This window comes from Pezoporus wallicus, unplaced genomic scaffold, assembly GCF_028554395.1.
Source record: "Pezoporus wallicus isolate ANWC-B61680 ecotype Strahan unplaced genomic scaffold, APGP_CSIRO_Pwel_v1 contig_8591, whole genome shotgun sequence".
NCBI classification, from domain to species: Eukaryota; Metazoa; Chordata; class Aves; order Psittaciformes; family Psittacidae; genus Pezoporus; species Pezoporus wallicus.
Window position 1 is genome coordinate 106,587 of NW_026636146.1, and position 109,057 is coordinate 215,643.

The 109,057-nt window shown below is 56.1% G+C and overlaps 4 protein-coding genes across 9 annotated transcripts; 1 reads left to right on the top strand and 3 right to left on the bottom strand.

Annotated features, from left to right (window-relative positions):
• Positions 1-441: 441 nt before the first annotated feature.
• GCK (glucokinase) lies at positions 442-6,021 on the bottom strand. 3 transcript variants are annotated; one of them, XM_057399118.1, is made up of 10 exons: positions 5,331-6,021; positions 3,127-3,289; positions 2,852-3,006; positions 2,554-2,673; positions 2,374-2,469; positions 2,153-2,252; positions 1,416-1,589; positions 1,041-1,215; positions 718-951; positions 442-633 (listed from the first exon to the last, which is right to left on the bottom strand). In XM_057399118.1, exons 1-10 carry the CDS (start codon positions 5,373-5,375, stop codon positions 489-491), a joined length of 1,407 nt encoding a protein of 468 aa, XP_057255101.1. In that variant the 5' UTR covers positions 5,376-6,021; the 3' UTR covers positions 442-488. The 3 variants fall into 3 exon arrangements, with proteins under 3 accessions (XP_057255101.1, XP_057255102.1, XP_057255104.1); XM_057399119.1 differs by having other exon boundaries at positions 1,041-1,196; positions 1,406-1,589; positions 5,331-6,017; XM_057399121.1 differs by lacking the exons at positions 2,153-2,252; positions 2,374-2,469; positions 2,554-2,673; ... (1 more) ...; positions 3,127-3,289; positions 5,331-6,021 and having other exon boundaries at positions 1,041-1,196; positions 1,416-1,549.
• A 279-nt stretch (positions 6,022-6,300) lies between these two features.
• On the top strand, positions 6,301-12,110 carry YKT6 (YKT6 v-SNARE homolog). Its single transcript, XM_057399128.1, has 8 exons — positions 6,301-6,364; positions 6,489-6,603; positions 8,612-8,694; positions 9,317-9,417; positions 10,024-10,128; positions 10,206-10,271; positions 10,565-10,666; positions 11,929-12,110. The coding sequence occupies exons 2-8, from the start codon at positions 6,500-6,502 to the stop codon at positions 11,962-11,964; spliced, it is 597 nt and encodes a 198-aa protein (XP_057255111.1). The 5' UTR covers positions 6,301-6,364; positions 6,489-6,499; the 3' UTR covers positions 11,965-12,110.
• Positions 12,111-13,474: 1,364 nt separating this feature from the next.
• CAMK2B (calcium/calmodulin dependent protein kinase II beta) lies at positions 13,475-28,307 on the bottom strand. 3 transcript variants are annotated; one of them, XM_057399122.1, is made up of 18 exons: positions 28,259-28,307; positions 28,105-28,170; positions 26,545-26,617; positions 25,699-25,801; positions 25,268-25,351; positions 24,833-24,927; positions 24,536-24,658; positions 24,353-24,436; positions 23,533-23,575; positions 22,982-23,056; positions 21,463-21,503; positions 21,302-21,373; positions 19,453-19,497; positions 19,145-19,193; positions 16,527-16,602; positions 16,348-16,442; positions 14,988-15,226; positions 14,760-14,893 (listed from the first exon to the last, which is right to left on the bottom strand). In XM_057399122.1, the coding sequence occupies exons 3-17, from the start codon at positions 26,569-26,571 to the stop codon at positions 14,994-14,996; spliced, it is 1,245 nt and encodes a 414-aa protein (XP_057255105.1). In that variant the 5' UTR covers positions 26,572-26,617; positions 28,105-28,170; positions 28,259-28,307; the 3' UTR covers positions 14,760-14,893; positions 14,988-14,993. The 3 variants fall into 3 exon arrangements, with proteins under 3 accessions (XP_057255107.1, XP_057255106.1, XP_057255105.1); XM_057399124.1 differs by lacking the exons at positions 14,760-14,893; positions 19,453-19,497 and adding an exon at positions 13,475-13,761; XM_057399123.1 differs by lacking the exons at positions 14,760-14,893; positions 28,105-28,170; positions 28,259-28,307 and adding exons at positions 13,475-13,761; positions 27,266-27,336.
• NUDCD3 (NudC domain containing 3) lies at positions 19,571-62,612 on the bottom strand. Of its 2 annotated transcripts, XM_057399127.1 has the most exons (7): positions 62,351-62,612; positions 60,683-60,960; positions 46,516-46,648; positions 42,559-42,702; positions 36,986-37,174; positions 36,659-36,801; positions 19,571-19,580 (listed from the first exon to the last, which is right to left on the bottom strand). In XM_057399127.1, exons 1-6 carry the CDS (start codon positions 62,546-62,548, stop codon positions 36,691-36,693), a joined length of 1,053 nt encoding a protein of 350 aa, XP_057255110.1. In that variant the 5' UTR covers positions 62,549-62,612; the 3' UTR covers positions 19,571-19,580; positions 36,659-36,690. The 2 variants fall into 2 exon arrangements, with proteins under 2 accessions (XP_057255110.1, XP_057255109.1); XM_057399126.1 differs by lacking the exon at positions 19,571-19,580 and having other exon boundaries at positions 36,644-36,801.
• Positions 62,613-109,057: the final 46,445 nt, after the last annotated feature.

The following is a 109,057-nucleotide window of genomic DNA, read 5'->3' on the forward strand; positions in this document are numbered from 1 at the left end:
GTGTTCGGGTGCCCCCCCCCCCGTCTTCAATGTGGGGGGAATCCCCAAAACTCAGTGCCTCTCGCACAGCTCTGGTGCACCCCAGTTGGTCTCTGCACCTTGGGGGCCCCTGTTCTCCATCCCAAATGCCCCCCAGTGCCCTCAACCAGCTCCTTGTCTCCCAGCCAAGCCACCTGGGGGGGTCTCCCCAGAGCTGGGGGAGGACGCAGGGGGCTGGGAAGGCACAGGAGGACCTTCAGCATCCCCACACGTGTGGGGCAGCCCCATGGCAGGGGAGACGAGGAGCTGAAGCAGCCCCGGAGGAGAAGTCCATGCAAACCCCGTTTATTGGGGAGCTGCCTCCACCAGTGGCAAATCCCGCGTCCGTGTGTGCTCCACGCAGAGCTGTGAGCGGGACCAGCGGCCTCCCACCCCCGCCATCATCATCATCATCATCATCCTCCTCATCCTCATCCTCATCCTCATCCTGCTGCTGCCCGAGTCCTCTCTCACTGCCCCATCATGCAGGCCATCTTGCAGGCGACGGCGGAGATGAGCGCGGCCCCGCGCCCGCTGCCCTCCTCCGACTGGATGAAGGTGATGTCGCAGCCGGGCGTCAGCTGTCGCACCGTGGCGTGGAACCGGTCCTTGAAGCTGCCGGAGCAGGGAAAACCGCGGGATCAAAGGCAGGACAAGGAAGGGGACGGCGGCGGGAGGGAGGCTCCCTGGAATCCTCACCTGGGATGGAGCTTGTAGACGGAGCCGTCGACACCGACGGTGATCTTGAGGGTGTCCTGGCTGCGGCTCTCCCGCATGCGGTTGATGACCCCGGCCAGCCCGGCCGAGCACATCTGTGCCGCGCGCGTGGACACGCTCTCGCACACCATGCGCACGATGTCGCAGTCCGTCCTCGAGGGCAGCAGCTCGAAGGAGGTCAGGATGTTGTAGATCTGCTTGCGGTCATCCGAGTCGCTGCGGCGGGGACGGAGGGGTCACCCAAGGGAGGGGGAGCTGCTGGGACCCCGTGTGGGGCTGGTTTGGGGGGCTGCCCCTTGCCATACCTCTCGATCTGGGACATGAAGCGGGTCTCGAAGGTCCCGTGGGTCTTGAGCTTCTCAGAGGCTTCCCCGTTGAAGAGCAGGTTCTCATCCACCAGCTTCAGCAGCACCAACCGCACGATCTCCCCCATGTACTTCCCCCCGATGATCTTCTCATAGCTGGGAAGGGGGTCACAGGCTGTCAGGGTGGGATGTGGGGGACAATGTCCCTTGGCGCATCCCCCCTTTGCCAGCATGAAGGACCCCGCTTCAGGAGTGCCTGTGATGAGTTGCTCCGGCATCAGCTGAGCCCAGGGCCTGGGGAAGGAGCAGGGCGGGCGCCGGGGATGGGGGACACCCAGAGGAATGGGATCTGTCCTATTCCTTACAGTTGCTGACCGGGGTTAAGTGAGGTCTCATCCACCACGCGGTCGTACTCCAGCAGGAACTCGTCCAGCTCCCCCGAGGCGCCGAAGGCTCCCCACTCCGTGTTGACACACATCCGGCCCTCGTCGCCCTCCACCAGCTCCACGTTCTGCATCTCCTCCATGTAACAGGCGTTACAGCCCGTTCCTGCCAGCGGGAATCAGGGATGGTGGGGACACCAGCACCCACCAGCACCCTCCAACACCCACATTCCTCCCATATAAGCAGCTCCATGGGGCAGCTGGCGCCGTCCCCATCCCCCTGTGCTCGGGGAAGCTCAACCCTCCCACTCCTCTCTGGGCCTTGTCCCCAGTGGGTGCCGGTGCCGCGGTGCAGTGAGGGCAGCCATGCCTCCGAGGAGCTGATAAACAGCCCAGCGCTGCAGCGCTGTGTTTACCCAGGCCGAGGGGAAGGTGCCAGATCCCAGATGGCCGCGTGCTTGCTGTGGAGCTGGGAGGTGCTGAGGGCTCAGACCATCCCCCTTCACTGGGTCCCTACCCATGGGGTGAGACCTTGGGGATGGACCCATTGAGGTGACCATCCCCTTTGTACCCCATCACTGGGGCCAGGCGATGCCATGCAGTGTCCCCTGCTGCCACCCCCCCCGTCCTCACTGTGTCCTTCCAAAGGACAAGCTCCTGCCCACAGCAGGGGCCATGGGAACGGTCGCCCCCTCCCTGCCGCGGTCCCTGTGGGAAGGGGCATCTTACCCACAATCATCCCAACCTCGCACCGGTGATCTTCGTAGTAGCAGGAGATCATTGTGGCCACCGTGTCATTCACCATCGCCACCACGTCCATCTCGAAGTCCTGCAGAGGGGAGAAGCACCCTCAGGGGCTGTCCCACAACAGGGTCTGGGGTGAAACACACCGGGCTCCAGCTGGGAATGCTGGGGTCTCCCTGCTGGCACAAACCCTGTGATCATCTCACCCCGCGGCGTTTGATGGCATCTCTCAGGAGCCCGACCACGTTGTTCCCTTCTGCGCCGGAGGCTTTGAAGCCCTTGGTCCAGTTCAGGAGGATGCCCTGGAGCAAGGGTAAGACTGAAATGGAGCTGTGGGTGCAGCTTGGCGACCCCCAAACCCTCGTCCTGCTCAGCCACCCCCTCACCTTGTCGATGTCCTCGTGCCGCACAGGGAAGGAGAAGGTGAAGCCCAGCGGCAGCTTTTTGTGCTTCATCTGGTGCTTGTCCAGGAAGTCGGAGATGCACTCGGAGATGTAGTCGAAGAGCTGGAAGAGAAGAGGTGCTCACTGCCACCATCCCCACCACAGCTCCCCCGAGTGTGGCCACCTCCTGTTGGGGAGGGATGAGGGACGTACCAGTGGCACAGCGAGCCTGGCACAGCGAGCCCATCACAGTGACAGGGACAGCGTGGAGGGGATGGGGTGCCCTGTGTAACCTGCTCACCATCTCGGCCGTTCCCGTCATGGCATCCTCTGGGATGGAATACATCTGGTGCTTTGTCTTCACCTTCCACTGCCCTTCCTCCCCCTCGCCCACCTTCACCAGCATCACACGGAAATTGGTGCCTCCAAGGTCTAGTGACAGGAAATCTCCAACCTCTGCAGAGCCGGGGGGGGACAAGGGGTGACCGGCTCAGGGGGGATTCACACTGAGCCTGGTGAGCTCTGGGAGGATGGGACACAGCAAAGGACCAACCAGGAGCACCTGCAGCACCATACCTGAGCCCTCGGGTGTGGAGCGGACGTAGGTGGGCAGCATTTTGACAGAGGCTTCCTCGTGCGTCTCCAGCTTCAGCCCTCGGTCCATCTCCTTCTGCATCCGGTACATCACCTTCTTCAGGTCCTCCTCCTTCAGCCGGAACTCTGACAGGATCTGCTCCACCTGCGTGGAATGGGCGGCATCAGCTGGGGCCAGGGGGTATGGGACACTGGTGGCCTGAAGTGAAATAACTAACCCACATTTCCTCCCCCTGGCCCTGGTTTTCCCCATCAGACACCCTGAAACACCTCATCCCACCCCTGCTACCCTGATGGACGTGCTGGAGAACCCGCAGGACTGGCACAAACCACCACTGGCTCTGGATCCTTTGGCTGAAGGATGGTTGCATTGAAGACAACATCAGAACAAGTGACCTTGGACATCCCATCCCACCAAATCCCAGGGTCTTTCCCAGCAAGGAGCGCTTCCAGAGATGCCATTTAGGAGCTCAGCAGCTTGCACTGAGGACGTGGGACTCCTCTGTGCCATGATGGGGATGCCAGTGGGATGCTCGGTCTGCCGGGAGCCGGGAGCATCCCTTCCCCTGTATTCCCGGGGAGCTGCAGGTATCTTTTCCAGCCTATCAAACCTGCTGTGAACAGGGAGCAGGACCACAGGCAGGATACTGGGAATGTTCTCAGGGCCCTCTCAAGGGGAGTGCACGGCAGGACCCGTATTTACCCTTCCTGCAGCAGCAGCCTCCATTAGGCACAGCCCATGCTTGGGGCAGCAGCCCGGGGCTGTCAGATGGAGCCGTGGGGAGCAGCGCTCGCTGCTCGGCGGCATTAGAGGGCTCATTAGTCACCGTGTTCCGGGCAAGCTCAGAGCACTCCCGCTTGCATTGTCACCAGCAGACGGATGTTTTCCTGGAGCCTGTGGCCGTTTCCCACTGTGTTTCAGGTTGGGAGGCTCTGTACAAGCCTTTGGGATGTGGTTCGGAGCATCCCGGTGTTGGCACAGCATCCACGGCCTGACCCCCACTAAGTGAACCTGCCTCATGGCCTGGCCCCAAATGCCATCCCTCGGCCTCCAGCACCCCCAGACTGTGGCTTGTCCCAAGTATCTCCTCACCCTGAAAGCTCCCAGTCTATCCTGGTGGGATTCCAGCACATAAGCACCTCTCCAGCCATCCTGCCTCGTCCAGGCCAGTGGAGGGGCTCCAATAACACTGAACCCCGAAATAAGAAGCCAGAAGATGCAGCTGCACCATGGAGGATGCCACCGGCCCCCCTCAGAAGGGGCAGCTCTGTGGTGAGGTTCACTGTGACTCGGAGCGTGTTCAGCCCAGGATGGTTGGAAAAATCCTGCCAGGAAAAGCATGGAGCTGGTTTTGACCACCTCCCCTGAAGGTGTCCACTGTGAAGCTCTCCTGTGGCATCGAACACCAGGTTTGCTCCCGAGGCTCCGAGTTTTATTCCTGCCGGCTCATCCCTTCTCATGCCTCCAACACAATGGGTTTGGCTCTTCCTTGGTGGCATTTGGCTCTTCCCGTGCAACCAAAATGAGCTCTCAGCTTCTCAAGGGAACTGTTTGCTATGGCACATCCCGCAAAGGGGATAAAGCTGAAATCCACGTGGCCAAAGGCTGCGATACCTGGCGATGTCCAACGCTGCCAGCCCTCAGTACATGCCAGGTCCCCTTTGTGTCCCCTTGGATGTCCCTGTCCAGAGCAGGGAAGCATCTCGGTCCTTACCCACAGCCCCATGAGCTCAATCCATCCAGGAAAAGAGATAGGAGCAGCTTCTCCCAGCTGGTGTTTAGCTGGGGAAGAGCTGGGTGCCATCTGCCTGGGTGACAACAGTGATGGGCCCCATCTCATCCGGTGGCTGCTTGACTGGCAGCAACGTGTGAATCCCAGCCAGTGGTGGGGTACCAGGGACGCTCCAGGCTCCATCCCGAGTTCTCGGTGCCATGGGGACTGGGCATGACCTGTGCCATGCCAAGATCCAGCGTTCCAAAAGGCAGAGCCCCAGCTTACAGCACACTGGGGCTGATTCCAGGCTGCCTGCGGCTGGTGTCTTCCCCTCCCTCTGCTTCCATCCCCAATGCAAGTGGGAGATGTCCATGGGGGTGGCTGGAAGTGCAGGGAAAATCCGCTTCCACCTTGTGCTCCCACCCCATTTCCCCATCATTCCCCCCAGCACTACCCTGGCAGCGGCCTCACCTTCTCCCTCCTGCCGCTCTCCATCCTGGCTCTGTGATCCAGCATGGGGGCAGCCGTGGGGGCCGAGCAGCAGCGCCTGGCCCGGGAAGCAAGCCCCGTTCCCCGTCCCGCCGGGCGTGCTGCCGGCGCTGCGCTGCTCCGTGCCTCGCACCGCCGGAGGATGCTCCACTTTCGCCGCTTTATCTCATCCGAAGCCTCTGCAGCACCCACGGAGGGGGGTCCCGCTCCCCCCCGACCTCCGGCCCCTCAAGCGCAGGGGCAGGGAGAGGGGCCCGGCGCCCCGGCGGGCTCAGCGCTCTCGCCCCGCATCCTCCACACCGCTCACGCTCTCCGCACTCGCTTCCTTCCACCGGGGAGGTCGTTCGGGTGGGTTTGGGTCAGGAGCGCACCCCGGTGGGGTTGTCCGACCGGCGGGAAAGTCCCGGTGCGGCGGCGAGGCTCGGCCCCGTCATGCGGAGCACCACGCCCCGGGCCACCCGTGTCCCCGCTCCAGTTGTCATATCAACGGCTCGATGCGCTGCCCGCGGTGGCAAGCACTCCACCGGACGGCTTAGCAACCCAGCGCGCTCCCATGGAGACCGCGCCGGGCAGGAGGAGCCGGCGGCTGCATGGCAAAGGTTACGGCCGCCCGGCGAGGGGCGAGGGGAGTGCTCTGCGCCTCCGGGATGGGAAAGCGCCGGTGGTGCCGGGATTCAGAGCGGGTGCCACGGCGGAATGCGGGCAGCCACTGGTTTTCGGGGAAGGGGACACGGTGACCCCCCCCCGTTGTCCCTGGATCGGTGCCGTCGGACAAGTGCAGGGGGGGCCCAAGGGGGGCAGTGAGGCTCGTGGGGGTCCCGATGAGCAATAGGATGCTCCTGGCCACGGGTGAACCCCAAATCATCCCAGTGCTGACCCGTGGCAGAGTCTCCCGTCCCATGGAGCTGGGAAGGACCAAGCGGGGTCCTCCGGGGAGGGGAGGATGGGGGGAGCCGCCGCGGTTCCACGTCCGGGTTGAGCTCGGTCCGCTCCCGGCCACCGCCTCAGAGCCGCCGGTACCGGATGAGGGGGAGCTGGGGGGACCGGGACCGGATGGGTTGGGTTGGATCGGACCGGGGGGGGGGAGGGGGGTTCTGATCGGGGGGTCTCACCGCTGGTCTCGTCCCTCCCTTCGCGCAGGAGCCGCCGCTATGAGGCTCTACAGCCTCAGTGTCCTGTACCGGGGCGAGCCCAAGGTGCGGTTGCTGAAGGCCGCCTACGACGTGTCCACGTTCAGCTTCTTCCAGCGGTCCAGGTGGGTGCGGGAGCGCCGGGGGACATCGGGAGAAGGGAGAGGGTTCCCCGGTGCGCTGCGGGAGGGGAGCTGTGGCCCCGCGTACGCGGTCTGAGGGTGCTGGAGCCCCCCCCGAGCCCTCCTCCAGCTCCGTTTGCCGCAGGAGCAGCCCGTGGCCGGCAGCAGGAGGCCGGGTTTGAGCCGCAGAGCCTCTGTCCAGCGGTGGGAACCCCCTGGTGCTGGGAGGAGGCTGCTCTGTGTCAGGCAGTCGGGGCGCGCCCCACGCCTCCGCTGCCCTTTCATTTACCTGCTTGGGCTCAGCCGAAGCATTCCCCAGCCCTCAAACCCCGCTGGGGTCATTGCGGCAGCACCAGGTTCCGGCTCTCCTGCTCCAGGTTGCTCATGGAGCTCTCCCAGCAGCTTCTAAAAGCCTCTAAATGTGTAAAATGAAGCAGGTTTCTGCTGTGGAGCAGGTGGGTTCTAAGCACCCTGCTCCAGACGCTAAAGGCTTTAGGAAATGGCCACAGGACTCACATTTTCCATGCCATGTTCCTGCCAAGTCCTCATGGAGCCTCCAGCGCGATTGGTTCTGCAATTGCAGGGATAAAGGGAAAATACCAAACTAAGAGCAGCTGAAAGCCATGCTTGGCTTAGCCAAATGTGTGAGAGGGATAAAGGGGCTGTGCAGGCGCTTGAGGCTGGAGTGCAGCGGGTGAAATAATCACTGAACAATCCTCACTACTCACTGCTTGTGGCTCCCAGTGTTACAGATGCTGAGAAGATTCCTTTTGGGATTTTGCTTCTGGCCACGGGCAGGGACCCCTTCCACTGGAGCAGCTTGCTCCAAGCCCCTGTGTCCAACCTGGCCTTGAGCACTGCCAGGGATGGGGAAGCCACAGCTTCTCTGGGCACCCTGTGCCAGCGCCTCAGCACCCTCACAGGGAAGAGCTTGTGCCTAAGAGCTCAGCTCAGTCTCCCCTGTGGCAGGTCAAAGCCATTCCCCTGTCCCTACAGGCCCTTGTCCCAAGCCCCTCTCCAGCTTTCCTGCAGCCCCTTTAGGCACTGGAGCTGCTCTCAGGTCTCCCTTTCATGCATCAGAGGGGCAGGATCCCCTCCCTGAGCTGCTGCTCACACTCTGGGGGTGCAGCCCAGCTCACGGGGGGGTTCTGGGCTCAAGCGCTCACTGAAGCCGGGTCATGGGGAGCTTCTTGTTACCCAGCACTCCCAAGGCCTTCTCCTCAGGCTGCTCCATCCAGTCTCCCCAAGGCTGTGTTTGGGGCAATCCTTCTGAATGATCTGCAAGGGAATGAAGTTTCCAGTGGCTGATTCCTCCAGGAATACTGTGAAATGCTGGAGCTGTGGCAGCAGGGGCTGTGGCTGCAGCAGCTCTCCCAGGCCAGGGGACTGTGTTGCTCCTCCAACTTTGGCAGAAACAGATTTAAGCAATCTTTGGGCTGGTTTTCTCTCTGCAGCACCGGAAACGTGGTGGTTCAGGGTCCCAGTGCAGCCAGTGTCTCATTCCATAGCATCCTGCCTGGGATTGATGCATTCCCCCCCAAGGAGGATGTAACCTGGGAGAGGCAGACCCCTGTGTGGGGCTGACAGTGCGGGAGCCATTGGGCTCTCTGGCTGTTGATGTTTCCTTGGCATCACTTGAAGCTCCAGAGCCGGGGGTGTGGGAGCAAACCCGACTTTGGCTCCAAGTGTGTGGTGTGTTTGTGGCTCAGATGCGAGTATGGACTCGTGCAGGAGAAGGGACTGGAGTGCTCCTCACCGGGAGCAGGGCACAGCCTCTCTGCTGTCTTTGGGCACGTCTGTGGCTCCGTGGTGGTTTAGTTCCTGCTAAATCACCAAAACCCAGGTTTAGCCCCAGCACCGGGGCCTCAGGCTGCAGCTGAGGTCTTTGCTGGTGGCTGCAGCTCTGTATGGACACAGGGTCTGCCCTCTTCGCCCCGGAGGTTGCATTACCAGATGTTGTGGTGGGGATATGGCCGTGTGGGACAGCACTTGTCCCGCTTTGTGCTTCCAGTGTGCAGGAATTCATGACCTTCACGAGCCAGCTGATCGTGGAGCGCTCGGAGCTGGGCAGCAGAGCCTCTGTCAAGGAGCAAGGTGAGGGGAACGTGGGGCCCCGCGGCCACAAGTGCTGCTTCCTCCTCTGCTTATGATGGGAGATGAGACCTCAGAGGGCACCCGGGTGAGTGGCACCGAAGGGGTGAGGTTGTTGAGCTCAGCCCTCCCTTGAGAGAGCAGCAGGGACCTGCCCCACAGCCAGCAGCCCCCTTGGAGCCACCCTTCAGCCTGTCCCCTGGCCCCACACAGCCTCCTCCTGCCCCTCACCCTTGGGCTCTGCCCCACAAGTCCTGGCTCCATCCCCTGACCTCTGGCCTCTGGGACATGCAGGGTGCGGCCTGGAATCAGCTTAATGACACTGCAGGCTGGTGACACGTCGGTGTTGTTAAAACCAGGCCAAGTGCTTCTCCTCCGCTGTTTGTTCAGCCCTGGCAGGACCTGCTCCCCTGGGCAGGCAGTGCCATGTCCTGCCCTGTGCAGCCAGGCTGCCCTGACCTCCCCGAGCACCACTGGGGACTGATCTGGAGCCTCCTTTGAGCCCTTTCTGCTCTTCTTGTGAGCTGTAGTCACTGGTGGAACCTCTCAGAGCAGTTTGGGGGTGGATGAGCTGCCGGGGCCAGGTGGGTGCTGGGGTTGCCTCTGACGCGAGTTCTGTGCCCAGAGTACCTCTGCCACGTGTACGTCCGGAATGATGGCCTGGCCGGGGTGGTGATTGCAGACAACGAGTACCCCCCGCGGGTTTGCTTCACCTTGCTGGACAAGGTGAGTGTGGGGCTGATGGGGCTGTGCTGGGGACCTCCCTCCTCAAGCAACCAACTCATCAGTGGGGGGCTGTCAGAGCCGAGTTGAGCCCAAAGCCTCTTGAGCTGTAGCACAACGTGGCTTTGCCTACCAGGACTCAGCTCTTCATGAGCACCCTGTCCTCCCTGTCTGCTGTGGGGTTTATGTGGGGCCAAAGCCCAGTGATTAATGTGTGACAGGGTGCAGTGGGGACAGCCACCCCTCCCTGGTGTGGGCACTGCTCTGTTTGCTGAGGAACTTGGGTTCTGTCTCCTTCAAAGAGGAACAAGGAGGAGAAAAATCATAGGATCATAGAGCAGTTTGGGTTGGAAGGGACCTTAAGGTCATCCAGTCCCAACCCTCTGCCATGGGCAAGGATGCCTCGCACTAGACCATGTCACCCAAGGCTTTGTCCAACCTGGCCCTGAACACTGCCAGGGATGGGGCATTCACCACATCTCTGGGCACCTGTGCCAGTGCCTCAGCACCCTCACAGGGAAGAGCTTCTGCCATCTGGGATCTCCTGGGTTTGAGGAGAAAACCCCTCCTGGTGGCCATGGCAGTGACCCCCGTGTCCGTGTGCCGCAGGTGCTGGATGAGTTCTCCAGGCAGGTCAGCAGAGCAGACTGGCCCTCAGGATCCCCAGCGACCATCAGCTACGCGGCCCTGGATGGGCACCTCAGCAAGTACCAGGTACAGCCCACGTGGCACAGGGAGGGGGGAGCCATGGGGTGCCGGGGGTGCTGATGTCCCTGTTGTTTCTCTCCCAGAACCCCCGTGATGCTGACCCTATGACCAAAGTGCAGGCAGAGCTGGATGAGACCAAGATCATCCTGGTGAGGAGAACCCCCATCCTGCCTTCTCGCTTCTCCAGAGAGATTCCTGTGGGTGCTTCCTGTCCCCTTCTCTCCTTCCCCTTTGTTTTCTGCTGTCCCAGTGTCCCAGTGCAAGCACCAGGGCACTCACCCTCCTCCCTTCCCATTGTTATTGGGGCTGGGGTTGCTCCCTCCCTCGCCGGGGCTGTGGGAAGAGGGAGGCTCATCCCGGGATGCAGCAGTACCTGAGTCTGCTCAGTGCGGGTCAGGCCCTGGGGGCCGGTGCCGTGGATTAGCACCAGTTTCCTTGGCAGCACAACACCATGGAGTCACTACTGGAGCGAGGGGAGAAGCTGGATGACTTGGTCTCCAAATCAGAGGTGTTGGGGGCACAGTCCAAAGCCTTCTACAAAACTGTGAGTGCAGGTGGTGGCCCAGGCGAGGGTCGCCCTGTCCCTGAGGCACCAGCGATGGGCTGGGGAGGGGTGGGATAAATCCCTGCGGAAGAGGATGTGTAAAAGAACTGTCCGGGTGGCCGCACACAGAGAGTTGTGGTCAATGGCTCAGTGTCCAGCTGGAGACTGGTGATGAGTGGGGTCCCTCAGGGGTTGGTGTTGGGACCAATCCTGTTCAACGTCTTTGTCAGTGACATGGACACTGGGATCGAGTACCCTCAGTGAGTTTGTGCTGACACCGAGCTGTGTGGTGCGGGGGACACACTGGAGGGAACGGATGGGATCCAGAGGGATCTGGACGTGCTGAGAGGTGCCCAGTGCCAACCTCATGGAGCTCAACAAGGCCAAGGCAAGGTGCTGCCCCTGGGTAGGGGCAGTCCCAGGCACAGACACAGATTGGGTGGAGAAGTGATTTGAGAGCAGCCTGAGGGGAAGGACTTGGGGGCGTTGGGTGAGAAGCTCCCCATGACCCGGCTTTGGTGTGCGCTTGAGCCCAGAACCCCCCTGTGTGCTGGGCTGCACCCCCAGAGCGTGAGCAGCAGCTCAAGGAGGGGATCCTGCCCCTCTACTCTTGTGAGCCCCCCCTGCAGCCCTGTGTGCAGTGCTGGGGTCCCCAACATGAGGACATGGAGCTGGTGGAGCAAGTCTAGAGGAGGCCATGAGGATGCTCAGGGGCTGGAGCAGCTCCTGTATGGAGCCAGGCTGAGGATGCTGAAGGGAGGGGCTCTTCATCAGGGACTGTAGCAATAGGACAAGGGGTGATGGGTTCAGACTGAAACAGGAGGAGTTCAGGTTGGAGATAAGGAAGAAGTGATTTATGTGAGGGTGCTGAGGCGCTGGCACAGGGTGCCCAGAGAAGCTGTGGCTGCCCCATCCCTGTCAGTGCTCAAGGCCAGGTTGGACACAGGGGCTTGGAGCAAGCTGCTCCAGTGGAAGGGGTCCCTGCCTGTGGCAGGGGTTGGAGCTGGATGAACTTTAAGGTCCCGTGAGCCCAAACCCTTCTGTGCTTCCATGGTTCTGAGTATATGCTGGGCAGGGATCACATCCCCTGTGGGTGTGGGACTCCTTGAGACATCCCTTGCCCTGTGGCTGGTGCTGGTCCCAGCTCCGGCGGTTCCCGGTGCTGATCCTGGCTCTGGTGATGCAGTGCTCCTTGCCTGGGGGGCCGGTGCGGGCGGGACGGGGCTCTGCAGCCTCACTGCCGCTTTTCCTTCTCTTCCCAGGCCCGGAAGCAGAATTCCTGCTGTGCCATCATGTGACACAGACCCCACATCTCCTGCTCCGGACCTCCAGCCCTGCGCTGCCCTTCGGCAGGAGCCGCAGCGCGTGCCCAGGCCGGGGCTGGCGGCACCCTCGGCACTGAAGTGACTTTATGGCCCCATGTCCAGGGGCTGGTATGGGGCCGGTGCCCATGGGGCAAAGGGGGAGCATGGGAGCCCCCCCGGCCCTCACGTATCCCGAGGGCAGCCGGGACCATGGGGCACCGGCTGAGGGCCCCTTCGCATTGCCCCATGGCCTTTCCCAGCACCTCGGGGGGGGGGGGGTTGTGTCTCTGTGTCCCAAGGGTGAGCCGGGGGGTGGGGAGGGGGGGAAAGCAGAAGCGCTTTCCCATGGTGGGGGGGTGCTTGCTGCTGGGATATTATTGCCTGTGCCCAGGGAGGGGGTCGCCTCTGGGTGCCTTTGGTGGTGGTGTGGGATGGGACAGCTGCCCCGGGGGGGCTCAGGATGGAGGGGGGGCTGTCCCCTGTTGTGCTGGCTGGGGGCCTGTGTCCCCCCCTTTGACCCAGTGAAACCAGCCCCAGGGCTGCGGTGCCTGCACCAGTGGGAGGGAAGCAGGGCCGGGGTGGGGGGGAGTCTCCTGCTTCCCGCCCCTACTCCCATCACCTCGGGGGGCTCCAGCAGCCCCCGCTGCCTCCTCTTCCTCCTGTGGAAGGGGGAAGAAAAGCTTTTGCTTGAGGTTGTCTCGTGGTCAGTGTTGCTGTCGTTCCCGGGCTGTTGCCCGCAGCGCCCAGACAGGATAAAATTGTCTTTGGCACTTGTTGCCCCGCTCTGGCTCTCTCTGGGTGGGAATCATGGCATTAACCTTGGAAAAGCCCTTTAAGCTCATCCAGTCCAACCCTTACCCCAGCACGGCTGAGGCCACCACCAACCTATGGCACTGAGGCCTCGTCTCCATGGTGTGTGAACACCTAGAATGATAGAATAGTTAGGGTTGGAAAGGACCCCAAGATCATCCAGTTCCACCCCACCCTGCCCTGGGCAGGGACACCTCACACTAAACCATGGCACCCAAGGCTCTGTCCAGCCTGGCCTTGAACACCGCCAGGGATGGAGCATTCACAACCTCCCTGGGCAACCCATTCCAGTGCCTCACCACCCTCACAGTAAAGAACTTCTTCCTTAGATCCAATCTAAACTCCCCCTGTTTAAGTTTGAACCCATTACCCCTTGTCCTGTCACTACAGTCCCTAGTGAAGAGTCCCTTCCCAGCATCCCTATAGGCTCACTTTAGACACTGGAAGCTGCTTTGAGGTCTCCATGCACCTTCTCTTCTTGCAGGGACAGTGACTGCAGCCCTGCCCTGGGCAGCCTGTTCAATGCCTGAGCACCCTTTGGGGGAAAGAATTGTTCCTCAGCTCCATCTAAACCTGCCCTGGTGCAGCTTGAGGCTGTTTCCTCTTGTCCCATCCCTTGTTCCTTGGGAGCAGAACAAGGGCTCCATCCTGCTGCCTGGCAGTTGTAGGGAGCAGTAAGATCCCCCCTTATCCATTGTTTTTTCTCATAATTTATTTGCAGTTTTCCCGAGACAAAAACGAAATCCGAGGAATCTTTTACACTTACAAGGCTCAGAAAGAAAAGACGAAGGGTTTTGTTTGGTTGTTTTTTGGAGGGGGGCAGGAAATGGGTGGAAAAAGAATGAGAGAAAAAGGGGGAGAAGAGTCAAATTTGGCAACGATCCACCAGCATTCATGGGACAGAAACAGCTCAGCTCAGCTCCTCAACATACAGCGTTAGCGCCCGAGGGTTGCTCCCGCGCAAAGGGCATGCAGAAACGACTGATCAGGATTAAAAAAGAATCATCATCATCATCATTATCATAATAAATACCCCCCCCCCCCAAGCCCAAACCAGCCCCCAGCAACACGGTGCCTCTGGATGTGGAGATGGGCCAACGGGAAGCGCATGGCCGAGCTGGGGAGTGCCCAGAGCCCCTCCCTGGGCAAGGGGAGGTCGGGGGTGCCGGGGTGTGTGTGTGTGTGTCCCCCTGAGAGGGGAAGGGGTGCGGGAGGGGAGCGCTGCCCGGTGCCATGGGGGGACCCCCGGCGGAGCAGCCTGTGCCCCCTAAGAGACCCGTTCTCTTAGTCTAAAGTGCTTTCGATGCTGCGTCAGTGCTGGCTGGATCGCCCCGAGCCCCTGTCCCAGCCCTGGTACGTGGAACTCGCGCTCCCCCCACCACCCGCCCCCCCGAGCCCCGTCACCCCCACAAAACCCACCAGCACCCAGAGGTGCCTCTGTCACCGGGCAGGGGACACAGAGGTGGCTGCCAGAGGATCCCCCCCCAAAGGCACCCACCATATCCCCAGCGCCGGGACTTTGCTGGGGGAGTCCCTTGTGTGTGTGCCCCCCCCCCCCCCCCCCCCCCCCCCCCCCCCCCCCCCCCCCCCCCCAGCAGCCGGGGCCCCCCCATGGGAATTCAAAAATAAAGAGCTCTCTCTATGTACAGGGACGGGGAGAGCGAAAGCGGAGCCCAAAGAACAACATCCACCACCAGCAACAGCGACACGCCACAAGCACAGCCGGGGCCGGGGGGGCCGGGCAGGGACCCCCCTCCCCGCCACAGCCGGGAGACACCCCCAGGCGGAGACGGGCAGAGAGGGGGGTCTGGCCATGGGAGCGCCCCCCCCCCCCCCCCCAAGTCCCCGCCTGGGCTGGATCTGGGGTGGGGGTTGGGGTTTCCCCCCCCCACCTCTTTTTTTTTTTTTTTCTCTTTTTGGGTTTTTTTGTGTGGTTTTTTTTTTTTGTCTTTTTGTTTTCTGCAAACACAGGCACTGGAGGGGAGGAGCGGGGCGGGGGGGGGGGGACGGGGACAGGCATGCGGACGCGTGCTTCGGGGCCGCAGCTCCGGCTGCCGGCTCGGCTCCCATCGCCGGCTCCGTCAGGCTGGAACCAGGACAGCCACCGCCAGCTCTGCGGGGATGGGGGGGTGAGGCCGAGCCGGGGCACCCCCGGTACCCTCCCGATGCCCCCCCCCCCCCCCCCATCGCCCCGGCCCTGCTTTCACCTTCATTCACTGCAGCGGGGCGACCGGGGCCCCCGAGCCGTGGAAGTGGACGTTCTGCCACTTGCCGTCGCGGCGGTGCCACACGCGGGTCTCCTCGGACTGGCTGGTGCGGGGCCGGCCCTGGCCGTCGATGTACTGCGTGAGGCGGATGTAGGCGATGCAGGCGGCGTCCTCGCCGATGACGTGCACGTGCGGGTTCAGGATCGTCGTGTGGATGGGTTTGTTGTTCTTGGAGAGCACTGCGGGGCGGCCGCAGGGTCAGGGGTGGGCAGGGGAGGGAGCGGGGCAAGGGGGCAGCAGGATGGACGGGGCGGCCGTGCGGGCAGAGAGGGGTGGATGGGTGGACAGGCGGCCAACGCACAGGCAGGATGCTGCTGGCAGAGCTGGGTGATGGACACAGGCTGGAGCAGGCAGGGGCCAGGGAGAGGATGGGCAGAGGGACCAAGCAAGGGACTGGTGAGACACAGGCAGGGGCAGACAGGGCAGGGGATGGACAAGTCTGGTGGGCAGGGGGAGGGCTGGGGACAGGCGAGACAGGTGACAAGACAGGATGGACAGAGGGACAGGCAGGACAGGAGGATGGATGGGCAGGCATGCAGACAGGAGACAGGCAGGGAGATGGGGGGGATGGAAGGGGATGGGCTGGGCAAGGACAGGCAGGACATGGGCAGGGTAGGCAGGGCACAGGTAGGGGGCAGGCAGGGTGCAGGCACAGGCAGAGGGTAGGGTGCAAGGCAGAGGCAGGGAGCACACCAGGTGCAGGGCACAGGCAGGGTGCAAGCATGGTGCAAGCAGAGGGCAGGCAGGGAGAAGGCAGGAAGAAGGCAGGGTGCAGGGCACAGGCAGGGTGCAGGCAGTGAGAAGGCAGGGTGCAGGCAGGGTGCAGGGTGCAGGCAGGGGGCAGGGCACAGGCAGGGTGCAGGCAGAGGGCAGACAGGGTACAGGCAGGGAGAAGGCAGGGTGCAGGGCACACGGAGGGTGCAGGCAGAGTGCAGGGCACAGGCAGGGTGCAAGCTGGGTGCAGGCAGAGTGCAGGGTGCAGGCAGAGCGCAGGCAGGGTGCAGAGCACAGGCAGCATGCAAGCTGGGTGCAGAGCACAGGCAGGGTGCAGGCAAGGTGCAGGGCACAGACAGGGTGCAGGCAGAGCACAGGCAGGGTGCAGGGCGCAGGCAGGTGCAGGCAGAGCACAGGCAGGGTGCAGGCAGGGTGCAGGGTGCAGGGCACAGGCAGGGTGCAGGGCACAGGCAGGGTGCAGGGCGCAGGCAGGGTGCAAGCTGGGTGCAGAGCACAGGCAGGGTGCAAGCTGGGTGCAGAGCACAGGCAGAGTGCAGGCAGGGTGCAGGCAGCGCCAGGCACTCACAGTTCTCAAAGTAGAAGCGGTGAAAGTCCATCCCCTCCACCAGGTTGCCCAGAGCCTCGGGCTCGAAGGAGGTGAGCCCCGGGTCGCAGATCTTCCTGTGGAGCAGCCGTGGGGCAGCCGTGGGGCAGCAGCGGCCATGGCCCCCCCCCCCCCCCAACCCCCCCTGTGACCCCACTCACGCGTAGGCTTCGAAGTCTCCGTTGTTGACGGCCTCAATGAGCTGCTCTGTGATCTTGATGATCTCCTGCTTACGGGCTGGAGGGCCACCGGCACCATCACCACCCTGACCCCATGCCCTTCCCATCCCCCTCCCATCTTCAACCCTATTCCACCCTATCTCGTTCCCCTCCCCATCCCATCCCTATCTTTAACTCCATCCTTGTTCCCATCCCATCTCCATCCCATCATCCCTATCCCCATCCCATTCTGTCCCTTCCACAGGTGCCCTGTGCTGGAGGACTGGGGACAGACACAGACACTATGGGGGTGGTGACAGGGCCGGTGGGACAGAGACATATCCATGTCCTGGGAGATACTGGAATGGACACAGGGACATGGGACATGGTGAAGGGATACATGGGGAGAAGGGATGGGGAGACAGATGGTGGGGACAGATGGACCATGGGAACACACACAGGGACCTCCATGCACCCAGGGCCCTGCAGCTCTGCCCTGCCACACCAGAATCGGCCTCCCCATGGTCCTGTGCCCTTCCAGCACATCCCAGCACTGCCCAGTGCCATCCCAGTGCCCTTCCAGCACATCCCAGCACTGCCCAGTGCCATCCAGTGCCCTTCCAGCACATCCCAGCACCATCCCAGTGCCCTCACAGAACACTGAGGCGTCCCAGTATCCTCTGAGTGCCACCTCACCATGTACTCCCTGTACTTCTCAATGTCAACCCTGCATGTCCCACTATATCCCAGGGCCATTCCAGTGCATCCAGTTTCATACAAGTGTTTCCCAGTGATATCCCACTCTGTCTCAGTGTGATTCCAGTGCATCCCAGTGCATTACAATAAATCCCAGTTCCATGCAAGTGCATCACAACACATCCCAGTGCCATCCTATTGCATCCCAATGCATGCCAGGGCATCCAAAATGTCCCAGTTCCATCCTAGTGCAATCCCACTGCATTTCAGTGACACCCCAGTACATTCCAGTGCATTCCACTACATCTCACTCAGTTACACCCTGGAGTGTTCCGGTACCACTCCTGGGCATCTCGATACACCCCAGTTTCCAACAGCACATCTCAAGGCCATCCCAGTGCATTTCAATGCAATCCAGTGCCAGCCTACTGTGTCCCAGTGCCCTTCAAGCATTCCAGTTCATCCCATTTCCATTCCAGTGTCACACTGTTGAATCCCATCATCCTCCTATTGCATCCCAGTGCCAATCGACTGAGTCCCAGCATTATTCCAGTGGATCCCACTACATCCCAGTTCCATTCCAGTGCATTGCAGTACCATTCTACTGCATCCCAGTACACCCCAGTTCCAACAAGTGCATTCCACTGCTATACCAGTGCATTTCAATTCACCTCGGTACCATATCACTGTATCCCAGAGCCACCCCGGTCCATTTCTGGGTCACCCTCATGTGTTCCAGTGCCATTCCAATGCATCTCAGTGTGACTCCACTATATCCCAGTGTGTCCCAGCGCATCTTAATGCCACTCCTGGGCCACCCCAGTGTTTCCCAGTGCACCCCATGTCATTCCAGCACATTCCTACACAGCCTAGTTCCACCTCAGTTTGTTCCAGTGTCATCTTAGTGCATCCCAGTGTCATTCCAGCACAATTCCAACACAGCCCAATTCCATCCCAGTGTGTCCCACTACTACTGCAGAGCATATCTTTACACTCCACTCTGCCCCATGAATCTCAGTGATGTCCCACTGCATCTCAGTGCCAATCTGCTGAGTCCTAGTGCCATTCCAGTGCATCCCAATACGTCCCAGTACAGCCCAGTTCTAAAAAGTGCATCTCAATTAACCTTGGTACCATGCCACTGTAGGCCAGCATCGTCCCAGTGCATCCTGGTGCATGTCAGGCCATCCCAGTGACATTCCAGTACATCCCAGTGCACCCTCATGCACCTTGGTGCCATCCCAGTCTGTCCCCATGCCATTCCAGTGCATCCCAATCCACCCCAGTGCCATCTTACTGCATCCCAATGCATCCTAGTGCCATCCCAGTGCACCCAGTGCTATCCCAGAACATTCCAGTGCTGTCCTAGTACATTCCAGTGCTGTCCTAGCGCATCCCAGCGTCATCTCAGTGCATCCCAGTGCCATCTCAGTACACCTCAATGCATCCTAGTGCCAGCATCAGTACATCCCAGTACATCAGTGCATCTCAGTACATCCCAGGACATCCCAGAGTCAGTGCATCCCAGTGCCATCTCAGTGCATCCCAATGCATCCCAGCATCATCTCAGCGCATCCCAATTTATCCCAGTGTCATCCCAGTGCATTCCACCCCCCTCCCAGTGCCATCTCAGTGCATCCCAATGCATCCCAGTGCCATCTCAGCACATCCCAGCATCATCTCAGTGCATCCTAACGTATCCTAGTGCCACCCCAGTGCATTCCACCCGCCTCCCAGTGCATCCCAGTGCCATTCCAGGCATCCCAACGCATCCCGGTGCATCCCAGTGCAGACCAGCGCCACCTCGGTACATCCTAATGCATCTCAGTGCCATCTCAGTGCATCCCAATGTATCCTAGTGCCACTCCAGAGCACTCCAACCCCAGTGCATCTCAGTGCCAGCCCCCCAGCGCAGCCCCCATCACCTTTGGTGTCCTCATCCTCGATGGTGGTGTTGGTGCTATCGGACGACTCCTGCCAGCGGTGCCGGGGGAGAGACACAGACAGAGAGCAGGGTGAGGCCAGGCCCCACCGGGGATGGGGGGGAAGAGCCTGGCTGGGGCCCGGCCGGAGCCCGGTGACACCGGTTGTGCTGGGGACGAGCCGCCGCCGCCGTCACCCCCTCCCGCCCCGCGCCATGGCTGATGCTGGGGAGATGGAGGCGGAAAGCGGGGCCCAGACGGCCCCGGCGCTACCGGCTGTGGCGGGGCGAGGGGAGGAGAGGCAGCAATACCTTAACGCCGTCCGCGGGGTTATGGATTACCGTAGTTTGAGGCTCCTATGGGAGAAGGGAGAGAGACAGAGGCGGGGGGGGGGGGGGGGGGGGGGGTAGGAAAGGAAGGAAGCAAGAGCCCGGAGGGGGGACAACGGAATTGGGGGACGACGGAGCGAGCGGCACGCGGACAGGGGCGAAGAGAGACCCAGACCGGATTTGGGGAGGGCAGAGGGGGGAGAGAAGCAGAGAGTCATTAGTCCAGCGAAAGCCAAATGGTTTAATTCACAGAAAGACAGAGGCTGGGGGGAAAGAGCTGGGGCAGGGGGGAAGGACACAGCAAGAGGAGAAGCTGCAGGGTGGTGGTGGAGGGCAGCCCCGTGCCCATGTGCACTGCACTCCCTGTGCCGGCCGAGCAGCCTTCCGCCTGCTTCCCGCACTCACTGCCTGAGCTGGACATCCCCTTACCTGCAGCCTGCATCCCCCACAACAGCTCGGTGTCCCCATGCCCGTCTCCTGGAATCACGGCACCAGCTGGGCGTCCCCATGCCCATATTCCACATTCATGGTACCAACTGGGCATCCCTGTGCCTGCATCCTGCATCCATGTGCCCATATCCTGGACTCAAGGTACCAATGGGCATCCCTGTGCCTGCATCCTGCATCCATGCGCCTGCATCCTGCATCCATGTGCCTGCATCCTGGACTCCCTGTGCCTGCATCCTGCATCCACGTGCCCATATCCTGGACTCAAGGTACCAATAGGCATCCTTGTGCCTGTAATCCTGCATCCCTGTGCCTGTATCCCATACCCACCTTGCTGTCCACGTGCTGGATCATCCCTGCACCCTGCTCCCGCTGTGACAGCCCCATCCCGTATTCCACACACACTTCACCATGCTCTGGTCCTCTGTGTCCTGCACCCACCTCGTGCCCAGTGGTGGGGTCCCCCCATGTCCATACCCTCTGTGACAGGTACCCCAGGGTGACATCCTGCCACCACTCCAGTGCCGCGGCAGGAGCACTCTGTGCTGTGTTCTGCACCCACCTCACTGTCTCCATTGTGGGGACACCCTTGTGCCCAGGTCAGGAACCCACCTTGTCCCATGGCAGGGCCATCAGGTGCCCATATCCTGCACCCATCTCACTGCACCCCCAGCAGGGGCACCCCCACGCCCATATCCTGCACCCACCTTATCTGTATGGCGAGGGCACCCCTGTGTCCGTATCCTGAACCCACGTTGTCCATGGCAGGGCTGGCTTGTGCCCGTATCCTGCACCCGTGTCACAGGACACTCCTGGGTGCATCCTGCACCCACCTTGTCCACATGGCAGGGCTGTCCCTTGCCCGTATCCTGCACCCATGGTGGTGACACCCCCGTGCCTGTATCCTGCACCCGTGTCACAGGACACTCCTGTACCAACATCCTCGCACCCACCTTGTCCATGGCTGGGCTATCCCTTGGCCGTATCTTGCACCCATCTCGCTGCACCCATAGCAGGGGCACCCCTGTGCCCACATCCTGCACCCACCTTGTCCCATGTCAGGGCATCCCCGTGCCTGTATCCTGCACCCATCCCACTGCACCCGTGGCGGGGGCACCCCTGTGCCTGTATCCTGCACCTACCTTGTCCCATGGCGGGGGCACCCTGTGCCTGTATCCTGCACCCACCTTATCCATGCTGCATGGGTGCCCCCATGTCCGTATCCTGCCACCCCCTCTCCATCCTCATGCCCCCCCCCTTCATCCCCAGCAACACCAGGGCCAGCCGGACAGACAGACGGACAGGGTGGGGGTGCCATGGCGATGGATGGGATGGGGTGGGATGATGGGATGGATCCAGGGTGGGGGGTCAGGGAAGCACCTACCAGTGCAGCGGGCGGGAGGGTCCCCTTGGGGCTAGTGACACCGGCGCTGCCTTTGGTGCTGTTGGTCTGAGGCTGAGGGAGGGGAGAGAGAGTTGGGGGGCTCAGTGGCATTGGGGGGGTGACCCCCCCCCCCCCCCCCCCCCCCCCCCCCAGCTGCTCACCTTCACACCATCCGCCTTCTTGTTCAGTAAGCTCTTAGCTGCTGCGGGGGGGGGGAAGAGCGTCAGAGGCCATCCCCCCCCTCGGGGACAGGGGACACTGCATGTGTGTCCCCCCACCCTGAACCCCCACCCCTGGCCCCCCACCCTGATGCCCCCCCAATGTGCCAGCAGCAACCATCAACCCCGGTGTCGGGGAGGGGGAACATGCTGATGGGGGGGTGGCCCCATCCTGGGGTGTCCCCACATGAGCTGGGGGGGGGGGTCCCCACCCTGGAGGCCCCCGCGGGGGCTGGCTTACCTTGGAGGAATGCAGAAAGGAAAGCGAGAGAGAGAGGAGGGGGGGAGCGAGAGAGAAACGGGGGAAAAAGGGGGGAAAAAGGGAAAAACATAAAAAAAATCATAAAAAAGACGAGTTGAGTGCAGGGGGGGCAGGGGTGGCCCCTGTGCCCCCCCCCCGTGCTACCCTGGAGGGAGACGAGGACGGACGAGGAGCATCTCTCACTGCTGTCACTGCTGTCACTGCTATCGCGAGCTCTGCCAGTGGGTATGGGGGGGACAGGAGGGGGTCACAAGTGGCCTCGGGGGGGGCTGGTGTCACCTTGAGCATCCTCATTGCTCCGCCAAGCTTGGGGACCCCCCCGCTGGTGTCACAGCGCTGGGGGGTGCTGGGGGGTGACACGTCCGGTGACAGCAGGGTGACAGGCATCAGCCCCCAATATGGGGCAGACTAATGGGGGGGGGGGGGGGGCCCGACACCCCTGCCCCCCCCTTTGGTGGAGCCGTGTCCCCATGGGGGTCCCTGTCGGGGTGTCCCCAAGGGTCCTGGTCCCTCCTCAGGAAGCAGGCGGGCGCTGAGAGGTGGGGGTTTAAACCAGAGCCGAACTGGGGGGGCCGGGGGGGGGTACCCCGGGGGTGGGAGGGGGTGGGGGGGGCAGATGGAGCCCTTTGGAGGAAAGGGGGGCCCGGTTTAACACCCGCCGAGTGTTTCGCGGCGCCACGAACACCGGCTGCAGCTCTCAGGAAGCCATGCGGGGGGGGCACGTGCTGGGGGGGGCCATGGGGCATGCAGCTGGTTTCTTCCCTCCATGCAGCACCGTGTCTCCCCATGCAGCATCTCCCCATGCATCTGGGGGGGGGGGGTACCCTAAATTATCTCCACCCCCCCCCCCCCCCCCCCCCCGCAATGTCCCCATTGCTGACCCTAACCCCGTGCATGTCCCGTCCTCCCCCCGGGGGGAACCACAGAGCAGGGCACAGGCACCCAAGCAGCGATGGGGGAGCACAGGGTGTGACAAGGGGGGGGCACAGTGGAATCTCTGTCCCCATAGGGGTGATGCGGGGTGGGGGGGGGGGGGCGATGCAGTGCGGGGGGGGGCCATGCATGCGCTCCGATTTCCGAGGAGGGCACCCGAAACCCGTTGGGGGGGGTGAGGAAGAGGATGGGGGGGGGTGAAGGACACAGAGACCAAGCGGGGCCGGGTTTGGGGGGGCCGGGCGGGCCCTTTGCGGACGCGTCTACCTTGTTCCACCAGCCCCAGGGGGGCCCCGGCGGCGGCCGCCGACATGGTCGGAGGAGCGGTGGTCTGTCTGCCCACTGCCGGCAGCGGCACGGAGAGGAGAGAACGGAGCGGAGCTCCCGTTAGGAACGGGCCGGGGGGGGGCGCTGAGGGGGGGGGCGCAGCCGGGACCCCCGCTTCCCACCCCAGCAACGGCACCAACGGGGCCGGGCCCTGCTGCTGCTCCCCTCACGCACCCTGTGCCCCCCCCCCCGGCCTCTACCGGTCACGGGGGGGGGGGGGGGGGACACACACGGGAGCGGGCACTACCTGCTGCTGTGTGCGGGGGGGGGGGGGGCCGCGTCCTGCCCCCCCCTTGGCTACCGCACGCCCCGTCCTCGGCGACAGGGGAAAAAACGGGGGGGGGGAGGGGGTGTCAAAGGGGGGGGTTGGGGGGGGGTAAAGAGAGAAAGACAGCGACAGAGAGAGGGGGCGGGGGCACCAGCCTCGGCGGGGGCTGCGGGCGGGGGGGCTGCGGCCCCGGCTCACCCCGGCAGCGGGAGCCCCCCCTTACCTGAGAAGTTCCTCGTGGCCAACATGGTGGTGAGGATGGCGCCCTGCGGGGGGGGGCACAGAGAGAGAGCTGCGTGGGGCCGTGGGAGGGGACCGTGGGGTCTGGGAAGGGGCCATGGGGTAGGGGTGCAGGAGGGTGCAGGATAGGGCCATGGGGTGCAGGATGGGGCTGTGAGTTGTGGGGTGCAGGAGGGGGCTGTGGGGTCCGGGAAGGGGCCATGGGGTAGGGGTGCAGGAGGGTGCAGGATAGGGGATAGGGCCATGGGGTGCAGGATGGGGCTGTGGGTTGTAGGAGGGGGCTGTGGGGTCTGGGAAGGGGCCATGGGGTAGGGGTGCAGGAGGGTGCAGGATAGGGCCATGGGGTGCAGGATGGGGCTGTGGGTTGTAGGAGGGGGCTGTGGGGTCTGGGAAGGGGCCATGGGGTAGGGGTGCAGGAGGGTGCAGGATAGGGCCATGGGGTGCAGGATGGGGCTGTGGTGTCCGGGAAGGGGCCATGGGGTAGGGGTGCAGGAGGGTGCAGGATGGGGCCATGGGGTGCAGGATGGGGCTGTGAGTTGTGGGGTGCAGGAGGGGGCTGTGGGGTCCGGGAAGGGGCCATGGGGTAGGGGTGCAGGAGGGTGCAGGATAGGGCCATGGGGTGCAGGATGGGGCCTTGGACTGGGGATGCAGGATGGGGCTGTGGGGTCCGGGAGGGGGCCATGGGGTGGGGGTGCAGGAGGGTGCAGGATGGGGCCATGGCACTGTCAGAATGGGGCTGTGCCGGTGGGAACGTGCTGGGATGGGCCCGTGTCTGGGGGGGGATCACTCTGGGAGGGTCTCACCTTGAGCTTCCTCCGGGCATTGAACTTTTTCAGACACTCGACCGTCTCCTGCCTGTGCATCATGGAGGCCACGGTGGAGCGTTGCTGTGGGGACAGGGGGGTCAGCGCCAGCGCCCCGGCAGTGGGGGGGGACACAGACCCACGCCGGGGTGGGGCACAGCGGGGCAGAGGCTGGACACTTACGCAGACCCACGGGTGCTTGAGGGCCTCGTGCGCTGTGATGCGCTTGGCCGGGTTGATGGTCAGCATCTGGTTGATGAGGTTTTTCGCTTCGGGGGTGACCGTGTCCCACTCGGGTGAAGGGAACTGGGGGGGGACACGACACACAAGGGGACAGCAGGGGGTGAGGCTGGGGAGGGACAGCCCCACGGTGCCTCGCTGCACACCCCCAGCCCACCAGGGGAGAAGTGGCCCAAAGCCTTTCCCCAGGCTCTGTCCCTCAGTAGGTTCCACGGTCAACCCCCGGCACCGGTGACTTACATCGTAGGCACCGGCCTTGATCTGTTGGTAGAGTTTGTGCTGGTCCTCGTCCCAGAAGGGCGGGTACCCCACCAGCAGGATGTAGAGGATGACGCCTGCGCAAGGGACAGAGGCATCAGGGCCAGGGCACGCGGCTGGGGTGGAGGCAGGATAGGTCCAGGGATGGGACCAGGATGAAGGGGACGGGACCAGGATGAAGGGGACGGGACCAGGATGGGGACAGGATGAAGACTGCGATAGGGCTGGGACAGGAACTGGGCTGGGGGGACATAAAATCAGGATAGGGAACAGGGTGAAACTGGGATGGGAATAGGATGGAGCCAGGAAGGTGATAGGATTGGGGCTGGGTGCGGATCAGGATGTGACCAGGAGGGGGATCGGGGAGGCACCAGGCAGGGATCAGGTGGGGATCAGGCAGGGACAGGGATCACCTACCGCATGCCCAGATGTCCACAGGTTTGCCGTAGGCCTCTTTGCGCAGGACTTCAGGGGAGAGGTATCCCGGTGTGCCCGCAAAGCCTGGACGGGATGGGCAGGAGCTGAGCCATGGCAGCATGGATGGGACAGGACAGGACAGGACAGGACAGTGACAGGACACGGGCACAAATGGGGACAGGGACAGGAGCAGGGACACAAACGGGGGGGGACAGGAGCACGGACATGGACAGGGATAGGGACAGGACAGGGACAGGATAGGGACACGGACGCGACTGGAATACGGACACAGGGACAGGATGCAGTGGGCATTGGACTGGTGCACAGGGATGGAGCAGGGATGTGCTGGGCACAGGGTAGAGACAAGGTGGATACTGGGGGATACAGGGGACATGGGGGGACACAGGGGCAGGGGCACTCGTGGCACTCACCGAACCAGGCCTGCTGATCCCCCTGCACCTCGATGGCGAGGCCGAAGTCGGCCAGTTTCACTGCAGCCCCTTTGCACTTGCTGGCCAGGAGCAGGTTCTCCGGCTGCGAAGCCAGCACCAGGTATGGGCAGCACCGGGTGCAGGCAGCACCAGGTATGGGCAGAACCGGGTATGGGCAGCACTGGGTGCAGGCAGCACCAGGTATGGGCAGAACCGGGTATGGGCAGCACTGGGTGCAGGCAGCACCAGGTATGGGCAGAACCGGGTATGGGCAGCACTAGGTGCAGGCAGCACCAGGTATGGGCAGCAGCGGGTATGGGCAGCACTGGGTGCAGGCAGCACCAGGTATGGGCAGCACCGGGTATGGGCAGCACCGGGTACAGGCACCACCAGGTACAGGCACCACCAGGTATGGGCAGCACCAGGTATGGGCAGCCCTGGGTATGGGCAGTGCCAGGTATGGGCAGTGCCAGGTATGGGCAGCACCAAGTACAGGCAGTGCCAGGTATGGGTAGCACTGGGTACGGGCAGTGCTGGGTATGGGCAGAGAGGGAGAAGAGGACATGGGAGGAAGTAGAGGGGCTTTGCAGCCACCATGGAGCGGGTCCTGCCCCGGGGGGGTCTGTCCCCCGTACCCCAACAGGTTGAGCCCCCCTCGTGAGGAGCCATCATGGGGGGGTCACATGCACCCCAGAAAGGGGTCCAGATGAGGGGAGCCTCATCCCCAGGGGCAGCTCAGTGACACCCCCCCCCCCAGACCCAGGGGCTTGGGGACCCACCGAGCCAGGGCCCCCCCACCCAAGGGACCCCTTGCAGAGGGGCAGACAGACGGATGGGGGGGCTCACCTTGAGGTCCCTGTGGACGACCCCCATCTGGTGACAGTGGAGGACGGCCTCCAGGATCTGCTGGATGCAGTGGCTGCGTGCAAATGGGGGGGGGTGGGGGGGGTCAGGGACACGCTGCCCCCCCCACCTCCTGCACCCCTCCTGCCCCCCCAAACCAGCCCCTGGCCCCGCTGCGCCTTGGGGGAAACCCTACAGAAACATCAGTATCTCATATTGGGGGGGTGCTGAGCTTGGCACCCCCCAAACCTCTGCCTGGGGGGGGGTCACTGCCTGGGGGGACACCCCTGGGTGCCCCTCAGGGGGTGCCCCCATCTTAGCATGGAGCTATGGGGGTCACCCTCCTGGTGCTGCTGTGCCGCCCCCCAGCCCTGCTGCCTCTCGGGACCCCCAGACAGGACTCACAGGGGAGGGACGGGGGATGCGGGCAGGGTGGATGGAGACGAGACAAGAAAGAGGGAAGGAGCGGGGGGATGAGAGGCTGGAATGGGGGTGAAGTTGGGGGGGCCCTCGCCCGGCTGTGGGGTGCTGGGGCATGGGGGGGGGGGGGGGGGGCAACCACCCTGCAAGGGGGTGGCAAAAAAAAGTGTGTGGGGGGATGACAGAAAAAGGAGGGAGGAGAGAGCCCCAGAGCGGGGTCCCCGTGAGGGCAGCGGGGCCGGGAAGCACAGATGCTCCGGCAGGCGGGGGGCACGGCCCCCCCGGCCCCCCCCGTTATACTGACCTGCGGCTCCCTCTGCACAGGGGCAAAGTGATGGGTGGGAGAAACGCGCTAATAGCTCATGGACACAGTGACTGCAAAACAAAACGGGGGGCGGGGGGCGGGGGGGCGGGATGGGGGGGGAGGGAGGGATGGGGGTGAAGGGGAGGGATGGGGTAATAGGTGGGAGGGGTTAGGATGGGGATAAAGGGGTGGGATGGGAGAGGAATGGGACAGGAGTGGGGGGCAGGAGGACAGAGGGGCAGGTTGGGGGGCAGCAGGAGGTAAAACAGAGGGAAGGGGGTGCCGGGGGGGGGGGGGCAGCGAGCAGAGGGGCAGCAGTGGGACAGACGGACACATGGACGGACACACGGACACGCACAGAGCCCGAGCGACGCGTGATGGGAGACAGGGAGGGATGGGGGGGACAGGGGAGGACGGATGGAAAGGGGGGGGGTGGGATGGGGACAGGGTGGGGCGGAGATGGGGGAACGAGAGAGGGGGGGAGAAACAATGTTGTGAAAGCCCAGAGACCACGGGGACGGGCACACGGTGGCACACAGGGCACTGGGGGCCTGGCACCGGCATGGGGGGGGCCCTGGGGGCCCCCCACCAGCCACCAGCCACTCCCCACACACGGCGGGGGTGGGACATGGGGGGGGCCCACTGAGCACCCAGCAGCAGGACGGAGCCGGGGGGGGCGCAGGGTAAGAACCACCCCCCCCACACTGGGTGCCCCCCTGCCTGCCTCGCTGGAGCTGCCCCATCCATGCAGCCCTCCCTGGGGGGGGGGGGGGTGTGGGGTGGCACTGGGGGTGTCCAGGGGGGGTTTAGGGGGGTCTGGGTGGGGGCGCGGGGCTCACCTGGCATCGGCTTCACTGTAGTATTCCCTCGCCACGATGTCCTCGAAGAGCTCACCCCCGGTCACCCTGAAACACACGGAGCCAGCGCTGTCACCACCGGGGCATGGCCCCCCCCCCCCCTCAGGACCCCCCCGGTACCCCCGGCCACACTCACAGGTCGAAGACGAGGTAATGGAAACCCTCCTCCGAGATGCTGTCGTGGAGCCGCACTGCAGGGACAGGGATGGGCACAGGGATGGGCACGGGGGCAGGAGCCCACACGCGGGTCTGTGGCGTGCACCTAGAGCCAGCGCGTGCCAGCACCCAACAGGGACCCAAGGCGGGGACCCCCTGTGTCCCAGGGGCACCCAGGGCTGAGACACCCCCCCCCCCCCCATGTCCCCAGGGGCACCCTGCACACCGGGGGGTCCCTGCAGTGCCCGCTCACCGATGTTGGAGTGCTTCAGCAGCCGGCAGATCCGGGCCTCGCGCTCCAGCTTCTGGTGGTCTGAGAGGAGAGGGGTGAGGCAGAGCCCTGGCACCCCAAGAGCACCCAAGCCCCGGACACCCACCACCTGCACCCCCAGGTCCCCATCCGGAGCAGCCACACGTGAACACACGTGGCTCTGTGGGTGCAGGTGGCTGTGGGCGTGCACCATATATAGGTGCACATGTGTGCAGGTGTGCGGTTGTGCGTGCTGATGCAGCTGCGATGTGGTTGCGCATGTATGGATGCGTGTGCACGTGTGTGGCTGGGCATGCGGGCAGTTGTGTGTACATGTGTGCAGTTGCGGGTGTGGATGTACGTGGGGTTGTCAACGCATGTACACGTGTACAGGTGTGCTGTGTGAGGCTGTACTTGGGTGGATGGGTGAACCTGTGTGTGGCTGTACATACACGCACATGTGTACCTATGTGTGGCAGTACATGTGTGAGGCAGTACATCAATGTGGTCACGCTTGTGTGCACACGTGTATCTTTAGGTGTAGCTGTACCTGTGTACAGCTGTACACCCGTGTGGCTGTACCCCTGTGTATGTGTACCCATGTGTGTGTATTCACGTGCATGTACCTGTGTGCCGGGCAGGGCGGTGAGGGTGCACACATGTGCGGGTGTACATACATGTGTGTAACCATGGTCGCACATACAGCTCACACGTGTGCACACACACGGAGCATCACAGACACGACATGCACACGTATGTGCACACGCACACACACAGCAAACACACATCCATGGCCCAGTACACACATGTGTGCACGCATAGAGCACACGTACACAGCCGGCTAACGTGTGCACACACGTCACACACCTGCACACACGCACCCCATGACACACTACAGGCACACATCCTGCTCATGCATGTGCACATACCCCCCATGTACAGTGCACATGCCTGTACACGTTGCACATGTTGCTCGCACATGTGCACACACACACTTGTGCACTCTCCATGTGTGTGCACCCGTGAACAGTCATGTGCACACACACGTGCACACACATGTACACATCGCACATACATGTGCACACACACTGTGCACACGCACACACTGCTCACACCCATGTGCACCCCCCATTCCACTCACTCCTGGGCATGCACACACACCTCTGCACATAGCACACGCATGTACACACACACATGTATGCACATACACATGCATGTACACACACATGTACACACACGTGTATGCACATACACATGCATGTACACACACGTACACACACACGTACACACACGTGTACACACGTAGGCATTCACATGTACACACGTACACACACGCATGTACACACACACATGTACACACACATGGACAACACACACGTACACACACACAAGTACACACTCATACACACACAAGCACACACACATGTATACACACATGTAAACACACACAAGTACACACACATACACACATGTACACACACATGTACACAAAACAAGTACACACACACATGTACACACACATGTACAACACACACAAGCATGTACACACAGACATGTACACACACAAGTACACATACACACATACACACACATACACACACACGTACACACACACACACACACAAGTACACAAACACATGTACACACACATACACACATGTACACACCTACGCACGTACACACACGTACACACACACATACAAGTACACACGCACATGTACACACATACAAACACAAGTACACACAAGTACACACACATGTACACACACAAAGTACACGCACAAGTACATACACACGTACACACACACGTACACACATGTACACACACGTACACACACACGTACACACGTACACACACATGTACACACACATACACACACATGTACACACACACACATACACAAGTACACACATGTACACACACACGTACACACACACGTGTACACACACACAAGTATTAACACACACACAGAGCTCACACGCATGCACAACCCCTGTGGTGGCGTGGGGACCCTGTGGGGCAGCAGGAAGGAACGGGAAGGGCCAGAGCCAGCCCCATGGAGCACCCAGCAACCTCCCAGCACCACGGTACCAGGGGTGTGACGGGTACCAGGGGTGTGATGGGTGCCCCGGGTGTGATGGGTACCAGGGGTGTGACGGGTACCAGGGGTGTGATGGGTGCCCCGGGTGTGACGGGTACCAGGGGTGTGACGGGTGCCCTGGGTGTGATGGGTTCCAGGGGTGTGATGGGTGCCCCGGGTGTGATGGGTACCAGGGGTGTGATGGGTGCCCCGGGTGTGATGGGTACCAGGGGTGTGATGGGTACCACGGGGTGATGGGTGCCCCGGTTGTGACGGGTACCAGGGGTGTGATGGGTACCAGGGGTGTGATGGGTGCCCCAGGTGCGACGGGTACCAGGGGTGTGATGGGTGCCCTGGGTGTGATGGGTTCCAGGGGTGTGATGGGTGCCCCGGGTGTGATGGGTACCAGGGGTGTGATGGGTGCCCCGGGTGTGATGGGTACCACGGGGTGATGGGTGCCCCGGTTGTGACGGGTACCAGGGGTGTGATGGGTACCAGGGGTGTGATGGGTACCAGGGGTGTGATGGGTGCCCCAGGTGCGACGGGTACCAGGGGTGTGATGGGTGCCCTGGGTGTGATGGGTGCCAGGGGTGTGACGGGTACCAGGGGTGTGACGGGTGCCCCGGGTGTGATGGGTACCAGGGGTGTGACGGGTACCAGGGGTGTGATGGGTGCCCCAGGTGTGATGGGTACCAGGGGTGTGATGGGTGCCCCGTGTGTGACGGGTACCACAGGTGTGATGGGTGCCCCGGGTGTGATGGGCACCAGGGGTGTGATGGGTGCCCTGGGTGTGATGGGTACCACGGGTGTGATGGGTACCAGGGGTGTGATGGGTACCACGGGTGTGATGGGTGCCCCGGGTACCAGGGGTGTGATGGGTGCCCCGTGTGTGATGGGTACCAGGGGTGTGACGGGTACCAGGGGTGTGACGGGTGCCCTGGGTGTGACGGGTACCAGGGGTGTGACGGGTACCATGGGTGTGATGGATACCAGGGGTGTGATGGGTGCCCCAGATGTGACGGGTACCAGGGGTGTGATGGGTGCCACGGGTGTGATAGGTACCAGGGGTGTGATGGGTACCACGGGTGTGATGGGTGCCCCGGGTGTTATGGGTACTGGGGTGTGATGGGTGCCACAGGTGTGACGGGTGCCACAGGTGTGATGGGTACCAGGGGTGTGATGGGTGCCATGGATGTGACGGGTAACACAGGTGTGATGGGTACCAGGGGTGTGATGGGTGCCACAGGTGTGATGGGTACCAAGGGTGTGATGGGTGCCATGGATGTGACGGGTAACACAGGTGTGATGGGTACCAGGGGTGTGATGGGTGGATGTGACGGGTAACACAGGTGTGATGGGTACCAGGGGTGTGATGGGTGCCATGGATGTGACGGGTAACACAGGTGTGATGGGTACCAGGGGTGTGATGGGTGCCAGGGGTGTGATGGGTGCCAGGGGTGTGATGGGTTTCCCGGGTGTGATGGGTGCCGCAGGTGTGACGGGTACCAGGGATGTGATGGGTGCCAGGGGTGTGATGGGTGCCCCGGGCATGCCGCACATCCCCATGGGCACTCGGGGGAGTGCCCGGGGGCTCCTACCTCTGGCCGAGAGCTTTTTGGTGTTGATGATCTTGGCGGCGTACTCATGGCCGGTGCAGAGCTTGACACAGCGCCGGACCACCGAGAAGGCGCCCCTGGGGGAGGGGGGCAGGGATGGCCTCAGCCCCCCCCGACCCCCAAACCCGGCTCCCCCCCGTGACTCAGCACCCAGGAACGGGGCTGCACTGCCCGTGACTCAGCAGCAGGGGGTGAACCCGGCACCGGGGGGGGGCGGACGGGACGACCTTGACACCGAGGCCCCGTGGATGGGAGGTGCTGGAGGGGAATGGGGAGGGAGGGAGGGAGGGAGGGAGGGAGAGCGTGGCAGGGGCCGGGGCAGCACCACGGCGGGGAGGGGGCGCGGGAAGGATCCGGCACCGGCAGCCTGTTGCCATGGGGACAGCGGGTGGCCCGGATGGTGGCGATGGCCGTGGTGGGGATGGTGGTGATGATCGTGGTGATGGGGATGATGGGGATGGTGGCAGCAGTGGTGGTGATGGGGGTGATGGGGGTGATGAGGGTGGTGGAGATGCTGATGGGGACAATGGGGACGATGGAGACAATGATGATGAGGATGATGGAGATTATGATGATGAGGATGATGGAGATTATGATGATGAGGATGATGGAGTGATAGAAATTATGATGGGGGTGATGGTGGTGGTGGAGATGGTGATGGCAATGATGGTGATGATGTGGATGGTGATGATGAGGATGATGGGGATGAGAATTGTGGAAATGATGGGGTGATGATGATGGTGATGGTGGGAATGATGGGGATGATAGTGGTGAAGGTGATGATGGGGATGATGGGGACGGTGGGGATGATGGTGATGGTGGGATGATGGGGATGATAGTGGTGAAGGTGATGATGGGGATGATGGGGATGGTGGGGATGATGGTGATGGTTGAGATGATGGAGATGGTTGTGATGATGGAGATGGTTGTGATGATGGAGATGGTTGTGATGATGGAGGGGATGGGGATGACTGAGATGAGGATGGGGATGATGGAGATGATGAGGATGGGGATGATGGAGATGATGAGGATGGGGATGATGGAGATGATGAGGATGGGGATGATGGAGATGATGGGGATGATGGAGAGGATGGGCATGATGTAGATGATAGGGATGGGGATGACTGAGATGATGGGGATGATGGAGATGATGGGGATGATGGAGATGATAGGCATGATGGGGATGATGGGGATGATGGGAATGACAGGGATGATAGGGAAGGGGATGATACAGATGATGGGGAAGGGGATGATGGAGATGATGGGGAAGGGGATGATGGGGATGATGGGAATGACAGGGATGATAGGGAAGGGGATGATACAGATGATGGGGAAGGGGATGATGGAGATGATGGGGAAGGGGATGATGGAGATGATGGGGAAGGGGATGATGGAGATGATGGGAAAGGGGATGATGGAGATGATGGGAAAGGGGATGATGGAGATGTTGGGGATGATAGGGAAGTGGATGATGGAGATGATGCGGATGGGGATGATAGTGGTTATGGTGGTGATGATGGCAGTGAGCACAGGGCCTGGCTGCAGGCACACTGGGGCACAGCGAGGCAGCAGCTACCCCAGGGATGGGGACATTGTGCCTATGCCCAGCAGCAGCACCTGCTCACCCACAGCCATTCCTGGTGCCACCAGTGCCTGTGCTCCCTCAGCACCACTGTACCTGCTGTCCCCTGCCCATCCCCTGCCTGTCCCTAAGGCAGCAGTGCCCCCTCTACGCCTGCACTCCGCAGTCCCATGCCAAGGTCCCATGGGGACACTTGGACCCTGTCCACCCCCTGTGCCCCAGGACTCCCCCCATGGCCATGGGATGAGAGGGACCCGTCACACCACATCCCCTCCCCACAGGGCCCCGGGGGGGGTGTTCCAGCTCCCCCCCCGCCCCCCCCCCCGTGCCTCAGTTTCCCACTGGCCCATGTCCCCCCACAGCCCCGGCTGGGGGGCGATGCACGCAGCAGCTGGTGGGTGACACAGAGGGATGGGGGGATGGGGACCACGTTGCCATGGCAACCAGGACGGGCTGGATTTTGGGGAGAACAAGGGAATGGCCCCCGATGGCACCAACACCCCCGCCTCCAAAGGGACCCCTGGTAACCCCAGCAGAGCATCCCTCTGCCACCCCAATGGAATCTGCTCCCCCCTCCCCGTTTTATGCCCCCCCCGCACACAGGTCGGGGGCTGATCTGCCTCTTCCCCCGCCACCCCCCCCGTGGCCCTGGGGGCAAATGAGTCCCCCGCAAACAAACCAAGCTCCTCCAACACCTGCACCGGGGGGGGGGGGGGGGGGGGGGGGATATGATGATATGGAAAGACCGGGGGTTGCAGAGAGGAACTGGGGGTCCTTAGGTGGGTCCATTGGGGCTGGCATCTCGTGAGGACTGGCGGGGGGGGGGCAGATTTGGGGAGTTATGTAAGGCCCAAAGGGGTCCAAGGGGGGTGGGGAGTCTGCTGTAAGGACCACGGGGAGGGGGGGCTATAGGTGAGGGGATGGGTGGGGAGCTCCGGAGCTCTGTAGGGGTGGGGGGCTCGGGGGGTCTAAAGGGAGCAGTAGCCAAGAGGACTCAAGGACGGTCAGGAGGATGAGGGATGTCTGTAGGGACCGGGAGGGGGGGCATCAGGATTCGGATGGAGGGGTCTCTATCAGGATTAAAGAGGTCTATAGGGTCTGTAAGCGCTGGGGGGCATCGGTGAGGGCTGGGGGGGGTGTCTGCGTGTCCATAAGGACCAGGGGATCCAGAGAGATGGGGGGGCTGCGAGGATGGGGGGATCTATAGGAGCAAGGGGGAGCTGTAATGACTGGAGGGGACTGCAGGAGCCGGGGCGGGTTCAGGTCTGCTGGGGGGGGTGTCTGTGAGAACCGGGGGGGGGGGGGGTGTCAGAAGAAGTGGGGTGGGGGGGATCGGGTCAAGGGCGGCTATAACGACGGGGGGGGGGGGGAAATGTGAGGATGGGAGTCCCCGGGGTGGGGGTCCTGACACTGGCACCCACCCCCTACCCAGACATCCCCCCCCCTCCCCAGGGATCGCAGGGATCGAAGACCCCAAATCCACACTGACACCCCCAAACCCCCAATATCCAGACACCCCCCCCCCCCCGGGGACCCCACCTCCACCATCCTCCCCACAGCCCCCCAATCACCGCACCCTCCCAATGTAACCCCAAACAACCCCTCCGGGCGCCAATCCCCACCCCCCAATTGGGGAAGGGGCTGGGGAGGGGGGTGGGCAAAAATCCCCCCCTCCCCCCCCCAAAGGGCACCCTGAAGCCCCTCAGTGCCAGAGCCCTGCTGCGGGGGGGGACAGCTCTGTTTTGAGGACACACACACACAAGAGGCCACGGCAGCTGCAGGGCCTGGCTGGGGGGAGGCCACACACACACCGCGGTGTCCATTCCCCCCCCCCCGGCCGTAGGCGCCCATCACCGTGGCCGATGCGGGGCGCGGGCAGCGGGAGCCCCCCCCGGGCGCGGGTGGGCGGCTGGCGGCTGGCGCTGCCGTTGCCATGGGGACCGTGGGCGGCCGGGGGGGGCCAGGGGGGCTGCGCCGAGCCTGGTTCTATTTGTGCATTGCCACAGCGCGGGGGAGCCGGGGCGGGGGGGGGCAGGGACAGGGATGGGAGGGGGGGAGCAGAGGGGCGAGACCCCGAGGTTGGCACCCCCAACGTCACCAAGCACCCGGCGCCCACCCCGACAAACCCAACCAACCGCCCCCCCCGTTATCCCAGATCCACCCCCAAGGACCCCAAAATCCAGCCCTGCACTGAGACTCCCACCTGTAGAGCAGGACCCCCCCGGTGTGTCCCTGTGCTGGGGGGAGCCATGTTCCCCCTCGTGTGGTGGCACCGAATCACTTGCAGGCCCCACGCTCAAGAAACGTGTTTATTGCAAACCAAGGGGGGGCCGGGCGGGTGTAAGGGGGGGGCAGGGACCCCCTCGCCACAGGGTGGGGGGCAGTGGGAAGCTGCAAGCACAGGCTGGGGCTGGGCTCCCATCCCAGACCCCACAGCTCTGTTGGTATGGAAGGGCTGGTGGCCACTGGGGCCTAGAAGCCTCCTGCCAGGGATGCCCCCCATGGTGTAGGTGCTCCCCACTGACCTCCAGCCCCATCCCGGCAATGGGGTGAACCCAGGAGAACACACACCCCCCCCCCCCCCGGTGCTGGCTGGGGCAAAGCTGCCCAATGGCAGGGCAGGGAGGGTTCCGCCATCCTGAATCCCCAACAGAAGCATCCTCATCCCTCAGGAATAACGATTGTGTCACCCAATGAGCTCGGTCTATTCCACAACACAGGAGAGCGCGCGGCAGCAGAGGTGAGGGGAGAAGGGTCCCAGTGCCGGTGGCCGCGGTGATGGGACGTGGATTCGGTTCACACTGCGGCGCCGGGGCCGGTACCAGGGTGATGGGGCTCCCCCGGGGGCTCCTCCTCCTCTCCCCGCTTCCTTTGGTGCCGCTGTCAAAACTGCACAGCGCCGGGGGAGATGTTGAACATGGAGGGGTCGAACTTCTGGCCGCGGAAGGGGGAGCCCTCCGTGTCCCAGCCCTTCTTCAGCATCTCATGCACCTTCTGCACATAGAACATAGGCTCCTGTCAGGCCAGGGCTGATGCACCCCACCCAGCCACACTGTGGGGTCAGCAGCAGCACCCCTTGCCCTGGGTGAGGGACGCAGCCACCCCGAGCAGCAAGGTGAGGCTTGGGGGTGTGCCCATCACCAGTGCCCCACGGTGGTGGGGGGCAGGCAGCACCTACCAGCTCATGGCTCTGGGGTTTGCCCTGCAGCTTCTGGTGGTAGTCGAAGGTGAGGCGGTCCAGCACGGCGTGCTCCTCCTCGTCCACTGTGGCCATGGAGCGCTCCTTGTTGATCTTGTCAATGTCGATCTGCTCCTCGCCCTCCAGGATGGCATTCCACCAGTACTCATCCCCCTTGTTCAGGTTGATCTGGGGGTGAAATGTGGGTCAGAGAGCAGGAGAGGAGCCCCTGGGATGTGGTACCCCCACTATGAGCTCAGCTATGCCCAGGCATCACTCCAAGCCAGAACCACCCCCGTGTGCTGGGCTGCACCCCCAGAGCAAGCAGCAGCTCAGGGAGGGGATCCTGCCCCTCTACTGTGCTCTGGAGAGACCCCCCCCACTGCAGCCCTGATCCAGCTCTGGGGCAGCAGCACAAGAGGGACATGGAGCTGTTGGAGGGAGGCCAGAGGAGGCCACAGAGCTGCTGCGAGGGCTGGAGCAGCTCTGCTCTGGAGCCAGGCTGAGAGAGCTGGGCTGGGGCAGCCTGGAGAAGAGAAGGCTCCTGAAGGGGAGACCTGAGAGCAGCTCCAGTGCCTGAAGGGGCTGCAGGAAAGCTGGAGAGGGGCTTTGGACAAGGGCCTGTAGGGACAGGCCAAGGGGAATGGCTTGAACCTGCCCGAGGGGAGACTGAGATGAGCTCTTAGGCAGAAGCTCTTCCCTGTGAGGGTGCTGAGGCGCTGGCACAGGGTGCCCAGAGAAGCTGTGGCTGCCCCATCCCTGGCAGTGCTCAAGGCCAGGTTGGACACAGGGGCTTGGAGCAAGCTGCTCCAGTGGAAGGGGTCCCTGCCCGTGGCAGGGCTTGGAGCTGGAGGAGCTTTAAGGTCCCTTCCAGAGCAAACCAGGCTGGGATATGATGTGATGAAGCGGCCCTGCCCGGCAGAGTGTGCGGCTCCCACCACTGCAGTGCCATCATTCCACATTCCCCTGGCCCAGGAGCCCTCATGTGGGTGACAATGAAGGTGAAGATGCCACCACTGGGGCATTCCAAACCATGACCCCCAAATGCCTTGATCTGATTTTGCCAGGAGAGGTGGGCTCCTTCCTCCCGTGTTATTCCAGCACTAATCCCAGCAGCAAGGAAGGTTTATGGCGTTCGTCAGCCTCTGCAAAGCCATCAATAAAGACGGACAATGCAATCTACCCAAACCTCCCTGGAAGCTCCACAGCTCTGGAGGGGAAACGGGGGCAGCCCTTAAAGGTGCGGAGCTGGTGTCTGCAGCGTGAAGAGAAAAACCAGTTAACACTGGAGGGGGTGGCTGGGCCTTATCTTGGGGGAGCAGATGTAAAACATCCCAGCTCGGGAAGGCATTCACTTTCCCAGTCACACAATGTGTTTGCTCTCCTCTGAACTGCACAGCTCCCCTTCGGAGGGGAGGAAAAGCCACTGCGGGTTTGCCTGGGGGCTTCCCAGACTGGGGCAGGCAGGTGGAGGAACGCCGAATTCCCCATGGAATGCCATCTCCTGGGAAGCAGGACAAGCCATGGGGCAGCAGTAGCCCCACACCAGCGTCAGGAGCACACTCTGCTCCTGCAGAGGAGCACTCCTCTGCCCACTGCTGCTCCTCAGGCTTTCAAGCAAGAGGGATGAGATGAAACCAATAGGATGGGATGTCCCCACAGAGCTGAGCTCTCAAGGCATTGCTGCTGTCCCCACCAGAGCCAACCTGGCAGCAGAGGGATGAACGGATGCCAGAAGACTCCATGGCTTGTCAGCCATCACCCCACCTCCAACCCAGAGCATCAGGGGAAGGAAACCCCATCCCAAATCCTGACCCCACTGAATTCCCTTCCATCCCTGGTGCCCTGCCACTGTCTCCACCACCAGCAGGCCCCAGGGAACCCACGGAAGCATGGACCAGGTAGATCCCCTCATCCACCGTCCCTCAGGGGATCCTTTCCTCCCCCTGTCCCACACGTAGCCCTCACTTTATGGACTACATGCCACTTCCCACCCTGACGGGAAGATGGAACTATTCATTCCCTTAGCAGTACTTCTGTGGTGCTCCTCCTGCATGTGGAGAATTTGCTCATCCCCCTTTATTCCACGTGGAGAGATGGAAAAGTGGGACTTGCTCCCAGGTGGGATCTCCATTTTCTGATGTGAGGCTCTGAAATGCCAGCAGGCCAGGGCAAAGTTCTCCCTCTACCACCCTGAGTTTGGGGCTTTGTGGCTGGAAGCAGTGCTGGAGCACTTGCCATGGACAGATCCAGCCTCCAGCATGGAAGCACAGGCTCAGATTGGTTTCTCCAAGATGTCCCTGCCAACGGCCTCTGTTGATCCAGCCCATTACTTGGTTGGGTGCCTGCAAGAGGTTGTAGTGATGGAGATACAGGCCGGAGCCTCGCCAAGAAGGTTGAGGTAAGGAAAGCCAAGAGCCTATGGCAGAGCCCCGGTCTCAGCCCAGGCAGGGGGATGTCCTGCAAATCCCACCCATGGCGAAAAGCTCTGGCACGCTCCTGACAGGCTCCAGGAGGGAGCAGAGGGGAGGGAACAAGGACAAATCTCAACCTCATTATGTTCCTTACTTTGATTTGCCTATGCTTGAAGCTGAACCTATGAGTTTCCCAGACAGGACCTCTGGGGTCCTAGAAATGCCCATGGCCATGAACCAGAGGAAGGATCAGGTCCCTGCGGCGTGCCCGGGCTCTCGGTCACACTGCAGCTCTGCTTTCCCAGCTGGCAGGTCCCAAAGGGCCTCCTGGGCTGCAGGGAGGCCTTTACCCCATAGCCCAGGGGGCTGCAATGAGTACAGATGAGCTCAAAGCCCACATGAGACTTTAAGGGATCCTCCAGTGGCACAAAGAGGGTGACAGATGTCACCGGTACGCACACAGGGTCATGTCACAGCTCCACACCCTGCCAGGAAGCTCATGGCCCTTTGGTGCCAGTGCTGGCCTTTGTCACAACATGAGGTTTCCTCTTGGATACTAAATACCTTGTCAGAGCTCCAGAGATGCTGTCAAGGGAAATAAGTCTTAGAGAAACAACCTCTCACCACCTGCTTTCCTTTGGGAACAACAGCAAAGTCAGTGGGAGATGTTTGGGGAAGTGACGTTCCCTGCAGGATGCGGAGCGCAGGACAGAGGGAGAACACCACGGGCTGTTATTACCTCGGCTTTGCAGCTCACGAGATGACAAGCCCACGACTGTGATCGCTGTTCAAGGCAGGACTTGGTGACAAAAGTCCAAGTGTGGATAACCAGTGCTGGGGAGGAGGAGCAAGAGAGGGAACAGGGGGAAAGAATCCTCAGCCACAAAAATAATCCCCAAGCAAGCGCGTTGTGCACAACACCCAGCCGGGACTTCTAAAAACAGCTTGTGTGGAGTTATTTTAACCTCACTTTTGACAAGCGAGCGGGTGTGCCACAGAAGGGAGAGCACAGGGACTACACCCGGGACCAGGGCTTTGGCACGGGCCTGGGATGGGATCCTGAGCAGGAGGATGTGTGGACAGAAGAGCCTGGAGCGCACAGGCATCCCGGTGATCACTGACACGCCTGCAAGAGTGCGCAGGACCCAACAGCCACTCTGCACAGAACTGGAACCTTCCCAGATGGACAAGAGCAAGCAGGAGAGATCTCACCTCCTCGGCACATGGATCAAGCTGCGCCCGCAGGGATTGCCTCAACTCGCATCACAGACCACAGGAACATGAGCACATAGGGGCTTTCCTCTGGACACAGCCATTGAGGTGGCCCAAGCAGTGTCCAAGGTGGCCAGGATGTCCTCGGATGACTCCGTGCTGGCACTTGGGGAACTCAGTTTCAGCTGTTAATCCCCCCTGCCCCAGGTCCCCGGGGAGGGAAGCCCGGTACCACCTCAGAGCATCCTGCAGGACCAAGCCACTCCTGACCCCACACACGGAGACACACAATGTATGGACACACAAATTCAGGAACAGGAAGGGCCCGTGAGCCCTGTGAGCCTCCAAGTGACCACACGGGTCCTGTCCAGGCCCACAGGCACTGAACGGAGCAGTTCATTAACACATGGCTGGGTGTCTCCTGATGAATGGATAGGGAGGAATCACAAACCACTTTTGGCTACTCAGCGCATGGGAAAAGGAGATGCTCTTGGACGAGAATTACTCACTCTGCTCCAGTTACCTACAATTCTTCAAGCGAAACTCCATCCCACCATCAATATGTTGGCAGCCAGCTGGAGCCTCACAACCCTGTGCTCGCGCTAACAGGAGGCGGGACCCAGCTCAGGGCTTGGAGGTGATGGGACTGCTCCCCACACTGCCCCAAGTCTCGTTCCATCTGCCTGCCACTTCCATCCTGCTCCCATCCTGCTCCTCTGGCACCGGCTATTCAATAAACATCACGTCCCTTACTGATCCTCAGAACACGCACCAGGGATTCTCAGCAGTCACCTGCTGGGCCACCTTCTCTTGACCAAGTTTACTCCTTCCCAGGATTGTTTCTCTTCCCAGATCAGCTAATTTTCAAGAAGCTTAAGAACACTTTAAGACACAGGTTAATGATGCCACTGCCTCCTTTTTCACATGGCCTAATGGAGCTGGAGAAGCTCCTCTCTCTTGGTAGCAGTCTGTCATCCCCCGCTACATCCACACGGACATGTAACGGCCCCAAAACTCAAACAGGAATTTGGCAACTGTTTGACACTTGAGATCCCAGGCTGACGGGCAGCAACACAACCCCCAGGCCAGCTTCAGCCAGAAACACAACTCACAACCTCAGCCTGTTGAGCACACCAGAAACGAGTGTGTTACCCACCAGTAACACACTACTGGGCAGCCACAGCCCCCAAACCACCTTGAGAGGGAAGATCTGTGGTGCAGGGGCACATGTACACCACAAGCCGTGGTGCTTGCTGAAGGCAGAGAAGGAGCCAGAGCAACTGCTTCAAACAGGGGAAGTTCAGGTTAGATAAGGCAGAAGCTCTCCCCTGTGAGGGTGCTGAGGCGCTGGCACAGGGTGGCCAAAGAAGTGGTAAATGCCCCATCCCTGTCAGTGTTCAAGGCCAGGATGGACAGAGCCTTTGGCAACATGGTCTAGTGTGAGGCATCCCTGCCCTTGGTAGGCGGTTGGAGCTGGATGAGTTTTAAGGTCCCTTCCAACCCAAGCAATTCCGTGATTCTATGAACAGGCATCTGCAGGATACTGGAGCAGGACCAGGGCCAGGAGAACCAGAGGACAAAGCCACTGAGGACAGGCAGGCAGCACCAGTGCCACGGTGCAGTGCCATGGCCTCTCTCTGCCAGCAGACCTCATGTGCTGGGATGAGGGGACAGTGACCACCTCTAGATAACTGATGTGCTCCCACCACTGCAGGCTGCAGCTTGGGAACCCTCCTCACCCAACCCAAAGGCTGTGCTGCTCTGCCAGCTTGCTCAGAGGGGCAGCTCAGGAGCCAGAGACAAGGCACAGCACACAAAGGGCAGAGTGAGCTGGATGTTGGAGAGGGAAAGCCAGACCATGTCCAGACCTGGCTCAAACTTCCGGCTGCTTCAGTTTTCCAGCCAAGCCCAGCAGAGCTGCAGGCCTTACCAAAGAGAGCCCCTTACCAAAACACACTTCCCTGGCTCCAGGCTCCAGAGGGAACTCTCCGTGTTGATCTTGTGGGTGAGTTTCCCTTCCATGAGGACGTGCGGGCTGCTCCCCTCCAGCACTGCCACACGAATTGTGCTGCTGCTAATATCCACAGACACCTGGAGACACAGAGAGAGAGGAAATAAGCAGGGAGGCTCCTGTTTGCCCTCTTGCTGTGCTACGTGGGGTGCAGGGTCAAGTGCACTCGGTGGGGATGAGAGAGAGAGAGAAGAGCTTTCAGCCTCATGTGTAGCAGGAGCCTGGGAATCCTGCTGTCATTTCTCAGCGTGCAGCAAGAGCTCGGAGGAGAAAGGAAACCTCTCTGGGATCAGAGACTGCAGGGCCCAGCGGATGGAGCCCCAGAAGGATACCAGGCAGCTGGTTCTGCCACCATGGCTGCCCCGTGCCTCAGTTTCCCCACAGAGAAACCCAGCAATGGCTACAAGTCTCCTCCACACAGTGCTCACAGGCTGGATGCCCACTTGCTGTGAGCCAGCTCTGCAGGAGCACCGTGGGTGCCCAGCATCACTGTGACAAGCTGGCCACGGCTGGGTGTCTTCCTGGGGGCTGAGCGCTTCCCTGCCCAGCAGGAGCCACCCAGGGATCTCTACATGAGCAAGAGCAGCAGCAGTTTGTCCCTTCTGCTGCACCGCACCACAAGCTGCCGGAGGCAGGGCGGGCTCAGCCCAGGCCTCCCAGCGGGGTGCAAGGAGGGGATGCTGCAGCCCAGCTCCCTTCTCCCTGCTGCGGGGATGAGGGGAAGAGGCAGCTCCGTCCCCAGGAACAGGGCCAGCTCCTGCCCGCAGCAGCCATATGGGGAACCCTGCTCCGACCTGCCGCGGAGGTGACATGCCTCTCCCCTGGGGAGACAGAGGCAGGCTGCAGCTTTGCTGCGCCGCACGCAGAACCTCCCTCTCCAGAGAGACCATCTGCTCCCTGCTTTCCCTTTTGGTCCTGAGCTGCTGCCAGCAGAGCCCGAGCCAGGCCTGGGGACTGAGGGAGGACCTGGCCGGGAAGGGGCAGGTTGGTGGCCCCCAGCGCTGCCCCGTCTCTGGCCCAAAAGGAGGAGACTGCGGTGAGATTTGCCTGCATTCTCTCCCAGAGTTCCCCCAGATCTTCCTCCTGCTCTGCAGATCTCATTTGAAATGTTATTACATTATCCATTACCTAGGAGATTTCCAGCAGCTCACTAGCTCCACGCAGGCAAGAGACAGGCAAAGCCGCTCCAGCCGGGTCGGGCACCATGGCTGCATCTGATTGATGCCCCCTAGATAAAGCCCCCAGACCCACTCCGTGTGACAGGGACTTGCCAGAGCTGCAGCACAGGCCTGGATACGCAGCCCAGTGTGACACCGAGCTCCCTGCAGCCAGCTGGGAGCAGGACTACGGTGCCACAAGATCAGGGAAGGGACATGAGCTCCCTTGGGATCTCCCTGGCACATGGCTGCAGACAGCATCTGGATGGGAACCATCTCCAGAGAGGCTGCAGCACAGAGCAGCTTTCTCCAGCCCAGAAGCAAGGTGTGGGGATGGGGCTCTGCTCCCTGCCACCACTGACTGCCCTGGACCCCGGTCCCTGGTCAGGGATGCTGACCCCAGGCTCTCAGCACAGCCTTAACTGAGGGCAGGAGGCAAGGGTAACACTGGCTTCTACCTGCAGGCAGCACAAAGCCCCCCTTGGCACCCCAGGCCTCCAGGAGCAGTGATGGGAGCACAACGTGCATCACCAGAGAGCCGTGACCCACCTTGGGTGGAGAGACGTGTCCAAGAGGACTTGTGCACACACAGTGGTGCCCACTGAGTGCAGGCTTTGGTGCACGTGGCAGCTTCTCAGATACCTTGGTGGGGTTTCACCCCACCTCTGCCCAGCATCCCCACTCCATGGAAGGATGGCTGGGCTCTTTGAGGGGCTGCCCTTCCTCCCCAACTCCCCTCACCTGACCTGCCCCATCCTGCCCTGTACAGCCCCAAAACCGGGGTTTGCCAGGCACAAACAAGCAGCACCAGACCCTGGGCAGTCGCTGCAGGGAAGCCAAGGGCAATCCCACTGGGAACATGCTGTGCTGGCAGTGCAGCCACAAGCAGTGGCACCCCGTGAGCTCCCCATAAGCACTTCTGCCCCACAAAATGCCACTCATGAGGGGACCCGGGTCTTGGCTCTGCCCTGGTTTTGCACCACGGCGGTTTCTGCGCACGCTAAAACACCCACATCACCCGGGAATCCAAAGGAGCAAAGCCCGAGCTCTGAAGGTGTCCAGCCGGGCTCCTGCGGCCAGGCACACACAGTGCTCACTGACATCATCTTGGCTTAAGTGCTCAGGGAGTGCTCAGCCCCGCGGGCCCCTGTTGTTCCTGTAAGTAGATCAGCGAGGTGGGGAGCACAGGGGAAGATGCTCCCACCCACCCCATCACCCGTTCCTGCTCCACGGGCACTTTTTTGGAGCTCCATACAAGGAAACCTTAAGCTCTCCCGAGTGTAAATGTGCCATAGCAACAGCCTGAATCCAAAAAAGTGTCAGAGGGAAGATTCTGAGCAGCGTTAGAGCCGGGCGCGCTCTGAGCCCGCGACCAAACCGGGGAGAGTTTTAATCTCGCCTTGGCAGGCAGAAGCCAAAAACCTGATCATCTTTACAGAAGATGAAGGTGTGCTGCTGAATGCAGGCGAATGATTCCTTCCTGCAGGAACCCACGTCCATTCAGCTTCGAAATGGCTCTGACCCACCTGCTCTGGCCCATGACCCATCTGCTTCCAGCCCCCTGCGACTGGGGGAGACTTCAGAGAATCAAGTCTCGAGTCAAGGGAAGGTCAGCAAAACACATCCTGGCCCTGCTCCTCCTGCTCCGGCGAGGCCCCTATGCCTCTGAGTGGCAAAGGACAGGGCAGGCAAAGCCTCATGGGCTTCTGTTTTGGCAAGGACACAACTTCCCCAGTACAAAGAGCACGTCCCTGGGCAGTGAGAAGCATCATGGTGGCAATAGGATGCAGAGGGATGGAACATCCGCCTGGATACCCCTGAATCCTTCCAAGAAACAGTCTGGGTTTGTTTTGGAGACCCACTGGGAGCAATGCACCTCCCAGTCCCCTGCTGTCCCCATGGCAGCCGTTTGCTCCCTCACCCCTCCGGTCCGGGTTGCTGCTGCCAATTACACTCTTTTGGCATGATCCGGAGCTGTGTAGGTTGGAGCTGGTGAACAAACCCAAGCGTACTCATTTCAGCTGCCCTGGAAGCTGAACAGGACAGGAGGTGGGGAAGCAAGGACTTCCCAAATGGAAAAATACAGAATCAGCCATGGGGAGGGCAGCACTTGGGAAAGACAGGATAGTTCAAACATCTGAGTCCAACTAAAGCCAGACACGGGCACCATGGGCACCATGAGTCCCTCGCCGGGAGGGGACAGAAGCGGGGAAGAAAAGCTGATGTGACAGAGAAGGAAAGTCCCTGTCTGAGCCAAGGAGGAGGGTGAGAACCCCCTGGCCATACAGGCTGCCAGGGAGAGGGGCCCCAGCTCCTTCCACCCGGAGCAGTTCAAGTCTCCCACAGGCTGAGCCCGAGTACCAGAGGAGCTCTTCCAGCAGCTCCCACTTGCAAACAAGAGGCAGGAGACACGCCAGGCCAGAGGGAGCACTGGGGAAGGAGCATCCATCCCCAGCCAGGCTCAGAAACCCGCGTGCACCTTTGCAGTCAGTGGAAGCAGAGAAAGAAAGTGCCACGTGGTGCCAGGGAACCCGCCAGGGCTGGGGCAATGGGACGCTGCAGTCCCAACAGCAACACAGGCAGGCTGGGTCCATACACATAGCACCACAGAAAAAGGCACAGCCACATCGTCCTCCTTGCGTATGAAGGAGCCTCCTGCTCCAAGCGCAGCTTGCTGGGCAAGCTGGGCACCTGAGGGAAAGGGAAATGCTGGAAGACACACCATTAACACTTTACCTGTCTGCCTTTCACAATGTGCTTGGGCACAGGCACTTTAATCTCCAGGTCACTGTAGTCTTGGGACCAGGAGTAGTTCTCTCGCACAGCTCCGTTGTAGCTGTCGGGGTTTGTCTGGAACTGTTCCTGTTTCCTGGAGGGGGAGAAACGGGTGACATGGTAAGTGTCGGAGGGAGCAGAGCCTGGGAAGAGCAGCAAACCGGAAAGTAGGATACATGAAGCAGAAAGGGAGGACCCTGTGAGCTCCCTGCGAGCTGGGTTTACCATAAGAAACCAGAGCCGGTTGTCCTCCTCCTGATCTTAGTGTGTTTGGGAAAATCCCAGCTGGAGGGAGACGGGCACAGAGGTAATGGAGCTGAGCTCCACGAACCCTGGGATGTGACAACCCATCTTGAGCAACACTTGGTGCAAACTGCCACATCTAGCTGAGGAAACCTGAGGAGGATGAGGAGGTGGTTGTGGGGATAGGATGGGGCTTATCAGATCAATAAGCGATAATCAATACAGTGTTTGCAGACAAGACGTGAGATCTCCATCACCCCACGTCCCTTCGAAAAGGCAGGCTGAGGATCTATTCCACCGAAATCTCCCGGAGAAGGCTTTCAAATCAAACCAAACCCTTCCTAAAGATAGCTGCGGTGCTCACAAAAGGCAGAGTTATTTTAAAGTGTTTTGCTATGTACCTAAGCCTCCAATCTGGAGCTCTACAAACACGGGGCTGCAGAGCGTTACATAAAGGGGAGACGGGGACGGGTGGCCCCGGGGACCGCATCGCCCCACTGGCACCCCCCGCTGAGGGGCCCTCGCCGCACGGGCGGGGGTGGCCGCGCTGCAGCACCCTCTGCATTACGCACGATCCATGGATTTTAATTAAATGAGAGCCAAGGCGGTCGAGGGGGCTGCGGAGGGGCTGCGGAAACAGCCCTCCCCTTTCCTGTTGTTCTGATGTATTCGCAGCGGGCACCGAGGGTTTTACCGGCTCCGTTACAACCCCCCGTGCCCCGCAGCGGGCGTTGAGCCAGTTCCCATCACAGGCAACGCTGGGGTCTGGAAGCACCCGCGGGCTCCCGGCCTCCAGGGGGGGATTTGGGAGCAGGGGAAGAGCATCTTTTTTTCAGGCATCTTGGCCTTGCCTGGCGGTCGCCCATTGGGTGCCCATCGCCATGGAAACGGGGTTGGCATGGCAGCGCCGAACCGGTGCTGGCGTGCGGTGGCTCCAGCTGCCGGCTTCCAACCGCCCCCGGATGGTGGGAGTCGAACCGGCTGGAGGGCGAGAGCGGGAATGGTGCTGGAGAGCGGGAACGGCACCGGAGAGCAGGAACGGCACCGGAGAGTGGGAACGGCGCCAGGGATGGGGAACGGCGCCGGAGAGCGGGAACAGCACCAGAGAGCGGGATCTGCAGGGTTCTGAAAGGGGAAAATGAGCTGCAGCCCAGACTCAAAGAGTGGTTTGGGCCAGAAGGGACCTTAAAACTCACCCAGCTCCAACCCCTGCCACGGGCAGGGACCCCTTCCACTAGAGCAGCTTGCTCCAAGCCCCTGTGTCCAACCTGGCCTTGAGCACTGCCAGGGATGGGGCAGCCACAGCTTCTCTGGGCACCCTGTGCCAGCGCCTCAGCACTCTCCCAGGGAAGAGCTTCTGCCTAAGAGCTCATCTCAGTCTCCCCTCGGGCAGGTTAAAGCCATTCCCCTTGGCCTGTCCCTACAGGCCCTTGTCCCAAGCCCCTCTCCAGCTTTCCTGCAGCCCCTTTAGGCACTGGAGCTGCTCTCAGGTCTCCCCTTCAGGAGCCTTCTCTTCTCCAGGCTGCCCCAGCTCAGCTCTCTCAGCCTGGCTCCAGAGCAGAGCTGCTCCAGCCCTTGCAGCAGCTCCGTGGCCTCCTCTGGCCTCACTCCAACAGCTACAGGTCCCTCTGGTGTTTTGGGCCCAGTGCTGGATGCATTCCACAGTCCTGCCTGCAGCATCTTTCAGTTTGACTGCACCCTCCTTACACAAGAAGCTCCACCTCCAGGCTCAGTGGCTGCACGGGCCGAGGCAGAGCTCACCATGCTCCTCCCAAACCTGCCAGCAAGACACTTCAGGGAAATGATGCCGGCATCCCAAGCGCCAGTGTCTCCCTGAGCTCAAGCAAAGAACCAGACAAGAACCAGCAAATGGCTGTTTCATTCCAGGCTGTTCCCCTCCTGCCTTTCTCAGGACAATCTCAAACGCCAAAGGATGAGACAGTGAGCCTGTGCCCGGCCAAGGCATTAGAGCAGATGCAGAGGATCAAAGATGGGCCAAAACCCATCAGCACTTCATAGCACCCCTGTGGAGGTCAGTGTCAATTGTGTTCCTTCCACATGGAAACCCAGGCAAGACTTGCTCTGCGACAACTCTGCTGGACTTCTCTTTGCACAGCATCGCTCCTGAACAAGCATAAGCCTTCCTTCTGGCCCCACCTAATGGGGTGACCTCGTGCGCCAGAACAGGAGCACAGGGGCAATTCGTGAAGGCCTCCATGAATTCCCTGGCCAGAAAACTGCCTGCTCCTGAGCAGACGAGGGTTTGAAATGGTGAACACGGGTCTCAGCCTTGTTAGGCGCCTCTGACAAACAGCTGACAGCTCTACCATCCATCTCCTGGAGGAATTCTTCCTTTCCTGGAGGTTTTCCAGCCAGATCCTTGCCTGGTCCAACTGTGCTTAGCACATGCTGGCGGCAGTCAAGAAATTGGACCCAGCTCCTTGGTTGGGAGGCAGCTCCTGCTTGCACCAAGCTGGGCCACCATGCCGGAGGTGCCTCTCCTGGCCAAAGCCATCCTTTGCGTTGCTTCAACAGCACCACCGTGCAGCAGGCGAGAGAACTTCCTGCACCAACCCCACCGCCAGGACAAAGCCCCGTGCCCAGACCCACCAGGCAAAGACCAAGGCCAAATCCAGAGCACGGTGCGGGTTGGCTGGCGGGAGCACGCCTGCTCCCAGTGCGATGGTCACTGCCACTGGGCCAAGTGATGGCTGAGGACAGGGAGGGTGAAAAAGCATCAGGGTTTGGCACCGTGTGCACTTGGCTGTCGGGTGGTGGGGATGCTGTGGGTGGGTCTGTGTGTTCTGTCTTGTTCTATTTTCGCTCATGATGTGTCATTTTGGGGGAGGTGAAACCTTTAACAATGCTCTGGCGAGAAGCAGCCGATCTGTTTGCCACTCCTCGGAGCCACACGGCTGCGCTGGCACCAGCAGCAGAGCTGCTCCCCTTGCGCAGGGTCGGACCCCAGACGCAGCAAGAGGGGACCAGGACCTGCTGGCAGCATCACCAGGACGTGCCATGGCTGAGGCAGAGCTGGACACAGGTTGAGCCACACACCAGGCCTCAACTACACGTTTCTGGGCATTTCTTATCCCAGGATTTCCAGCTCCGTGGGCTGGTGACGCACGATGAGCTGAGTGATGTGGAAACGGTGATAGAGCGATCCTCTCGCTGCGGACACGGCTGAGCGCAGCTCCGTCCTCAGAATGCACCAGCTCCAGCTCCAGCTCTGCAAAAGCAGCACCGGACACAACCCAAGAGCAGGAACCACATGCCGAAGGATTTGATTGAATGTTCTGTGTAAGGAGAAGTAGGGCAGCTCCCTGAGTTCCTCTTTACTGAGGGCTTTTGGGGCAAGAATGCAGAGGTCGAGGAATGGATACAGCAGCACAGGAACAGCCGTCCTTCAGCCCGACGCTGCAGGCTGAGGGTGGGCAAGCCTCATGGGAAAGAGCTAATATGGGCCTAATCCCAAAGGACTTGTTTTTCTCCGTAAAAAGAAGAAAAGATATCCCAAGGATTTTCAGACCTACTTAAGGAATCCAATCCCCTTAGCCTGGAGCATCTCAGCTTTCTGATGCAGGACCCCTGCCCTCTTGGGAAAAGAGCTGATGGAAGTCTGGGACACCAACCTGCCACTCAGGGTCCACCAGGACTCAGGCTGGGGCAGGCACCGAGCTCAGGAGCCTGCGTGCTGCTGGCTCCATGGATGCCCTCCCGCCACTTGGCATTCACGGAAAGCTTCCTGCGGGAAGCAGCTCCGCTGCTGTTTGCTCTTAGTCAAGGTGAATTATTTAGGCAGCTTTAAGGAAAACGTGTCACACCAGTGAAGTGATGCAGATGTGGAGGTGGGTGGAGAAGAGGAACAGCCACGACAGCTAAAGCCGGGCAAGCAGGACTGGCTGAGGCAGAAGAGGATGATATGGGGAGAAAGCCAGGTCAGTGCTGTGAGGCAACCAACCCAGCATATGCTGTAAGGGGGATCCAGGCCTGCTTCCCTTTGCAAAGCTGCTCCTGAAGGAGGGATTTATAACAGTCCTACCCCACCTGTGCTCTGCCAACACATCCCAGCAGGTCCCACAAGCACATCCCAACACAAAACATCCCAATGCCTCTCCCCTCCACAAGATCTTCCTCTGTTCCGAGTGGGAAAAAGAGGGGAACGGTGTCTTACAGTCCCTCTGCCAGCAAACAGGAGAGAAACCCCACCCCAGCTCTGTCTTTTAACCACTGTCAGAGGCCCCGCGCAATGCATGAAACCTTCAAGCTCAAGAGGTTGCCAAGAATGGAAAGATCTCATTAAGTAATAATGAAGTTCTGAGCAAGTAGGAAAAGAGAGAATCGGGCACAAGACGTCCGCGTGCCTAACCCAGATCGGCAGCAGCCTGCCAGGGAGATGCACCGCGCCGTCAGCCCAGCCAGCGCTCAGTGCTAGGAGCAGGCATTCGGATCAATGCTGTTGCTCCATGACAGCAGCCTGGAGCACGTGGCACCCATCAACGTAACTAATCCCACATCCCAGCGCTGCGATGACTCAAGGAGGCACCAGGAACTGCAGGAAGAGAAGCTGCTGCTGACACGCAAGCACCTGGGCAGGCTGCAGCACTGCAGGACACCCGGCAGCACAGCTGGGCTGTAGCGGAGGGCTTCTTCCCCTTGACGCCTGCCCTGGGTGGGTTTCTCCAAGCCAGAAGCCTCAACGGCAGCTCTGAGTGCCAGTGCTGGCAGCTGTGGTGGGAGAAGGATCCTACCTCCTGCTCGCTGTGGCCTCAATGCCTCTGCCTTGACCAAGGCAGCAGCACTCAGATCTTCCTGTAGCTCACAGCCAGCACTGCTTGGCTCAAAGCATCTTGCTGGACTTCCCAGCACACAGGGAGGATGATGCAGAGGATGGTGAGAGGAGCCATTTGCAGCCTGTCCCCCCCAGAACCTCTGCAGTAAGCTCAGCTCTGCTGCTGCGGGTAGCACAGGGCGGCCACTGTCCTCCTGCCCTGGTGAGAGTCATCACCCAGGCTCCTGCTCCTATCAGACCCCCCTCTCCCCGCTGGGGAAGCAGCCTGAACTACACCTGCACCCAGGCTTCCCAGCACTAACAGAACTGGAAAACACTGCGTGAAGAGCAGGGCAAGGGCCAGCGATGGCAGAGCCCTCCCCGTGTCGCTGTGGAAAGGCCAGGCTCACCCCACAGCACCCACACAATGCTGGAATGCAGCTTTCCAGAGCTCTGGCTCCCAGCCCCTGCTTGCCACCTTGACCAGATGGAAGCTCAAAGCCACCTCAAGCCATGGGAAGGGCCGTGCACCCTCAACAGTTCCTGTCAAGCCCCAGCATGAGCCAGACTACAGGCAAACACCAGCTTTCAAGAAGAAACTGAAGAGGGTCAGACATGGCCTCTGTTCCTCGGGGTACCAAGGCAGGTGCTGGTGCAGCTGAGTAACAGGTAGAGAAGCCGAAAGTTCCACCTCTTCGGAAAGCTGCATTTCCAAAGCTTCAGGGATTGTGTGTGTGGAAAATACCAGGGTTGTGCTCCTCCTGCCAGCGTGCTGCAAAGGAACCTCCCCCCACCTCCACAGTGGCATCAAAACAGCAGCACTGGGGCACTTTGTCTCTCCTGCTTTCGCCCCAGAAGTGCCAAGGCAGGAGGAGCACCACTACGGGCTCTGCGGCCCTCCATCAGGTCCTGCAGGCACTCAGCACTACCCAACAGCTCCCTTTGCATGCAGCACTCCGGTTTAGTAGGTCTTGGGCTCAGCAGTGAGCAGCTGAATACCAAACCCTTCCCTCTTAGAGCTCAATTCATAGCCACAGTCAACAAGCCTCAGGATCCACTTGGATCCACACGGCAGCTCTATGGCTGTCAGTGAGTTCAGCAGTGGCGCAAGGGGAGTCCCGGAGCCCTCCTGACCCTCAGGGCTTCTTCCAGCTCAGGTGTGTATGGGTTGCTGGGGGAGAAGGCCCCAAATCCAGCTGTGGGAGGTCTCCTTCACCCCCAAACCAGACAGAAGCTCAGCAGCAGTCCCCCAAGGATCTACACCCCCACGCACATACTTCCAGGGCTGCAATGCGCAGCATTGGCGGTCCTGCTCTCAAAACCAGACTGACAAATGGAAGCCAACACCTCCTTCTGACCCCCAAACCTCAGGCAGCCCCTGGCCAGGCTCCAGCCTGCAGTGACCACCCTCAGCTCTACAGGAAGTTCTTTTCACCTTCAGGAAGCCTCAGAGCTTCGACTCATCCCCAGGATGGGACCAACAACCAAAACCAGGGCGCATGGAGACACTTTTCCCCTGTATCCCATTGCACTTCTGAGCCCGGCTGACCCTGGGGGCTGCCCTGTATGAGGTGCCCCACAAGACAATGCCTTTATTACTGAACCCAGCAGCCCAAGAGTGAATCCACCCAAGGTGCAGCAGCCGGAATCCCATCAGTCCCAGTGTATGGACTGAGGCTCTGCCCCTCTCCCGGACAGGTAAGAGCCTTCCTCTTTCCCAAGCTCACACACTTCAGGCAAGCTTTTAGCCTTCCCTTTTGGTTTCTGAGTTATTTATGGAGCCCTTCGACAGAGCCAACTTACTGACATTAGGCAAGTTTAAATGCCACTGCCAGCTCTAGGAGCTCCGAAGCGTCATCACCGGAGGGCTGGATTTCACTGGTGCTGGGATATGTAGGTCAAGGACGGAGGACACACCGCTGCTCAGAGGAGCCCCCTGGGACCCTTGGTGTTTGTACAGAGCTGATACAACCATGGGTTTCAGAGGTGTCCTCCGAGACACCTACAGGCAGCCAAACCGGCTCTAATAACACACCACATACAACATAACGAAGTTCAGTTATAGCTCCCCTGGAAAAAAAGGGGGTAAGGCCAAAGAAATCCAATGGGATTGAGTTGTGGAAGCACAGGGCAAAGTGGCCTCTCAGACCCCCACACCACAGACACCAAGCGGCCAACGGGGCCGTGCCAAACTGGTAGCTTTCCACATTAGGCCACTTCTTTTGGTGGACAATGCAGTGTTAAAAGAAGCAAACAGAAAACGCCACTTTAAATCAGAATCAGGCACATGCTGTCCCAAGCCTCCAGCCCTGGGATTTTCTTCTTGTTAAAAGAAAAATTTATAGGTTTTAATTTAGTTATTTTTGGTCCCAGGACCTAATTTGGGAGCTCAGTACCTTGGTAGGGCAACCAAAGCCCTGAGCAACACAGTGTGCGATGGGAACCAGCGCTCCACTGCTGAGCTCAGCAACCCCGCCACAGGAGCCCCACTCCCCATGAAAGCACTGGGAAAATGGGACCCCAACTCATCCTCATCGGCTGCAAAAGGCTTGTTACAGTCAAGGGCTGCACCAGACACAGGGCCTGGTGGGTCCCACCCTCAGCTCAAGCATTTCAGCCCTTTGAAAAGATGCTTCTGAGCAGCCGAGTTTCCACTGCTGTGGGAGAAGGTCTGTGTGTTAAAGCAGTTCTCCGAGCGGGAAGTCACGGCCTCTCTCTTTGCAACAACCACAGAATCAACTCAGGTGGAAAAGAGCCTTAAAATCATCCAGTCCAACCGTTCCCAGCACTGCCAAGGCCACCGCTAACCCACGGCACTGAAGGCCCTGTCTCCACGATCTGTGCACACCTGCAGGGACAGCGACTGCAGCCCTGCCCTGGGCACCCTGCTCCAATGCCTGAGCACCCTCTGGGGAAGGAATTCTCCTCAGCTCCATCTAAACCTGCCCTGGTGCAGCTTGAGGCCGTTTCCTCTTGTCCCATCCCCTGTTCCTTGGGAGCAGAGCCCAGCCCCTCCTGGCTCCATCCTCCTCTCAGGCAGTTGTAGGGAGCAATCAGGTCCCCCCTGAGCCTTCTCTTCTCCAGACTGACCCCCCAGGCCCCTCAGCCCTTCCCCATCACACTTGTGCTCCAGGCCCTGCACCAGCTCCGGTGCCCTTCTCTGGCCTCACTCCAGCCCCTCAAGTCTCTCCTGTAGTGAGGGGCCCAGAGCTGAACACAGGATTCGAGGTGCAGCCTCATCAGTGCCCAGTGCAGGGGCACAATCACTGCCCTGGCCCTGCTGCCATGCTAGATGAAAGACTCTGCTTGGCACAGAGGACTTACTTTAAAGTTTCCCCCTTCCTCCAGTACAATCGGGAGACATCCCTCCTAGAAATCAAACAGCCCCACAAGTCCAGCTGCAGCTCCAGGGAAACAGCTTTGGTGTCACCAGGCGAGCTGAGGATTCGCTGCCTTTCTTCCCCGGGCATGCAGTGGAGGGAGATCTGGCCAACATGGGGCTTCCGTGAAAGCTCCCGTTCCCAGCAGCTCCCACCTGAAGAGGTGGTGCTCAGCATTAGGGAGCGCTGGGATGGGAGGAAAAGTGTTTGAGTGATGCCAGTTGACTGGGGGAGGCCCACCCTTCTGGAAGAGGGTTTTATGGCCCCATGAGGACAGCTCATGAGCAAAGAAGTAAGGTAGGAAGTGGGGAACACACAGGCTCTTGCCACCCGAGCATCAGCAAGGAACACCAGAGGATCATGCATTACAAGGAGGAGCATGAAGAAGTGTAAGTGAGAAGCATCCTCGTGCTTCTCACCCATCAGCCTAAAAACAGGCTGAAAGGGAGAAACGGACACAGTAGGAAAACCCCACATGGGTGGAGAAGGAAAAGGGAACCGCTTCCTGCCCCTCCGCCTGCACGGAGACAGAAGCTGCTGCTCAGCTCTTTGCTGGCGGCAGGGGGAAAACAGGGAGGAAACATCACTGCATGCTCGGTCTGTTCTCCTCTTCCCTAAACATCTGCTGCTGCTGCAGACAGGACACAGGGCCAGATGGAGCCCGGCGGTACCGGGTCAGGCCGTTCTCCCGAGGTCTGTCTGGCTCCTGCTTGTGATGGGGGAATTCCCTGCGGCACCTCTGCGCAGCTCCTGAACGCAAGAGGAACGAGAACCAGGACAGACACCGCCTTAAATAAGGATCGGCATCAGCTCCATCTTTCTGGGTCAGGCTGGAAAAACAGCGTGGACTCAGGTGAGCTCCCACCGAAACCCACAGGGATGCTAGGGAAGGAAACCAGTTTAACTGGCTCCTGATCTGGATGGGCCCAGGTAGAGCCAAGTGAACAGGAGCATCCGCACATTCCCTGCCTGTTCGCCTGGAAAATGCTTGAGAGGAGAAAGCCTGGGACAATGCTGCCTCTGAGTCAAACCAAACTAGCCTCAGAGCCAGCAGTGTGCAGTGGTCCCTTGTCTCCACAGCCCTGTTCCTTGCTGAGGCTGATCAGCAGTGAAACTCCCCTGTCCAGCACCCCAAGGCACGTCAGAAAACCCGTCCTTCAAGCACCTCACACGACAAACATCCATCTGGACTTCCAGCAAAGCCAAGCCGGTGCCAAGTCGAATTAGATTCAAACAGGAGCTTCGTGGAAATTTCCCAGGGTGCTGCTGTGTCATCTTGAGGATGCTTCCCGGCATGCCCCACAAAGGGTTAACCCCAGGGCTCGGGGAATGGAAGTGGCTGCTTTCAGGAGACCAGAGAACTGGAGCTCGAGAGCAGTCAGCTCCCCACATTAACATGTTCCAGTTCAAGTTTGCTCTGCCTCTCGCCAGGGACAGTGGGATGGGAAGCACAGAAGTGAGATTTGTAGGTCACTGCTGAGCCACCCGCAAGAGGGATGGCAGAGCCAGCCCCACAGCACAGCTCAGCTGGACATGGGAGCAGCGTGGCTAGGGCCAGGCTGGGGCACAGGCAACGCTGCTGCCTCTTCATCCCCTCCTTCAGCACAGCCACATTGCACGCACAGGGCAAGGGGAGCCTCTTCCCCAGGTCACACATGGCAAGAATCACAGAACGGTTTGGGCTGGAGGGACCTTAAAGCTCAGCCAGCTCCAACCCCTGCCACGGGCAGGGACCCCTTCCACTGGAGCAGCTTGCTCCAAACCCCTGTGTCAAACCTGGCCTTGAAAACTGCCAGGGATGGGGCAGCCACAGCTTCTCTGGGCACCCTGTGCCAGCGCCTCAGCACCCTCACAGGGAAGAGCTTCTGCCTAAGAGCTCATCTCAGTCTCCCCTCGGGCAGGTTAAAGCCATTCCCCTTGGCCTGTCCCTACAGGCCCTTGGCCAAAGCCCCTCTCCAGCTTTCCTGCAGCCCCTTTAGGCACTGAAGCTGCTCTCAGGTCTCCCCTTCAGGAGCCTTCTCTTCTCCAGGCTGAACCAGCCCAGAGACCTGCATGGTTTCCTTCAAGGCCCAACCAGCTGTGAACTGCCCTTTCTCACTGCAGTTCCTTCCTACACCCCTCTCTTCCCTCTCCATTCAGCAGGAGGTGGTCAGGCCACAGAGACCAAGGGGTCTCATTCTGCTCTGGTTCAGTGCTGGTGTCCTGCTGGTCCAGTTCCAAGGCTCCACCCGTCCTGGAGGAGCAGAGGGACCAGTTGCTGCCCTGGGTCCCTGCTGTGGAGGTAAGCACCCTTGGGAGGGAACCACCATCTTTTGGGGGAACCCTTCAACATCTGCCCACCCCAGAGGTCCTTCTCCGTGAGACCCCACCTGGGTCCACTGAGTCCAAGGTGGTCTCGAAGACACAGCCCAGAGCAGCTCCGGCTGGAGCAGCCGGGAGGAGGCACAAAGGCTGGATGGAGAAATACATGAGAGTAAGCGTGCACCACAATGCACAGGCTTCCAGAGCTGCTGCTACAAACCCCCTGTCATCACTTCCTGCCAGAATGGGGCTCCCAGGGCATGGGGAGGAGGGCTTTGCTCCCCATTCTGCTCCAAGAAAGAAAGGAGCAGAGGGGAGCCAGGAACCAGAGTCAGAAAGCACAAGCTGAGCCCAGGCCGGGCTGCACAGTGCCACACGTGGGCTGTCGGGCTCTATTTTAAATGCTGTGTGGCAAATATATGCAGGATGAACTCCAAGCTGGGGGAAGGGGAGGGTGCTGGGTGGCGGAGGTGTTCAAAATTAGGAGCTGAGCTCAGGCAAGGATGGCTTCTGGGAGCAGATGGGGGAAGAGCCGGAGCCTGTGCGAGCTGTGTGGCTGCAGCGCCAGCCCCAGCTCTGCACCCCTGGGGTGCACAGCCCAGTGGTGGGGGGCTCACGGGGGCACGATCCCCTCTGCCCCCCCTCGGCGAGGAGGGAGAGCAGGAGAACCTTGATGGCCAGGGAGGGATGCCAGGACACCCAGGGCAGCTGCAAGCTGGGCTGAGGCGGCACAAAGGAGACCTCTGGTCCCCCTGTGCACAGCTTCTGGCACTCAGGTCACCCCAAAGACACCTCACTCCTTGGCACAGTGACGAGCACTGCATCCCCTGCCTTCCACAGGCAGGAAGGTGAAGGACTCTCCTCGCCCCCAGGCAGCCCTCTGCACCCACAAGGCTGGCTTGATTCTGCTCTTCCCTTGTGCATCGACCCTGAAAAAGCTGCTACCACCTCTGCGCTCTGCAAGATGCTCACCACCAGCTCCCCAGCGCCCGGGCACACAGCGAGGCTCTGATGGGAGCTGGCAGATCTGGGCTGGTACCTGCCCTACATTTAGGGAGCAGTCAGGTTGACAGAATGAGCAGGTTTTTATATAGACCTGGGTGGCAGTGGTTTGCTTCCCAGCGGTGGGGGCAGGGGAGAGGGACGTGGAAAACACTTTAGTTTAAGCTTTCCTCTGCATCCCTGCAGCCGGAGCCGCACATTATCCATGCGCCCCTCGTAGCCAGGCTGGTGGCTCCGGGTTCTGCTCAGAAGGGGCTGTGCAGAATTAAGCAGCCGGTTAAATTATTAATAAGCTGTCGGAGGGTGCCCAGGACACCCGCGCCTGGTCCCTGCTGCTTCTCGGGGGGCTCCAGTGCCCCCCACAGGCACAGAAACCAACTGCAGCCGTTTGACAAACCCGGTGCCTTCCCTGCCCTACTTCGAGCCCGCAGACGCCCCCTTCTTCGGGCCTGAAAACCAGGAGCGGGGTTGTGGGGCCGGTGTCACCCACCCAACAGGCGCAGGAGCAAAGGACTGCGAGCGCTTCGCCCCACAGCACGTCTGGGGCAGCAGGAAAGGAAAGGCTAGACTGGTGGGAGAGCAGCCACCCAGCTTTGTGTTCGATGCAATGTCTGTGGGTGCAGAACAGCATCCGAGTGCCTGAACTCTGCCACAGGGCGTTCTCCAAATGTACCAGGGCAGACACTCAGAGCAGGGACAAGGAAAGGGTTGAGCTTTCACAGGACTCCTACCACCTGCAGCAGAAACCGTCCCTGTCAGTTCCAATGTACTCGCTGTCAGACACATCCTGCTCCCGCAACGGCCCTCGGCTTCCTTCCTAACCCCTCCAGTTCCCTTCCCCCAGTCTTGACATCTGTTTTCAAGCACCTGAACACCACTTACAGCAGCTGCTGCCCACAACAAAAGGCTCAAGTGGCATTTTCACATGGCAGAAGGCAAGAAAAGTGGGCTGCAAAGGGGCAGAAGCACTCAGGGCAGCCCAGCTCCCTCCTGCCCCCAGGGGCTTGAGACCCCCCTGTCAATTAGGATAAATCACAGAGACCTGCCTGCTCCAACAGGGCTTTTTTTGGCTCATTCATCTTGTGCTGGGAGAGGTGTCAGACAGTCCTGAGGACAACCTTCCCTCCCCAGGCCAGTGCTGGCGGCAGGACACAGCTTTTCAGGGGAGCTCATTTTTGGCTTCTGGCTTATTTTTATCCTGTGGGATTTGTGTCAGACCTGTGGAGTTAAGCCCAAATCCTTCTCCTCCACCCCATGGCATCAAGTTACTTGGCAGGCCCTTTGCCCAGGAGCAGCCACTGATACCGTTTCCCTTCCCCTTCCACCGGACAGCTGCCACACTTGGGCCCTCCTCTCTGCCACTGCAGGCTCAGACTGCCACAGCCCTGCCACTGCCCCCAAGGGTTTGGTGCTCTGACCATCCCTTCCACACGCCAAGGGCTGACAGCCCCTGAAGTCTGGGCTCTCAATCCTCTCTACCCCTGTAGCGTTGAAAGGATGTGGGGCTCTCCCAGGTGGCCTGCTCTCACTGCTGCTGTGTATCAACTGGCCCAGAGCACAGGGACCACTGGCCCAAGCTGTCCTCCTTGCCACACACCAGTGGGACAGCAGGGACAGACTGCAGCGAGCCCCATAGAGGACCAGGAAAGCAGCAGTGAGTGCACAGAGCTTCAACCATGAGTGACACTGGGGTGGGACAGAGGTGATGTCAGTGATGAGGCAAGCACTGCGTTGGGCTGAGTAGGACAGGAGACTCAGTGGTGTGGGAGGCCCTGAGCAAGGGCTGGGCAGCTCTGCCTCTGCTCCGCAGTCAAGGTGATGCCTGAGGAAGGACCCTGTGCTCAGACACTGGTTCAGAAAGGCCACACCAGCCCACAGGAGCTCCCCTCCTGCTGCACAGCAGAGTCAAGCTGGAGGAAGACTTTGGAACAAGGACATTTCTGTAAATCACAAGGCTTGAAAGCAGCTCATTTTGGCAAAAGAACACAGCTAAAGACAGAACTCTCTGCAGCACCTGACTGAGCTTCAAAGTTGGCCCAGCTCTGAGCAAAGGGACCTCCAGAGGTCTCTGAACCCAATTCTGCTGTGCGTATTTGATGCCGTGCCTGGCCTCGCTGCCTGCCTCATGCCAGCCCTGCCTGCGCTGCCTCGCAGGCATTGCGGGTATCTCATAGCACCCAAGGGGAGTCCGACACCTTACTGCCATGAGAAAAGGGCTACATGATGGGAAGACACCAAACCAGCAGCAGGAAATCAAACCCCTGCCCTCCCATGGGTAAGTACACACTGCCTCCAGCCACTGGAGCCTGCACGGGAGCCTCCTGCAGGGCTGAGCGCCGCAGAGAACAGCAAAGGGTTGTGCACAGGACAGCAAACACCACTTCCATGCTTCTGCCTCCCCCCTGACAGGAGCACAAAGAGAGACCCTTACGTGGGCAGCTCTGCCGGGGCAGCGGCACCCAGGGACTCTGCAGGCACCAGGCTGGGGGCTGCGTCCTGGGCTCCAGCCGACTCCTGTGTCCCTGCAGCTCCTGCAGCATCCGGCACTGGGATGTGCTCTGCTGTTGTCTCTACCTCCACCTCCTGAGCTGCAGCAGGTGGCTTCACTCTCTCAGCAGCCTCCTCCTCCTCCTTCTTTAGCTTTGCCTCCAGCTCTCGGCGCCTCTTCTCGTCATCCTGCCGGGCCATCCGCTCAAAGACTTTAAAAGCCTGAAAGACAAAAAGCAAACCCAGTGGGTCAGCCAGCTGCCGAGCTCTGCTGGAGAAGCCAGGGAGAAGGAGAGGAGAAGCATCACGCATTTGGGGCACTCAGAGCTGTCCCTCCCTCTCTGGACACCACACAGCCCCCACTCCCCACACCGAGCTGCTTCAGTCGGCAACAAAACCAGCTGGTGACTAGCTCAAAAGCCATAAGGCCACGTTGAACAGAGCTCGGGAGAAAGCCCAAGCTCCTGGGAGCCCTTCTGAAATCATGTCCTGGCAGCCAAACTCACATCTGCCTGCAAAGGGGAGAGCAAGGAGCTCCAACTGCCAGCTGGGGAGGGGGCTCCAAGGAGCCAGTGCTCACTCAGAGGCTGTCTGCTAGGCTGAAGCTCGGAGCAAACCTCTGAGGTGCAAACAGGACAAGCTGCCCCAGGAGAAGCTGGAGGACAGCTCACCTGGAGCTCTCAGGCCACACAGGTGGAGGAGCAGAGCCACCTCAAGCCAGAACTGATTGATTAAGGTCAAAGCCATGCACTTGCTCAGAGAAAAGCCATCCCTCCCTGCCCCAGGGTGAGGCTGCTCCCCACTCTGTGTCATCCCACTCTGCAGTCTGCTTCTGGACATGCATGGCTAGCGCAGGCTGGAGGTTCAGTTAGGCCCAGCTCTACAGGAGAGACACTGAAGGCCTGGAGTGAGGCCAGAGAAGGGCACCGGAGCTGGTGCAGGGCCTGGAGCACAAGTGTGATGGGGAACGGCTGAGGGACCTGGGGGAGTCAGATGGAGAAGAGAAGGCTCAGGGGGAACCTGGTCGCTCCCTACAGCTGCCTGAGAGGAGGATGGAGCCAGGAGGGGCTGGGCTCTGCTCCCAAGGAACAAGGGATGGGACAAGAGGAAACGGCCTCAAGCTGCACCAGGGCAGGTTTAGATGGAGCTGAGGAACAATTCCTGCCCCAGAGGGTGCTCAGGCATTGGAACAGGCTGCCCAGGGCAAGGGCTGCAGTCACCGTCCCTGCAAGTGTTCACACACCGTGGAGACGAGGCCTCAGTGCCATGGGTCAGCGGTGGCCTTGGCAGGGCTGGGAACGGTTGGACTGGATGAGCTTAAAGCTCTTTTCCAAACTGGTCGATTCTGTGACTGCCGCCCCCCCGCCGGGCGCCCCCCCCCGCCCCTCTCCACCCCTCGGGCAGGAGCTCCCGCGCTGCCAGGTCCCCATTCCCGGTCTCTCCCAGACCTCTCCCGGCAGACGCGGCCCGGCTCGGATGGGACAAACGCCCTTGGCGAGGCCCAGCGACCGGGACAGCACCGCCCACCGCGGCCTCTGCCTCCTGCCCCGCGGGCCTGAGGCGGAGCAGCGGCGCCGGGAGAGCGCGGCAGGCCCGGGCGCGCCGCCGGTACCTGGAGGGCCATGGCCTGCGCGGCGCCGGGCGGGAAGCCCAGGCGGTCCCCGGGCCGCAGCAGCAGGCGGTAGAAGTCGGTCTTGCGGTAGAGGAAGCCGAAGAGGACGCGCAGGAACTCCTCCACGTTACCGACGTGCTGCAGGATGCCCAGCAGCGCCTGGTCGTACATGTCGGTGAGCGCGGCCGCGGCCTCCATGGCGGCTCCGGGACCGCTGCCACGGCAACCGCGCCCGCCCGCGCTTCCGCTCCGCACCCACACGTGCCCGCCCGGAACCCGCCCCGCGCCCAAACGTTCCGGGCTCCCCGAGGGCCCTGCCCTCGCCTTGGCTGCCACGGAGCCCTCCGCCCACCGACGGCGCCTGTACCCCCCCCTCCCCCCCCCAGCCCCCGGTGCTCAGGGGACGCCTCCGGTGGCATCCGTGGGACCCGCAGAGCCCTCAATGGCAGTGGGACACTCAGAAGTGCCAACTGTCCCGTCCCCCCCCCGCCGTGGTACCCAGGGGAACCCCAGCCCCCCCAAGTGGGGTGCAATGGGACCCCCACCTCACTCCAATACCCTGGGACCCCCGGTAGCACCGTGCCCGCCGCGCTGTGCTGCAAGCCCCCAGGGATCCCCAGCACCCCAAGAGCAGCAGTGGGACCCCTGCCCCACAGCAGCACCCCCCGCGATGTCCCCAGCCCCACTGCAGCCGGCTGTCGGGGGGGCGGCACCCCACCAGCGGCAGGTTTGCTCCAACCTTTTGGACCTCTCGAGATTTAAGACAATGGAGTTGATGCGCCGATTGACTCCACAACTCGTTAAAGTTGTAAAGTAGGTATGCTTTTATTCAGCGCTGAGACGCACGGGGATAATTCCTCAAAGTCATGCGTACCTCAGTGTTGTTTCCCTCTACATTTATTCTCTAAAGTTATATATATTCATAAGGTTGCACAATACGCCTATACATATTCATGTCCTATCCCCGCTTCGTATTATAATGAGCCAGAAGGTCCTCTACGCCTGTGCAGTGCCCCGTCTGGTCATGGGCAGGGGTCTCAAGATGAAGTAAATGAGTCTTCTTCCTCTGGGTAGGGGTCTTCAAGATGAAGTAAATGAGTCTTCCTCTTCTTGCACTTTTCACCTTTTTAGTCTTTATGTGTGGCCTTAGAGTTTGATCAGTGTCCCAGCCGTAAATCCTCTACTTCTCCCCTTTATCAGTAGAGTTTGATCAGTGTCCCAGCTGTAAATCCTCTGCTTCTCCCCTTTATCAGTAGATTCAGGTGTCTGCTTATTAACAGGACCGGAGGTCTCTGTTCTGCTTAGCAGGCATTTACAACAGATAGTCCTTTTGTTTAAACAAATTCCTCTAACCCCCTTGTACAACCCCCCTGTACAACCCCCCTGTACAACCCCCTTGTACAACCCCCCTGTACAGTGGTCAACCCTCTCTATCAGAGTCTGTATATTAAGCTTTAATTGATGAGTCCAACAGGAAGAAGAGGTGAGCAAGGGCCCCATGAGCTCGGCACAGCCTTGTCTGACACAAGAACCCAGGGGTTCATCACTCACCCCCTGCGCTGCTCACCCACAGGCTCTCCAGTGTGTGACCTGTGCCTCGTGGCTCCTGCTCCCGTGAGGTGGAGAGGGCAGCAGCGCTGCCCCCGCTCCCTGTGCAGGTACAGAAGGATGGTGACTGCATCCTTCTGTACATCCTTGGGGCACCCTCAGGGGTCTCTCCATAGGGGCGTCTGTGGGGGTTGGAATGTATCAAAGCTGGCAATTAAGAGTGACCATGGGAAGGAGGAACTTTAGTAGGCAATTAAGAGTGACCTGTCCCTGAGTGGTACTTGGAAGATGTTGGAACTGGCAAGGAACAAGGACGGGGGAACTGGAAAGAGGATGTTGATAAGAAAATCAGATAGACCTTTCACCTGATGTAACCACAAGGCAACACAGATGTGCTTGGCTAATTGCTTGGAAGCATATAAATATTGTGTAATCTGTTCAATAAACGATCCAGCTTGCACTCTACCTCTGGGTCTGTGCCTCCATCCTCACTGGGCGTCCATGAGAACCTCCTCTGAACACCTACAGGGCTCTCTGTAGGAGTCCCCTATGAAGCTGAGGGAGGGGATTCTCTCCTGCTGTGCTCTGAGGAGGCCCCCCCCCCCCCCCCCGCAGCCCTGATCCGGCTCTGGGACAGCAGCACAAGAGGGACGTGGAGCTGCTGGAGGGAGGCCAGAGGAGGCCACGGAGCTGCTGCGAGGGCTGGAGCAGCTCTGCTCTGGAGCCAGGCTGAGGGAGCTGGGCTGGGGCAGCCTGGAGAAGAGAAGGCTCCTGAAGGGGAGACCTGAGAGCAGCTCCAGTGCCTGAAGGGGCTGCAGGAAAGCTGGAGAGGGGCTTGGGACAAGGGCCTGCAGGGACAGGCCAAGGGGAATGGCTTTAACCTGCCAGAGGGGAGACTGAGCTGAGCTCTTAGGCAGAAGCTCTTCCCTGTGAGGGTGCTGAGGCGCTGGCACAGGGTGCCCAGAGAAGCTGTGGCTGCCCCATCCCTGGCAGTGCTCAAAGCATTCGCAGTGCAAACAAAGCCATCACAACCCCGGGGCAATGCAGCTCCCATTGGCACAGGCCTGCAGACTCTGCCACCCCCAAGCCTCAGCTCTGGGCTTTGTACAGGATGTGCAGGAGCCCCCAGGGCACACGGGCTCCCCGTGGCCATGGGCATGGCTGGAGCAGCAAAGCTCACGCCGGGCACCTCCGATGAGGGAGGTCTCTGTACAGAGGGAACGACTCTGTATGGTGATTAGGAGAAAACTCCAGAGCAAACTCGCCAGCAGAGTTTCAAGCCGACAAGCCGGTATTCTTTATTGCGGCGCCGGGAGACGCGGGGGAGAGCTCCTCCTAACGTGTGTCCCCGAATTGCTGTATCCTTATACGGTCACTGAGCATATTACATCATTTTCCAAAAAGTTTCCAGCATGCACACAAAAATGTGGTGGTTTTAAGGGTCCTTTCTTTTTCCCAATAAGCTTAATTAACATTTACATGCATAGCAATCATCCTGCCCTTCTACTTATCAGTTAGTTTAACTGCTCTCATCCTGGACGTCTTCTAGTCCAGGATACTCCCTAGTAGATTCTACACCAGTTTAAGGGGTTTATTAACACCCCAAACATAGCAATCATCCTGTCCTTTTACTTATCAGTTAGTTTACTGTGCCCGCCCTGCACATCTGCTAGTCCCAGATACTCCCCATCCCCAGGTCCTGTCCTATTCTGCTTTTCTCACACCTTTTGTACTGAGGTCCTGAGGGCCTGAGACTATGTGAACTACCTTCAAGCACCGCAGTTAATTTCCATTACAAAGCCATCAAACTTAACATTACTCAGAACTGATTACATTTTGAACTTTTGTGCCTCCTTGTCCCAACAGAGAAGCAGAGAGAGGTGACAGGGGAGAAGTTGGCAGCAGGGCCCTAGGCAGGAGCACAGGAGCAGGGGGAGCTGCTGTGGTCCCTGCCATGGCTTAAGGACACACCAGCAAAGCACATCACCACCACCAGCACAGCACATAAAAAGCACAGTACATCACCAACACCGCAGCACATCCCAACCACCAGCACAGCACATCGCCACCACTGCACATCACCACCACCACAGCACATCACCACCACTGTACATCATCACCACAGAACATCACCACCAATGCACATCACAACCACTGCACATCACCACCACCAGAGCACATCATCAACGCTGCATATCACCACCACTGCACATCCCCACCACCACAGCACATCCCCACCAGCACTGACATCACCACCACCATCACTGCACATCAACACCAAGACCACAGCACAACACTCCCACTGCACATCACCACCACAGCACATCAACACCACCACAGCACATCAACACCACTGCACATCACCACCACCACAGCACATCAACACCACTGCAAATTAGCACCAGAGAACATCACCACCAGAGCACATCCCCACCACCACCAATGCACATCACCACCACCAGCACAGCACATCAAAACCACTTCACTTCATCAAAAGCTTAGCACATCACCACAACAGCACATCACTACCACTGCACATCACCACCACCACTGCACATCACCACCACTGCACATCATCACCAGAGCACATCCCCACCACTGCACATCACCAACAATGTACTTCGTTACTACCACAACACATCATCACCAATACACGTCACCACCACCACAGCACATCACCACAACCGCACATCACCACCACTGCACATCAACACCACCACTGCACATCAACACCAGCACAGCACATCACCACCACTGCACATCACCAGTACCACTGCATATCATACCTCCACAGCACATCACCACCGTTGCACATCACGAAAACTACAAATCACAACCACTGCACATCATCACCACTGCACATCAACACCAGCACAACATATCACCACCACTGCACATCACCACCACTGCACATCACCACCACTGCACATCACCACCACTACACATCACCACCATTGCACATCACCACCAAAGCACATCATCACCACTGCACATCACCACCACTACACATCACGCCACTGCACATCACCACCATTGCACATCACCACCACCACTGCACATCACCACCAGCACAGCACATCACCACCACTGCACATCACCACCACCACTGCACATCACCAGCACCACTGCACACCACCACCAGCACAGCACAACACCAGTACTGCAAATCACCACCACCACACATCACCACCACCACTGATCATCACCACCACAACAGCACTTCACCACCACTACACATCCCCACCACTACCACTACACATCACCACCACCACAGCACGTCAGCACCACTGCACAACACCACAACCACAGCATATTACAACCACTGCACATCACCACCACCACTGCACATCACCACTACCACTGAACATCAACACCACCACAGCACATCAACACCCTTTCACATCCCCACCATTACTGCATATCACCACCACCACAGCACATCACCACCACTGCACATCACCACTACCACTGCACATGACCACCACTGCACATGTCCACCACCGAACATCACCACCACCACTGCACATGACCACCACTGCACATGTCCACCACCGAACATCACCACCACCACTGCACATGTCCACCACTGCACATGACCACCACTGCATATGACCACCACTGCACATGACCACCACCACAGCGCACCACCACCACTGCACATCTCCAACACCGAATATCACCACCACCACTGCACACCACCACCACAGCACATCACCATCACAGCACATCACCACCACCACCACAGCACATCACCACCACTGCACATCATACCGCTGCACATCACTACCAGTGCACATCAACACAACCACAGCATATCACCACCCTGCACATCCCCACAATTACTAAACATCACCACCACCACAGCACATAACAACCACAGCACATCACCACCACTGCACATCACCACCACTACACATCACCAACACCACTGCACATGACCACCACTGCACATCTCCACCACAGAACATCACCACCACCACTGCACATCACCGCCACTGCACATCACCACCACTACTGCACTTCACCACCACTGCACATCACCACCACTACTGCACTTCACCACCACTGCACTTCACCACCACTGCACATTACCACCACCATTGCACAACACCACAACCACAGCACATTGCTATCACTGCACACAACCACAGCACATCACCACCACCACCACCGCACATCACCACCACCACTACAGCACATCACCACCCCTGCACATCACCACCACAACTGCAGAATACCACCACTGCACATCAAAACGACCACTGCCCAGCACCACCACTGCCCATCACCACCACCACTGCACATCACCACCACTGCACATCTCCACCACCGAACATCACCACCATCACTGCACATGACCACCACTGCACATGACCACCACCACTGCACATCACCACCACTGCACATCACCACCACCAGTGCGCATCACCACCACCACTGCACATCACCACCAAAAATCACCACCACCACTGCACATCACGACCATTGCACATCACCACCACTGCACATCACAACTACCACTGCACATCACCACCACTGCACATAACCACAACCACAGCACATCACCACCACTGCACATCACCGCCACCACCACTGCACATCACCATCACCACTGCACATCACCACCACTGCACATCACCACAACCACAGTATATCACCACCACTGCACATCACCATCACCACTGCACATCACCACCACTGCACATCACCACCACTGCACATCACCACAACCACAGTATATCACCACCACTGCACATCACCATCACCACTGCACATCACCACCACTGCAAATCACCACCACAGCACATCACCACCAAAGCACATCACCACCAGAGCACATCACTACCAAAGCACATCACCACCACAGCACATCACCACCACCACTGCACATGACCATCGCTGTACATCCCCACGATCACTGCACATCACTTCCACTGCACATCCTCACCACCACCGCACATCACCACCACTGCACATCTCCACCACTGCACATCACCACCACCACTGTACATCACCACCACTGCACATCACGACCACCACTGCATATCACCACCACTGCACATCAACACCACTGCACATCATCACCATCACAGCACATCACCACAACTGCATATCATCACCACTGCACATCCCCACCACCACAGCACATCACTACCTCCGCACATCACCACCACCACTGCACAGCCCATCACCACCACTGCACATCACCACCACCGGTGCACATCATCACCACTGCACTGCCGTAGAATATATATGGACTCAGTCAGAGATCAATATGATCAGACAAAAAGCCCTTTATTACAAAGCCTTAACCTCTTAAATACTATTTCTTACATGCACTTATGTGATTTGGCATATTATGATTGGATGCATGTCTTGAAGACCCTTTGCAACCAGCATATAATTGGTTAAGCACAGGTGTGAGAACTTGACCTCGAAAGCTTGCCAACCGTCCACAGTTCTCATTAACTCTGTGAATTCCAGCTTCTTCTTATCTTACTTGTTTAGGCTTCCTCGGGCCTCTCACAGCCTTGCTGTATCTTTCAGGATATTCAGAGTTTATGTACCAATTATCCATTCTCCTGTGAGAACACTGCCTCCACATCTCCCCCTTTTTGTTTTATATATGTTTTGGGTGACTCTACTTTAGCAGGGGATTTGGCCTAGATCATATCTCCAATATATGGTGACTACAGGCTACTGGGCCTGCCCTTTTTTTTGCTGTATGGATCTCTGGTAACAGGGGAGGCCATCCTTAACATCAAGGTCTGGCATGGCATGTGTCCCCACCGCTCCACGCCTGCTGGGTTGCAGCCAACAGTGGAGCTAAAGGTTCTTCTTGGTGGCAAACACAGAGGCCAACCCAGTCTTGCCCTTGACTGTGGTAGCAGGCATTTGGTCAGCCTCAGTCCTTGCACCTTGTTGTCAATGCAGAGTTTCACCTGCTTCATCCAGTAACAAGTCACTACTACAGCAAGGCACACACAAATTTACATTAGCAGAGTAACTATTGCAGGGTGCAGCAGCATGTTGAAGATGCTGATGGCAGTGAGGGACTAGCCAAAGAAATTTCTTACCAGTGGAATTCTCCCACTCTCTTAATTTGTTCCATCCCCTGCTTTATAACACTACTATTGTATTAAAATCTTTCCAGCTTTTGCCTTAGCATTTTCTAGCAGCTACTGCAAATTTCCATACTCTAACATCTCTTTTACAAGCGACAAATCTATACAATACAAGGTGCAGTTTCTTATTAGCAACTTAGCAACTAGCTAGTAAATACAGGTGGTTTTATACACAAAATCACAACCTCTAATAATAGCTACTTTACAAGCACACATATTCAGGATGTTACTTTTCAGTTGCCCCCAAGTGATGTTTTGCAGTTATTTGTTCTTTCTCTTCCTCTATCTCATTCTGCTTTGGGTATTCACAGTCAGCTCCTGTAGCTGAGGCATCAGGTTTATCCATTTGTCTTGTCGAGCTCATGGCAAGGCTTGACAAACTTTGCAGGCAGTCACCATGGACCCTGGACCTGCTGTCAGGAGGACACAAATATACCCCCTCCCCCAGGTTATCTGTTCTTGAGAAGCAGACAGGTTAAACTGCACATTTGCAGCATCATTGCTCTTTTTTTTTTTGCAAAAGCCGGCCTGCTGGGCAGCAGTTACAGCCGCCTGCCTGCTTCAGCAGCAACCATAAACACCTGCCGGCAGCCGCACTTTTACATTAACCCTTTCATGCCCGAAATGTTAAAAGCTACCCCTTAAAAACTTTTACATGAACCCAACAATACATAAAACACCGATTGCCCTCAACACACACACACACGTGTGGGATCCCACAAGCACACTCCACACAAGTACAATATTTGAAACACAAAAAGACAATCATTACTCCCACTACAGTCCCACGTACAGAACGTGGCACAAGGACCCTGTGGAGAGTAACAGCAAACCAGCTCCGAGAAGCACCATTGCAGTGCAGGCGGCAGGCTCAACCTTAGCGGGCGTCCCCGCAGAGGCTCTGCCTCCCCCACATCGTATGAGGCTTGGGCTTTTATACTGACCAAAATGCACACTCGTTCCGACACAGGTGGCCAGCCTGTGCTGGAACAAGTGGCCAGCAATATCTACAAAGGTCTCCAAAGGTTGATAGAAACCTGGACATACTTATCAACTTCTAGTTCATGAGTATCACAGAGAGACTGTATGAAATGAGTCACAGTATGCCCAATACCCCTGATAAGAGCATACAAAAGACCTTCCCACCACCGAAAACGCACACAATACACCTGTATCCTGCGTTTGTCTCGCTGTAGGTTCGGGGGGGTGGGTGGGGGGTGGTGGATGGGTTTTTTGTGGTTTTTTGTTGTTTTTTGGGGGGGGGTGTTTGTTTGTTTTTTTACTTTAATGTAAAAAAGTTTGCTCTCTTCACTTTAAGAAGGACTGAAAACATCCATAAAACGGAAGTCCTAAGCTGAAATTTCAATTAATTCAATCACTGACAAGGGGGTGTCCTGGGGTGGTGCTGACTCTTTCCAGGGTTTCGCCCATCGAGCTGGCACACACCGCAGACTGGAATCTGTATTTATACACATATAACCTCGACCAGTTAGTTTTACTTTCATAGGACCTTTCCAAATGCCAGTTTCCAAATCCTTGTACTGGACCAGAATAGCCAGAGTTTTAGTCATATAACCTGAACCTAATGCCTGACCATTAGGTCATTAAAGGGGGGTCATTAAAGTCTCCTGTCAATTGCACAAAATTCATAACATATACAGCTTTCTGTATCCTTGCTACCGGTGTACGTCCTTCTTCCCCTGTTTCTTGTTTTTCCAACAACTCTTTCAAAGTTTGATGTGTTCGTTCAATAATAGCTTGTCCTGTAAGAGAATAGTGTCAGTAGTAACATGGACATATTTCAATTTCCCAAAAGAGGGTACATGAGTCACATCCATTTGCCAAAGCTGGAGGCCTCGAGGGTTGACTCCACGGCCTATACCTACTGCTTGGCCTTGGCAATCGGGACAAGATTAGTGATTTTTGTCATGATGTGATCTAAGGCCTCATACTGAGCTTTTGATAGAACTCTTTTGTTCTGCCTTTGACTCACCCTTTAAAAGGGGCATGAGGTCGGTCAGATCATCATTTGAGATTTGAGCTATTTTCAAATTTTCAGGGATGTTGACCGGAGGAACATGTGTTTGCACCATGATCCCAATATTTCCAGTATAGTCAGCATCAATTACACCGGGTAATACAAAGATTCCTTTCCTTGATGTTGATGATCGTCCCAGTAGCAAAGCACATAACCCATGACCAAGAGGCCCATTTAATTTAGATGGAATACAATGAACAGAAGTATCAGTTATGGTAAAATCTATTGCTGTTGCCACGTCCACTCCGGCACTCCCTGTGGTGGCGGAGGGGATGCAGTCCAGACACCCTGATTTTGTGTCGTCGCGCAGGGTGGCATCGCGCTCACATTCAAGTTTCCCAACCGGGTTCTGTCTTTTTTAAACTTTGAACGACATTCAATTGTCTTGTGGCCAAATTTGTCACATTTAATACATTTGTCTGCAAAATCAGTACCACCACACTGAGGGGGGCGGGTTGCTGAACTGATTTTCTTTACAGTACACTGCTTTTTAAAATGTCCCATCTGTCCACAATTATAACATCTCATACCTTTAGTACCCCCACGATCACCCTGACCTTGTTGTAGAAGCGGTTTAACAGCAGCGGTGAAGGCAGTAGCCATGTATCCAGCCTTTTCCTCCGCTGCGCCCACTTTAGAACATGCATCCATCATCTCCTGAAGACCAGCAGATTTTGGCAAAACCTGCAAAGTACGCTTACAAGCTGGGTTAGCATTTTCCATAGCCAGAGACATAAGCATCGATTCTTTAGCATTAGATGCCAGATCAATATTCTTTCCGATAGCCTCTGTCAATCTGTCAATAAATTGCATATATGGCTCAGCAGGTCCCTGCTTTACTGATGTATATGAAGGATTAGGCTTTCCCGCTTCCAGCACAGCTTTCAGAGCAGCTAAAGCCAATTGCTGTGCTTGCTGTAAAACTTCAATTTTCATACAAGCTTGTACTCCATCAGGGTGAAATTGTCCCTTTCCCAATAACATTTCAGATGAAACACCGTGCAAAGGGTGATGAGGATTACACTCTGAATTCTCATCTGCAGCTCTTGCAGCAAGCTCCTCAAACCCACTTTTAAAATGCAGGAGTTGCAAAGGAGTTAATAAAATTGCAGCCACTCTGAGACAATCATTGGAGTTAGAACATTACTAGAAAAGAAAGTAGATAATATTTGCTGTGTTTATGAGGAAGACAACCCATACTGAGTAATTGCTCCCTTAATTTCTTTCATAGCTTTCCAGTCCATAAGAGTCCAGACAGACTGTCCCTGAGAATTTATAATAGAAGGGAATGCAGTGGGAACATCTATCGGTAAAATAGTACCGTCTATAATTGCATCCTGAATGCAGCCTCGCCATCTCATGGCACTCGGATTAACTTTGTTAGATCTAGGAGTCGGTGGTAACGACACATCACAAGGACTGATCTTATCCGGTTTTTCCGGTTTTCCAGGGGCTTGCTCCCTCTCCTCCCCCAATTTGTCCAGGCGGTCTCGCAAGTCCTGCAATTGTTTATCCAAGGATTTTGTCCATTGTCCCCAGTTCCACTCATTTTGCGGCTCCGGTGGGAGCGATGCAAGCGGTGGTGTATGTGGCGGAGGTGGGCATTTATTTGGAGTTACACTCTCCTCCTCAGGAGACTCCCACCCCGGCAAAAAATCTTGGAGATTAAGTTTAGGGGCCGTAGCAGCACGAAAAGGGTTAACATCAGTTTGTTTCGGTTGCTCAGTAGCCGCTACCGGCTCCCGAGTACCAGCTGGAGGTACCGCCGGTAAAGGCGTTGTCGACACAGGACAGGGGAAAGGCGCAGGGTCCTCAAACATTCGTACCGTACTGCGCGCCGGTTTGTGGCCAGAATGTTTTATGCCCGAAACAGACGACACTACCATGGCTGTAGCACTGGGTGCTGAGTCGAACGTAGGTGCCGAGCCCTGCTGTTGTGAAGGCGAGTCAGACTGAGCTGTAAAAACGGATTTTGCCGCCTGTTTCTCAGCCTTCATTGCGGCTAGAGTCCCTTTTAGCAGTAACCAGGGGGCAGCAAGAGACTTCGCCTCTTTAAACCCACAAGTAACTTGATCCCACAGGCGTGCCCCAATTTTTTTCCAAGTCCCGAGATCAAAAGCTTCATTAACCCCCTTGATCAGCTCTTTTTCTTTACTCCAGAGCAACAATCTTTTTAACAAATTATCGTCATATTCTATCCCTCTCACTGAGAGGATATGCTGGAAGAGCTTAAGGATGAACATTTTTTCTTTACTTAATTGATTCCCCATCCTAACCCTCTTCCAGACCCCGTCGGCTGTTACCTTATTTGCACTGCGCAGTGTCCTCTGGGCTCACTAGGCTCCGTTCTGAGGCGTCTACCTCCCAGTCCTGGTCCTGCCGGATCGAACCCAGCCGACGTCCCTGCGGCTCCGCGTTTTCCACTTTCTTCGGTGCCACGCGCTTTAATTCCTTCAGATTCAATATGAAAAATATGGGGAGTCCCTGTTCGGGCGCCAGTTGCCACAGAATATACATGGACTCAGAGATCAATATGCCATTTATTACAAAGCCTTAACCCCTTAAATACTATTTCTTCATGCACTTACAGTGATTTGGCATATTATGATTGGATGCATGTCTTGAAGACCCTTTGCAACTAGCATATAATTGGTTAAGCACAGGTGTGGGAACTTGAACTCGAAAGCTTGCCAACACTCCACAGTTCTCATTACCTCAGTGAATTCCAGCTTCTTCTTATCTTGCTTGTTTAGGCTTCCTCAGGCATCTCATATCCTTGCTGTATCTTTCAGGATTTTCAGAGTTTATGTACCAATTATCCATTCTCCTGTTAGAACACTGCCTCCACACTGCACATCACCACCACCACCCCACATCACCACCACTGCACATCACCACCAGAACAGCACATCACCACCACTGCACATCACCACCACCACAGCACATCACCATCACTGCACATCACCACCAGAACAGCACATCACCACCACTGCACATCACCACCACAGCACGTCACCACCACCGCAGCACGTCACCACCACTGCACATCATCACCACCAAAGCACATCACCACCACCACTGCGCATCACCACCACTGCACATCATGACCACCACTGCACATCACCACCACTGCACATCACCACCACCACAGCATATCACCACCACTGCACATCACCACCACCACTGCACATCACCACCACCACAGCATATCACCACCACTGCACATCACCACCACCACTGCACATCACCACAACCACAGCACATCACTATCACTGCACATCAGCACCACAGCACATCCCCACCACCACCACCACACATCACCACCACAGCATACCACCACCAGAGCATATCACCACCAGCCCATCACCACCATTGCACATCACCACCACCACAGCACGTCACCACCACCACCACTGCACATCACCACCACTGCACATCACCACCACCACCACAGCACATCATCACCACTAGCACATCACCACCACCAACACAGCACATCACCACCACTTCACATCACCATCACGACCCCACCACAGCACATCACTGTCACAGCACATCACCACCACCACAGCACATCACCACCACCACACATCACCACCACCGCACATCACCACCACTTCAAATCACCACCACTGCACACCACCACCACCACTGCACATCACCACCACTGCACATCATCGTCACCCCAGCACATCACCACTACTGTGCATCACCACCACCACTGCACTCCACCACCACACATCACCACCATAGCATACCACCTCCAGAGCATATTACCACCACCAGCACATCACCACCACTGCACACCACCACCACCACCACCACACATCACCACCACAGCATACCACCACCAGAGCACATCACCACCACCAGCATATCACCACCACTGCACATCACCATCACCACCACCGCACGTCACCACCACTGCACATCACCACCACTGCACATCACCACCACAGCATATCACCACCACCACAGCACATCACCACCACCACCACAGCACATCACCACCACAGCACATCACCATTACAGCACATCACCTCCACCACCACCGCACATTACTACCACCACCGCACATCACCCCCACTGCACATCACCACCATCAGAGCACATTACCACCACCACTGCACATCACCACCACCACCGAACATCACCACCATCACCGCCCATCACCATCACCACCCATCGCCACCACCAGCACTGCTCATCACCACCAGCACAGCACACCACCACCACCACTGCCCATCACCATCACCACTCATCACCACCACCACCACTGCCCATCACCACCAGCACAGCACACCACCACCACCACCGCACTACAGCCCCATGGCACTACAGCCCCACAGCCCCCACAAGCTCCCCCACCCACCCCCCCCCAGCACCCCGCTCGCTATTTGCTCCCCCATCGATGGCAACGCCGCCCTTAACCGATGATGTGTTGATCTGAACCGCTAGGCGGCGCCACACCCCAGCTGCACCCGCGCAGGGGGCGTGTCCTCTGCATGGAGGGGGCGTGGTTTTCGCACCGGGGGCGGGGCCAGGCGGCCTGCGGGAAGGGGCGGCGGGAGCGGTGCTGGCGCCATCAGAGGGGCCCGGGCATCGCTGTTCGGGCGTTGTGCGGAGCCCGCAGCACCGGTGATGGGCAGAGCGCATTCCATCGTCTCCCACATGGATCCCAGCTCGGGCCCTGCCCGCGGCTGCCGGTGCTGCCCAGGGCTGAGCTGCCTTGAACACTGCCAGGGGTGGAGAATTTACCACTTCTCTGGGCACCCTGTGCCAGCGCCTCAGCACCCTCACATAAATCACTTCTTCCTTATCTCCAACCTGAACTCCCCCTGTTTCAGTCTGAACCCATCACCCCTTGTCCCATCGCTACAGCCCCTGATGAAGAGTCCCTCTCCAGCATCCTTGTAGCCCCCTTCAGACACTGGAAGCTGCTCTGAGGTCTCCACGCAGCTTCTCTTCTCCAGGCTGAACAGCCCCAATGTTCTCAGCCTGGCTCCATACGGGTGCTGCTTCAGCCCCTGAGCATCCTCATGGCCTCCTCTGGACTTGCCCCAGCAGCTCTATGTCCTTATGTTGGGGACACCAGAACTGCACGCAGTGCTGCAAGAGAGGTCACAAGAACAGAGTAGAAGAATCACCTCCTTCGACCTGCTGCTCGTGCGTCTTTTCAGGGAGCTCCTGGGCATTCTTGCTTGACTTCCTGTTCATTGAATGAGAATATAGCATCAGATGAGAGCAGACACAGTACAGAGTGATGCAGTGATGGTGTCAAGTGTAGAAAACCAGCTCTCTGGATACAGAGCCTTGATAGAGCCCCTGACATGCTCCTTCGCTTACTTCTGTGGGCTCTCCCTTTCAGTCCTGCAAATGACTCCCTCCTTTCCCCTGCCCTTGTCTCTCACACTTGCCTCCCCGTGCGACCATGCTGACAAGAGAAGCTGAAGCACAGATGTGTCCGCCCATGGGGAGGACATGGATTAATCCCCCCGTCCAACTCCATAGCCATTGCCTGCAGTGCTTGCCCTGGAGCTGGGCTCTGGCTCCTCAAGCTCTGTGGCTCGTGTGCTCACAAGCCACATGTTCGCAACTTTTGTCTGTGAGGAGATCATGGATTTGGGAGTCGGCTGTGGGAGGTTGTGGGATCATCTTACAAGCACAGCAGCATAAAAAGCATGGAAAGAGGAGACAAAATCTTCCACTGGCTTCTGTGAGGGATGGAGCCTTGAGTTTTTGCTTGGCTGGGGACTGGGTGCTGTGACAGTGACCGGCACCATCACTAGAGGGCTCCTGGGCCCTGCAGTGGCATTGGGTTGACACCTTCGCAAACAGCTCGAAAAGAGAGTGGATGAGGGTGCTCAGGAAGGGGTGACCTTGGCTGGATGCTGGATGCGGTGTACGGTGGAAAGCTCGTGGTTCACTCCACAAATACCATCACTGGCAAAACAGACTTGGCTTGGGAGAACTGATTTCAATTTATTGCAAATTAATGATGGACCAGGATAATGAGAAACGGGAACCAGTCTAAAACACCGTCCCCCCACCCCTCCCTTCTTCCCAAGCTCATCTTCATCCCTGATGGATGGCATGGACTTCCATGGGCTGCAGGGGAATCCCTGCCCCAGCACCCAGAGCACCTCCAGTCTTCCTCTACACTGACCCCTGGGACTGCTGTTCTCTCACACATTCTCACTCCTCCCTCCCAGCAGTTTTTATCCCTTCTTAAATACATTGTCCCAGAGGCACCACCACTGTCACCGATGGGCTCAGCCTTGACCAGTGGTAAGTCCACCCCAGAGAGGCTGCATTGGCTCTGTTGGACATGGGGGAAGCTTCTGGCATCTTCTTCCCCTTGCCACAGGACACCTACAGGGACCTCCAGGTCAAAGCCAGAGCTGCGGCTGGGAGCACCAGTGCAGAGCAACTCAGCTCAGCAGCTCTGGGAGCCCTGTTCCCTTTCTGCCATGCCCTCCCACAGGATTTGGGCAGCTCTGCTCCAAGGCTCCAGGACTTCACAATACCTAAAGGAGCTATAGGAAACCTGAAGAGAGGCTTGGGACAAGGGCCTGTAGGGACAGGCCAAGGGGAATGGCTTTAACCTGCCCGAGGGGAGACTGAGGTGAGCTCTTAGGCAGAAGCTCTTCCCTGGGAGGGTGCTGAGGCGCTGGCACAGGGTGCCCAGAGAAGCTGTGGCTGCCCCATCTCTGGCAGTGTTCAAGGCCAGGTTGGACACAGGGGCTTGGAGCAAGCTGCTCCAGTGGAAGGTGTTTTCCATTCAGGTGGTTTTAATCTGTACCTCTTGCTTCTTGTCCTGCCTGTGAGAACAACTAAGAGGAGTCTGGCCCCCTCTGCTCCATTCCCTCTCTGTATGACATTCGCAGGGCTCTGCACATCCAGGGTGCCAAGGTCCACCTGCATGGCAACAGGACCCACTGGTGCTCCAGCTCCTTCCACTCCATCGCCTGCAGCGCTGCTGGGGTGCATCCACCCCATGCCCAGGTTCTTCTTGATGACATTGAACAGGACTGGTCCCTGCATCCACCCCAGAGCAGATCACGAGCCACCAGCCTCCAGCTGGACTTTGTGCCACGATCCCTATGCTCCGGCCCGGACACTCGGCTGGGTTTCGGTCCAGCTCACTGTGATGCAGCTAACCATGCTCCTCTGGTTGAGCTGAGAGGATGTTATGCCTGGCAGTTGTACTGAGGGGCAGGTACAGAACACCCTCTGCTAGGCCGCCAAGCCAGTCACCTCACTGCGGAACTGGTGAAGCGCCATTTCCACTTTGGCAGCCCATGCTGTTTCCCATCAGCTGCTTGTTCTTCATGCACATGGAAATGATTTCCAAGCCCTCATTATTGTCTTCCCTGAAGATAGGAGGGGTGTTTTGCTTCACTCCAGTCCTCAGGAGGCTGTCCCAGTCACCAGGACCGGTCAAAGCTGACTTGGATCCAGCTCCTCCAAGAGCCAATGCTGCTGACTGCTGCTGGGCCCCACATGTCACCTGGAGGTGGCTCAGGAAGCACCCTGCCTGCATCATCCTGTGCACCCCATGCAAGTGATGCCACATACTCAGTGCTGCACCCCACATGTTCAGACCAGCACCCCATGTATTCAGAGCTGCCCCTGGCCACCTCTGCCCCACAGGGCTGAAGGCACACCCGCTTTCCCTCCAGCTTTGGGGGTACAAGGAGATGGACCCGGGGGCTTCCAGCTTCACCGAGGGGAGTCTGCCTCACCGCCATGAGCAGATGGGGCCACCCCGTTGTGACCGGGATGTGGGGAGGGGACAGGGCACGAGGCTACCCCTTGTTCCCGTCTTGGGGGCTTAGAGGGACAATGGAACCCTGGGCACAGTTCCCCCTAGGCTTCCCCCAGCCCCACGCCGCTGACTCTGCGCCCAGCACCGCACATGGCCGGGGACACGGGGCCCGCAGGGACACGGGACGGACTCTGGCCGGTGACGCGGGGGCAGCGGGGCCGGGGCATCCCGGCCGCTTTCCCCTGGGGACCCACGTCAGCGGCGGCCCCAAGCGCTGACCCGTGCGGCGGCCGGATCCCCCGGTGTGGCTCTGCCCGACGAGCCGCGGTTCCTGCCGGGCAGCGGTCCCACCGAGGCAGGAACAGGCACTGGCGTGTGCATGGGTACGCGTGCGTGTGTGCCCCGGGTCGTGCTGCGGGTACCCACGAACCAAACGGGACCCACTGGCGCAAGGCCCGGTGCTCTGGGGCTTGGTACTGTCGGGCCCGGTGCTCTGGGGCTTGGTACTGTCGGGCCCGGTGCTCTGGGGCTGGGTACTGCCGGGCCCGGTGCTCTGCGGCTTGGTACTGCAGGGCCCGGTGCTCTGCGGCTTGGTACTGCCGGGCCCGGTGCTCTGCGGCTTGGTACTGCCGGGCCCGGTCCTCTGGGGCTTGGTGCTGCCGGGCCCGGTGCCGCACCGGCGCTGCGCTGGGTCCGGGCCGTGCTCGGAGCCAGCCCCACACGGTGCCGTTCAACCCCGGGCCGCCGCTGGACGCGCACGTTGTGCCGGGGCACGCTGCCCGCGCGGGTGGCCAACTCCTTCGGCACGGCGGTGGGCTCGGGGGTGGTGACCCTGCGGCAGGCCTGTATCCTGGCCAGCATCTTTGAGACTATGGGCTCTGTCCTCCTGGGGGACAAAGTCAGCGAGACCATCCGGAAGGGGCTGATCGATGTGAACATGTACAACTCCACACAGCAGCAGCTGCTGATGGCGGGTTCGATCAGTGCCATGTTTGGTGAGGAGCAGGGGGTTGAGGTGGGGGGCACTGGGGTGTCCCAGGGATGGTGTCTCACCGGGTTCTCCTTCTTCTCCAGGATCTGCTGTGTGGCAGCTTGTGGCTTCATTCTTGAAGCTGCCCATCTCCGGTACCCACTGCATTGTTGGGGCAACCATTGGCTTTTCGCTGGTGGCCAAAGGGCAAGAAGGTGTCAAGTGGTCTGAGCTGCTAAAGATTGGTAAGTCCAGCTCGTGGCCACCACGTGCACCCCTGGCTCCCCTCCTGGCAGTGGGATGCTGATTCTGCCTCTTCTCTCCTAGTGCTGTCCTGGTTCATCTCCCCCCTCCTCTCAGGCATCATGTCTGCTATACTGACGACCAAAATGCACACTCATTCCAACACAGGTGGCCAGCCTGTGCTGGAAGAAGTGGCCAGCAGTATCTACAGAGGTCTCCAAGGGTTGATAGAAACCTGGTCATACTTATATTTACCAACTTCTAGTACATGAGTATCACAGAGAAACTGTATGGGCTCCCCTGTCAATTGCAAGAAAAAATCATAACATATACAGCTTGAGTATAAGAGGATTTTAACCCATACGTGGTCACTGTTTGTCAGGCCTCCTTAACTATTTTGAGATCAAGAGCTTCCCACTCTTTAGCCCCCTGCTGTGTAGTAAACACAGGATATGCAAAAATGCCCATTGCAGAAAATTCCCCAGTAATGTTCTCCTCTTTGGTTACCCATTGTTACAACTGAGCGTCTCCAGGGCCAGTAAGTCTGAGCAGACCGACCCGGGAGACGAAGAGTCAGGGTCTGGAAGCAGAGGATATAAATCTGGCTCGGATTCAGGGGATTCGGGGGCTGATCCTGCGCCGAACTCGGGGTCTACGTTGCTCGCAGCTGTGTCTTTCTTATCAGATGTCTCCCGTTCGGTATGTGGCCATCTGCAGACCTGGCTCCTCCGTGACCGAGTTAAAAATTTTTTTCACTCTAGGGCGTAGTGGGTTGGAGAGGCTCGCGGTTCCTTTAAATCTCCCGCTCGCGCATGATCCCTATTTTCTACTGCGTGCTTCACAATGGCGCCGCAATCGATCCGGCGCCGAGGCACCGCCCTCTTTCTTTCGGATTGCTCGACTTTTATCATGCGTATCCCTTCTAATATACTTTCTCTGTCCTTGTCAAAGTCCCTACTTTCGGAACTGGGGTGGTGGGGGAGCAGGGGGTTACACCTCCTCCGCGGCACCTTCTGATGGAGGGGGAGAAAAGGAGGGGGAGAAAAGGAAGGGGGGGGTGGGAAACCCTGTGTTCCCGCGAGCTGGGCTGGGGGACGACGAGTTGTAATCTTCCCCCCGTTTCAACCGACCGGGGACGTCTGTTCCTAGTTTCTCCGTTGCTACCGCGGCAGTTTTCTTTTCTGCCTTGTATCTTTTTATACAGTTCATTACTTCCCTCCGTGGTTTACCGAGTTTCTTTGCCTTTTTATAATCATTAAGCACTGAGTCAAATAGTTCATCACCAAACTTTCGCTACTCACTTTCCTCAAATATTGTATTAGGATCTGCAAAAAAAAATCTCTTAGCCTTCCCTACAGCCAGTAGACCTGCTAGCTGCTTTAGAGTCTCAGGCTCAATTCCCCGCTTTTATAAAAAGCACTGTAAAAAGTTCAGAGCTCAGTTCCCCGCTTTTATAAGAAGCACTGTAATAAGTCCAGGGCTACCTCTCGGTCCATTTTCATGGCCAGCCTTTTCCGGATCGTCTTCTTCTGGATCGTCCTGTAACCTCGGTCTCCGGATCGGCCTCCCGGCGCAGCAGTGTCTGGTTCGCCCCAGCGGCGGATTCTTTCGGTTAGTCGAAGCACCCGGGTCCGTCTCGCCACCGCAGCAGCATTGCCCGCGCTTCCCGTCCGCTGCCGCCGGCGCCGCTCACTCGCCGTTCCGGGTCCCCGTCGACCGGGGCCCTGTATCCCGGGTCCCCGCTAGTCGGGGCCCTGTATCCCGGGTCCCCGTCGGCCGGGGCCCTGTATCCGGGTCCCCGCTAGTCGGGGCCCTGTATTCCGGGTCCCCGTCGGCCGGGGCCCTGTATCCCGGGTCCCCGCTAGTCGGGGCCCTGTAATCCGGGTCCCCGCTAGTCGGGGCCCTGTAATCCGGGTCCCCAGCGACCAGGGCCCTGTAGTCCGCGTCCCTGTTCGGGCGCCATTTGTAAGCGGCGAGGAGAAGCAGACAGGCCAACCCAATATGGGTGATAAGCAACTTCTCCTTTATTTGTGATGCAGTTCACACATATATAGGAGTGGTATTCAGCCACTCCTTCTTGGCATAACAGTATTGATTAGCCCCCACAGCTTCCTCCACATTCTCCTCCCAGGTCCGGTCTCCAGCTACCTGTGGGGGCCATCCCCTGCCTTGCTTGCACAGTCCTCCAGAACTCTATGGTTCTGCTCTTAGAGTCATTCTGCAACACTCTCCTACAGTGGGCCCAAGGTCTTCATTCTCACAGTCCCTGTGTCTGCCTTCCAAGACTTGGGTGGTGTGGTCAGAGCCTTTGCCAGTGAAGATTTAGGGAAAGAAGTCATTCAGAACCTCAGCCTTCTCCAAATCCTGTGTAGCTAGTTCTCCCGAGAGCTTCCTGAGGGGGCCTACGTTCTCCCTAGTCTGTTTTTTATTTGCTATGTACCTGTAGAATCCCTTCCTGTTATCCTAATGTCCCTAGCCAAGTTTAATTCTAACTGGGCCTTAGCTTTCCTAACCTGGTCCCTAGCTTCGCAGACAACATCCCTGTACTCTTCCCAGGCCGCCTGTCCTTGCTTCCACTTATTATAAGCCTCTTTTTTTCATTTGAATTTTCCTCAGGAGCTCCTTATCCTTCCAAGGAGGTCTCCTGGCCCTCCTGCTGCACTTCCTTCTGGTTGGGATGCAACACTCCTGAGCTTGTAGGAGGTGATCCTTGAATATCAACCAATAGTCTTGGGCACCCCCGCCCTCTAGGGCTATATCCCATGGAACCTTACTAAGTAGGTTCCTGAAGAGGCCAAAGTCTGCTCTTTTGAAGTCCAGGGCAGTGATCTTACTGCATGCTCTTCTCACTGTCCTGAGGATCTCAAACTCTACCATCGAAATATGTCAAGAAATGGATTTATATTGGTACCAATGTTTACCACTGGCTGTATTAAGAATTCGAACTAAACCTTGGTTGAAAGAAGAGGTTAGCCCATTTGAAATTTTTTATGGAAGACCATATCAGTCCCAGTTTAAAGGAGAAAGTCTTCAGGAAGAGGGAGAAGGCTATCTCCAGCAGTTTCTGATCAGTCTGGCAAAACTATTGGAGGAGATAAATAAGAGAATAGTAGGGACAAGTGCAAGAGTTTTGTCTTATCTGATTCACTCTTTCAGATCTGGAGACTGGGTTTATGTTAAGAATTTTTCAGGAGATCCTCTAAAGGAGAAGTGGAGAGGATTGTACCAGATATTATTGACCACCTTTATAGCAGTGAAGATAAAGGATCAACCTGTTTGGATACATTATTCAAGAATAAAGCAAGCACCAGAGCCAGAGAAGACATGGCATATCGAACCTTCAGGACCCTTCCGTATGAAATTGCATCGGTCGTAATTTGGACTCATATGATAACTGGTGCACAAGCTTGGGACCCGAACATATACCTGAAGTTAGTGCAGAATGTTGCTACGGTTTTAATCTTAGTGACTGTTGGGTGTGTGCACAGTTGCCTAAATCAGGAGAAAATCCAGAACTTCCATTAACTGGAGTTCCAATTCCTAACACTATCTCATGGACAAATTTGTGGGTGAACACCAGCAATCTACGTCCAAGGGAAAGGTTAAAATTTGGGATAGTTAATCCTAATCCAGGTAATAAATATTGTACCTGAGCACAAAGATGTATTACACCAGGAACCAGGGTAGGAGATCATGCTTGTTTAAATGCCACAGATGTAGGTCACCATTCAAATTGCAATCATACTATCAATATAGATGGTATCGTAGTTCAGTGATGGCCCGTTCCTAAAGGGAAAGGATGGTATTGGTTATGTGAGGAAAATGCTTTTAAGATTCCACCCCCCAACTGGAAGGGGGCATGCACCTTATGTGCTGTAATAACCAATTTTACTACTATCCACAGGTATACTTCCGGGACCTGGATTAGAAGTTTTACTAAACGAATTAAGCGAGGGTTTAACCCTATTATTGAATGGCAACACTGCATTTCATAGTTTTGTAAGAGGGCTAATTCCACCTTTGGCAGTAAGTAAATTAGAGAAGGCAGTTGTAAACATCTCAGCAACCATAGAGGAAATGGAAAGTAAAAACACTGATATAATCCAGGCAGAACAACAAGAGATAACCAGCCTATCTAAGGTGATATTACAAGACTGAACGGCTCTAGACATGTTACTGGCATCACAAGGAGGGGTTTGTTCCATAATCGATGAAAGTTGCTGTTCCTATACAGACTAAAGTGGCAGAATTGACTTCTTATACATGGAATTATGCAGCATCCTATAGCTGTTAATATTACTGCTACTACAATTAGAGAAGTAAAAGTTGATAACACCATTCCTCTCAATTTTCCAAATCAGGATTCTAACCATCCTTTTAATGAACTATCTATTCTCGAATTTTTCAGCCAATTCTTCTGCCAAGGTAGTGAGGATCTGTAAGTCTCTGGTTATGGTTCCAACTGGTGTTGTATTATTTGGAATAAATGTGCAACACCTACTCCCTAGCATTACTCATACCCCTTCTCTTTCAGCTAATATATCTAAAACTATTCTATTTTTCCATGCCATCCTGCTGGTATCATCTAATTGTTTTGCAATTGCTTTTATTGCATCCCTGGAATGATTTATAAACTACTGCTGATTATAATAAATATAATTTTTCCAATCTACATTTTTATTGATTGTAACCTAACAAAACACACACAAAAAAGATTCAAACCCTTTTTCTATTTGATTTCCAGCTTTGTGTTCGTCAGGGACTCCAATTGAATCAATATAGTTTCTTTAGTCAAAGGCTGTCCCTAAAATACTTCTCTTTATGCCTTGAGGAATTTGTTTCCCTCTCAAATGCCAAGGTAAATGTAATTGCGAATTGAACAATTGCACAGGTGCCCTTCCGGTTCGGAGGAAGTGTAGACCTTAGGATTTTCCCCCCACAGTACTACCATAAGTCTGCTCTGGAAATCTTTATAGCTGAATAGTTTCCTACATCGTCCTCAGTCACATTTAGTAGGTCTGCACGTGTCTCTAATTCTCCTAGATACCTGGTAGCGTTCACACCCTGTTGTGAGAGACAAGCTGTATGGTTACCAGATGCTGTGGAGAAAGTAGGAGGCACCCTGATGATTTTGTCCTGCAGACCAGGGAATAAGAATGAGAGGGACTTAGAGGTTTTGTTTCCCCAGGCAGCCTTCTCCTGGTAGAGTGGGATTATGCACATCATTCCCTGTGGGTCTCAAGTCCATCCTAATGGAAAAGGGACTACCTGTGCTGTAGGTCATCCTGCATAACAATTGCTTCTATTTAAACTCTTCACTGTATATTTGACCCATTCTACCCAGGCATTTGTTTCTGTTTCAAATATCTACTTCAAATTTTTAATTTCAATTACCTTTACTACCTTAGGATTAGGCTGGCCACATTCATTCCTCTTTGGTTCCCAAACCACCATTCTAAATTTAGCAATTGGATCTCCTCCTGTCACATCTGCCCCCAGGCCATGAACTTGACTTCCCCACCAGGAATTGCAATGGCAAGAGCTATGGGCTCACACTGTAAATCCCCACAGTCAGGTCCTACGTGACCTTTAAATATCATAATTTTACTTTTTAGAGATTTTCTCTAAGCACTGGGTGAGATCCACCCATTAAAGGCATTTGTAAACCAAACATCACTCCATCCAAGACAAGGCTATCCTCAGTATGGTTGGAGATAATACTCTGGGCATAAGTCTTTACTGTAACTGCTTAACTTTCTTTGCTCTTTTAGATCTTCACATTCAAGTACTTGATAGGCATCAAATTGGATAGTTTGTGAATTTTGTTCCTTAGTAATATTTATCCACTATTTGACTGGGCATCCTAGAATCCCAGCATCCCTCTCATTTGGTCAAATTGGGCTTCCTGTTTCAAGTTTTTCCCTTGAATTCCTAATAGATAAGAGTTCATTGTCACTATGATTTTCCACATTTTCCCCAATACCTGTTTTCAGCACAGTAAATACAGAAAATACAAAGTTATCTTATAATGGTTCTCACAAAGTTTCAGAAGCAGGCATGTATGCTTATTGTCTCTTTATCTTAATACACATGGGGTTCTTAGTTGATTGTACATGGCACTGCCCATCTTCAGATGGGAGTTCCACTGGTCATTTGATTCATTGAATGCCATCCAGAGGGACCTCGACATGCTTGTGAGGTGGGCTGATGCCAACTTTATGCATTTTAACCATGCCAAGTGCAAGGTCCTACACCTGGGTAGGAGCAATCCCAGGCACAACTACAGATTGGGCAAAGAAGAGATTCAGAGCAGCCCTGCAGAGAAAGACCTGGGGGTGTTGACCAATGAGAAAATGAACATGAGCAGGCAGTGTGAGCTTGCAGCCCAGAAAGCCAACCATATTCTATGCTGCATCAAAAGGAGCATGACCAGCAGGTTGAAGGAGGTGATCCTGCCCCTTTACTCTGTTCTTGTGAGACCTCACTTGGAGTATCGTGTACAGTTCTGGTGTCCTCTGTATAAGAAGGACATGGAGCTGTTGGAACAAGTCCAGAGGAGTGCCACGAGGGTGATCAGGGGACTGGAGCACCTCCCGTTTGAAGACAGGCTGAGAAAGATGGGGCTGTTTAACCTGGAGGAGAGAAGGCTGCATGGAGACCTCATAGCAGCCTTCCAGTATCTGAAGGGGGGCTACAAGAATGCTGGGGAGGGACTCTTCATCAGGGACTGTAGTGATATGACAAGGGATCATGGGTTCAAGCTTAAACAGGGGAGATTGAGGTTAGATAGTTCTTCCCTGTGAGGGTGGGGAGGCACTGGAATGGGTTTCCCAGAGAAGCTGTGGCTGCCCCATCCCTGGCGGTGTTCAAGGCCAGGTTGGATGGGGCTTGGAGAAATCTTGTCCAGTGGAAGGTGTCCCTGTCCGTGGCAGGGGATGGGAGCTGGATAAGCTTTAACGTGCCTTGAAACCCAAACAAGTCGGGGATTCTATAGAGCAGCAGGACCTGGTGAGGCGGTGGTGGGTGGTCTTCCGCGCCGCCAGGGGGCGTCCGCCAACGTGGGATTGGGTCACGGAATTGGTTCCGATGGGTGCGAGCGCTGGGTTCGGCTATGAACGTGTAGCGAGACTTGGTAATGCTGTCGCTTGGAGTAGTGCGGGCGTTGAACGATAAATTGTAAGAGAAGAGGAATGTGGCGGCGCTTGAGATCGAGAAATGAGAGCGGGATAGGCCAGGAACGGGAGGGGAACGGTGCCGGGGGCGCCCTGTGGCCGGGAGTGGGTGGTGGAGGCTGGCCTGTGGATGGAAGCGCGGTGAGGGTAGTGCCTAGCCCCGTAGTGACCGAGTGGGTCTGGCTTGTAGTGTTCGGGGGCGTGGGGGGCAGCCCTTGGTGCTCAGGCTGGTCCCACTGTGCCCATGGAGCTGCCTGCGAAACGGCACCGGCTCCCCGATGAGGAGCAGAGCCGTAGGAACTCTCTGGACATGCGGGCCCAGTGCTGCTGAGGCACTCCCGAAGGTAGCCGGCTCTGGGCCAGGCCTGCCCGGGCCTGGGGAACACGAAGGTGTCATTGGGCAGTGGCAGGAGCCACAGCAGGCTGGGGCTGGAGGCCCGTCTCTTGTCAGCCTGGGCTAGTCACCTCGTGGGGCCATCCAGGCTGTCACCTCTGCCCTGAGGTCTCCCAATCTTATGTCCTGCTCGGTCCTGACTGTGGAGATGGGAAGTGCCTACTGTTACCCCCGGCCATTGGATGTTCTTGGAGCTCTTCCTGCATCACTGCTGTTTGGGCAGAGCACCCTCCGAGGCCCAGGTTGCCCAGAGAGGTGGTGGCTGCCACATCACTGGAGACATTCTAGGCGAGGCTGGATGTGGTTCTGGGCAGCCAGATCTAGTTGAAGGTGTTCCTGCTCACTGCAGGGGGGTTGGACTAGATGAGCTTGGAAGGTCCCTGTGTTAGGCGAGCCTAACACATGAAATAATGGTCCGTGGTGGCTCCCCCTGCCTCACTGTGTCCTGCTTTAGCTCCTTCCCAGAGAGTCCTGCTTTGGCGGCTCCCGGGAAGGTCCTGCTTTGGTTCCTACCCAGAAAGTTCTACTTTAGAACTCCCTGGAAATGTCTCGACCCTTGGACACCTTTCTAGGTATTGCTGGCCACTTCTTCCCACGTAGGCTTGCCCCTGCGCCAGAATGAGTGTGCATTTTTGTCAGTATAAAATCCCGAGCCTCATGTGATGTGAGGTTGCAGATCTTCGCACCATCCAGGTCAATGTTGCCTCTGCGGGGGTGCCTGCCACAGTAGAGCCTACTTCCTCGCACTGATACACGGACAGACTCCACAACTCGTAGGTATGCTTTTATTCAGCGCTGAGGCACATGGGGATAGCTCCTCCAAAGAATGCGCACCCCAGTGTTATTTCCCTCTTACATTTATTCTTTAAAGTTATACAGATTCATAAGGTTACACAATGCACCTATACATATTCATGTCCTATCCCCACTTGGTATTATAATGAGCTAGAAGGTCCTTTGTGCCTGCACAGTGCCCCCTCGTGGTCGTGGGCGAGGGTCTCAAGATGAAGTAAATGAGTCTTCCTCTTGCGAATAGGGGTCTTCAAGATGAAGTAAATGAGTCTTCCTGGAGCCTGAACTTTTCACCTCTAGCTGTCACGCACGCTCTTTAGGAGTCTGGTCAATGTCCAAACCGCAAAGCTGGTTTTCACTGGAACTAAGTAACTGTTTATCCCCCTTATCAGTCTTTCTCCCCCTTTTATCAGTAGCTTATTGTCCTGGTACTGCATGGCAAGCATGATAGGTATTTGCAAACAATACTTTCTGTTAAGAAAGCAAAATTCCTTTAACCCCCCTTGTACAACCCTCTTGTGCAACCCCCTTGTACAACCCCCTTGTACAACCCCCCTGTACATTGGTCAACCCTTTGTATCTGCACTGTGTTGAGGATCCTTGGAGCTGGTTTGCTGATCATCTTCATAGGGTCCTTGGGGTTGGTAAGGTATATACTCTTTGGAAATATCCTTTACTGTATCTGTTAGATTCTCTATATTTTCCTATATTAATAAACTAGTTGAAAGTTTTCTGTTTGTCTCTTGTTTTCTCTCACCTGGAATCCTTGTACTCTGGAACATAAATGGTGATGAGGATGGGATTCTGGGTCTGAGAGAGCAAGAGAGAAATAGTTTGGTATAACAAGAATTCGTGGGGCCAGGTAGTGGAGTGCACCTCTACCAGGTTATGCCACATATTCCTACGAACTGGGGGTACACAGGTACCAATTACGCCGCATTCTGTATGTGGGGCCGTGTAGCGGGTAATGATTGTCTGGATTTTGTGTGTCAAGTATTGTAGTTGTGTGGAGTGTGCTTGTGGGATCCCTTGTGTGTGTGTATTGAGGACAGGGCTTGGTCAGTGAAGTGTGTAGCTGCACCAAGAGACAGTGTTCTGTCTATTTTTTATTGTCAGGCTCGCGTAAAAATTTTTAACAGGTAGCTGATTAACATTCCGGGCAAGAAACAGTTAATGCAAAAGTGCAGTTGCCAGCAGGTATTTATAGCTTCTTTGGGGCAGGCAGGCAGGCATCTGTAGCTGCACAGAGCAGGGTGAACGACTTGAAGAGGAAAAACGAAAAAGGGGGGGAGGGGCGTAAAAAGGCAGTGAGGCCCCTTTAGTTATTTGATAGGGTTAGGTAACCATGTTCAATAGAAGCTGCCTTCCAATTCGGCTCCCAGTGCTACACCACTGGAACAGCCAGGGTGGACACCAGAGTCATGGAGTACTTTGTGAGATAGGTGGAAAAACCTGTACTCAGGTGGGGCTGGAGCCATGGAGTGAAAAAAAAATGCCCTCTCGATCTATTGAAGTATTGGGGGCAGTTTGTAGAGACACCACAAGCAAAAGCCTAAAGGTCATCTGCAACATGCTGGGTGCATGGGAGGAGCCCTGCTTAGTGTTTTTAAAGTAACCTGGGGGTGAATCCAAGACTTGGCGGAACAGATAGATCAGTTGAAACAGGAACTACTAACTGGAAAAGCGAGAGGGGTAGGGCAACCACAAGCTTTATTAGCCACCACTCCAGCAGCATGAGGGTGTCGGGAAAAACTAGAGAAATTGGCCACATCATATGCCGTATGGACTGCGTGGCGGCAGAGGCGTCTGAAGTCCGTTGAGGATACGGGACCTTGAGGTGTTGAGATGTTATAGAATGTGGCTCAAATAAATTGATGACAGCCAGACCAATGAATCAAATCAGTTTATTGAGCAAGCGACAGCAAGCAAAACAGCGCTGGGCTGCCGGGGTGTCTCTGCTCTGCCAACGCCGCACAACCCACTTCCCCAAAGTCACTGGTTTTATACTCTTCTTCATCCGATATACGTGTCACTTCCTGGCGTACTCTGCATCTGTGTGACCTATTGATAAGGAGTCTCATTCTGCCTCCCGGTGGGTGTGGGGAGGAAGGCTCCTTATCTCCTTCCCCCATACATCGTTTACTTTACCGGACGCCTGTGGTCTATAAGCAAAATGTCGAAGTGTCGTAATTTTCCAGTAACTCTTAAGCAAGCAAGATTTGATTAACAAACAGGAATTTACTCATTACAATCCCCCCTTTTTCTGTTTACCATTTTGTTCATCAAATCTTTGGAGTTCCGTGTGGCTTATAATTAAGGCGTCTTCTACTGCAGATTCCTGATATAGTGGCTCGTATTGAGCCCTAATGAGCATCAAGTGGGCGGCCTCTAGACTGCTTTTCACAATTGCAGTCACTTTGTTAAACACACAGGGGCCAAAAGTTAGTCCCAGAATTACCAATATTAAGGGGCCTGCAATGGTAGACAGTAATGTAGTCAGCCATGGAGAGTAATTAAACCATGACTCATACCAACTTTGTTGGGCTTCTCTCTCCCTTTCCTTTTTTTCTAGTCCTTCTCGTAACTTGGTCATGGTATCCCTTACAATTACAGTATGATCAGCATACACACAACATTCTTCCTTAAGTACGGCACAAAGCCCTCCTTGTTGGAGGAACATTAGGTCTAATCCTCTTCGATTTTGTAATACTACTTTAGATGACGACCGTACAGATTTTTCTAGGTCACTTATGGATTGTTCGATTCTGACTAAGTCCTCATCTACAGCCATTCTTAAGGTGTGAAATTCTTTACTTTGTTTTACTAATGAGGCTACCCCTGTACCTCCCAAGATCATCAAAGTGGCTATCGTTAATGCAGTGAAAGGTTCTCGTTTAAACAGGTGATGGTCTTGGGCAGTCTGGTGGTCATACATAAAATTTTCAGGATGGTAAAGAATTCTTGGTATTATCATTACTTGGATACAAAAATCTGAGGAATCATTAAACAATTCTAGCGACAGGCAAGGTGTTACACCTATGTTTGAGCAAACCCCCTTGGCGTTTTTGGCTGGTAATAACCACTTAGCTGTTTTTTTTCTGTTTAGTAGCAGTTGTATTAGCGTCACATAGATGTTTTTGACTTTTTTGAATTTTTCCTATACATCTGCCCTTTCCAGTGACCTGAGTCAATGTTATCCCTTGATTTTCTTTTCTCCATGTACATTCTGCTGGGTTAGAACCATTTACACGCCTAGCCTTTGTAGTAACTCCCACTGCTTCATAAAAAGGAGGCTTTATCCCATAACACAGCCAGCAGTGTTCAGTTAGGTTGGGATTGGTGGCATTTAACAACTGGTAACTAGCTTCCATTAATTTCCAAAGAAAGTTGTCTCCATTACTGTCCTTAGGATTTTGAGTGTCATTTAATACGAGAATCATTGAGTTGTTGGAAATTATTGTGTCATTTTTAACCCCCACTTCGTCTTTTTTAGGAATTTCCTCTGATGGCTTTTCTGCTAGTACGTTGTTAGGTCCTACGGGTTTAGGATCTTGTGGGATTGGTTCCTTCTTTATTAAAATGAGGCCCCCTCTATCGGCTCCTGGTTCCTTATATCGTACCCCCCAAGTTTTCCCCGTTATTCACCCTTGGTCAAAAGGGTTCATTACATTAATCATAAGATGCTGACAGTTCCCCAGTTTGATTCTCCCACGGGGAGCCAATACTACTCCATTCCAATTTTTTTCCGGAGGGGTGCATCCACAAGGCCCCCATTGTACCCTTAAAAACTTGTCTGGATTTCCAGGGACCTAATCTGAAGCTATTGTTTCTCATCCCCAGTAGACACAATAATATTCCCCGGGGTGATTACAATATCCTCTTCCTGGATTCGAACTTGGGCAGAAGTAAAATCCCACACGATCTAAACACGGGCTTCTAGGCACTAGTTGACAGAGGCTAGCAGTAAAAGTGGGCCCTCCTGATGTGGTTATACTTTGGACTACTTGTTGATCTTCCCATCTGTACAAGGTCCATTTGAAAGGTTGATGGACATATCCTTTTACCGGTGTTAGTAATAGGTGAAATTGTGTGTTGAAACAATAATACAAAGAGAAAAGATGATTATATTTGAAAATCTGTTAATCAGCAGAGGGTTTCTTTTGTATTAAGAACAAGTTGAAATTCTGCTATTGTGTATCTTAGTTACTTTATAACTAAATATTACAATGGTAGCTATAATGATAAGCAATTAACATAGCCATATATAGGGAAGTGTATATGGGTGGATTTAGGGGAGTATTGTGAAACTCTACCGAAGCAGAACTCACGAAGGTACCAGGAGTAGTCAAGTGAAAATAAGAGAATGCTGGCGTCCACATAATGATTGGGACATGTCCAAGGAACAGAAAAGTGAACAGGACAACCTGAGGAAGACTTCTTACTTCATCAGAGGAAGACTCCTTACTTCATCAGGACAACCACCAGAGGGGGGCTGCGCGAGCGCAAAAGAGGCGGATGTCGTAATAGGCTGATGTGGCAATCCTTGATGCATATGTATTAGTCAATGATGTAATCTGTGTTGAATATGTATTAGTGACAACATTTTTAGTGTATAAATTGAGAGCGCGATGTAATGGGGTTGAAGCCAGATTTGGGCGTGTGCCCCTGGTTTCCCAGCGCTGCAATAAAGCACCTCATATAACCATTCCGGTGGTTACGTGTCAGTTCTTACAATAACACCGGGATTAATGTCCATCCCCATATCCAATAGATGATCCAGAAAATTGGTGGGTTACCTCCTCTCATAAATCCGATTTCCAATCCTTCCCTCGAAATTTGGTAGGGGTCTTACTACCCACCTGGCCCATCCACTTAATTTGCGCCTCTTTCCACCCTAAACTTTTGGTGGCTATGGTCCCTCTATATCCCCACCTTAGTACGCCTCTGCCTCCATCGCCTACTCTGTTGCCTGGAGCAGCGAGGTCATTTTTCTTCTCGGCAGCAGTCGCAGTCTTCAGGGGCTCAGCCATAGTTGAATCCTAATATCCTTGAGGGCAGAGTTTAGGGCTCTCGGGTATATGTTCCCCTTGTTCCAATCGTCTCCCCTTTTGGATATAGATAGCCGCCCTTAAAGGCACTTATGAGCCCACCAATTTTCTGATTCTCAGTAATCAGTTTTTATTCCTGGTTTTCCTTTGTTTCCAATAACCTGTACTGTCTCCGGGGATATCTTACATCCTCGGGGCAGTTTTTGAACAGTTGATCTTTCCACTCCTGAGTCCACTAGGAACTCAACTTCTTTGTTGCCAGGGACCCACTTTTAATTTTATCAAGGGCTCTGTTCTTTCTCGAGTCCCCAGCAGATAGAGCCCCTGACACCCCTAATCTTCCTTGAACATCTTCTCATCCATCATCCTCTTTCTACAGTCTTTCTTAACATGTCCTTTTCCTCCACAATAGAAACAAACCACCATTCCTCGTTCTTTTTCCCTTGGAGGCCTCCGGGGTCCCAATCCCGATTGTCGGGGTTCAGGCCCCTTCCTAGGAGTGGGTACCCTCTGTCCTTCTCTGACCGCTGCTACCAGCATTCTAGCCTGCTTCTTGTGCGTCTCCTCTTCCCTATGAACATATACCTTCTGAGCTTCTCTCAGTAGTTCATCTAAACTGCGGTCCTGCCAATCTTCTATTTTTTCCAGCTTCTTCCTAATATCCATCCATGATTTAGCTACAAATTGTGTTTTTAGTAAGGCTTGCCCTACCGGCGTGCTAGGATCTAGCCCTGAATAAAGTTGGAGATTTTTTTCCAAGTCTCTCTAACCATTCCGTAGGGGTTTCATCCTTCTTCTGGTGCTCACTGAAGGCTTTATTAATATTTTGTTGTTCCCTTATCCCCTGAACTATGATAGTCCTTAAGTCTTGCATATGGCCTCTATCCATTTCATTTTGATTATTCCAATTAGGTCTCTGGAGGGGCCACTTAACATCCGCCGCAGGACCTTGCTGATGTTGCTGGTCCCAAATTCTCATTCCAGCCCTCCGGATCATATCCCTTTCTTCTGCCGTGAAGAAAATACCCAATATGGCCTGCAGTTCATCCCAGGTGTAAACGTTGGGCCCCCAAAACTGGTCTACTCGTTCTGCAACTCCCAGGGGATCCTCTAATAAGTTACCCATTTCCTTCTTAAAGTCTCTAACGTCTCCTGAGTTTAAAGGGACAGAGACATATCCCATACCAGGTTGCGCTCCTCCCATTGCAACCTCTCGGAGGGGATATAGATTACCCCTGCTTTCCCTTGCCCTACTTTGGCTCCGGGTCACCCGCCTGTTCTCCTCGGGGGAACTAGGGGTAGTTTGGAGCTGTTGGAGGAGGAGAGGGCTGCGGTGGCGGTGGTGGTGGCATATAAAGGGGAGGCGAAATGGGGATTTCATCCTCACTCCACGTCTTCTTCTTTGCCCCCCCTTTTCTTTCTTTTAAAGGATATAAATTTGTCCTAGTCTCGGACCCTATCCATAAACTTGCATACTCGCTTTCCTCCAAACTAAATGGTTCCTTTGTGTTAATGTAAATATTTAAAGACTGGCAGATCCAGTCCTTAAAGGACCCAAATAAGGGCCAATATAAATGATCACCTCTAATCTGTTTACCTCCCCAAACTTCCATACAGTAATGTACCATTTTTACTTTGTCCTTACCCCGCCTAGAACGGTAGTCATCCCAGTATTTAATCATCAATCCCAATGGACTATCCGGTGATATCTGGGGTAGCTTAGCCTTAAGCTCCAACCCCCCCATGGAATCAGAAGGCTTGCTTTTCTTCTGTCCCATCTTCCGGAGTGCCTTCTCACACACACACAGTCTTTTTGCACCCTGTTCATGGCCCAGTCCCTCGCGGGAGATGGGAACCGCACTACTAAAGGGTCTGCACTTGCTTCGTCCTTAATTGGACGTCTCACACAGGCACACTCCGGGATAGCCAACCCCAACCGAACGGGTAACCGGCCTATACTTACGCACTCCTGCGTGTTCGTTCGGAGCTTCGTGCACAAAGATTACGGGGTTGCCTGCTTTCTTTTGCTTCCTGTTGATTCGTCGGTAGAGGGTATGGTGAGTTAGCACCCAAGCAAGGGCCACTATACAGCGGGGCGCCTCTCTTGTGTGGGTCTTCGCACCAGATTGCCTCTATCCGAGTCACGGCACCAAATTGTGATAGAACGTGGCTCAAATAAATTGACGAGAGCCAGACCAATGAATCAAATCGGTTTATTGAGCAAGCGAGAGCAAGCAAAACAGCGCTGGGCGGCCGGGGAGTCTTTGCTCCGCCAATGCCGCACAACCCACTTCCCCAAAGTCACTGGTTTTATACTCTTCTTCATCCGATATACGTGTCACTTCCTGGCGTACTCTGCTTCTGTGTGACCTATTGATAAGGAGTCTCATTCTGCCTCCCGGTGGGTGTGGGGAGGAAGGCTCCGGCCTGTTGATAAGGAGTCTCATTCTGCCTCCCGGTGGGTGTGGGGAGGAAGGCTCCTTATCACCTTCCCCCATACATCGTTTACTTTACTGGATGTCTGCAGTCTATAAGCAAAATGTCGAAGTGTCATAATTTTCCAGTAACTCTTAAGCAAGCAAGATTTGATTAACAAACAGGAATTTACTCCTTAGAGACATAACGACAGATCTGACCAGATTAATAGTCACTCGTTATAATACTGGTTTATTGGCTATCAGTTGTTTCTCTTGATCTCACAGTTTCAGAACGTAGTAAATTACTTAGAGCTGGTATTTGCTGTGTTAGTGTATATCAAGTTTTGGGGTTGGGCTAAGGTTTTTTTCTCTGTACTTTATGGCAATTGTAATGTGTGGGGTCTGTTCATCAAGAAGTTTGGGGGGAGGGAGGCTCTCTGTGGCTGTCCTTATGTGAAACAATACTCCTTTTTGACTCTGTAACTGTTGTACTCTGTAAGTAATGGGGGGGAGGTCAGTTGTATTGTTGCACAGGATTGTGAGAGAGAAAAGGGGGGCTGGGTGGCTCGAAGGGGTGTCTTGTTGCAGCACTTGAGGGGAGGGGGCTGCGACGGTGAGGAGGCTGGCAGTGGAAGCTTCTCGAAGCCTCTGGGAGCTTCTCGAAACTTCCCGAAACTTCTCGGTAATGAGACCCCTGCAACAAAGGGAACCAATGGGGAAGAGCCATGTTAACATCCAAGTGAGGAGGGGCGACAGGACTGGCTGGGGCCTTGAACCGAAAAAGATAAAGGACCACCTCCCAGGGACCACCTCCCAGGGACCACGTGTGGGTGTCTTCGGCAGAGCGGAGGACTCCCCGGCGCACCCAGCACTGTTTTATCTGCTATCGCTTACTCAGTTCGATAAAACTTATACTTTAAACCAAAATTGGCTACAATATTGATAACAGACGCCTTCTCCCACTGCTCAGCAGCCGCCTCCTTCCTCTCCTCGACTGCCCAGACCTCCTCCACGCACAGCCGTCCCCTCGCTGCCTCCAGCCCTGCTCCCGCCGCCGCTTGGTCCCCAGGGCCGCTCTCCCGGGCCGGTTCGGCTTCCGCCAGCTCCCGGGGCCGCTCCCCCTCGGCTCCCCACGGCCTCACAAAGATGGAGGAGAGGGCAAGGGCCAGGACGGTGAAGAGCAGCTGGACAGCCAGGTACAAGTCCACGGCCACGTCCGTCCCGCCCTGCTGCTGGAGCCCACCCGTATTACAAGTCATTGCCATAAAGCACAGTGAGACAAGAACCTTAGCCCAAGCCCCACACTTGATAAACACTAACACAGCAAATACTGGCTCTAAGTAAGTTACAACGGTCTGAAGCTGTGAGATCAACAAGAACAACTCTGAGAGCCAATAAATCAGCATTGTGACGAGTGACTATTAATCCGGTCAGATCTGTTGTTATCTCAACCCCTCGTGCCCCACGTTGGGCGCCAAAAAGAACTGTCGTGGTTTAAACCCAGTCAGGTAACTTGTTCACTCACTCCCCCCACTTCTTTCCCTCCCCCTACTTCCGGAGGGACAGAGAGGAGAATCGAAAAGAATGCAACTCCCACGGGTTGAGATAAGAACAGTTTAGTAACTAAGGTATAACACAAATCACTACTGCTACCACCAATGATAATAATGATAAAGGAAATAACAAGGGAAGAGAATACAACACCTCAGCACCAGCTGACTGATAACTCACCCCCCAAGCCCGACCAAGCACCGACCCATACCTCCTCCAACCCTGCAGTCTCCCAGCCCTTCCGGTTAACTCCCAGTTATATCCTGGGCATGACATGCTGTGGTATGGAATACCTCTTTGGTCAGTTTGGGTCAGGTGTCCTGTCTCTGCTTCCTCCTGGCTTCCCCTCCTCCCTGGCAAAGCATGAGGCTCACAAAGTCCTTGGCCAAACCAAAACATTGCTATCAGCTCTGTTCCCAGGCTGAAAGTCAAAACACAGCACTGCACCAGCTACCAAGGAGGAGAAACATGACTACTACTGCTGAACCCAGGACAGAGACCATCTTAAGAACCTGAATGTGCACAAGTCCATGGGACCTGATGAAATCCATCTGCAGGTCCTGAAGGAGCTGGCAAAAGAAGTTGCTAAGCCGCTGGCCATCATATTTGAAAAAACATGGCAGTCAGGTGAAGTTACCAATGACTGGAAAATGGGAAATATAACCCCCATTTTCAAGTAGGGGAAAATGGATGACCTGGGGAAATACAGACCAGTCAGTCTCACCTCTGTGCCTGGCAAAATCTTGGAGCAGATTCTCCTGGAAGGCTTGATAAGGCACATGAAAAACAACAAAGTGCTTGGTGACAGCCAGCATGGCCTCTCTAAGGGGAAATCCTGCCTGACCAATTTGATGGCCTCTTATGGTGGGCCTACAGAACTGAAGGGCAGGGGTAGAGCAGTTGATGTCATCTACCTGGACTTTTGCAAAGCATTTAACACTGTTCTGCATGACATCCTTGTCTCTAAACTGGAGAGACATCAATTTGATGGATGGACCAGTCGGTGGATAAAGAACTGGCTGCATGGCTGCACCCAAAGAGATGTAGTCAATGGCTCAAAGTCCAGCTGGAGACCGGTAACAAGTGGTGTCCCTCAAGGGTTGGTGTTGGGACCGGTCTTGTTCAACATCTTTGTGGGTGACATGGACAGTGGGATTGAGTGTGCCCTAGGCAAGTTGGCCGATGACACCAAGCTGTGTGGTTCGGTTGATATGCTGGAGGGAAGGAATGCCATCCAGAGGGACCTTGACACACTTGTGAGGTGGGCCAATGTCAACCTTATGAAGTTTAAACAAGCCAAGTGCAAGGTCCTACACCTGGGTTGGAAAAATCCCAGGCAGAGCTGCAGGTTGGGCAGAGAAGAGATTCAGAGCAACCTTGCAGAGGAGGATGTTGGTTGAGGAGAAACTGAACATGAGCCGGCAGTGTGCGCTCGCAGCCCAGAAAGCCAACCAAATCCTGGGCTTCATCAAAAGGAGTGTGATCAGCAGGTCGAAGGAGGTGATCCTGCCCCTTTACTCTGCTCTTGTGAGACCTCACTTGGAGTATTGTGTACAGTTCTGGTGTCCTCAACATAAAAAGGACATGGAGCTGTTGGAGCAAGTCCAGAGGAGTACCACGAGGATGATCAAGGAACTGGAGCACCTCCCGTATGAAGATGATAGCCTGAGAAAGTTTGGACTGTTCAGCTTGGAGAAGAGAAGGCTGCGTGGAGACCTCATATCAGCCTTCCAGTATCTGAAAGGGGGTTATAAGGATGCTGGGGAGGGACTTTTCATTAGGGACTGTAGTGATAGCACAAGGGGAAATTTATATTGGATATAAGGAGGAAGTTCTTTACTGTTGGGGTGGTGAGACACTGGAATGGGTTGCCCAGGGAGGTTGTGAATGCTCCATCCCTGGCAGTGTTCAAGGACAGGTTGGACAGAGCCTTGGGTGACATGTTTTAGTGTGCCTTGTCCCTGCCCATGGCAGGGGGGTTCGAACTAGATGACCTTAAGGTCCTTTCCAACCCTAACTATTCTATGATTCTATGGTCTTTTTTTTTTTCCTTCGCTCAGGTTTTCAACCTTTTAAGGAGACATTCCCTCAAACCCTCCACTCCATCAGCAGGCTATTTACAGTAGAAGTAGATTTTGGAAATGTTAAAGATCTTGAACATCTTTTCAATGACCTTGCAAGCAGCCTGCTCCTTTTGCTGGGAGCCATCATGTTGCTGAGTATGATCTTTGTTTTTTGCCTACAGCCATACCACCCTGAGAATTCCTGATCTCGTATGTTCTTGGAAGCTAAGCAGGGTTGAGCAGAGGTCTTGTCTAAGTTTAAATGACGATCTAAGAGGACCACCAAGAGATCTTCCCCAAGGCTGGAAAGTCATGAGTGGTGGTGTGTGTGGGCTTGTATGGGCAAGCACCTGGGCAACTTGGCCCCTCCAGTGCTTTGGAACTTCACTCCTGAACAAATGCAAAATACAGAAAAATTAGCAAAACTCTTAGACAAGTTATGCTGTCATCCTGGCAATACCAGAGAGGGACATCTTGCCACAATGTGCTGGGGCTTGGCCTACACCGACAGAGCCGTGTTCTGTAAGGAACAGGAAAAATGTCTCTAAATCTGATGGCAAAGTAACAGACAATGCAGTTACTCCAACTCCAAGAACAGAAGCTACCCCAACTCCAGCGACAAGCACAGCAGCTGCTCAAGCCCTGGCAATAGATAATGCAGACCCTTCAACCCTAGTGACAGACAATGCAGCCACTACAACCTCAGTGAAAGACACTACAGCTGAACCAAAGGATCAATCCATGTAGTGTCAGTTGCCCCATAAGCAAGAGGAAAAGCAAACATAAGGTACAAGAAACAACTTGTGCAGTGAAGAAAGATGAAGACTCAGCACACAAATTAGAGGGGATAACAGCTGAATGAGAGGAATTAGTACAGGAATCAGAGGAAGAGGAAGAAGAAGAGGTAACTTCTCAACCCCTGACCTTGACTGAACTACAGAATATATGAAAAGATTTCAGCCATCTTCCAGGTGAGCACATCATCACCTCATTGCTCCCATGCTGGGACAATGAGGCCAACAGTCGAGAACTAGAAGGTAGGGAAGCCAAGCAGTTGAGATAACTTGCTAGGGAAGGGGGAATTGACAAAAAGAATGCAGTAGAGAAATGAGCCCTCAGCCTCTGGAGGTGGCTCTTGGCAGCTGTGAAGGAAAGATATCCCTACAAGGACGATGTTATGTCACCCAAGCAAGTGGACCACAATAGAAAAAGGCCTCCACTACCTTTAGCTGTTAATTCACTACAGGAATTAGCCATTCTAGAGATGATCTGTCATAGGCTGGATGCTGGGAGTGCAACTGTAGATCCAGATGAAGTTGGATGTACACAACCTATGTGGTGGAAGTTTACACAGAGTGCACCATCATCATATGCCCACTCATTGGCAAGAAGGAGCTAGAGTAAGGTAGTGGCACCAAGAGTGGATGAAGTGAGTCATCAGCTCCGTGAGTTTGAAGACAATCTCACCCCTTCCATCATTTCAGCTGTGGAAAAACTGTCCCAGGAGGTCAAACAATTGAAAGACGACCTATCCAGCTCCCCACATGTACTGACCTTCATCTTGGCTATTAACAGAAGGCACCCTATTGCCCAAGAGAGATGATGTAGGAGGAGCACACCACAGGCCATCCTATGGCTTTACCTGTGGGATGAAGGAGAAGACATGAGAAAGTGGGATGGAAAACCCACCTCACTTCTGAAGGAACGGGTGCATAAAATGAAAGGAAAAAAGATGTCAATGATGATCCTCCCAAGAAAGTTGCTGCTCCAGTTGTAAGCTTAATTTTTAAATTAACAATAGTGTGTGTGCCTTTAACATAGTAGAATAGACCAAACTGTTCTAACTTGCTAACACATAGAGGGAAAGGAATGTTCAGCTGATGGGGGAAAGAACATCACGGGACTGATAACAACTAAGGAGACAGTAAATAAGACCAAGGATGCTAGCCTTCAAGATAGATAGTAGTGTGGCACCCAACTGCAAGAGTGGAACAGAACAGAATCAAGGACATACCAACTGCTAACTCAGCACTAGGACCTTGTGAGCATGCACAAGCACTGGGGTCAATCAGTGAACACAGTGAGGAAGACTATCGAGGACCATCAGAGACCCCCACTCAGCAAGAAAGCGCATGCTATTACCAATAGTCTCCTGGACCATTGCCTTTGTTGTTCCAGGTGTGGGTTTCTTAGCATGGTAAACAAAATTCATACTTCTTTATAACACTTCTAATTCCAGCCATTTGTGTAATCAGAACTTGGAGCTTTAAAGCCTCAGTCACTGATTCTGTTCCCCCATGAGGTGCTTGGTGTTTTAAGAGGCTGGTCCAAAGAGGTATTCCATACCACAGCACGTCATGCCCAAGATGTAGAACTGGGGGCAGTTACCTGGAAGGGGAGTGCACTGCTGGGTTGGGCTAGGTATTGGTTGGGGGGTGCTATTGTATTCTCTTCCCTTGTTATTTCCCTTATCATTATTATTATTGATGGTAGCAGTAGTGATTTGTGTTATACCTTAGTTACTAAACTGTTCTTATCTCAGCCCCTGGGAGTTGCATTCTTTCAATTCTCCTCCCCGTCCCTCCAGGAGTGGGGGAGAAGAAAGGGGGGAAGGGGGGGAGTAGACTGCGTGGTTCTGATTTACGGCCTGGGCTTATACCATGACACTCAGCTACAACTCATCCTGAACATGTGCTAGTTTAGATAATCTTTATCTACATGTCCTGTTTTGCTTAACAAATTTTGGATGTTCTGTTTTGCTTACAATAAATATTGTACAAGGTTATGAGGTCCTAGAACTACGTCAACTATGGTCATTTATCTTGTACAAGGATGACCACTAAGCAGAACTAAATTTACTTGCTTATGATAGATTATATTTCAGCCTATTTTTCTCTGTTTCACACTACTGTGGTCCAAGCCATACGAATAATCATATCCCTGTCAATGCTCTCAAAAGCATGATGCATAATTACCATCCACTTGTTTCCAAATATTCAAATCTACAATGGTGAAGGGAATCTTTGTCGTGACAGAACCATCATTGCCCAAAGCTTGTCTTAAAGACACAATCACAGTTTCCCCTTATTTTCCCTAGTTTGCCCTGCTGTAGCGCTAAATCCTTCAGCCCCCTCTAATATCTCTCTTTCCAGTGCCTGTGCCTGTGCTTGTGCTTGATTCTCATTGTCAGCACCTTTGGCCCCATTATTCACAATACCCCTTCTCTGGGGGGCTATCATCAAATCCAAACTGTCCTATGCTGCACAAAGAGCAACACCATTTAAGCAAATTTTACTATCTTTCTCCAAGGACAATGCTAACAGGTCCTGGGGTGCAAGATTAAAACTACAATCTTTTTGCCATTCCAGATAATTTCTCAAAGTGAAAAACATTTCTGCATAAGCTACTTCATACCACTTTCCTTCTCATCTCAAGGGTAACATCAATTGTAACAAGGTATTATAATTAATTTTTCTGTTCACAGGCCACTTTTCCCCAAAATCCAGTTTGTACAATGGCCACCATTGATTACAGTATTTTACCAGAGTCTCCTGAGTAACCAAGCCAGCCGGGGGTCCACCACTTTTTGTTTCAAAGTCTCCTGAGTGACTGAGCCAATCAGGGGTTCACATATTTGTTTCCAGTGTTGCAAAATGCAACCCAATGGGGATTTCTTCACACACACACACACCCCTCCCCCCCCCCCCCCTTCATGGAGGCAGTGGTCCTGACCTCCACCCACATTCCAGAGTGTTGAAAAATGCAAACCAGTGGGGACCTTTTCAGGAATCCCCCTTTGGAGGCAGTGGTACCCATGATCTTGACCTCCACCCAGATACCAGAGTCCGGACAAACAGAACCAGACTAACCTTATCCACTGCACAGAGCATCCCCTGCAACTAACAGGGTAAAGGACCAGAAAGGATACTTTATTAAATAAATAAAATCAGGGGTCTTACTGAGGTCCCGAGTCAGTCTGGGAATCTGTGATTCCTTTGAGGAAAATTCCCTGACACTGGCATGAAGGTCCCAAAAACTCCCCAGATCCATGGGAAGCACGGCAGAAGGCCCCTGTTCTGGCGTGTTGTGGTTTAAAAAAAGTCAGCCACAAATCACTACTGCTACCACCAATAATAATAATGATAAAAGAAATATCAAGGGAAGAGAATACGATACCACCCGCTGAGAAACGAGTCCGACCAAGAAGACCCCGTGTCCTTCTGGGAAACTCCAAGTTAGACCCCCCGGGCATGACGTGCTGTGGCTTTGGCTAGCTTGGGTCAGGTGTCCTGTCTCTGCTTCCTCCCGGCTTCCCCTCCTCCCTGGCAGAGCATGAGCCTCACAAAGTCCTTGGTCAGGGTAAACATTACTTAGCAACAACTGAAAACATCGGTATTATCAGCACTGTTCCCAGGCTGAAAGTCAAAACACAGAGCTGCACCAGCTACCAAGAAGGAGAAAAAATGACTGCTACTGCTAAACCCAGGACATGGTGCCAAATTGTTACCATCAAAGTTGGTTGAAGCAGCTCTGTAAGACTCGATTTGGAGTTTCAGAAAGCAGCATTCTTTATTGCAGTGCTGGGCGCACATGCGAATCGTATCGCAAAGGTGAGTGCACCTGTTACTTGACAGCAGCTCTATATTTAGCATGCTCATGCATATTCACAGCTTTTCCAGTGAATGATTTACATATGCATGAGATTTTCCCCTGGAACTAATTATAATATTTGCATCCAAATTACACATGCGCTTTCTTGCTGAGTGGGGGTCTCTGGTGGTCCTCGGTAGTCTTCCTCACTGTGTTTACTGAATGACCTCAGTGCTTGTGCATGCTCACAAGGTCCTAGTGCTGAGTTAGCAGTTATGTCCTTGCTTCTGTTCTGTTCCACTCCTGCTCCACGTTGGGTGCCACTCTCTATCTTGAAGGATAGCATCCTTGGTCTTATTTACTGTCTCCTTAGTTGTTATCAGTCCCGTGATGTTCCTTTCCCCATCAGCTGAACATTCTTTTCTATGTGTTAGCAAGTTAGAACATTTTGCTGTATTCTACTATGTTAGTTTAGAGCCACGCACACTATTGTTAGTTTAAACCTATTATTTAAGACTACACAGTCATGTCCAGGTTTCCAGGAATGCGTACAATGCAAAGATCATCCTTAAAAAACAGGTTAGGGTCTGAGTAAGAGCTATTAAGTTTCACTGAGCTCTTTCAGATGCAAGCATGTCTCTTCCACACCTCACCACATTCCCAGTTTGAGCATGTTTTGAAAGCTGCTTTTCACAGAGACCTCACTGAATTCCAAGAAAAACAGTCTGGTATTGCATTGAATAGGCTCAGTGAAACCTGCTAAGTCCTGAAAATCTTGCATGAGTGGGTGGCTGAAAACACTTGAGATGCTGACAAATGGGGTAAGGCTTGTGAGAGAGCGCTCTGGAGTGGCTTCAGATGGCTACAGTTATCCTGTTGAGAACTGTACAATCTGCAATGGTTTCTCTGTATTGCCAAACATCACCTCACTTGCCTCTGGAGTATCACTGCTTGACAAGTTCTGGTGAAGAGTTAAAGCATGAGTATGTACCTGCTCACTTTCTCTTACTGTCTTTAACATTCTGTAAGCCACTTGAGATAGTGATTTTAAGACAATCAACAAAACATGGTCTTTAATGGATTTGCAGGGAGTGCATTTGGGTTCAAAAAATGCAGTTGTCTACTTGAGGTTTGAAAGCACTCAGGGTAATGGATAGGCACCCAGTCCCTTGTCTCTGATACCTTAAATTGACAGGTTTCATTGTGTAACCCACCCGTAAGTAATCTGCTCCTCTCTGTGTGATCTTTATGCCATGTCCTGTCTCTTCAGGGTACCTGGTGTATTTCACGAGACCCATGACCATGTACTGTACGGTGTCCCCGATAGATCCCACACCCAGGTGAGTACTGGTGTCACATTTGAGGTGTGCTGCTGTCATGGGTGGGAAAATAGGAGATTAGTTCCGATGCTGGAGTTACTGACATCTAGTGTTAGCTGTGCCCTCAACACAGAGAGCCTGGTACTTGACAGCACTGACCTCAACTGAGACTCCTTTCAAAACACCTGAAACACTGTTAACAGCTGGTTAGTGGAGATGTTGGTGTGAGCCTCCAGGGCAGTTTGGTGGGTAAAAGCTCCTGAAAGTGTATTCTCTTGGTTCCAGGTCCCTGTCAGCTTTATCAGCCTACCATAGTGGCCTCATTATTCCAATGAAAATCCCCACAGAGACTGTAGGCAATCTGCATTTCTACAGCAGGAGTCCAACCATGCAGTGAGGAGCAGGTCTCCATTAGCTCCTTCCACTACATTTTTTCTCCTCCTTAGTAGCTGATGCAGTGCTGTGTTTTTGACTTTCAGCGTGGGAACAGCACTGATAACACTGGTGTTTTTAGTTACTGCTCAAATGTTTAGTCTGACCAAGGACTTTCTGAGTCTCATGCTCTGCCAGGGAGGAGAGGAAGCTGGGAGGAAGCAGAGACAGGACACCTGACCCAAACTAGCCAAAGAGGTATTCCATACCACAGCACGTCATGCCCAGGATGTAGAACTGGGGGCAGTTAACTGGAAGGGCTAGTTCACTGCTCAGTCAGGCTGGGTATCGATGGGTGGTATTGTCTTCTCTTCCCTTGTTATTTCCCTTATCATTATTATTATTGGTGGTAGCAGTAGTGAGTTTGTGTTGTACCTTAGTTACTGGGCTGTTCTTATCTCAACCTGTGGGAGATACATTCTTTTGATTCTCATCCCCATCCCTCCGGGAGTTGGGGGGAGAGAAAGGGGGGGAGTGAGCGAGCGGGCTGCGTGGGTTACTGACTGCACTTAAACCATGACAGTTCTTTTTGGTGCCCAACGTGGGGCACGAAGGGTTGAGATGACGACAGATCTCACGGAGTGTGTCTAATAGTATTTGTGATAAGCATTCATTGTTTCAGATTAATAGTCACTCGTCACAATGATGATTTATTGGCTCTCAAAGTTGTTCCTCTTGATCTCGCAGTTTCAGTATGTCGTACCTTACTTAGAGCCGGTATTTGCTGTGTTAGTGTTTATCAGGTGGGTGGCTTGGGCTAAGGTTCTTTTCTCATTGTACTTTATGGTAATGACTTGTAATAGAATAGATGCATTGATCATGAAACTGATCTGGCTTATGTTCCCAGTGTGGTCATCACCTTTGTACTTTGGGAGGTATATAATAGAAGTGCTTAGCAATTACACATCTTTTTTCTCTTTCTTGGGTGGTCAACCTATGAAGGAGGCATTCCCTTACTCTCCCAGCCCCCCCCCCCCCCCACCCGACCGTTTACAGCATCGTTTGAGAATTTTGAAGGTTTTGAATGGCCTTTTAATGATGTTGAGACCTGTTTGCTGATTGTGATGGGGATCACCATGTTGGCACGTATACAGAGTGTGTTATCCCATGACCATTTCAGCTGATTTCAAGAGTTAAGCAGAGTCAGGTTTGGGTCTTGTCTGGGGTTAAACGGCAATATAGGAGGACCAAGAGATTTTCCCCTCATGGGGGAAAATGGCAGGAAAGTGCCAGGGGGAAGTGCCAGGGAAAGTGGCAGGGTGTGTGGGACAGTATGGGCAAGTATGTAGGCCAGTGGACCCCTCCACTGCTTTGGAAGCGCTGGAGATGGAAGGCAGCTGTATGGAGTCCCCAGCGACATGTTGCAGAAGCTGCTGAAGGTGAGGATGAATTATTTTGAGCCTGCTGGGCCCATGACACTTCAGGCCATCAGAGCAGAGATGCAACACAGAGATGGACTCATGATCAAGGGGAGGACTTAGCAATGGACACTATTGCCCAGGTTATTCATGAGTGTGAAACATGTGCTGCAATTAAACAAGCTAAATGGTTAAAGCCTCTTTGGTATGGAGGACTGTCCTGGGTTCAGCAGTAGCAGTCATGTTTCTCCTCCTTGGTAGCTGGTGTAGTGCAGTGTTTTGACTTTCGGCTCGGGAACAGAGCTGATAGAGATGTTTTGGTTTGGCCAAGGACTTTGTGAGCCTCATGCTCTGCCAGGGAGGAGGGGAAGCTGGGAGGAAGCAGAGACAGGACACCTGACCCAAACTGACCAAAGAGGTATTCCATACCACAGCACGTCATGCCCAGGATGTAACTGGGAGTTAGCCGGAAGGGCTGGGAGACTGCAGGGTTGGAGGAGGTATCGGTCGGAGCTTGGTCGGGCTGGGGGGGGCGAGTTATCGGTCGGCTGGTGCTGAGGTGTTGTATTCCCTTGTTATTTCCTTTATCATTATTATAATTGGTGGTAGCAGTAGTGATTTGTGTTATACCTTAGTTACTAAACTGTTCTTATCTCAACCCGTGGGAGTTGCATTCTTTTCAATTCTCCTCCCCGTCCCTCCGGGAGCAGGGGGAGGGCAAGAAAGGGGGGGGAGGTGAGTGAACGAGTTACCTGACTGGGTTTAAACCACGACAGTTCTTTTTGGCGCCCAACGTGGGGCACGAAGGGTTGAGATAACAACAGATTTGACTGGATTAATAGTCATTCGTCACAATGCTGATTTATTGGCCCTCAGAGT

Excerpts from the sequence above, each read along its gene's own strand:
- GCK (XM_057399118.1), bottom strand. The coding sequence starts at position 5,375 with ATGCTGGATCACAGAGCCAGGATGGAGAGCGGCAGGAGGGAGAAG. Across the intron at positions 3,007-3,126 it reads CTCCACACCCGAGGGCTCAG|AGGTTGGAGATTTCCTGTCA; the intron begins GTATGGTGCTGC and ends CCGGCTCTGCAG. Across the intron at positions 2,253-2,373 it reads ATGCCATCAAACGCCGCGGG|GACTTCGAGATGGACGTGGT; the intron begins GTGAGATGATCA and ends TCCCCTCTGCAG.
- YKT6 (XM_057399128.1), top strand. The coding sequence starts at position 6,500 with ATGAGGCTCTACAGCCTCAGTGTCCTGTACCGGGGCGAGCCCAAGGTG. Across the intron at positions 8,695-9,316 it reads AGCCTCTGTCAAGGAGCAAG|AGTACCTCTGCCACGTGTAC; the intron begins GTGAGGGGAACG and ends TTCTGTGCCCAG. Across the intron at positions 10,667-11,928 it reads CCAAAGCCTTCTACAAAACT|GCCCGGAAGCAGAATTCCTG; the intron begins GTGAGTGCAGGT and ends TTCTCTTCCCAG.
- CAMK2B (XM_057399123.1), bottom strand. The coding sequence starts at position 26,571 with ATGGGGGTCGTCCACAGGGACCTCAAG. Across the intron at positions 23,057-23,532 it reads GGCCACGAGGAACTTCTCAG|TGGGCAGACAGACCACCGCT; the intron begins GTAAGGGGGGGC and ends CGCTGCCGGCAG. Across the intron at positions 21,504-22,981 it reads CCTGGGGCTGGTGGAACAAG|CAGCTAAGAGCTTACTGAAC; the intron begins GTAGACGCGTCC and ends CCCCCCCCGCAG.
- NUDCD3 (XM_057399127.1), bottom strand. The coding sequence starts at position 62,548 with ATGGAGGCCGCGGCCGCGCTCACCGACATGTACGACCAGGCGCTGCTG. Across the intron at positions 60,961-62,350 it reads CGCAGGCCATGGCCCTCCAG|GCTTTTAAAGTCTTTGAGCG; the intron begins GTACCGGCGGCG and ends TTTGTCTTTCAG. Across the intron at positions 42,703-46,515 it reads ACATTGTGAAAGGCAGACAG|GTGTCTGTGGATATTAGCAG; the intron begins GTAAAGTGTTAA and ends CTGTGTCTCCAG.